The 140,267-nt window shown below is 31.9% G+C and overlaps 13 protein-coding genes across 15 annotated transcripts; 6 read left to right on the forward strand and 7 right to left on the reverse strand.

Annotated features, from left to right (window-relative positions):
• Positions 1 to 11,712: 11,712 nt before the first annotated feature.
• LOC130946962 (uncharacterized) lies at positions 11,713 to 15,353 on the reverse strand. The gene is made up of 3 exons (XM_057875870.1): positions 14,384 to 15,353; positions 13,791 to 13,892; positions 11,713 to 11,796 (listed from the first exon to the last, which is right to left on the reverse strand). The coding sequence occupies exons 1-3, from the start codon at positions 15,313 to 15,315 to the stop codon at positions 11,790 to 11,792; spliced, it is 1,041 nt and encodes a 346-aa protein (XP_057731853.1). The 5' UTR covers positions 15,316 to 15,353; the 3' UTR covers positions 11,713 to 11,789.
• Positions 15,354 to 22,877: 7,524 nt separating this feature from the next.
• On the forward strand, positions 22,878 to 26,104 carry LOC130945082 (uncharacterized). Its single transcript, XM_057873749.1, has 10 exons — positions 22,878 to 23,168; positions 23,773 to 23,870; positions 23,982 to 24,024; positions 24,291 to 24,373; positions 24,452 to 24,516; positions 24,758 to 24,816; positions 24,945 to 25,004; positions 25,251 to 25,283; positions 25,593 to 25,658; positions 25,747 to 26,104. The coding sequence occupies exons 1-10, from the start codon at positions 22,911 to 22,913 to the stop codon at positions 25,789 to 25,791; spliced, it is 810 nt and encodes a 269-aa protein (XP_057729732.1). The 5' UTR covers positions 22,878 to 22,910; the 3' UTR covers positions 25,792 to 26,104.
• Positions 26,105 to 26,882: 778 nt separating this feature from the next.
• Positions 26,883 to 32,153, forward strand: LOC130944442 (probable glucan 1,3-alpha-glucosidase). The gene is made up of 6 exons (XM_057872772.1): positions 26,883 to 28,549; positions 29,378 to 29,651; positions 29,777 to 29,912; positions 30,669 to 30,879; positions 30,969 to 31,175; positions 31,392 to 32,153. The coding sequence occupies exons 1-6, from the start codon at positions 26,975 to 26,977 to the stop codon at positions 31,758 to 31,760; spliced, it is 2,772 nt and encodes a 923-aa protein (XP_057728755.1). The 5' UTR covers positions 26,883 to 26,974; the 3' UTR covers positions 31,761 to 32,153.
• Positions 32,154 to 34,050: 1,897 nt separating this feature from the next.
• Positions 34,051 to 37,111, reverse strand: LOC130944443 (uncharacterized). Of its 2 annotated transcripts, none has more exons than XM_057872774.1 (3): positions 37,052 to 37,111; positions 35,033 to 35,732; positions 34,051 to 34,369 (listed from the first exon to the last, which is right to left on the reverse strand). In XM_057872774.1, exons 2-3 carry the CDS (start codon positions 35,642 to 35,644, stop codon positions 34,157 to 34,159), a joined length of 825 nt encoding a protein of 274 aa, XP_057728757.1. In that variant the 5' UTR covers positions 35,645 to 35,732; positions 37,052 to 37,111; the 3' UTR covers positions 34,051 to 34,156. The 2 variants fall into 2 exon arrangements, with proteins under 2 accessions (XP_057728757.1, XP_057728756.1); XM_057872773.1 differs by lacking the exon at positions 37,052 to 37,111 and adding an exon at positions 36,076 to 36,218.
• Positions 37,112 to 38,750: 1,639 nt separating this feature from the next.
• Positions 38,751 to 45,903, reverse strand: LOC130945059 (beta-galactosidase 10). Its single transcript, XM_057873717.1, has 19 exons — positions 45,637 to 45,903; positions 45,086 to 45,181; positions 44,668 to 44,780; positions 44,522 to 44,588; positions 44,315 to 44,407; positions 44,069 to 44,212; positions 43,709 to 43,797; positions 43,121 to 43,226; positions 42,939 to 43,026; positions 42,625 to 42,743; positions 42,176 to 42,340; positions 41,619 to 41,815; positions 41,106 to 41,215; positions 40,907 to 41,016; positions 40,564 to 40,671; positions 40,334 to 40,444; positions 40,018 to 40,232; positions 39,304 to 39,634; positions 38,751 to 39,198 (listed from the first exon to the last, which is right to left on the reverse strand). Exons 1-19 carry the CDS (start codon positions 45,787 to 45,789, stop codon positions 39,088 to 39,090), a joined length of 2,526 nt encoding a protein of 841 aa, XP_057729700.1. The 5' UTR covers positions 45,790 to 45,903; the 3' UTR covers positions 38,751 to 39,087.
• A 12,404-nt stretch (positions 45,904 to 58,307) lies between these two features.
• Positions 58,308 to 68,988, reverse strand: LOC130945060 (beta-galactosidase 6). Its single transcript, XM_057873718.1, has 18 exons — positions 68,801 to 68,988; positions 66,733 to 66,828; positions 66,534 to 66,646; positions 65,597 to 65,663; positions 65,413 to 65,505; positions 65,176 to 65,319; positions 64,319 to 64,413; positions 63,913 to 64,018; positions 62,707 to 62,791; positions 62,466 to 62,584; positions 62,214 to 62,378; positions 61,317 to 61,498; positions 61,132 to 61,223; positions 60,584 to 60,693; positions 60,278 to 60,385; positions 60,046 to 60,153; positions 58,846 to 58,991; positions 58,308 to 58,543 (listed from the first exon to the last, which is right to left on the reverse strand). Exons 1-18 carry the CDS (start codon positions 68,966 to 68,968, stop codon positions 58,396 to 58,398), a joined length of 2,145 nt encoding a protein of 714 aa, XP_057729701.1. The 5' UTR covers positions 68,969 to 68,988; the 3' UTR covers positions 58,308 to 58,395.
• Positions 68,989 to 87,833: 18,845 nt separating this feature from the next.
• LOC130943297 (NAC domain-containing protein 2-like) lies at positions 87,834 to 89,865 on the forward strand. Its single transcript, XM_057871108.1, has 3 exons — positions 87,834 to 88,153; positions 88,232 to 88,515; positions 88,896 to 89,865. Exons 1-3 carry the CDS (start codon positions 87,994 to 87,996, stop codon positions 89,364 to 89,366), a joined length of 915 nt encoding a protein of 304 aa, XP_057727091.1. The 5' UTR covers positions 87,834 to 87,993; the 3' UTR covers positions 89,367 to 89,865.
• Positions 89,866 to 89,961: 96 nt separating this feature from the next.
• On the reverse strand, positions 89,962 to 93,108 carry LOC130946144 (aspartic proteinase Asp1-like). The gene is made up of 7 exons (XM_057874820.1): positions 92,810 to 93,108; positions 92,398 to 92,515; positions 91,577 to 92,025; positions 91,241 to 91,379; positions 90,913 to 91,113; positions 90,739 to 90,811; positions 89,962 to 90,572 (listed from the first exon to the last, which is right to left on the reverse strand). The coding sequence occupies exons 1-7, from the start codon at positions 93,106 to 93,108 to the stop codon at positions 90,463 to 90,465; spliced, it is 1,389 nt and encodes a 462-aa protein (XP_057730803.1). The 3' UTR covers positions 89,962 to 90,462.
• A 1,558-nt stretch (positions 93,109 to 94,666) lies between these two features.
• LOC130946145 (aldehyde dehydrogenase family 3 member I1, chloroplastic-like) lies at positions 94,667 to 98,938 on the reverse strand. The gene is made up of 10 exons (XM_057874821.1): positions 98,717 to 98,938; positions 98,364 to 98,432; positions 97,796 to 97,892; positions 97,515 to 97,721; positions 96,865 to 96,980; positions 96,680 to 96,784; positions 96,409 to 96,581; positions 96,230 to 96,320; positions 95,783 to 95,932; positions 94,667 to 94,906 (listed from the first exon to the last, which is right to left on the reverse strand). The coding sequence occupies exons 1-10, from the start codon at positions 98,936 to 98,938 to the stop codon at positions 94,667 to 94,669; spliced, it is 1,470 nt and encodes a 489-aa protein (XP_057730804.1).
• A 1,830-nt stretch (positions 98,939 to 100,768) lies between these two features.
• On the forward strand, positions 100,769 to 102,718 carry LOC130946385 (uncharacterized). The gene is made up of 2 exons (XM_057875113.1): positions 100,769 to 101,809; positions 102,209 to 102,718. The coding sequence occupies exon 1, from the start codon at positions 100,855 to 100,857 to the stop codon at positions 101,794 to 101,796; it is 942 nt and encodes a 313-aa protein (XP_057731096.1). The 5' UTR covers positions 100,769 to 100,854; the 3' UTR covers positions 101,797 to 101,809; positions 102,209 to 102,718.
• Positions 102,719 to 105,556: 2,838 nt separating this feature from the next.
• LOC130946146 (nitrate regulatory gene2 protein-like) lies at positions 105,557 to 108,177 on the forward strand. Its single transcript, XM_057874823.1, has 4 exons — positions 105,557 to 106,562; positions 106,775 to 106,968; positions 107,048 to 107,271; positions 107,430 to 108,177. The coding sequence occupies exons 1-4, from the start codon at positions 105,557 to 105,559 to the stop codon at positions 108,175 to 108,177; spliced, it is 2,172 nt and encodes a 723-aa protein (XP_057730806.1).
• Positions 108,178 to 108,995: 818 nt separating this feature from the next.
• On the reverse strand, positions 108,996 to 114,962 carry LOC130946581 (cyclin-dependent kinase E-1). Of its 2 annotated transcripts, none has more exons than XM_057875373.1 (16): positions 114,583 to 114,962; positions 113,982 to 114,092; positions 113,545 to 113,648; positions 113,415 to 113,457; positions 113,192 to 113,290; positions 112,720 to 112,789; positions 112,191 to 112,285; positions 112,040 to 112,073; positions 111,857 to 111,941; positions 111,621 to 111,698; positions 111,446 to 111,493; positions 110,776 to 110,808; positions 110,433 to 110,541; positions 109,927 to 110,142; positions 109,755 to 109,818; positions 108,996 to 109,494 (listed from the first exon to the last, which is right to left on the reverse strand). In XM_057875373.1, the coding sequence occupies exons 1-15, from the start codon at positions 114,823 to 114,825 to the stop codon at positions 109,756 to 109,758; spliced, it is 1,431 nt and encodes a 476-aa protein (XP_057731356.1). In that variant the 5' UTR covers positions 114,826 to 114,962; the 3' UTR covers positions 108,996 to 109,494; position 109,755. The 2 variants fall into 2 exon arrangements, with proteins under 2 accessions (XP_057731356.1, XP_057731355.1); XM_057875372.1 differs by having other exon boundaries at positions 109,927 to 110,148.
• A 3,187-nt stretch (positions 114,963 to 118,149) lies between these two features.
• Positions 118,150 to 119,082, forward strand: LOC130946147 (U-box domain-containing protein 14-like). Its single transcript, XM_057874824.1, has one exon. It carries the CDS (start codon positions 118,150 to 118,152, stop codon positions 119,080 to 119,082), a length of 933 nt encoding a protein of 310 aa, XP_057730807.1.
• Positions 119,083 to 140,267: the final 21,185 nt, after the last annotated feature.

The following is a 140,267-nucleotide window of genomic DNA, read 5'->3' on the forward strand; positions in this document are numbered from 1 at the left end:
GGCTTTAGCGACTCGGATTGGGCTGCTTGCCCGGACTCGAGAAAGTCCATAACTGCATATTGCTTTTACATTGGAAGCTCGATTGTCTCTTGGAAAAGCAAGAAGCAAACAACAGTGGCATCATCATCAGCGGAGGCAGAGTATAGAGCTCTCGCATCAGCAACCCGTGAAACAATATGGATTAAAAAGATATTCAGCGATATGGGATTGGACTACACTGAGCCTATCAATTTGTACTGTGATAGCCAAGCCGCCATCCACATAGCAACCAACCCTGTGTTCCATGAAAGGACCAAGCATATAGAGGTAGATTGTCATGTGGTTAGAGACAAACTACTAGAGAAATTAATCCACTTGATGCCTATATCAACACATGAACAGATTGCAGATTTGTTGACAAAACCTTTAGCCCCAGGAACCTTTTCTACACTTGTTGGCAAGTTAGGACTCCAAGATATTTGCTGTCCTAACTTGAGGGAAGGTGTTACCTAACCTAAAGGAAGCAATTAGTAGTAGTGATATATATTATAATAGAATAGTCCAGTAAAACAGAGGAATAAAACTAAGCTTACCTACTGTATGAAAACCACTAATATATATATAATGTATAGCAGCAAATGGCCTTGAGTTTTGCCATTATGTTGAATTAGGTCCTCACTCTTCTTTCACTTTTCTTGTACATTTCTTGAAGTGCACCTTCTCTTCCTACTTCAACCGCACCTTCAACATAGGTTAATATCTAAAAAAAATAAGAATAATACAAGTAATAGTATAAATTTATATAAAATATTATAATTTTTATTAATATATTTTTAAAATTAGGCAAAATAATTTGATTTTTTATTTTACTATTAAAGAGTAATGTCAAATTTACTGTGATATTGTAAATGCCATTTGAAAGAAATACAACGCCCAAGGGACGTATTGCACTGATAATACAATACGCAAAGGCATATTACTTGCGCAACAGCCATATCGAATTTTTAATTAGGTCTATTTATATTTTTTCTCTCTTTAATATCTATGATTCTTCTTTCACTCTTATTTTTAATTTCGATTAAATTTATACCGTGCATTGTACAAAAATAAAATGAATATATATTTTATAAAATATAAAAATTAATTTTAAATTTAGTAATTATAAAATTAAAAGATTTATACATAAATTAGATTTTAAGTAAAATTACAAAAATACTCAATTTAAATTTATTTATTCGATTTCATATTATCATTTTAGTTTTTGTTTTTTTTTTAATAATCATTTTTATTTATTTATTTATTTATTTAAGATTATATTTAAATATTGGTATAAATATAAAACTCTTAGATGAAATATAAGTTTGAATATGATATTTTAATAGTTGAAATTAATATTTAATTTTTAATTTTATATTTTATAAATTATAATAATATTATGTATTTTTAACAACATTATACCTAATAAATTGTTAAAAGAGAAAAAAAAGTGATATATACATAATATAATTAATGAATATAATTAGACCAAAAAAAACTAAAAAAGAATTACAAACGATATGATATATTTTAGTGGTTTAGGAATTTATTACTTAATATATATGTTTAACAAACTAAATAGTATAATAAGATATTAAGAGATATAATATTGTCATTGTTATCTCAAAAACCTACAACTAATAGAGCTTTTCATACAAATGTATGTCATCTACTTGTATGATGGGTTTGAATGCAAAGATAAAAGTTCTAAAACACTCGCGAGTCGCGTCATTATCCTAATATCCTCGACCACCTCATTCTCTCGGTATGTTAGGCTTCGTTTGGTTGATGTATATGATGAGATATAGACATAAAGACATAAACATTAAAGACATGGACATAGAATATTTGTGTCTATGTATTGTGTTTGGTAAAAATAAAAAACAAGACACACATATTTTAAAAAGACTGAATTACCCTTCATTCTACCAGAAGTTTTACTATTATTACTATACATCCATTATCCCAAACACTATATGTCATCACCATTAAATTTTTATTTCTTTTAATATTTTTTATTTCTTCTAATATCATATTAAATTATCATTCAAATATTAAATATATATATATATATATATATTTTTTGAAAAAAATAAAAAACTAAAGTTCAGAATTTATCAAAGATTAATCAAAATTTAAATAAATAAAAATTAAATGTATAATTTTTTTGATGAAAATAGAAAGATAAATTTAGTTATAAAATCTAAAAGAGGAAGAGGAAAAAGAAAGGTTTGGGGAGATAAGAGGACAAATTTTAAAATTTCAATAAGGGTAAAAGAGTAAAAAATTAGTGTCTCATAAGTTGTGTCTTAGTGTCTCACCAAATTGGAGGTACACAAATTTAATGTCTCCGTGTCCATCCATGTCCTCCCGTGTCCTTCGAAAATCTGTGTCTCACCAAACCAAACAACAGACATGTGTCACCGTGTACCACTGTGTCTATATCTCAGTGTTTATGTCTCTCAAACCAAACGCTACCTTAGAGTACACAATTGCATTTTGCTTATACAATCTTGTTTTGCGTTAACTTATCGTATAATTGAATTTTAATTGCACTTTAATAATCACATATTTTATCTTTGTGTATTGACAATACGCCCTTCGTATATTATATATTTAATATTATAATAACTCCCCCCTAGTATTACTACAAATAAATTTAAAAGAAAAAATCTGCTACTGCAATTCGTCTCTTGCAAATTGTCTCCCGCATTGAGAATTTTAAAAAATACAATGAAATTTAATAATTGGGTGTAACACTAAAACCTGGTCCATATTAAAAAAATTATCCAAAATAATTCTATAAAAAGAGTTTGATAAGTTTAAATTATTTTATTTTTTAATGTAAGAGATTATTTTCATTTATATTATTGCATTCTTTTGGTGCATTGCACAAGTTTATATCTAATAATCTTTTGACTACAATATCCTTTTGCAAGTAGAATCATATATAAGCTGTCATAGACTTCTTGGTACTTTTTCAAGACAAATCACCTTCCTTCACATCAACCTTAATCTCGTGCCACGTGTGCTTATTTGGTCTTGATAATGCCCACTGCATTGCCCATATGGCTAAAGGGCGCATGTACCACCGTCTGTCATTAGTGTCCCATGCTTCAGGAGTTTGGAAAGCATCATTGTTTATTCAACAAAAGAATCAACTTTCATTAACTATTTCTAAAAGAATACATGATAAAACACAGAAAGCTTTATTTCAAATTTTTTATTGAGTAATATCTAAATCTATTTCTATAAAGTATTTAGTCAAGACATTTTAATGTTTATCCTAAATTTTAATTACCAAATTAATCATCAAACCTTATTATTTTTCTATATAGAGAGATTGATTTAAAAAATTTAAAAACTTTTAAAAACTGTTGTATCTTTATTAAATAATAACAGGACTAATTTGTCTAATTATTTATTAAAATTTGACGTAAACATTTATTCGTCTAAAAAAATAAAGAGTTAGAGACTAATTTGATTAAAATTTGTTGAGAACTAAAACGTCTAACATATTAGGGAGTAATCAAAAAAGAAAAAGAAAGTTAAGTTTTCTTATCAAAGAAATCCGTTGGTAAAATTAAAACCACCTGTGGTTAAAGCTTACTTTGTTATCAACTTGAGGCTATAATTTTCCACAAGTTTTAGTATCAAGAGAATAGAGTAATAAGGTACTATACCCAAGTCATCTTTGGACCATGCAGCTTCATATGTTAATATAACAAACCTACTTCACAAGTTACACCAATGGAAATAAAGCATGCAAATAAGGCATAATGTGTGTTTGGATTACAGTTTGTAAAGTTTCCAGAAGAAAAACAACCATTGTCCACGTTATGAAGATTATAGCCATTTATTTCAAACCATGGATCATTGACTCCAATATCCTGAGGAACAGCACCGAGAACCTTTCTGCGAACCATTCGACCATCAACTAGAGTTTGCCTTTTTTCAGGATCATGCATCATTATGACTTCAAGTTTGGAAAAAGCATGAGCAGTGCATAAGATGAGTAAAAATGAAAATTGGATACTCGATGCCTTCAAGATAAAAGAAATTGACCAATGTTTTCTTCCCCTTCTTAAAGCACATTTACTCCATATGCGGACTTTGATGCAGTTGGAGTGTGTATAGAGCTAAATCTTTCAAGAATCTTAATAGCAGTATCACTCTGGGCCGAAACTCATAAGTCATAACACATAATCATGGTGGATGTTACAATACTCCCTTAATGTTGGAGTTTTAAAACTCCATATAATTTTAACAAAAAAAATACTATTAAAATTTAAAATTTAATTTACTTTGCGTTAATTTAGGTTAACATTTAATGTATACTGATGAAATCAATAAATAATTAATACTTTTTTTTGAAAAACTACAAACATATTAATTACAACTTATAAAATATATTTTTAATAAATGATAAGTATAATTATTATGAGAAATTTAATATGCTCTATTAGAATATAAGTTATTTAATTAGTTAATAAAATCTAATTAACTAATAATTTTATATTTTATTTATTTTAATTATTTATTTAAAATTATAATTTATTTCATAAAGTTTATTTAATATACTATCTTCTTTTGTTCATTGAAAATAATGAATTTATTCACCAACAAACTTATTCCTATTTCTGTACAATTTGAATCGTATTCGTATATTTTTATTTTTTTTATTAATCTAATTTTATTCACATATTTGAATTTTAAATTTTTAAAATTTTTTATTTAAAATTTAGATAGATATAATTCAAATTAATAATTTAATTTAATAAAAATAAACGTATTCGTATTATTTTTATTATCTTAAGCAAAAAATATCTCTAACTATATTTTTTAGGTAAGATTTTTCAGATATTATATACTTATATATATACTCTAATATTATTAATTTGAAAAATTACATATATCTATCTCTTTTGTTGAGATATTTAAAAATCATATTTAACCGCTTTAAAAAAATAATACGAAAATATTTATTTAAAATAAGATGAATATATTTATTTAAAATTTAAAAATTTTAAATAAATTTATTCGTATTAATTTTAAAATAATATGAATATATTTGTTTAAATAAAAAAATTTTAGAATAATAAGAGTATTATATCTTTTTAATTCTTTTAAATTTTTATTTTTATCATAATTTTATAATACTTTAATATCTGTTAGAGAATCATTAGAATCAATTTAGATCAATTAGCATCGTCTATATTTATATAGCATATCTGTACATTAATTGTAGGATTCTATGTCTTTATTTATTTTGATTCATTTAGCACCTATAAATACCCATTGTATATTGTACCTGACACATAACTCAATAATACACTTTTCACATCATTTTCTCAGTCTCTTGTTTCTATCATGGTATCAAGAGTTTAGGTCTTTTTTTTTCAATGAATATTAGTTCATAGCCCCCTTGTTTTTTCCTTGTCGGCAGTCTTCTTTGGCCTCCTATTTCGTTCTCTTTTTGACGCTTTGGTTCGTCACCCCCATAACCCTCTTGTTCGTCTTGTCGTCGTGATTCCAACGCAACCATAACCGTCGCCATCCGCCGCCGGACGCGCCGCCACGCGCCGCCACGCGCCGCCGAAAGACGCTGCCACGACCAGCTTGATCTTCCTTCCAGATTCCACCCGTGCCTCTTTGCTCGAAATTTTCGAGCTGTTTCCGACGCTTTGGTTCGTCACCTCCGATATCATCATGTTCTTCTCTCCGTCAGCTTTCCAACGCCGCCAAGATCGCCGCCAAAGACCACCGCACGCGCCTCCACGCGCCGTCAGAACATTGCTGTCCACCACCATTTTTTCTCATCCAGAGGCTTCAGCAGCCGTTGGATCTTCGTGCAGATCGGACGTCCCTGGAGCGTCCACGTGTCACAAGGTAAGCTGGTTGGCAACCCTGACCCGCGACGACCCGACCCGACCCGCCCTCTGACCCGCGTGCCACCTGTGCGCCAACGTGCCTCCTTCCGCCTATCCGGTGCTGCCACGTGTCGTCACTCGCTGACGTGGCACTGACGCATCGTTGACGTGGCGCTGACGTGGCTGCCAAGTGGACCCTCCCTAAGGTTTTTTGGTGAGCTCTTTCCGATTTCGCGCTCTGTTTTCTCGTTTTCTGCCCCGAATTTGTAGTTTTCTTCTTCCTTTGTTATTTCTTCTATTACTATGGAAAAACCGAATGTCTTTCAGCCTATCCCTGTTATTCTTAATGGCTCCAACTATGCACATTGGGTTGAAGTCATGCGAGGATTTCTTAAAGGGAGAAAATTATGGCGATATGTAACTGGTGATATTGCTTGTCCTATTAAGCCAACTGTATCCAAAGATGGTGCCTCCAAATCCAAGGAGGATGCTGAGAAGGAGAAGGACTATGCAGAGAAATTGGAAGATTGGGATAGTAAAAATCATCAGATTATCACTTGGTTCCGCAACACTTCTACTCCGAGCATTCACTTACAGTTTGGGCGTTTTGAAACTGCTAAAGAGGTATGGGATCATTTGGCAAAACGTTACACTATCTCTGATCTCTCTCATCAGTACCAACTGCTTAAGGAACTTCATAGCCTTAAGCAAGAACGTGGCCAAGCAGTTTTTGATTTTCTTGCTCAGATGGAGATTATTTGGGATCAGTTGACCTCCTGTGAGCCTGTTCTTAAAGATCCCGCTGATGCTAAGGCATATGAGGATTATCGGAACCGGACACGTCTCATCCAATTTCTGATGGCACTTACTGATGACTATGAGCCGGTCAGGGCTTCTCTTCTTCATCAGAATCCCTTGCCTAGTCTTGAAGATGCTCTTCCTCGTCTTAAGTCTGAAGAAACGCGCTTGGGATTGCTTCGTTCTAAAAGTGAAACTGTCTTTGCTGCCACCGACAGAAAGGGAAAAATCTGTCGCAATTGTAATCGGCCTGGGCATTCCTTCTCCGACTGTCCTTCTATTGAATGTCGTAAGTGCAAACAAAAAGGCCACATTGGCTCCAACTGCCCGAAACTGTTCTGCCATTATTGTAAGCTCTCGGGTCACTTGATTGCTACCTGTCATACTCGACCACCTCGCTCAGATCAGAACAAGTATCAACCTCGTCCCAACAACTCTTCGCATGTGCCTGTCTCTTCTGCTGCTGCTGCTACTGAGTCCACCTCTTCCACATCTCTCAACACACCTTCTGTCTCTCCATCAGATATTGAAACCCTTCTTCGGCAACTTCTCTCTTTTTCTGATAATACCCCCGGCTACTCTTTCCACCCCTCCAGGTAATTCCAAATTGGCAACAAGCAATGCATGAAGAAATACAGGTACTTGAAAAAGCACACACTTGGGATTTGGTTGATCCTCCTTCTGATCAGGAAGTTGTGGGCAGTAGATGGGTATACAAGATCAAGACTCGCTCTGATGGCTCTATTGACCGTTATAAGGCACGATTGGTTGCTCAAGGTTGTACGCAAGAGTATGGTATTGATTATGAAGAGACTTTTGCTCCTGTTGCTCGCCTTACGTCTGTTAGAGCTCTCCTTGCCATTGCTGCGGTTAAAAGATGGTCTCTCAGTCAGATGGATGTGAAGAATGCATTTCTTAATGGGGATTTGAAACAGAGAGTCTATATGAAACCACCTCCAGGATATCCTTGTCCTTCCAGTAAGGTTTGTCTCCTTCGCAAGGCACTTTATGGACTTAAGCAAGCTCCTCGTGAATGGTTTGACAAGTTTAGCACTACCATATGCAGTCTTGGCTTTATTTCTAGTCCTCATGAGAATGCGCTTTTCATTCGTAAAAGCGACCGTGGAGTTGTTCTTCTACTTTTGTATGTTGATGACATGATCATTACTGGAGATGATGTTGATGGTATCTCTGATCTCAAGACCTCACTTCAGCGTACCTTTGAAATGAAGGATCTTGGTTCTCTCAGCTACTTTCTTGGTCTCGAGGTCATCTCCACAGATGATGGCATTTATCTCTCTCAGGCTAAGTATGCTTCAGATCTCCTTGCTCGCGCTGGGATTACAGATAGTCACACCGAATCTACTCCTCTTGAGCCTAACGTTCGATTTACCCCTATGGATGGCACTGTTTTGGATAATCCGGCACTTTATCGCCAGTTAGTTGGCGGTCTCGTCTACTTGACTGTCACCCGACCGGACATTGCCTATCCAGTTCATGTTCTCAGCCAGTTCTTGTCTGCTCCCCGTACTACTCACTATGCGGCAGTTCTTCGCATTCTTCGGTATGTCGAAGGCACTCTTTTTCATGGCCTTTATTTTTCTGCCCATTCCTCTTTGACCCTTCAGGCATACTCTGATGCTGATTGGGCTGGTGATCCCACTGATCGTCGTTCTACTACTGGTTATTGTTTGTTTATTGGCGACGCTCTCATCTCTTGGCGTGCTAAGAAGCAAACGTTCACTGCTCGCTCAAGCACAGAAGCTGAGTACCGTGCCCTTGCTGACACCACTGCGGAAGTTATCTCGGTTCGTTGGCTTCTCGAAGATCTGGGTGCTCCTCAGTCGTCCCCCACTGATGTCTTTTGTGATAACCGCAGTGCTATTCAGATTGCCCATAATGATGTGTTTCATGAACGCACCAAACACATTGAGATTGATTGTCATTTTGTTCGGCAACGAATCCTTATTGATGCTGTTCGTCTCATTGCTGTTGGGACACTGGATCAGACTGCTGATATCTTCACGAAAGCTCATCACCCGACTCGCTTTCGGATTTTGTTATCCAAACTCAAGTTGGTATCCTTAGCTCCCACTTGAATTAGAGGGGGGATGTTAGAGAATCATTAGAATCAATTTAGATCAATTAGCATCGTCTATATTTATATAGCATATCTGTACATTAATTGTAGGATTCTATGTCTTTATTTACTTTGATTCATTTAGCACCTATAAATACCCCTTGTATATTGTACCTGACACACAACTCAATAATACACTTTTCACATCATTTTCTCAGTCTCTTGTTTCTATCAATATCAATCTAAAAATAAAATAAATTTAAATTAAAACAAAAAAATTTAACCCAAATAGAATTTAATGCTAATTCTTTTCTTTTTTTTTTAAAATTAAATGATGATTCTTCTCTCTCTTTTTAATTAAGGAGTACTAAAACTCCAAATACGTTAACTTTTGTATAATTCTTTAAGAAGAAATTTAATACTCCAAACCTTCCAAGAGTATTGAATCAGGTGCCCATAATCATACAGAGTCTGAAAAGTTTTAAAGCAAATAAACATGGCTTAATTAGCTAATATATAAAACTCAAGTTTTAAAGAAATACCTGTCCAAATGTTGTAGGGTACCAGCACAACTCTGAAAGCTTCAGAATTTTAAAAGTACAAGAAGAAAGTTAATAAAGAACTGAGCATTACCACTCTTTGTCTTGAAAGATTGGCCTTTGCCAGTCTTCAATCTGAGCCTCCCATTGCCGGTGCCCTATGTCACCAATTCATAGAAGCTTTAAAAATATATCTATGGATATTGTTCCTGTATGGAAGTGAACTCTGAGGTATAGCTTGTTCTGCTAGTGCTTGAACTTGTTTTCCTTGAGAGTGAGAGGAAAGAACATCAAGGACTGCGGCATTGGGCACCTGCAAAGAGACTCCAACGCTCAAGTTAGTAAGAGTAGAAGATAAATATGAGTTATTTAGAATGAATAACATACCTCTTTCATGTGGATATATTTATAGAATTATTGTGCCACAGCAGTTACTTAGTGGGTCTAATATTGTGGAGCTGTTACTAAGTGGGTGATAACTGCTCTTTAGTGCTCTTCTTTAGAGAGATTTGTGGAGAGATTTCTGTGTTCATCTAGGTTGACACGTAGTTATTTGATTTTATAAGATAAATTCGTTAACTGATTTTATAAGATAAATTCGTTAGCAGAGTAAAACATGTACTCTCCACGTACTCCTGATATAGTACGTGTGTATTTAGTTTTAACCGGATTTCGATTTATAGTTTTACCTGAGCCGAAGTATAGCCAACGGACGGAACAGATATAATTCTCAATATTGAGTTTCGAAGCAATCCCAACTATACAAATACAAAATTTAATGTATCTCATCAAAGAGTATTACCAATAATAGCATCGTGCGCAATCTTTGCAGCTGCATCCCCATTAGTACACTAGAATTTAGTGTAACACCTGTTAAGTTTCTTTAGTTAAGCTGTCTTCAGACAGGAAATTTTATACAAGTTTTCTTCAGCCAGCCTGTTAATGTAAACCCTTCCTGCCAGAAACTTGACTTCAGGACAGTCCGATGCTAGTGAAAATGTGATGGTTTGTTGAGCATCTGAAGGAATAGTCAGAGTTGCTGCAACAGCTGCTCCAATCGACGATCCTGGTTCTGAAGGCATGGCAGTTTCAGCGAAATTCAGACGGTCAAAAGACCCATGCTAAAAAGACAAATAGTACTAATTCGTTTCAGTGAAATGTAATAACTATATTGGTTACAGAAAGGTTAATATCCTGCTGTAATAGACATCTTTTGAAGAGCTTTCAAAGAAAATCACAGATTTAGATTAGCACCACATGAACCAAAATACAAATGATTGAATTTCATAAGTGCAATGTAAACATCAACAAAAAAAGGGGATGGGCTGGGGAGAAGAAGAACAAAAAAGCAACAAAAGCTGAAAAAACAGCATTACAATCTGCATCATGATATCTTCATTCAATCAACTCAGCCATTCTGATATGATGAGATGTACCATGAGATAAATTACAAAGTAACAACCCCTATTTTTGAAAAATATTAGAATCCCAAAAATACTAAAATAAAGATGAAAAATGGCGTAATGTAAGAAAATATAAAAACCAATCCTAAAAGATTGCCCTAAGATATTACAAGATACATCATTTTTAAGAGTTCAAAAGGGGTAATTGTTTAGGCTTCCAATATTATGAAACAGTGATGCTTGACAGGACTTGAAGTCTTCAACATTGTAATTGTCATAATTGACAAGAAATTATTTATGATACCCAAATAAAGGAAAATCTAAGTGCTTGTCTTATATAATACTTAGAAGCTAGAACAGAATATTTGGCTTTATCCAGGAGAAGAAAACATGATGGAACCGATAACTTGATATAACAAAAATCTTTGAATTAGAATGATCGCCAGTAAACTCAGAAAGTCCTCCAACAGAAATCTGAATGCATACATCAAGGCTGTGTTTGTTTCTAAGAACAAGACACTGAGAACAAGACATAAAAGCACAGAGATACACAATTTTGTGTTCTTGTATGCTATTTGGTAATAAACTAGAATAAATTATAAAAATCTAATTTATTCATATTTTTTTTCATTCAAAAAATTTGAGATGAAAAATATAGTAATAAAAAATATAATTATGAAAAATTAACAAAAATAATAAAAGAAAAAATAAAAAATAAGTTGTGTCGTCCAACAGAAATCTGAATGCATACATCAATTGTTTGCATTAAGCACCCCAAGGGCCAAGAATAGGATAAAACATTAAAACACCAACAGTGTAATAGTAAATAGTCCAAAAAAAAAGTTTCACTTACAGTCCATGTGAAAAGCAAGGTGACATCTGCTGTTGTTTTTCCAAAATTATATAACTGCATAAATAACATTCATTGCTTATTAGGAGCAACATATGTATCGAATTCTAACAAAAAAAAAGAAATTGAAATGAGTCTACCACAAAAGTAAAAACTGGTGCAGGAAAGCTACTCTCCTTGTAATTATGGGGTATAATAGGTGAGATCTGAGGACAAACTATTCTCAGTGCTGGGTCAGGTTCTGCATTTGGAACAAAATTATAGAGGAGATAATCAATGTAAGGGTTAAGTTATTTACAATTAATATCATAATGCACTTGGAATTTTGGAATATATGACTACCCCATTTTACCTTCATATACTTAATGAACAATTTCAATAAAGAATTCAATGATGGTGGCAATGAATATGAAAATAACTGATTAGATACATTGTAAATAAGATTCAAACAAGTATTGTGAATCATATTTTCTGTGATTAAATAAAACAAATTACATAGAAATTTATTCAATAATTACATATAGAAAGTGTACACACTATATAACATAGAAAGATATCATGGAAAATATATAACTTAAATTGAAGTATGTTCTATGAATTTGCCTTTTCTTTTCTCCTTTATGGGATGAAAATAATTTTCTTCTATGAACAACCGATAATTCTATTACATCTTGTCTTCATTTTCGTATTTAAGGCTGTCATGGTAAATATAATTTTCACGATAACAACAAAAGTGTTGTTACAAAAGTCACTTATTCTCGTTCATCAAAAAGAGGCAATAAAAACATTAATAAAACAAATTTTTATTACTGCCATCATGTAAATACAACACAGCAAGTTAATTGGAGTAATTGTGTAAATACAATTACTTAACAAGCTAATGAGTATCAAATACTTTGTCTATAATCTAATTAGTGTCAAGCTCTTCTTTTTCAACTCTTTTTCAATGACAACCAAATAAAATATGAAAAAGAAGTAATCATTAATAAAGGTATAAAATTATCTAAAAATATTTTATAACTATTTTTTATGGATCAAATATTTTTAAAATTTTTTTACATATCTGTTTAAAAAGATACATCTTTTCTACCAAAAGTCTCTTCGGCATAGCCGTCAAGATTTTAGATAAAATCTAGTTCACCGTCCCCTTCGGCATTGCCATCAAGGCCGGAGAACTAGAAAATCAAATATTATTAATAAAAAGGTTATAAATCACAATTACATCTATAATGATCATCCTACCTACATCATTATTTTTTCAAACATATCTTTCGGTCATTGTTCATTTACAAAACTAGCTAACAATTAACTCGAACTAGATATGTGTAACCTAAATAAAAATCTTTAGACCATTTACATGTTCTTCCTCCTTTAAGCAAATCCTCCATCCGTTAAAAAGGTTGAATTAGGGCACAATTTCTACATTGAAAAACAATTAAAATAGTGTAACTATTATGAATAATAATTTAAAAGAGTTTAAAATAGCCAATTAAATATTTTCTATATTAGTAAAAATTGAATTAAACAAAGTAATTGAGAGTAAAGAAATGACTTACGATGATCAAATTACATCAAAAATGCTTTTCCTTAACTTTTTTCCTTTAGCTAATTCTTCTTGATGTAAAAAATATTTCTGAGCATGACTGGAAATTTGACTAGGAGTTTTTGTTTTTACATAATATTCTGAAATTCTTTTCCAGTGTGAGCCTTCTTTTTGGTACCCTCTAAGAAATAACCTACCAAAATATGATTTTTGAAATAACTATTAACAAATTTTATACTAAAAATTTTTAAACAAAAACATAAACTATTTAATTAATAACGATATTTTTAGATATCAAACAATTTTTTTTTTCTTTTTTGGTTTTTAGTCCAACTAAAAACCTTATTATGCCAACCACGGTCAAAACAAAATAAATTTAGCAATCAATAAAAATTACTTTAGAATTCGCTCAAATTACTAGTTATTGATGCATAAAAACACTGATGTATGCAAGCTTTAATTAACAAGAGAGCGTTGAAGTCTATCTTGCAAAAAGGAGGTGCTAGACTTATATATTGTAGACAACATACAATCATCATGGACAAATTAGAGATATATCTAATTCAAGAGAATTGTTTCTATATGTTGATATTAGTTGCTTCACATTTTTTTTTTGTAAATACCAATATTTAACTAAATAATAAATAAATAAATAAATAAGAGATAAAAAGAAGTAATATAATAATAAATACCTATGTTCATCTTGGGTCCAATGATATCCTGTCTTTGTTGGTGCTGCCTTCTCTTGTTCAGTTGGCACTACCTCCTCCTCTGCAGCTGGCACGAGCTCCTCCCTGCCATGATAATAAACAAAATATTAAAAAGTTCATTGTTTATTAGGTTTGTTCATAAAATTTATAAAAAAAAAAGAAATATAGAATAAGTAAACAGAAATAAAGAATAGGAGAAATAAACCTTGCTAACTAAGAAGGGAATTATTAAACTACTCTTCCACCTTAGTCCATAACAGCAATAAAGAAGTCTCGTGATCCACAGATTCAGTCCAATAAAATATATAAATTTAATTACAATTTTAGTCTATTAAACTACTCTTCCATCTTAGTCCCTGACAACAATAAAAAAGTTTCGTGGCCCACAAATTCAACCCAACAAAATACATAAATTTAATTCTAATTTGTTTTGTGATTTTAGATTAAAAAAATTATAATTAAATTTATGTATTTTGTTAGATTGAATTTGTGGGTCACAAGACTTTTTTTTTTTGTTGTCATGGATTAAGGTCGAAGAATAGTTTAATAAGAATGAAAATATTGAGAATACTGACCTGTGATGATGATGAGTCGAATAAGGCTGTGATGGTGGTAGTGGTGTTGCATTGATGATCATGGTGATCATGTTATCAGATGCAGCATTGAGAGGAGTGCTTGTAGGATAACCGTTATCGATGGCATTGATGTCGTTCATCAGCTTCTGAAAGCGCTCTTGCAGCTGTGCCGGGGTCCTGCCGGGGAGACGAGCAGCGACGTCCTCCCAGCGGTTCTGGATATCATCCTGAAAACAACTGGTAATAATTGACTCAAATGCTTTGTTCTCCTCCCAAGTCCAGACCGGAGGTTGAGGTTGAAGTGGTTGATGACCACCGACATCGGGAATCAGCTCTAACATGTTCCTACTGGTATCCCACTGAGTCTGAGGCTGAGGTGGTGGATAACCACAGGTGTCAGCGAAAAACTCATCCGTCAGCGTCCTTACTATATCCGTCTGAGATTGAGACTGAAGTGGTTGATTACCACACACGTCAATGGCACGTGACTGAGACTGAGACTGAGACTGAAGTGGTTGAGAACCAGATAATGGGCTTCCCCAATAGTGCTCTCTCCTCTTCATAACTTCCGGGAAACACGAATCAATAACTGGCTGAGGTGGTTCATTACCACTCACGTCCATGGCACATGGCTCAGGCTGAGACTGAAGTGGTTGGCTTCCCCAATAGTGCTCTGTCCTCTTCATTGCTTCCGGGAAAAACTCATCAATAACCGGTTGAGGTGGTTGATTACCACTCATGTCCATGGCACACGGCTCACCTACATTGGCGGCAACAATCTTTTCGTCCCCATTCCAGATGGGCTCAGGCAGAGGCGGACACTCAAACAGAAACTGCGGTGCTTCATCGTCGGCATCAAAGTCTATCATATCGCACGGGTCTCTGATATCCCATGGATTCATCATTGCAGAATCTGATTGCTCGTCACTCATTCTTCTTCTCCTCCTTCTTCTTCTTTCTTGGTTTCCTACTTTTTTCTTTCTTGGTTTCCTATTTTTAGATATAGTATTTATTTATTGATGTAAGTTTCACTTTCTAAAATAGAGTGTGTCAATTAATTTATATTACATTATGAATAAAAATTAAATAATTTCATTTTAAAAATTCATTTTAGGATTTTTTTTATCTTTTGTATTATGTAAATGTAGATAGTTTTAATTAAAACAAAAGACTTTCAGAAGGCATTATAGAAGGACTACTTAATCTTGAAGTCTAAAATTAAAGCGTTAAAGATAATTTTTTACTCTAAAATTAATATTTTAATCCAATTTTTTAAATTACAAATTATCTGTTTTTTCCCTTTTTGGATAAACGGGACTGAAGCTCAAAGAGAAGGAATTAAATAATTGTAACTAATCGGGATAGTATATTTGGCTCATTTAGATTACATAATTTTTTTTTTTTTTTGATATTCTGTTTCGCTCTTTATACAACATACTTTAATTACAAATTATCTATTTAAATAAAAATAAAAAATAAAAGAGTTGACTCTATTTAAATTTTATGTTTTCAATGCAAAATTCTTCTAAATTAACAATAACAAATTATTGTTACTGTAACTAATCAGGATAGTAAATTTCACTCGTTTAGATTACATAATATTTTCTTTTTTTGATACTCTGTTTCGCTCCTTATACAACGTACTTTAATTACAAATTATCTATTTAAATAAAAATAAAAGAGTTGATTCTATTTAAATTTTATGTTTTCAATGCAAAATTCTTGTAAATTAATATCAAATCAAATTATTGTTATATAAACAAAAAGTGGTTAACTACTACACCTCAATCTCAACAAGAAACCAATTGATCATTGCTACTTTTGATTTAATTAAGTAAAGATCAACGAAGAATCAACTATGGATAAAAATAAATAATTATAGGAATACTTTAGAGCACAGGTGAGGTGCCAATAGTTTGTGATAGGAAGGGAAGGTTCTAGAGTCCTTTTTATTATATAATAGTTAGTTTAGCTTTTAGTGTCTTAGTATTAGCAAAATGATGTTCACAATAGAGTCAAAGTAATCCAAGGTAAATCTTTCACCTCATTCTTCTAATCAACATCATCATCACTTCACTCAAATTTTGCATTAGTCATACAAAGTTCCAGCAATGGAAACAAGAACCTTACCTTACACCTTTCTGCTTGTAAAAGTTTATCAGCTACAAACTCGGGGCTCTCGAAGTCTCCGAGATTTGCAAGACGAACTGTGAGAAGAAGAGGAAGATGGAGCTTCCTTCTTACTAAAAAATGTTGTGAAATGCAGGATGTAGTTGTTGTGAGATTCATTGTAAAAAATGCAGGTAGCAGAATTGAAAGAGGGAAATGAGAAGAAGGTTCTAGAAGAAGAGTGTTGTAAATGGTGGAGAAGAGGAAAGCAAGTTTTCAAAGCCATTGGAATTGATTTGGAAAGTCTTATGTGTTGGGTTTCATTCGTCCCAGGGACATGACAACGTTAAGAGTCGTTAATCGTTATCCATCCTTCATGTGTCTCGGTTAAAAGGGGAACAAAATAAGTAAATAAATAAAATTTAAATTTGAACTCATTTGTTACCGTTATCCATCCTTATGTTTGAGGCATCATGGTCACAATCACTCGAACTAAATTGGTAATCAAATCAATTAAATTATTAGTTTATTGATTGATTGATTTAATTGATAAATTATTTGTTGATTGAATCAGTTTGACGTAAATAAAAAATATAAAATAATAAAAAACTTAAAACTAAAATTTAAAATACATATCTTTACTAACATTTTATGAAGAATTGAGTCTCAAATTTTAAAAATAATTAATATAAAAAATATAAAATTTATTAGGATTATTACAATAGTATCTTAATTTGACATAATAAAAATAACAATTAATTCACAAAATCTATAATCGAACTATAATATCAGTATATTTTAACACTAGTATCAAAATAAATAACCTTAATCACAATACTAACATTAAAATAGATCAAGCATATTAATGAATTTTTAGTGAAATTTATATTTATATTAATAATAGTACATAATTAAAATATAATTAATTCAAAAAATAAAAAATATAAAATTAAATTAAATTAGATATATATAAAATTATGTAATTAATGTATATTATATTATATAATTACTATTTGTCATATATAATAATAAGAAGCATGATGGCTAAGTGGCAAGGAGAAAGTGCTGCAAGCCTGCAACACTAAGGTAACCAGTTAGGATTTTGATCCTCTAAATTTTGAATTTCACTTTAGAGAATAAAATTTTTTTTGGTGACTTTAGAGAATAAAGTTTGATATCTCACCATTTATTTCATAGGTGGGACCAAGAGAAAATACGAGAGAGATCAAACTTTACTCTCTAAAGTGAAATTTAAAATTTAGAGGATCCAACCGATTTACATCGGTTCTCACCAATTTCGACCGGTTTTCTTTGGTTCTTATTAGTTCATTCTGATCCTTTTTCTTAAACGGTCCAAGGAGTAAACCAAATCGGCTTAGGATTTAGTTCATCAAATTTTTTGTCGAACCGACCGGTCCGACTTGATTTTTATAACTATGGTTTGAAGTTTGAAAACCAAACGGGTCATCAAACCGGTAGATTTAGATGTTCAAAAGTTCAATGGAAATTCAACAACACTAAGATTTTTGGTTCGAACCTTGGCTACAATATTTTGAAAAATTTTCCAAACATATTGGTTCGATTATATCGGTTTGCACCAATTTTCACCAATTTTGACCAATTTTTTTCTTATTAGTTCATACCGATTTTCTTTTTTAAACGGTCTATGAAATAAACCAAATTGGCTTAAAATTCAGTTCACCGATTTTTTGTTCAAACCGACCGATTCGATTTAATTTTTATAACTATGGTTTAAGATTTAAAAACCAAACAGATCATTGAAATTGGTGGATTTAGATGTTCAAAAGTTCAATGGAAATTTAACTAAGATTTAATGAAAAATAATAAAATAATTATTAATATATAAAAAATATTTTTAAAAAAAAGATTTAATTTTTTTATAGTTTATTATTTTGAATCGATTAACTGTTAAAATTTATATCAATTTGATTAGTTAACGATTTTTTTATTTTTAATTAATTTTCTATCAAACAATTTATATTAAATCAAACTAATTTGATGGCCAATTCTTAATTAACGGGATGGAACATATTAATTTCAATCTAATTTTCAAAAGCATAGTCATGTTAGCTCATTCCAAAAAAAAAAAACTCAAAATAAGAATCTTTTGATAAATTTTTTATAGAACCTTTTTTATATATATAGTTTTAAAAGTTGCCGTCTAGGTTACTATTTGAAAAAAAATTTGAGAATAATACAAGTGATAGTATAAGCTTATATAAAAATATTATAATATTTATTAATATATTTTTAAAACTAGACAATTAATTTAATTTAAATCTAAAAAATTTACTATAATAACTCTTAAGTCTTTGAACTAATTTCTGTAAATAATATGTTAATTTTGCATATTAAATTATCAAGATTTGGATTTTTCGTTGATGAGTTTAGAAAACTCTAAATTAACATTTGTGATGATTAAACATTATTAATTTAATTAATTGCAAAAATATTAATTCATATATGGTGATTAAGTTAATTTTTACTATGCAGATTTAGCATTGTGCCAAAAATAAAAGTAAATGTTGCAAGCCCAAATGCTTTATAAAAACTTTTAGCATTGATGCAAAAGTGCTTTGATTATTGGGACTGAATTATTATTCTTATTATTGGGCCACAATGAATCTCATTGCTCCAAAACTCAATTATGATCTATGCTAAGTGATCCAATGCTTAGTCCGAAATATAATGAAAGAAAGCACATTGGCTCCATGGTTCCACTCTAGCAAGGGAAGTAAAAGCAATTCCATTTCATTTAATTTGTTCCATTTTAAATAATTGCTTTTTCTTTAATTCTATATTCTCTCTCATCTTTTTCTCTTCTCTTTCGGTCAATACCCAGCAACCATGGAAGCTGCACCTAGCCACCGAAAGGAAGATGGAGCACGCTACAAGACCTAAGCTTCTCCATAAAGTATGCTGTGGCTGATATTCTTATCACTTGTGGAAAGATTTTGTGATGGGATCTTCACTTGTGGAAAGATTTTGTGATGGGATCTTAGCTTCTCCATACCAAAAAATGTTGAAGAAAAATTCGGCCAGCAAGGTGGAGATCCTTTGAGGGATGGCTTGTCTCTGATTCTACTCAACCACCACAGGAAGTAGCTAGGGTGGCTACGTGATGGAAGAGGCAGAGATTGGAGCAGATGAGGCCATCATCATCATGAAGCATCAAGGGCCAGAATTTCATCTTGGAGAGCAAGCCAAGGATAGAGCGCTCGGATTGATGAAGAGTGATGACCAAGGAAGAACTAGAGGTATTTGCATGTTGGATTTTGCATGGGTTACCTCTTCTCTCTATTTGGTCGAATCGGTTATGGGTGAAGAAAAAGAAGTTAAGCTTGGTTTTTGTTTCAACTGTGAAGGTTTCTCCTCTCTATAAAAGGGGTGAACAGTCACAGTTTGATTCAAGGAAAAGAAGTGAGCAGTGAGAGTGCAAGGCACAGAATTCTCAGAGCTACCTAAGCTTACAGATTTTCTTCTCCTTCAAAGTTTTCTATTTTGTATTTTTCTGTTTATTTTTGTCATGTCTTGAGTCTCATGGAAAAAGGCAAACAGTGAGATTTGTATGTAAAAGCCATAGAGCGGAAAAAGACAGAGAGTGCAAAATTAAAAGAAAAAGCCATAGATATCCTTAGAGTTCTTTTGTACATCTGTGTTGTGTTTCATGATTCAGTGGGAATCCCCTTGTAAGTTGGGTTAGCACTTTACAATTTGTAATCAGGATTATTATAGTGAAATTCCATCATTGTTGTAATGGAGACTGGATGTAGGCTGCACTTCACTTAACAACTGAACCAGGATATATCTGGGTGTAATTTTCTCTCTCTTCTATTCCATTTCTGTTTCTACTGCACAGGAGCTAAAACCGAAGAATATCTCGTGCCAAGTGACGAGACAAAAATAAAAGTCTCGTGGCTAGGGACGAGACAAAAATCAAAAAGTCTCCTCAAAGACCAGAAAGTGTAATTGATAAAAAGGGGGTTAAGATTCAACCCCCATTCTCTTAGCCACTGAAAACAATCACTCGTCTAGGTTTCATGTAACTGAGATCTACTAGACTTTCTATAAATTTGATAGACTCCCAACGTCCTCACCAAGACGACAATAACAAATTCAATTTGAAAATTTTGGAACTCTGGAGTAGAAGTCAAGCTTCTGAAAGTTTTAATAGGTTTCGATCACATGAAACCTGAGCGAGGAATCCAAATCACAGCAAGTTAATATATCAAATCAACACATCATTAACAAAAATCAGCTCAAAAGTTAATACGAGTTACAATTACAAATTTTAGGATTCAATTTGAGTCCATTAAAATTTTGAAGGTCAAATTGAGTCCGACCTCACATTTCAAAGACCAAATTGAATATTAACTCAATAATTATCATGTACTTTGTATTATTTTATTTTTATTATTTAAGAAAAGTACGTTAATAATATTTTAAACGTAAACATGTTTAAAAGAGTAAAAATGAATATTTTATTGATATTTTTTAATAAAAATAATCTTTTAAAATATTTTTATATATTTGCGGATATATCTGATATCCGATCCGATTCAATTCTTACATTTACGAGTCAAATTGGATCCAAATTTAAATTCACAGATATTAGATTCGATCCGATAATTTCAATACGAATCAAATTAAAATTTTGGCCATATTCAATTTGATCCGCATTTACCCTTACCCTCATTATTACATAGTAAAACTTGCTAGTTGTTATATCATAATAATAAGTGTGGAAAAACTATCAAAAGTACCCATGAAGTTTACGAACGCTGACAAAAGTACCCATAAACTAAAGAAATTAATGATGTACCCATGGAAGATGGGTTTCGTATGACAAAAGTATCCAAACCCTAATTTTTTTGTTAATTCTTAATAAAATTCCAAAACTACCATCGCTCTCAACCTCAACCCACTTTTTCAACCTTCCATAACCTAACTTGTACCTTTAAAACCTTTGTCATGGAGTCCAAAACTACTCCTATAATAGACCAGGCCAAAATCAATGGTGGTGGTGGTGGTGGTGGTGATAGAGGACTTTGACCGATTCCTAGAAGATAAATTTAGTATGGTGAGCTCTTTTCCATTTTTTTTGCCAATCCCTTCACACAAAGAAAGCTCTCAAATTAAGAAAAAAAGGAAAAAACAAATGAAACGATTAAAAACTATTCCTTTATGATTCTTTCTCTGATTCTTCATCCGTATTGATTGATTCTTTTGTTAATCTCGGCACTGCAATCTTCTGTTGCATTATTATCCAAAATTTCCACCATAAAAGGTTCATTTCATCTGTTGTAGGAGTAGTTTTGAACTCCATGGCAAGTTTTAAAGGTGCATGTTGAGTTATAGAAGATTAAAAAAGTGAGTTGAGATTGAGGGTGGGGATAGTTTGGGAATTTTATTAAAAAAATCAACAAAAAATTAGGGTTTGGATACTTTTGTCATACGGAACTCATCTTCCATGGGTACATTGTTAATTTCCTTAGTTTATGGGTACTTTTGTCAGCGTCTGTAAACTTCATGGGTACTTTTGGTAGTTTTTCTTAATAAATGTCTTTCATAAACTTTGACACTTTAAAACATAATACAATCAACCAAACCCAATCCAAAAAATTAAATACCACATTCATCCAAAACAGAGATTAGAGAAATGTGCGAGTGTGTGACAGCTGATGAGCTGAAATTGGAATAAAACCACCCACAGATTGAAATTGCAGCTAAGACATATACAGAGAATAATTTACTCAAGCAAAGAGTCTCTTAGAGTCTTAGACTATATAAAGAAATCTAAAAAACATAAGGAAAAAAAATTACATATACACCCAGAAAAATTTTGTTCAATCTTAAAAAAAATGGGACAAAGTTAACAAATGTAGATAAAAACAGTTATAAAATATTTAAAGGAAAAAATTATGTATTTATATTTGATATGGAGGATTTTTGCTTTTCATCATTTCTTTTCTAGTGTTTTGTAACTTTTGAAAAAAATTATTTCTTTCTTTTATCTTTTTGATTTGGCCTTTGATAATTTATGCAAATATTAGCAAAATTCGAAGCGGATCGAGATAATTATCGCGAATATACGGATATTATTCGTTTCATGTACAACCCTAATAAAAAGCATAAGAGTGAGTTGTTTCATGCGTTTGGAGTGTGAATATTTTTGTTATAGAAAATTTTGATAATTTAATTAGATTTGATTAATCAAAAAATTCAGTGATATAATAGTAATGTAAAAATATTATAATTGTAAATTATTAAATCATACGAATACAAATGAGATAAATATTAAAAAAAAACTCCATTTATAATTAAGTAAGAAGTAATTTTATGAAATCAATTCTTTTCAATTAATTTTGTGAGGATGAAGCTGGGAGTGTAATCAGAAATGGCGGTGCCAACATTGAAGTTGAGGTGCTTTCCCACCGCACTCCAATTCCACTCTAACCTTCCTTCATTCTCCACCCTCCCCCGCCCTCTCCTCTGCCACGCCGCCACCACCGCCAACAGAAACAACAAGAGGAGTAAGAGTAATAATAACACTGCTCCTCCTCCTTCTTCCCCTCTTCCCAAACCACCAGCTGGATTCGTCGTCGACCAACGCGGCAAGCTTGTCTCCGCTTCCAAGCACCGCCTTGCCACTCTCGTAACTATTATTATTATTATTATTATTATTCATGCTTGATGTTAGAATTTTGATTTTTGAGTAAAGCAATAATTTAGTCCCAAAGAATGAGGCCATGAAAGTTATTGCACTTGAAAGGCCTAAACTACCCTATGGTTCCGAAAATAATTGACATAAAGCACTGCCGTTAGTTAAAAACGAAATTGAGATAACGGTTTTGACAAATTTGTGAAATGTAGCACATCTTTCAAGTAACTCGGGCTTCTTTAGTTTTTGGCTGCTACACTCTCAGATTTTCAATATTTAAAATTTTTAATGACTAAATTGCTAGTTTACATGTGGAATTCTGGTGTAATTGGGAATGTCCAGGGTGCTTGTTACTGTGTTAATTTGATTGAGTTGGATGGTTACTAAATACTAACTAACAGATTAAACTTTTAGCTTTTGAATTCGTTCCTTGTTACCCTGTTCTTCTAAATAAATTTATGCATAATTCATGAGGGAGCATAATAAATATCTAACTATTCATGTGCCTTTACCTAACCGCAGAAATGGTTCATGACACATAGGAAAATAAAATGAGTGTTTCGAGTTTAAATGATAAATTGTTTTTGTTGTTGTTAAGGTTGATCCGGCAAACAATCTTCCCTTGGAGTGTGTGGTTAGGAGAGAGTTCACCAGCTCTCAAGGCCACCAGTGCATGCTGCTCTGCCCCGTCGACTTGTCAGTAAACCATTTCTATCTTATGCTGTTATACTATTGTGTCTTTGCCTTTATCTTAATATATATTGTTTCGTGATTATGGACTGTGGACTCTGGAATTCTTCACTGCAGGCCTATCCAAATATTGAGGAGTACTGGTGTTGGGTGGTCCGATGTAAGTTTCGACTCGTTTGTATATGTATTGGTTGCTGACTATTCTTAAATCTTGATTCAGCACTGAATTTTCTAGATATATTTATTGGTTCTAAATGTATAGTGTGATCTTGTTTTATTTATATTACTATTACTACCATGAACTAGTTTTGAATAACTGATCATCTTAACTAGAAGAAAGTTTTGTTTACTAGTTACATGGAAAAGGCATTTCTTTTCCTTCCATCGGTGAGGCTCCATTCCAAATATCTTGTTTCCATGTTTTAGGTCGTTGATGTGGAACTTGAATCTATCATGCCTGCTGCTGCCTATGCACTTGCCAAGATACGCATGTATTTGGTTTACAGTGGGTATGTATTCCTTCCCTCATAATTCAGAAAGTTATGGAATTTATTTGATCATTAAATATTTAGGCCTGTCCATCTCAGATACTGTTACACGGCTCGTGGTGGATTTTGCTACTCAGAAGAGAACATATTTGACTTTCATCCAGGTAAGGAGTAGTGCTTTATTTCCCCTTTACTCACAATATCTAATATCTCTGACACCAGAAGATATGATATGCTGCATAACAATTTGAATTTTGAACTACTGCTAAAGTGATAAAATTCTCCCTACTTTGCTTGTTGTCTCTTGCGCGTGGTATTTTGGGGTGATGAATTTGTAATATGCTGTATAACTATTTGATTGGACAATAATTAATGGATGATGCTTTTCATTAATTTATTTTGCAGATGGTAAAGAGGCAGATGACTCACCAACTGAAGGTGTAGAAATTACACATTTCAGTCAGGTAATATATCAGCTTCAACTGCACAAACATGTGATAGTTTTGTTGTCTCTCTGAAGGTTTTTATTTTTGGCATAACAAAGTTTACCAGTTATATTAGTGTATGCTAATTTTTAGAAATATTGTTACAGGAAGGGGAACACTACATGATTTATACACCATCTGATCCACTTCTTTTTGTTGCTGTCAAGGTAAGTTTCTGCAATCAAGTTCTGGAAGCAGTTATTACTTTTATTAAACAGTGGCAGACGTGAATTGAACTGCAAATTTTTCTGTTATTCCTTCTATGGTTGATTGGTAACTTTTCAAATAACAAATGCTAATGTAATGCATTTCTATGGTTGGTTGGAAACTTCTGAAATATTAAAGACCATTGCCATGAGAAACTGGGTATTCTGAAGCAAAATATAATCAACTTAGCCGTCTTCTTTCTGCAGGATCAAAATGGGATGTTGCAAATTGCTGATGATGTAAGTAGGCGCTCCACACAGAATTCGGAAACTTCACTTTCTCAGCTTCTATATGTTGCTTATAGTTTGGTTTATATTTCCAATAAGAATTCGGAAACAATCTTGTGGAGCACTTAAACGGGTTGTGCTCCTTTCATTCATAGAGTGACGCATGAGCAATTATAATATGTTAATCTATAAATGGATAGAGCATGACCCACCCTAGTGTTCTAGGAGCATGCAATCTCACACTGAAAATTTAGTATAATGTCCGCATTATTGCCCAAACGGGGTGACTATGACGGAGCTAATGTCAACTTTTGTGGACAGGAACTTCTTGAGGATCCAGCTGTCTCTAGCGCCATAGATGAAGAGACCGAATTCAATACCTTGGTGGTACGTAGTTTCGTTCTTCCAAACTTTCTTAATGTTATCAACTTCATCTCTATTCATTTCTGTAATTTGTGATGTCATTTATAAGCAGGAGGAAGAAGCTGCACTTCTTGACTCATTGTTGGGTAAAAGATAACCAGAAAGTATAGTTTCCTCTGAAATGCCACCAAATTCTGCTAAGTATAGTTTCCTCTGAAATGCCACCAAATTCTGCTATTTCTATTTTTTGTATAGGATCAATTTTGTATTGTGTGTATGCATGTGCTTTTTTATGTCTAGTGCAGTAGTGCTAATGTTAACATGTAACAATCCTTCTTGAGATTTAGATTTCATTTGATATAAGCTTTAGCGCTTAATGTGATTATTATAAAGATTGCATGATATGGAGGCAATGTAATATTGGACCATTATTCAAATTTTAACGGCAGAATAAATCGTTGTCAGAGGTGCATCTTGTCTGCATTAGACAGTGTAGTGATGTTATTTAGATGAGAGTATGGTTTAGGATTTTAGCTCGGCAGAGTTGCAATAAATTTAAGAGAGCACCTGCTAACATAAGTTTTGTACTGGGAATTAAATTTGTGTTCTTGTGAGATACTGGCTCGTTTCTTATTAAATGTCATTGGCTTCGTAAACAAATTATTCAATAGGAAATAATTTAATTTTAATCTATTGATAATTTGATAGTATAAAGTAGTATTATAAAAATAAAAGTGATATTTTTGTTCTTTTTTATTATAATCACCCAATACATATGATAAAGTCAAGTGATATTTTTATGCGTGAAAAAATGAAAGAAAAACTTAAGAATGTGTTACTTACGCTTGAGTCTAAGACCATGTTGGGTTAAGCATATAGGGTAGGACATTAATTAAATGGTTAACTATAAACAATTAAAATATGTCGATACTCTAGTGAAAATTTATCAACAAAGTTGATAGTTAAAAATTATTAAATAATAATTTAATTAAATATGTTGAATTATTTAATATTTTTTAATTATTAATTTTATATAAAAATAATTATACATAAATTTTTATAATATTTTATTATTTCTAACATATTTTAAAAATTTAAAAATGATTTCTAAAATTTAATTTATATTAATTTTTTACCTAACATCTGAGAAAGTAGTAATTTGATGGATGTGCAAGTAAAACATGGCAACAACTACCCAAACTACTTTCCGAAAACGAAAATTACAAAGATGCCCTCAAGGCCATGGCTGAGTGAGAGTGAGTGAGGAAGACGTTGATTGCTGAATGCTGTTACACTGAGGGTAAGACCGTAGCTCCATTTCCATGATCTGAACAAAGAACATGAAGAACAAGACCCAAACCCTCCCTCTTCTCTTCTTCCTCCTCTTCTTCAACCACGTCCATTCCTGGAAGAAAGAAGAGTTCCGAACCTGCCACCAAACCCCTTTCTGCAAACGCGCCCGATCCCGAACCTCATCCACTTCCACCCCTCTCGTCGCCACTGACGTCACCATCTCCGACGGAAATCTCATTGCCAAACTCGTCGCTAAATCCAAACAAGAAGAAACCCAACAAAACACAAACCCTTTACTCCTCTCTCTCTCCGTATACCAAAACGGCGTCGTTCGCGTAACCATCGATGAGGACCGTTCCCTCAACCCTCCCAAGTCCCGCTTCCACGTCCCCGACGTCGTCGTTTCGGAGTTTCAAAGCACAAAGCTATGGCTCCAGCGCGTCACGCAGGAAACCCTAGACGGTGACGATTCTCCTTCCTCCGTCGTCTATGTCTCTGATGGATTTGACGCCGTGCTCCGCCACGATCCCTTCGAGGTCTTTGTTCGAGATAAATCGAATGGGAACACTCGTGTCGTGTCTATGAACTCTCACGGATTGTTTGATTTCGAGCAATTGAAGGTGAAAGGCGAAGGCGACGATTGGGGAGAGAGTTTCCGAAGTCACCACGATAAGCGACCTTACGGTCCTCAGTCGATTAGCTTCGATGTCACGTTTCATGGCGCGGATTTTGTGTATGGAATCCCTGAACATGCCACGAGCCTCGCGTTGAAGCCGACGAAGGGGCCTGGTGTGGAAGAATCTGAACCATATAGGCTATTCAATTTGGATGTTTTCGAGTACATTCATGATTCACCTTTCGGCCTATACGGATCAGTTCCGTTCATGCTTTCGCATGGGAAGCAGAGGGGGAGTTCCGGTTTTTTCTGGTTGAATGCTGCTGAAATGCAAATCGATGTTCTTGGATCGGGCTGGGATGCGGAGAATGGGATTTCGAAGCTGCCCAAGAACCGGGTTGATACGCTTTGGATGAGTGAGGCTGGTGTTGTGGATGCGTTTTTCTTTGTTGGTCCTACCCCTAAGGATGTGCTGAAGCAGTATACAAGTGTAACGGGGATGCCGGCGATGCCACAATTGTTTTCGACAGCTTATCATCAGTGTAGGTGGAACTATAGGGACGAGGAGGATGTGGAGCATGTGGATTCTAAGTTTGATGAGTTTGATATACCTTATGATGTGTTGTGGCTTGACATCGAGCACACTGATGGGAAGAAGTATTTTACTTGGGACAATGTGCTGTTCCCTAACCCTGAGGAGATGCAGAGGAAGATTGCTGCTAAGGGCAGGCACATGGTTACCATTGTGGATCCTCATATTAAGCGCGACAATTCATTTCCTTTGCACAAGGAGGCAACTGAGAAGGGGTATTATGTTAAGGATTCTAGTGGCAACGACTATGATGGATGGTGCTGGCCTGGCTCGTCTTCGTACCTCGATATGTTGAGCCCGGAGATTAGGTCTTGGTGGGGTGATAAGTTCTCTTATCAGAATTATGTTGGTTCAACTCCTTCACTCTATATATGGAACGACATGAACGAGCCTTCGGTCTTCAATGGTCCTGAGGTATGTGAGATATTTCAGGGGCGTACTTGCTATTTTGGTTTCATTGTTTTGATTATGTTCTGGATGTACTTATGCAATGTATTTCATGGCACATTGATGATTTCATGCATTTGGATTTAGGAAAAGGAATAGAATTCATATATTTGTAGGGAACTAACCACTTAATCAACAAACCCATTTCATCATAATTATCTAAGCAATGTAATAATGATCATATGAGCCTCTAAATAGAAGACTGGTATTCCGCTTATATGCTAGGAAAATCAATAAGATTTTAAATGGTTCATGCACGCATAGACTGGCATATGTTATCTCTATAAGGCCAACAAAGATGATATGCATATATCACAACTCAATAGTATTAGAGGCCAATAGCTTCTTCCCAATTTTTATTCCACCACGATGCTTCGTATCATTTGTTGTTATGGCAATAAACTGTTAGTGTAGCTTCTGTAGCAAATTGCCTCAACTGGAAGAGGCTGGAGAATAAAAACTAAATCTCCCTTGGTGATTGAGGAGTCAATCAATATATAGGATAATATTGGGGCTAAAATATTGTAGAAAGTTTGATTCTGAGATATCCAACAATGTGGTCTAACTTGTTCTGCTATCTTATACAAGTATCTATGAATGTTCATTTCTCATGTCTATTTATAATGTTTTAAGGTTTGTTGTCATTTGAAAAGTAGAGCATGGATCTATGGGTTCCATGTAATCCATATTTCCTGCTCCACTGTTCTTTTGCAACATGTCTATTGAGATTTTAATCTTATAATGTCCTCTTGGAGATATGCAAATCAAAGATGTGGTTGGTTGCTTTGTATCCAGGTGACAATGCCTAGAGATGCTTTACACATCGGAGGTGTGGAGCACCGTGAGGTGCACAATGCCTATGGATACTACTTCCACATGGCAACATCTGAAGGGCTGGTAAAACGTGGTGATGGGAAAGACAGGCCATTCGTTCTGTCAAGAGCATTATTTGCTGGAACTCAAAGGTACGGAGCAATTTGGACTGGGGACAACACTGCCGAGTGGGATCACCTAAGAGTTTCTGTTCCAATGGTTTTGACCCTTGGTCTTGCTGGGGTGTCATTCTCTGGTTGGTACCATCCTTCTCATGAAGTATTAATTATTTCTATTTATTTCGGATATTTATTCTCAGTATTAGGTATTAATTAGCACAATATGTCATTCAAATGATCATATCTCATGTATGTTATATAGGTGCTGATGTTGGTGGCTTTTTTGGGAATCCTGAGCCCGAATTATTGGTTCGGTGGTATCAGCTAGGAGCTTTCTATCCTTTCTTTAGGGCCCATGCTCATCATGATACCAAAAGACGAGAACCATGGTTGTTTGGGTAAGATTGCTTTACTTTAAGACTTTATTTTTCTTAAGTAAAATAAATCCTTTTCTTTTGGTAATTAGTAAGCAGCCTTACTTTTCTTTGATTACGAGCCATCCACTGCTGAAAATGAGTGAAATTCATATTAAATCATGCAATAACCTATTGAAGTGAAGTGACTGATTTTTTTTTCTTTTTTTGTTTTTTTTTTTTTTTGGGGGGGGGGGGGGGGGATAAGTGAAATGACTACAAAAATAGTCTGTCACTTTAGATTTATAAATGAATTGGAGCACACTATATGAAATATTACTAAATTGTTTCTAAAAGGGTATATATTAAATTAGGCTATCTGTACTCTAGAAATAAAGTTCTCCACGGAAGTACTATCCCACTTTAGATGTAAATGAATTGGAGCTACATTGTATATCAAACTTCAAATCAGTATATTATAAATAGATGTCCCCCCAAAATTCACAACAACTCCCATTTGGCTTCATCTCCTGATCTCCCTAACTGGGTGATGCAAACATGAAGGGAGTTGATATGTAGCAATTCTGCCTAAATTTGTCATAATTCAATTATCTTGATTATCAAATTGTGCCTGATATTGTGTGAAATCTTTTTTTAATTTTTTCATATTTTATTTTATTTTATAAGATGACAGCTTAAGAGATCCTCCTTACTAGAGTTAAACAAACAATTTCTCAACATTTCTAATTTGATTAATTTTGTTTGTCAACATTATGATTTAGTGATCCTCGTGTTATGCAGAGAACGAAATACAGAGTTGATTAGGGATGCAATACATGTTCGATATGCACTGCTTCCATATTACTATACATTATTCAGGGAGGCTAACACTACTGGTGTTCCTGTTATGCGTCCATTGTGGATGGAATTCCCATCTGAGGAAGCTACCTTCAGCAATGATGAAGCTTTCATGATTGGAAACAGTCTATTAGTGCAGGGGATATACACTGAGGTGCTTTAGTTAGTTTTTCAGTAAAATCATTTGTTTCCTTCATTTTTGTGGTTCCCGACTGAAGATTTTACAATGCTTATGGATGGCAGCGAGCTAAACAAACTTCAGTGTATTTGCCTGGAAAAGAATCCTGGTATGACTTTAGAACCGGAAATGTATACAAGGGAGGGGCGACACACAAGTTGGCTGTTACAGAAGAGAGCATTCCTGTCTTCATGAGAGCTGGAACCATTATAACAAGGAAAGACCGATTTAGGAGAAGTTCCACTCAGATGACAAATGATCCTTATACTCTGGTATGTATTCATGCTGATTTTCTGCAATTCTTGTTAATATGCTTGAATGCTTATACTTGGTCTTGGACTATTGTTTTTCTATTCAACAGGAACACTTTGAACATTGTATGCCATATTGCCATTGTGAGCAAATATTGCTGTGGAATATTTGAATGAGTTTAATGTAAAATGGATTGCTACTCTTATCATGATAAAATTTCTGATGTTGTCTGACAGGTAATAGCTCTAAATAGTTCTCAAGAAGCCGAAGGTGAACTATACATTGATGATGGCAGCAGCTTTAATTTTCTGCAAGGTGCCTATATCCACAGGCGTTTCATTTTCAAAGATGGCAAGCTTACATCTTTAGACCTCGCATCTGCTTCCAATGGCAATGCTCGGTATCCGGTAAACACTGTTATTGAGAGGATTATTCTGTTAGGACATGCTTCTGGTTCAAAGAATGCTCTGGTTGAACCTTCAAATCAGAAGGTTGATATTGAACTCGCTCCATTTTGGGTTCAAAGGAAAAACTCACCAGCAGTAATGACCATTCGCAAGCCTAATGTCCGTGTCACCGATGATTGGACTATAAAAATTTTGTGATGCAATCAAAGTTTCTTTGAGGGAGGAATCTAATGCCCAATTATCAATCTTGGAAGGCAAAACCAAATTTGCCCTGTTTCTGTAGCTATGCTTGTAGAAGTTGAGGCAAGAAAGGGAAACAAGTCAACAACATTCTTGAAGAATGTCTGCACCAAATTCAGTTTCCTTGTTTAATGACGTAGGATTTGATAACTTTTTGAGACACCGTTGTTTTCTACGAGAATCAGTTTGATAAGGAAAATTTTTCATCCTCCGGAATGGTGCTCTCTTGCTCATGGTTGTTTCTTGAGAAAGCTGATGTGATCAATTTTATAACTTGGTTAGTTTAGGTTTATGCAAACTTAATCATCTATACTAAATGGATTTTCACTTAAAATTTTGTTTGTTAAAATAGTTGACGTGACTTGAAAGTTGGGTATACATATAACGCATTAACGCTGCCGAAATGTGCTAATTGAGGAAAAATATCAACATAACAAATGTTATATAGATAAAATGTGATCATTTCTAGGTTGATCAAATTTTATTTAATTTTAAAATCACAGAAAAAAAAACTAAAGTATATATAACCATCTCTTTAAAATTTCTACGAACATAACAGTAGACCATATGCAATTTGGTGTATAAATATAAATAGATAATTCCGTTAGCACCTCTGCCCGTGGCTATTACAAAATCAATAATGCTAGATGAAGAACCATTCTTGATTTCTTGTCCAATCATTGTACAACCAAGGTATAGAAAGTTTTTGTATTTAGTTTTATGAGTAAATAATCATTTTTTATCATGAAAGATTGAAGTGCTGACAATATTGACAATGAATAATTTAAATAAATTTTGTAACTATGAAAGATTTACTCTGTTTAACATTTATAATCTAACGTCAATTTGTGTGATGACATGGTGCAGGCAGCTGTGCAGCCAAAAAAAAAAGGATGGCATGGCTGCAGCCAAAGAAGCAGGACCAGCAGCACCTGTTAAATGCCATCTATATGGTGATTTTAACTATTCCATTTGATTTAGTTATGTTTTACTTCTTCATGTTATTTATTTTATCTTTAAGCAATACCTCATAGTTTTAATAAGTTTTTGTAATTATTTTCTCTCTAACCAGGTAATACCACCAACCTCCAATGCTACTGACATCTATAAGACCGCCACCAATCAGATCTTCACTGCAAAATAGGCCCTCCAATAGCAAGAGGCCGACCAAAAGGAAGAACACAGAGGCATCCTTCAACTCTATTCAATAACATCAGGCCTCCTTCAATGAGTAACCCCTCAAGTAGGCCTATTGTTAGCGAAGAGACTATGCACAGTGCTAGCGTTGGAACTGCTACAACATTCATGCAATTTATGGAGCACCAACAAATAGACTCTCTAGTGGCAGTAGTAATTTCACACCTAATTAGGACCTAAGATGACTTGGATTAAAAAATGTTTGTTGTACTGTTAAATACTGTTATATATGGCTTGTTATATAAACCATGTGCACTACACTCTTTTTTAGAACATAGTTATAGTATTTTGGTAATAGCTAGGTTTACTTTGTTACTTATGTTCATGAAACAGTTATAATGAATTAGCATGAACTCATATGTCTACTATGTTCATTCCAATTCATCTCAACCCGAGACCAAATCAAACCTCAATTCTACCGTTTAAATGCTAGGAACATAATTGTAAAGAAACACAACAGAAGTCCTATACCAACGGACAAAATCCATACTCTAATTTCTCCTTTAATCTTCCCTATCTTCATAACCACTTTCATGTTAGATTCTTCAAGTAGCTCGGTTATGGTCACTGTCAAAAAAAATCTAGTTCATTGTTTGCCCTAAAATTCATTAGGATTTTGAAACTTTGATCTTGGTTTTAGATTTCATTTTTTGAAATAAATATCATTCTTTATATTCAAGCTAAGTCTGAACTTTTATTTTAAGCAGGATCCTGTTAAAAAGGCAAACCTTACTGTAATCTCTCTAGAGACTGAAGAGCATCCAACACATAAAAAACTCCCTATATATATGAGTTCAGGATAGAATAAGATTAAAATACCATTACAAGCATCACACATAGGAGACGAGTAAAATTCTAAATCATCTCATCATATTTAATTGGTTTTGCAATTACATCATTTCAGTTTTGTCTCAAAATTCATTTTCAACTTTTAAGGAGAAGTATCAAACAAACACACACTTAAAGGGAAAGGGAAAGAATAAAGTAAATCCAACATTTAGATTAGTGATCCTGTATGATATATATAAATTCGTCCATAAGGACCAAAAGCATCATAAATAGTTAAGTTACTTTAGATCTTGGTACATCCATTATCATTGTAATTAAAGGGAAAGAGGGGCAAAAAATGCTATATCTGTTTCAAAACTGAGTTATGTTTATTCTGTCTTCTTCTCTGAAGATTGGGGTTTGGTGATTGGTGAAGACCTCTTTTCCTCTGCTGACTTGGCATAAATCTCTCCCTTCTGTTGCAAATACTTCTCAAAAGCTCTGGGAAGGAACCTTGGTATCAAGAAAAAAAACAGATTCATGGAGAAATATCCCAAGTTTGCCACTGCAAGACCCTTCCCAAACCAATACCATATTATGTCCTGCATTATTCAACAGTTTTTCAAATTCATTTCCACATATATTTGCTAACATATCAAAAATGGAAAATGTTACTTGTATATATGAAGTGAGAGTTAATCTTAATCATTAGATAGAATGCAAACCGAGTCGGTACAGTATCAGATATTCTATTCATGTGCATTTTTGTCAAAATTCTGAAATAATCAACTAAAATCTAGTGTGTTCTTTTGTGGATGCAATAAATGGATAAGCACAACTAGGATATCGAAAACCAATGATCAACAAGCTAACGGTTCATTTCCATGATAACAACAACAACAACAACAACAAAGTCTTATCCTACTAGGCTGGGTTGGTTACATGGATCGAATGACGCCATTGAGCCTGATCACGTATCAGGTCTACAGTGAGACTCTTTATACGTCGGTTCGTTTCTGTTAAAATTAAGATATCACGCATGATACCCTTTTGTTTTATAAAAATAACACCACTTTCCCTTGAAATTTAGAGTTAAGATATATACACCTTATACAAAGGTATAAGAAATATGACACTAAATATTCTAGCCAACATGACACCTTATATATTAATGTTGTATGACAAAAATAGAGTTAAACATTGTTTCAATCGTTGGATCCTAAAAGTCCTATCTATCAAAGAAACTATGGAGCAAATCAAATTACCTGAAGGCTTGCAGTTGCAGACAAAGTCTTGTTAAGCCAAACATCATGAATCCAATCAACATCAACAAAGATCCTCCTGACAGTGTAAATCATGGGCACCAGCGCCCTCACCGGAGGTGAAAACAAAGACAATCCACTAATAACATTCTCAGTGAGAATCTGACATGACAACAAGAACAAATGTGGTGTTGCTGACCTCACAGCATGCTCATCCCCTCTTGCAAATCCACCAAGAACATAAGCCAATGGCAAGAACAAACCCACTGCTGTTCCAACAATCACATACATCCTAAACAACTTGCTACCCTTAAAGATCTCTTGCTGAAATGATGGTGATGATGAAGATTCATGTGATGGGAATGCAAATTGTGAGAGTGCTAATATGTATAGAGTTGCAAATGCAGGGAAGATAAGATCAAGAATTGGAACAAGTCCACTTGCTGAGAAAACTAATATGAATGCAACAAGCTGAAGTTCTATCATTCTCAATGACCCCATTATGCCCCCAGAAGGTTTTGCAGGAGTTTTCTGGTTTGTGCTTGTTCCTTCTGTTGTAGCCACTTTTTCTTCTGACACTACTGTAGGAGCGGTAGCTAGAGACACACCTGACATTTTTTCTTTCTTTTTTGCTTGATTATGCCACAAATGTTGATTTGATTTGTACGAGGTTGGTTAGTCCTATGTTTCTTGACACATAAATCTGGCCCAAACAAAATTAAAAAGAGGCATTTTCACAAACAGGTAGAAGGATGCCAGTGATATATACAGTTACAATTTTTGTTATCATTAAAATCTGACTTAACTTATAATCAGATTACAAAAATTGTGTTTCTGATTGTGACATGACATAAATTAAAGATATAATCACAATAATGCATGTTATTTGACAGAACTAACAATTCAATTTTGATATTTCTGGCTTCATCATCATCAATCATCACATGTAATTAATTAAGACTATAAAATATAAATATAAATCAATTAAATGCAGGTATATATATATAGCTAAGTGCAATAACAATATATATAAAAATAAAACATACCCAATAGGCCAATAGAGAATCAAAACTGGAAACAGAAAATTAAATGGTCAGAAGAGAAGTGAAGAGAAGAGAAAGAGAAGAAGATGATTCAAGAATGAAGCATTGCCATTAGTATTGGTGAGTGTTGATAGGGAGAGAAGAGTGGTGTACGGTCCTTGGAATAATAAGAGACATAAGGTAACGTTGTAACGTGTAATGTTGCATGCATGACACTTGCCTAGTCATGATGAAGTGTGTTCACTTCTTGCATTTTGGATGTTTCTAGCTACTTAATCCATTTTCTTTTTAATGTTATAATTTTAAATATATATAATGTGAAATTAAAATGATTGAGTTGGTAAGTTATTTAAGATTTTAAGTTATAATAAAGGAAAAACTACCATTTGTACCTATGAATTTTGCGAACACTGACAAAAGTACCCATCAAACATGAAAACTAACGTTATACCCATGAAAGATGGATTTCGTGTGACAATAGTACCCAAACCGTGATTTTTCGTTGACTTTTTAATAAAATTCCCAAATTACCCCTTCTATCTTCTTCCCCAAATTCCAAATTTCACAACCCTCACCCCTCGTCTTTCTCCTCTGCTACTGCCAGCCACCAGGCATGAAGAATATAAAATAAATTTCCTTTCATTTAATTCTTCAGCTATCACACAATTAACAGTCATCCTCCTTCCAAAGATCCCATTTTCTGAAGCATTAAAATTCATGAGATTTCAAAGACAACACAACTTGAAAACCCAGAGGACAAAACACACAGATTGAACTTCATCAAACTTGAATAAAGAATAGATATTAAGCTGTCAAACACCAGAAGATAAGAGAACAACACAATAAAGAACCACCTTTAACAAACCACCCCCAGAAAATCTTCTCAATCCAAAGCACAACATCACCTTTCCGCTGACTCCAAATCTAAAAGATAAAATTGATAGCTAACACAAAGAGAAAAAGGAGAAACAACACATACGATCGGCTCTGGACAAGGCTGCATGTGTATTGATGAGAACGATGATAGAACTTCTCTGCAACTTGCCAGAATGAATCAAATCGTTCTTCTGCGTAGCGAGCATGCTTGCTGGTAATGGGAGCCATAAGAAAAACCAAACGGAATTTCTCGGTATTGTTCTGTTGCGACTGCACAAGTTTGAAGTCCATTACTTGCAAATCGGCTTCAGGTCCTCAGCCGAACTGGAATTCTCGCACATCTTCGTAATTGCCGATTCGGTGAGTTTCACCTCCATTTTTGGAAACCCTAGTAAGAAATTGAAACCGCGTTTAGTGATGTAAAACAAAACGCCAAAGTTTGGTTAGAGTGCGTTGAAGAGTTTTAGAGAGAGAGAGAGAGAGGGAGGGAGGGAGGGAAGGAGGGAGAGAGAGAGAGAGAAAGAGAGAGAGAGAGGTGGTGAGTTGAGAAAATAAGAGTGAGAAATCTGGAATTCGAGGAAGAAGATAGAATTCTGGGTACAAATGGTAGTTTTTCCTTATAATAAATGATATTAGATTCAAATCTTATAAATGAAAAAGAAAAAAAATGGATGGATTCAATTATTTCAATTCTCTTTATATGTATATTTCTCCTAGAAAATGTATAGATAACTAGCATTTCTAGTTAGTTATCTAACAAAATTGCTATTCTAAACATGCACGTCACTTGAAAAAGACCAAATATACAAATAAATCTTTTTAAGTATCCATAGTCTCAAAGTTGACAATATGATGTTTTAAGCGTAGGATTGGAAATGAGTAGAATAGAGAAAGATTTAGACTTGTCTTAATTTTATTTGTAAATTTAAATTTTTTTAAAATTTAATTTAATTTTATTTGTAGGTTAAAAATCTTTTTATTTTAATCTTATTTGTATCCTAAAAATTCACACCCAATCTTATTTAATTATTCGTAACAAATTAATTTTTTTAATTAAATATAATATTTAATTATTTTATATTTTATAAACATACTAATAAAATTAAAAATATAAAATTAAGTTTATATTAACATTAAAAGTAACAACATCATAATAAAATTCATATTAAAATTACAAAAGATAAAAGATGTGAATTCATTTTTCATCAACTTCAATATACATGTATAATAATTTTTAAATTACATACTATAATAGATAAAGGTGCGAATAGGTCAAATAAAATTAGGATTAAATTCATATCCAATTCTACCCATAACTCAATCGTTTTATTTTTAACTTAATTCGTCGCGGGTTAAATTATCAATTCTATCCGAACGGATTGAGTCAAATTAAGTATCCACAAATAGAATTAATACTGTCAATCCTACTCAAGTGACCCAAGCAATTACCACTTATATTAGACTCTATAGGTATAAATTATTATTTATTATTATTATTTAATAATTTCTTGTGGTTTTTTCCAGATAAAAATTGTATAGTATTCAAAACGTTCACCAAAATTATGTAAAGAATTCTCCAAATAGGTAATTTAATCAAACTAACCTGAGTAATATTAGGTAATTAATTTTTTTTTAATTACTTTGATCATCTTAAATTCTAAGTTACTAATATTCACTTATTAAAAGTTAAAACTTTGTTCCATGTATATTTAATTGTTAGATCTTAATGGGAGAATTCTAAATCCTATGAAAACGATTTGCATCAACATCATCATCATATGAATAGATAATGCAACCACATTTTAAGATTTAAGCTTCTACTTGTTGGTCTCACACTCTCACTCCCACACTATCATGTTCTACAAATCAATTCAATTGCAAAATAACACTAACATATAGGCACACCCTAAAGGACTGAACTCCTCTCACATTACTGGTTAATCAAAATGTGCAGTTTCAGACCCTCATGGATGCTAAGAAAATACAATAATGGATATTTCCCTGCCATATGTTTATATTTAATATTAATACAAGAAAAAATGCTTCTGCTTCTTTGTGTAGCTAAGCTGGTAAAAATAAATAAATTGTGTAAAAAGCAGTGTTCCAAATTCCAATCAACTCTTCTTGTCTTGGAATTGATCAGCTGCAAATAGCTTCCACTGCAAGTTTCCTTGATGAACCAGGACACAGATTGTTCTTGAAATTCTCTTTGGTTAGTTTTACGACGCAATCGTTTTTGTTTAGGCATGCCTGCAGCAGTGAATCATATAAGGATCAACATTGTAATGAATCAATCACAAAATCTTTTAAGAATATATCGAATGCGATGCAAAATAAGTTGCGAAAAATGCATACCTTTTCAACAACTGTGCTACTATTAGGATCATGGCAACTTCCCAAAAGGTAAGATCCACATTTTCCAGTAGGGGTTCCAAAGCTAGCAAATTTCACTGAGGATATAATTGTGTTTCCGGGGCATGTTAAACGGGCAAAAGGAGTGTTCTTGTTGATTTTATCTTCGCCCTGAGAATCAAGTCCAATAGAAGGGTAATCCTCGGCAACATTGGCACATGCGCCGGTTACTTTACGCCTAAGGAACTTAATCTTTGTTGGATCTCCGCCTTTCTCCTCGAAAATAACAAGAATGTTCCCGGATGGCTTGAACCAAGACCTTGGAACATGATACCTAAAGAGAATGATGCATACATAGTTTTTATAGTTGTGGTGAATCATGAATGCTTTCTAGTTTCTTTTCTTCACAACTTATGTTAGTATTTTCTTGGGATATATCTCATACTTGTGAAGGTTTCCACAGAACTCTTCCATCCACTTTTAGTTATGAAATCAAAGGGAAAAACAAACATAGTGCATTTAAATTTGGGGTAAATAACATCAACCTCTACCGAGATAGGGGATAATATTACACATGACATCCCTCGATTTGTCGTGTTGACATGTTCTTATCATGTTTGTACTAATCGAGGGGTGTCATGTAATATCGTTTACCACAGCGAAAGTTGGTGTAACATACCCTTGGATTTATGAACCTTACTAATGCATAAGTGTTACCATTTCTGTGTAGGCTTTCCACAATCAGTGTCACATTTGTCAGGGAGGAATTTGCCTCTGTAGTCACATTCTTGTACACAGTCTTTTTCCTCGAACTCGCTATTCCGAGACCAATATCTTCCAATTTCTTCTCCATTTAACCAAGCTAGACCCTTTCCCATATGCAACATATCCAATCCAATTGGTTCATCCCCGGACGGAGCATCCACGACGGCCTGCATGACCAAGTGATTAGAATACCAACTGAAAAACACAACATTAAATAAAAAAATGACAGTTTCCATAGTTAATGCCAAAAATAAAGAAACTTGGCTACCTTGTACCATGTTAATGCCTGCCCTTTAGGTGGTTCAGATGTGGTTGTCCAGTTCACACTACTCGACCCGTCTCCCTGGTATAACTTCAGTTGTTCTCCTTGTATTCCGATCTGGCAAAGCAAGAATATAGGAGATGTAGGACAAAAGGGCAATAGAAATTTTCATTTTTGATACCATACTCATGTTTCTACAAATGATTGATACTCGGATAATGTAAGAGCCAAAATACCTTGTAACTCCAGGCACTAGAAGACAAGTCTACTGTCCCATTGTTGAATCCCTTAATCTTTACACTTATCAGTCCTGCTCCGACGAAGTCGTAAAATGGTCCAGCAGTCTAAAACATCAGAAAATCATGGCAAGAACTCAAGTCACTTAGTGGGAATGACAACAAATCATTCTACAATAACTATTGTCTCCAAGGTAGTTAACTGTTAGTACTTATAATTAAAAACTTCAAACTAATGAAGAGTAAATTCAACAGAGCTTTTCAAATTTCTATTAACCATTTCTGCCACTGAATTCCAAGCATCAGGGTAATTAAGGAATCTCACAAGAAGCAAGCAACTCACCGGTAAGCCAACGGTCAAGCATAATAAAGCAATCTCATTCTTCCCTGCCCTCAGAGGAATAGGATTCTTGAAAAAGAATGGCGAATGTGTACCATTTCCAGTTCCGGTACCTGAAACAAGAAAATGGTTTAAACTCTGAGATTCCATTTAAATTTAATTCCAAATACCTTCATAATTATTAGATTTATCAGAGAGTAACCTTGGTACTCCTGATTCACGAATGCATGGAGAGCATGACCAGTGGAATTTATTAGAAGAACTGGTTTGCTTCCATTCTTTAGGAACTCTTCATTTTCACCAACATATATACTGCCATAAACACAAAAGTTAGCCGTAATCGACAAGGCAACTTACTTTACTAGTACATTTCAATTCATTCATACATGTCTGAGCATTTTACATTATAAATAGATGAGTGTGTGAAAAGAAGCAGCATGCGAACTATAGACAATATGATGAACATGCAAACCCACCTATGCTTTAAAAGAGAACCAAATTGGATTCATAAAATATAATGTCTTGGTAGTGATATTCATCAATTTTATTAACATGTATTGAAACCGAAACTCTCCAACATTACCAGAAGAAGAAGCAAAAGCAGATCTTATAAAACATTTAATAATAAGTTATTGACTTCCATGATTCCAACATAGTTTGGTAGAGATTCTTAGGTGTTCCGAAAACAACTCAGTACCCTTACTCCTATCAGTACCTTGTTGTGTGCCACAGATAATCAGTGGTATCTTTGGTGGTATTTATAAGGTCGACAAAACCAGTTTTAACGAAGTCTGCCTCCCCCCAGATCCCTGCATTCTCCTTCAATACATCCCATTTGAAAGTCACTGCACCTTTATTTGATTGCTGCAAATTCTCATCAATCATCGAAACTACGTGTGTCTGAGTAGAAACCTGTTGAAGATTTCATGGCTAAGTGTGCAGAATAGAAAAGGAAATACATAATAAGATCAATACATAAAAAATCTTTTACATTATTCTATTTCAGTCATATTGGCATACATATACACCAAGGTTTTAAGGAAAGATAATCATAAGATTGATATAATGTGTCTCAATGTATGCAGGATTCTATTATCATTGATGAACTTGCAAAATGTTCTACTTTTAAGGACACTTCTGAAAACATCACTGAAACTATGAGCGATGCATCAACTCTGAACTGAGTTCTTTATGTAGAAGAACACAGAGACAAAACAAGGCTACTTCGTCAAGGAATGATGTCGGTGGGATGAAGGAACAGAAATAACATACCTTTGCCGTGTTAAAGACTACATTCTTGCAATCAGGAAGGATGCTAACCGACCACGCCGGCAGGTGATATGACATATTGCGAAACTCCACCATCCTATCATTTTTGTCGTCAATGTTTGCAATAAAGGCAGCACATGCTCCTGATTCATCGGTATAGACATCGGCCTAGTACAGTGGTAACCACATAATGGCTTATAATTCCATATGAATACACTATTAAGTACCATCAAAATCAAATACAACATGGAAGAAGGAATGTGAGAGCAAAAACAAATAAGCAAAGAAATGCAACCTCAGATTATGATTAAATCATTTGAATAAGCAAATGAAGACAGAAAATAATGGCCATGGTAAAAGATCCTCTATAGTTCTCCTTTCTTTTCACCTTCATTATTGATCGTTTACTCGAAAACATAACTAAGTGTAAATGCTTAAAGGAAGGGAAGTACCTCCACAGAAGGACCAAGGGTGATATTAACTGCTTTGCCATTAAGCAATACAGGCTCACATAACTTGATAGCTCTGTGAAGCTCCTTAAGATGTCCCCATTTCGGGAATCTAGGTAACCCTGCAAAAATATGATAAGCTTACAAAATTAACAACTTTAGCATTGATTGTTAGGACATCTAACACAATAAGGAGACTTAAGCATACACTGTTTATTTGGAGAATTCCAATATATATATATATATATATATATATTTTTCTTTTGAGAAGCTTATCCAAACAACCTTACACAAACTTCAAAATTTCGATGACTTACCGTACTCATCTATAGGGGCATCGTAGTCATAACTTGTAGTAATGAATGGACCACCTGCTGTGCGCCCAAAATTTGTTCCTCCATGATACTAGTAAACATGATTGAGATAAATAAAACCAATATTAGAGAAAAATAAAGTATATGGCATAGCATTTAGATGCAAGATATTTTAATGGTAATACCATGTAGTAGTTTTGCACACTTCCACCTTTCTGGAAGAAACGAGCAACTGCATATGCCACATCTTCAGCTGGCCGGTGAGGATTTCTTCCACCAAAAGTTTTGAACCTTAAATTAGTAGAAGACCACAACACAGGTCATTAAACATGAAATACTTTCCCCTTTTGCAAGATCAAAAGAAAGTTATAAATGTATGCACAACTTTAACTCTTCTAACTCAAGATAAAATATGGCTAAAAGAAAAATATCCTCACAGTTTTGTTCTAAATAAATTCTACAGGCAACATAATCAAAGTTGAAAATGACCATGAATCGTCTCATCTTTAGCAGAAGATGATAACTTAAAATCCATGAAGTATTATTTATATAATAATTAACTGAAAATTTTGGCATATTAGTAGCTGCACTAATTCTCACTTTGATTTGATACATAATTGTCAAAAATAAAAAATTTGTACATCTGAATTTACTCAATAAATAAATTACTCATGATAAATACATGTCACTATGACATGGTAAAATGTACAACTTTTATGCAAAAACATGAATAATGGACTACAAGGAGCAAGTTAAAAATGGATCCAGCATACCATCCAGGCCAGTTCTCGGTCCAAATTTTTGGCCTATTTGGAGAAGTAGGTTTAAATTGGTCACAATAGAATGAGTTACAGGTATCTATCTGCAAAAGAATTGTGAACAGTCAGTGTATCACTTAAATGTGACTAGCACTATAGAAATACAAAAGAAAATAAAACTTGTATTCATATAAATAACAAAAATCTAACAATTGTGCAGTACAAGAAAGCTGAATTGCATCGGCTGCGACATATTGATTCAAGATAACGTATATTATATAGTGTCGCGTTTATTATTTATGATTGGTAACTTTGAATGTCTTCTTGCAACAAGCAACATGAATCCAGGTTGATTTTACAAATTTATAGTCATACCACAGGATCTGGAGCATCCCATTGCTGGCACATTATCCACGGGACACCGGTATTCTGAGCAACAGCCATCTTTGCAGCCCACATTGCATACTTCTTACCGTCCTCCTTATAAAAATTTTCATAGTATCCGTACTCATTTTCTATCTGCAATATTGTGAAGATTCTAAATTGAGTCATTGGATTATATATGTCCACAGTAGAATACAAATCATTGAAACAAATCAAAGTGTTTATGGCTATACTTGCCTGGGATAAGATGATAGGACCCCCTTGCGATGCGAAAAGCTTCTCTTGTTTCATAAGATTTACTATGTATGTTGTAAAGTTCTGCATATGAGACTAAACCCCAAGAAAAAGCTAACTATGTTAAAGAGATCACAATTTTTTTTTGGTGCTACAATTAAATAAATGAAACTGAATTTTGAGTTACGATTGAAGGTCATTCTCACATACCATAAAAGGCTGATTGTATGTCCGGAACACCGTGCCCGGAATATAATGCAACCATACCGGTACACCACTGTAAAATACAGCTTTTGTTTACTTCCATTTTTCATATTGCTACAAAACAATCATAGTGAAAAATAGTAGTTACTTACCCGTAATTCCATTCCGCTGCAACAAACGGGCCTATTCGAAGAATCAAGTACATTCCAGCCTGCTGGACAATCTTCACAAACTTGACTAGATCGAATCGTCCTCCAAAGTAATACTAACATTTCATCATAAGAGAGGAGAAAAGAAAGTCTCAAATTTTCTTCAATCTCAGTATAAGCTATAGGACTCTTTAAGAGTATGTTGCAGCTAACAATCAAGGTTATCAAACTCTCGAGTTAACTAACTTGTAAACTTCTACAGATACACCAGTTTAACTGTTTCAATCACCAGTCAGATTTACGAGTCGAGTTCTATGATGATTCAAGTTTGCTTAACCTCATCGAGTTCACCGAGTTTGATAACCATGCTAACAAGTAATAATGCATCTAACTATCTAAGTTACTTCATCATCTTACTCACATTGCCTGGAGAAAGCTCATGACCGTTCCAGAAAACATAGGTTTCTATGACATCTATCCCTCCTTCCTTAGCTGTTTGAACAAGACTTGGCCACATCTGCCACAATCACAGTATGTCACATACACAAAGTACTGAAATTACTCATCACAAGTTCAAAAAAAGAAAAAAAAATGCTGAACCATATATAATAACAAACAGAGTTCAATTCAACTACAGATCAATAAACACTGAGTGTGCATAAACTGACATTGAAAGACACTCTAAAAAGCTGCATTCATATTAGTTCCCTCCGAATTCTAGCAAATAAGCAAAAGTAGTAACTAACATAAGATCCCTTTACAATAACCCAAAAAATAAATAAATAAATAAATAAAAGAAAAAACCCACAAAGCTTATTCCTTGAAGAATGTGGTTTTGACTATAAAAAAGGATTTTTTTTTTAACATAGAAAAATAAAAAGTTTTCACTCTCCAATTTAGAGTTAGAATGTTGAATCAAAAAGCAAAGTTAGAAACTTTAGAGTTAGAATGTTGAATGTGTGAGTTACTGACAGCGGGAACACTTCTGGGGTAGTGAATGGAAGCAGAGAGAAGAAGCTTCCTTTGGCCATCAATGATGAGGGAGCGACCATCGTAGCTGACATTGGAACCCAAAGCAAGAAATGTGAATGAACAAAGCAGACAGAGAAAGAAACAAAGCTTCATTTTTTATTGTTTGAGATGTTGAAGAAGATATTATTGAAGATTTGGTGCAGAGTTTGAGTGTTCTTTAATAGAAGAAGAAGAAGAAAGAAGAAGAAGAGAGCAGAAGCAAGTTGATCAAGGTGTTACACTGTTAGTTAATTGAATTGTTAAGGTGGTTCAACAATAATTAACGCAAAATCAAAATCAAAATAAAACTTCTTAGTGAAGAAGAAAATATACAAATTTGAGTGGATATACAATTAAGATTTTAATTTTAATACACTTGAAAAGAAGATTTTGAATATTATTTCTGGATTATTTTTTTATAGAAAATGATTAAATAAAGAATATAAAGATTATTTACAACCTAATTAAGGAAAGAAAATAATAAGTAATAAAAGCTATTCAAAATAAATCTGTACTAAATATGTCTTAATATAAACAAATCATATTAATACCAAATTTATTCTAACATGGTGAATGTATATCTATCATTCCTAATTTGTAAATAAAGTCTTTGAAGTGCTATGTGAGAAATCTTTTAGGATATATGTGGTTCAAGTATTACTTTGTTACAAACATTCCATTTCTATAGGAATTAAAGATATCCAAGGGGAAGATGGGAATTGAAATGATGGTATTTCAATTTCCTGGAATCAAACTTGCTTAAGAATAGCTTTTCAAACTTTGAACCAAACATGAGAATATGATATTCCCATATTAAAATTCCTAGGAATTATTTATAATTTCTCCAACCACACACACCCTTAGTGAACATATCTGCCAATTGGAGTCTTAAAGGAATGTACTTAGTGGCTATAAGACCATTGTCCAATTTCTCCTTAATGAAATATCGGTCTATTTCTATATGCTTTGTTCGGTCATGTTGAACTAGATTGTGTGCAATATTAATGGCAGACTTATTATCACAAACCAGTTCTATAGGAGCTTCATACTTTACTTTGGGGTCATCGAGTATGATCTTCATCCATAATAATTCGCAAATTTCTTGGGCCATGGCTCTAAATTCCGCCTCTGCACTTGATTTTGTAACTACATTTTGCTTCTTACTCCTCCATGTCACCAAGTTTCTACCTAAGAACATGCAATATCCTGAGGTGGATCTCCTATCAATAATTGTTCCTGTGTAGTCAGCATCAGTATCAACTTTCATGGATAAAATCCATTCCTTTTTGAATAGCAATCCTTTCCCTGGAGAAGCTTTCAAGTACTGAATAATCCTGTTTACAGCCTGCAAATGTCTCTCTCTTGGATCATGCATGAATTGACTAACCACACTAACTGCAAAGGCTATGTCAAGCCTGGTGTGTGATAAGTAGATGAGTTTTTCCACAAGCCTCTGGTACTGTGTTTTCTCCACTTTTGAGCTTTTCTCATCATTTCCAATTCTATGATTTTGCTCTATGGGCACTCCAGTGATCTTACAATCCAACTTACCAATCTCTTTGAGGAGATCTAGGATATATTTTCTTTGGAAAATAAAGATGCCTTGTCTAGAGTAAGCAACCTCTATCCCATGGAAGTACTTTAGCTTGCCAAGATCCTTCATCTCAAACTGAATGGCTAACTTTTTTTTTAAAGTCTGTTTTTCTAACTCATCATCATCTGCAATAATCATATCATCTATATAGACCAAGAGTAGAGTGAGTTTGCCTTCCTGTGAATGTTTTATAAACAGAGTATGATCACTTTGGTTTTGTTGATACCCTAAAGATATCATATCTTGAATAAATCTTCCAAACCAAGCACGAGGTGGCTGTTTAAGACCATACAAAGCCTTTTTTAGTCTGCACACCTTATTTCCTTCACTAGTGATACCATATCCTGATGGAATCTTCATGTACACTTCTTCTTCCAGGCTTTCATGCAAGAAGGCATTTTTAACATCAAATTGATGCATCTCCTAACCTAAGTGTGTTGCTAAGGAGAGGATAATCCTGACGGTATTCATTTTTGTCACCGGAGCAAATGTGTCCTCGTAATCGATCCTATAGGTTTGGGTATATCCTTTTGCAACCAACCTTGCTTTATACCTGTCCAGTGTGCCATTAGATTGATATTTAACTGTGTATATCCACCTACAACCCACTGCTTTCTTGTCCGTTGGTCTTTCTACAATCTCCCAAGTCTCGTTCCTTTCTAATGCACCCATTTCTTCATTCATAGCTCAAACCCAGTTACCATCTTTTAAGGCTTCTTGTACTGATGTAAGGATTCTGACAGAATCAATAGCTGAAAGGAAATTCTGATGCTGTACAGAAATATTTTTAGTGGACACAAATTTAAAAATAGGATATTTGGCACAAGATCTTTTTTCTTTTCTCATGGCAATAGGTAAATCATCTAGGTTAGTTGCACAAGTGGTATTTAAGGTGTCAAGAGTCTCAAGAGTATGAGGTCTTACGTCCGGTTCAGACGAATAAAGTTGCTGTTTGACCAGGACGGGTTCTCGTTGCCTTCATTGATATTGTTTTCCAAAAAATCTGTCCTCACTATTCTCCTCATTATTCTTTTCTAGTAGTGATGCTGATTCAGGGTCTTTGTTATCCTCCGAAAAAGTGAAATTCAGCAACAAGGGAAAAGGTGACGACTCAAAGAACTCAGCTTCTGGAATACTCTCCCCCTAAAATTGAGAACTAGGAAAGGACTCTGACTCATGAAATGTGACATCCTTGGGGATATAGAATTTACGATTTTGAGGATGATAGCATTTATATCCCTTTTTGATTGAAGCATAACCTATAAAGACACATTTGATTGCCCGAGGATCTAACTTACCTCGATGAGAACTATGAATATGAACAAAAATAGGACAGCCAAAGATACAACTTTAAAGACTACTCATAATAGGGATGGAGGGGTAAATTTTGGTCAGAAATCGAACAGGGCTAACACCGTTTAGGACCCGAAATGGTAATCTATTAATCAAATAAGTGGCCGTTAGGACAACTTTCCCCCAATAAGACTTAGGAACAGACGTTTGGAAGAGTAATGCTCGAGTAACCTCAAGAAGATGACGATTTTTTCTTTCTACCACTCCATTCTGTTGAGGGGTGTCTACACTGGTCAATTCATGAATAACTCCATTATCCTTAAGAAACTTAAAAAAGTTTTAGTTCACATATTCTCTGCCATTATCAGAATGTAATCTCTTAATCAGGCTTTCAAATTGTGCTCGAACCATTTGGTAAAAATTTTTAAACAAGTGGAAAATTTCATACTTATCTTTCATGAAAAAGATCCAGGTAACTCGAGTACGATCATCAATAAAAGAAACAAACCACTTTGCACCAGAAATATTACTAATAGCTGAAGGTTCCCATACATCAGAATGAACAAGATCAAAAGGTTTAGAATTTTTATTATTACTAGGAGGAAAAGTAGTCCGATGATATTTAGCTAATTGACAAACATCACATTAAAATGACTCGACAGACATTTTTGTAAATAAAAAAGGAAATAAAGACTTTAGGGTACTAAATGGAGGATGACCAAGATGTTTATGCTGAAGCCATATCTGAGAGTTTTTCCAGAACGGTATGTTTGTCTGATGATTTGAATTAAGTGTCTTTTGTGTGGTACTCTTTTCATGCGGTAAGTAGTATAACCCATCATGCTCTTTAGCATTTCCAATCGTCCTCCCCGTGGCAAGATTCTGAAATACACAATGAGTATGAAAAAATGTTGCAGCACAATTTAAGTCTTTGGTAACCTTATGAATAGACAAAAGATTAGTAGATAATTTTGGAACATGAAGCACATTTTTTAAATAGATAGAAGGTTGAAGGTGGATGTTACCATATCTAGTAATAGGAATATGGGAACCGTTAGCAATAGTGATTTATTACTGACCAGATGATTAGTGTAAGATGAAAAAGAAAGGAAATGAGGTGTCATATAATCTGTAGCACCAAAGTCTACAATCCAGGTACTTTCAGTGATAGGAGCATTAAAGGATAAGAAGCTAGAACTCTTACCAGTCATGGTTAAAGCACAAGGGCTAGATGTCTTACTAAGTGAGTCCATAAGACCACGTAAACGGTCTAATTCTTCTTTGCTAAGGGTTGTGGCCTCCTTTGCAGCTTGTGAGATAGTTGGGTCTTCCACACTTTCAGAGTCAAACAATGTGTGGTTAGCACGTCTTTGTATGGCACCTTTGAATCCTCCAATACGTTCGAAGACCTTCTCCTTTCTATGAAGTCTAAAACATGTGTCCTTAGTATGACCTGTTTTTCTACAATAACTGTACCAGCGATCATCACGGTGAGCCTTTGAGGGAGAATTTTCATATGAAAGATATGGATCTTTTAAAGGACCTTTGCCGGTGACTAGAGCTGAATCATCAACAGAATTTCCTCATTCCAACATGACTGACCTCCGAATTTCTTCCCCTTGTACAATATGAAAAACTTTTGAGAGAGAAGGAATGTTTTCTTTGCTCAAAATTTGAAGCCGAATTGGATCAAATTTAGAGTGCAAGCTAGACAAAAATTTAAATATACGTATCCTTTCAATAAATTGTGTCAATGTAGTAGAATCATGTATGTACTGTATAGTCAAATTTCGATATTGATCTAATTCGACCCACAAACTATTCAGCGTCCCATAGTAGTCTATTATGGAGAGGCTCCCTTGCTTGGTATTGAAGATCTTGTTTTATATTTCATAATATGCTGCAGTATCCTTCTTCATTGAGTATGTTTGACTTAGATTATTCCAAATCTCCTTAGAAAATAGGGAATAACATATAATTACGGCTAATTTCTGGTGTCATAGAATGCCATAACCAGGTCATGATAAGAGCATCCTCATCATCCCATGCTTCATATTTGGGGTCTATCGTGGCTGGAGGATTCCCTTTTAGATGATTTAATTTTTTTTGCCCCTTGAAGGTAGTGCGAACCAGTTGAGACTTTGGAGGTAGTTGCGTCCATCAAAACTATACGACCCTTGTAACACTGGTAGATCATTGGGGCTGACGAGAGACGCAGTCTTATATTCTGTCATTGGTAAGAATCGGCAGCAATCAAAAGAGATCATGTGCGGAGTGGCCGATGGCAACGAAATCTCCTAGGCTTTGTAGATCGACAAATCCTGCTTCTGATGGTGGTGGTCTCGTTCAGAAACTCGCCGGAAAAAAAATTCCGGTGGCGGCGTGCGGCAGCGGCAGGGCACCGAAACAGGTATAGTTGCAACAATGAAGGCTACCTGAAAAAATGTTGAAAAAATGCGGAAACAGAACCCCCAGAATTGGGAGCTCTGATGCCAACATGAAAAAAAGATTTTGAATATTATTCCTGAATTATTTTTTCAGAGAGTGATTACATACAGAATATAAAAATTATTTACAACCTAATTAAGGAAAGAAAATAACAGGTAATAAAAGCTATTCAAAATAAATCTGCACCAAATCTATCTTAATATAAATAAATCTGTACTAATACCAAATCTATCCTAATAAAAACAAATTTGTACTAATTATAAAATAATTACAACAAATACACTGATAAATAAAATATTTTATACAGTCGTATAATTATATTCATTTTTTTGAATAATTATTCATGAGTCAATATAAAATATAATTATTTTTACTGATACGACGTTACGCAATTAAATGCATATATAAACTACTTTATATTAATTGTAGTATTACACATCAAAATTAAATTCATACCGTTAATATTATTATTTTAAAATAAGTCACATTATTATATAAAAAAAATAAAAATAATATTACTTAAATATAATATGAATCTTGCTAGTATAAAAAGTAAAGCCTCATTACAAATTATTAAAAGAATAAAATTTGTGTTATCATTTTCTTAAGAAATAATCTTAAATCATTTTTCAAATAAATTCCTATTTCATATTGTATAAGCATAAAACATATATTAAAACATAATATAAATTAAATAATAAAAAAAATAAGCCATCAACTTTTTAATTTAAAAATAAATAAATTTTTTAATTAATTAAAAATATAAAATTAATTTATTTTTTAAAACACAACATATTTAAATTCTTCCATTCAAAATATAAAAAGATAAATAATTTTTTATAAAAATTTTAACGTCTCACATGAACGACGTTTTTATAGTTTTAATTAATTAATAACTTATTTATTTTCCAATTAAAAAATTAAAACTTATTTATCATTTTTTTATTAATTAATTTGAGTATGAAAGAGTTAACTAATTAACTAAGTTCATTAGTCATTACTCATTAGCTCAAGGTAAGCTATGTTGGTCGGTTCGATTTGGTTTAATTTGGTTCGGTTTAGTTCGGTTCGGTTCGATTTGATTGGGTTGAAATTAATATTTCCAATTTGAGCCACCGAACTGGAAAGTGGGCAGTGTTGTTTCCCACCAGACAGATATTGCCAGTTTGTATACAACTACGCTCTGCGCACCAAGATTTTTCATTTTGTGGATAAATATACCAAATAAATATATTTAAAAAATTAATGTCACTTTAGTAATTTTAGGTTATTTATAATTGTTGTATATCTATATTATTAGTCACCAAAAAAAAATATATCTGTATTATTAATACAACATATTGTGCTGTGCCTAAAAATACAAGAGTATGCACAACAAAAGATTAAGAAATAAAGTAATTATATTATAAATTCATTATTAGGTAAAGTATTTTGATATTTTTTTTATTAATAAGTGATAAATATTGTTAAAAGTAATAAATATTGAAGAAAAAATTGGCATTGCAATTAATATTAAAAAATATCGTTACTAATGATTCAGTCATTCTAGCATATGTCATCTTATTTTTAATACTAAAATACATAAATTATTTCAATCTCAATTATTTGTTATTGTATTAGGATGAGAAATTTTTAAGAGTCAGTAATTTTTAATATTTTTTATTATTATTTAGTTAATATAAATATTAAATTATTTTTAATTAATAAATTTTAAAAATATAAATATAAATTATATATTTTTTATATATAAAATGTCTATAAATATAAATATAAATTATTATTAATTAAATATTAAATAAAAATAATAATATTTACTAATAATATAATATTATTTTTTTTAAAATTTCATAAATAGAGAAAACGAAATAAATTTTATATCGAAAATGTAAATGTAAATTTATCTTTTTACTCAACACAAATCTTCAAGATCCAAAAATAAATTTGAGTTAGTTAAATAATTAGTTTATTTATTTACTTAAATAAATATTAAAATTTAAATTATATTTTATATATATAAATATATAATAAATAATTGATAAATAACAAATTTTTAAATAAAATATAAATTAATAATAAATTAGTCTCTGATACATCATAATGAAAAGACACGGCAGACGGCTAAAAAAATCTTCAAGAACCGACATTGAATTTTACTTATTTATTATTTGTTTGTATGTTTGATATTCTTAAAAGCTTAAGACATACAGCGTGCGTGTAAGCATGCGCCTCAGTCTCAAATCTCAAAAATTGATTAGATTTAGATTTTAGTACTCCAAATCTATTTGGGACCAAATCCCAAACTTAAATTGACTAGTGTCTGCACTTTGCATGGAGGCACTCAATGTGGGGTCATAACATTATTTTATGACGGATCTAATCTTGTATATCTATGTTTTTCAACAGCCTAACTATTGTTTTGCCATTCCAATCCCACCCACGTTCTTCTTTTAATACATAGTTTGTTTGTTTGTTGAATAAATGACCATTTGTACCCATGAGAGATGAAAACGCTGATATTCGTATCTATGATAGCTCGAAACTAGACTTGTACCCATGAGAGATGCGGTTCGTGTGACAAAAGTGACCCGCCTTGGTTCTGAGCTTGGTTCGTGGCTTTCCGAACCTACGTGGCACTTCCACCCCCCAAAAGTCTTTCTGACGTGGAATTGAACGTTGTTAATCAAAAGGGATAGGCTGAACTCACGAAATGAAAACCCTAGGTAGCTTCACCCCTCCCCAATACAAACCAGGATCCAGAGAATCGAAGCTTGTTGGATGTCAATGAGTGTGACGTTGAATCTCAATCGAAGCTTGGTTCGTACCTCCCTCAATGTCTTTCCGCAGATTTACCCCTGCTCCAAGTGATGGCAGTGGCAGTTCTTCGTCAAGTTCGAAGAAGAAGAAGGTGAAGAAGCTGGATGGCAGATGCTTCTGTGGAAGAGAGTTTGCGTTGATGGAGTCTGGCACCGTTACGAACCCTAATCGATGGTTCATCAGATGTCCTCTATGGGCGGTAAGGGCAGATGCTGTTGGAGTCCAGGTGAGAAAGTTTTGTTTGCATTTAAGTTGACGAATCGGTGCATTTGTGTTGTTTTGGCAGACAAGAGACTGCAAATACTTTGTATGGGTTGATGAAATCGAAGAAGGATGGGAGGGCATAGCAAGATGTTTGGCCAGAAGACAGTCAGGTAGTTCTTATCCAAGGTATGATGATGGGCTCATTGTCACTGAAGGTGGGGAAAATCACCAAGCATCATCAATCCTGGCGAGAGGGATAGAGAAACTTAGGGTTGAAATTAGGGGTGAAATTAGGGGTATTAGAGTGTTGCTTGTATGGATAGCGTTGGCTGTTGCATTTTGTTTGATCTTTCTGCTGTATTTCTTTCTGAAAATGTAAAATTTGTATGGAATTAGGGTCTTTGTAAATCATGAGAGTATGAATGTGTTTCCTATTTTTGACATAGACAGTTTGATTCTGTTGCTGCTCTGTTACTTCTATATGAGAACTGTTATTGGTACTCAGTTGGATATATATGCACATGCAAGTATATTTTCTACTTAAAGAATCAGAATTAAACTCAATATGTGACATAGAGACCTGATGGTTGTGGGGATGAAGTATAAAACCATGAAAGCTAGCTCAAAAAGTGGACTGACCATGATATAAACCAAAAAACATAGTTAAATAGAGCAAGAGTAGCATGTCACAGGCAGAACAACCAAAACATGAATGCTGCCTACTCCAACATAGTGTAATAAACCAACCAGTGGTTCAAAAATTAGTATATGAGTAATGGCAATTACATCAGAATAGCCAAAAAACATAAGCAACACAGTCTATGACATTGGTGTTGAGTTACTGCTCCCGCTGGAAATTCCATTTTTTGCTCCGCTTGATGCACCTCTCCTGCCTCGACCTCTTCCTTCACCCCTGCCTCTAACATGTATGCCTCTAGTTCTAGAAATACCGTCCACATCCATTGTAGGCATGAACTGCACAAACCTTGTGGTTGTCCCTGCACTAGCACCCTGCAGTGGATTTGGGGTTGTTTGAGAGTTGTGTGTGGAAGGGGTTGTGGTTGGATTCTTCGGAGATGGTGCAGAAGCTTGTGTGGTATGTGCAGAAGGGGGTGGTCGCTTGACACTTCTCCTTTTATGTTGTTTCTTGGTTGCTCCAGTGGTTGTTGCATCATGGGGTTGTGTGGCTGGTGGTTGTGGCATCGGAGGTGGAGGCTGGATTGGAAAGAACAACCAGTTTACCAAGATGGCTCGTTAAACAAATGTAATTAACGAACTGAATCAAGTAACTAACTAACCTGTGAAGTCTGGGCTGCTGTTGAACCGTTTCCCACCTCAGTTGCTGCTGCTTCAGCCTCAGCAGCTTCTAATGTCTCCTCATAGTACATTTCAGCCAGCATATCTTCATCCTCATCACTTGCAGGGACTTGTGGGGCAGCACTCCCTTCACCCATTGCTTCCTTTCTCTTCTTACAGCTTCGCTTGTTATGACCAGGCTACACATGAACTTAAACAATGAATTAAACAACGAATTATAGTAAACATGAACTTAAACAACGAATTATAGTACACTGCACACACCTGGAGGCAGTATTTTCACACGATGGTGGCAATCCTCCTCTTAGTTCTATAAGGATCACTCTTATCCTTAGGGGCATCATTTCTTTTGTCTCTTTTCATTGAAGGTCTTCCGATTAGCTTCTTGTACCTGGGTGGCAGAATTGGTAGGGTGTCGATATGCTCCCAGAACTCTTGGCTTGGAACTGGGCGCATTGAAGTCTGATATGCAGCATTATAAGCACCCATAGTTAGCCAGTTATGTGCATACTCTTCAGGTCTTCTATTCTGGTAAGCTAGAGCAGCGCATGCATGTCTACAAGGTAGCCCAGTCAACTGCCACAGTCTACAACTACATGTACCTTTGCCCAAGTCTACGCTGACCTTCATGGGAAGACATTGGATTTCATAAACATTTCCCGCGTCATCTCCGGTTGGAAGGGGTCTCCATTTGTTGCTCTCTCTCTTTTCCCTTTTGATTAACAACGTTCAATTCCACGTCAGAAAGACTTTTGGGGGGTGGAAGTGCCACGTAGGTTCGGAAAGCCACGAACCAAGCTCAGAACCAAGGCGGATCACTTTTGTCACACGGACCGCATCTCTCATGGGTACAAGTCTAGTTTCGAGCTATCATGGGTACGAATGTCAGCGTTTTCATCTCTCATGGGTACAAATGGTCATTTATTCTTTGTTTGCTCTTTAATTAAATTAAAAGCCTTTTATATTATGTGTGCATACATAAATGATGAATACATCAATTATCATTTAGAATTTCTTAATGTGTCTAAGCAATACGTATAAAAGTGTGATTCATTAATATATTTTTTGGTTGTTGATAGCATTTCTTAATTCAAAAGATAAAAAATTAATTCGTCGTAAATATGAGTTTCATTTAAAAATTTGTCATTAATTAATAGGTTGCTACATGCATAAGATGAGATTCAAACTCTCGATACTTATTTAAGCAAACAAGTGAGTTAACTATTTAATCAATCCAAATTGATTGTGCTTCATTAATATATATCAATGTGGATTTAGAATTTTTTTCAATCCTAAGGCTTCCTTTAGTTCTTGCAAATATCAAATCGGTATCCAAAAAATTTTAGTGCTAATAAAATAGTACCTGACACTTGTTATTAATAAAATAATCTCCAAAAAATTTTAAAATTTGACAAAAATTTTCGATGACGTTTCCAACGAAGAAATGAGCTTAATTTGCTAATCTCTTTCCTCACCTTCTCACTCCAACCAAAAACCCTAATCTCTTCTCTCACCTCCTCCGCTATCCCTTCTTCCTCCAAACTTGATTTGCTCCACCATACATGGTCATAATCCAACTTCTAAGTTCATTAAAGTTGATGATCTCAACCTCCACATTGCTGAAATCGAAACAGGTCATAATCCACTGTATTCACATACATTCTATTTTCTTATACTTTTGATTTTTTAACCACGTCACCTTTTTGAAACTCTTTCTCTCTCTGGTTTCTTATTTTTAGGTCAAAACGTCGTCGTATTTTTATATGGATTCTGTCCTCAATTTTAGAGGCTACGATCTCTCCGATCTCTCACTAAACGCCATCTTTTCTCATCTTCCCACGGACCTCTTTGCCATTCTCGATTCTCTTGCTATTTCCAAAGTAATGCATGGTGATCTTAGTGTAAAGCGGAGGAGGTGAGAGAAGATATTAAGATTTTGGGTTGAGGGTGACGAGGTGAGGGAAGAGATTAGCGAATCAAGCTCTCCCCTCCTTCATTGAAAACGCCATTGAAACTCTCTATCACCATCACTGAAGTTCTTTTGATTGTCAGATTAGCATTTTTCATTCAATGTGACGTCATGCTTTTTATGTTCGGGTGTTTTTGTCAAATTTTAAAATCTTTCGGAGATTATTTTGTCAATAACAAAAATCAAATACTACTTTATCAGCGCATGAATCTTTCGGATACCGATATAATATTTACCTAAAAAATAAATAAAATACTAAAAATAATGTATAAAAAATAAAAATTCAAAAATTAATTTTTTATATTTTAAATAAAAATATATAATAAATTAAATAAAAATAAATTATATTTGTTATTTTTTTACATATATATTTAAAAAATATAATAATAAAAATATTATAAAAATATTAAAAACAACAAAAAAATTATATTTTTTATAAATATTTTTATATTTTTTATTAAAAATATAAAATATATTAATTTAATCTTATCTGTTAAATATAATATTTTATCTTTATATTTTTGTCTCCATATCTAACAGTTATAAATAAACGTAGTCTAAATGAATAATATGGATTAGTGGATCATCATTTATTATGTAACTAAGATCTAAGCTTTATATGAAGATTTATATTTTTCTTGCAATGAATTCGTGTGCCTTACTCTTCGGTTTAGAATTTGCGCTTTCGTGCCCTTTAATTTGCTGCCGTTTCTTTTTTTTTTATTTAAAAAAAGAAAACGCTTACAGCCAAGAATTTGATAGTCATTTTGAAGAAAGAGAGCACTAACAACTTTCTCAAAAATATTTGCAAAATTTGTTCTATGTTGACTATTTTCAACAAATTGTAATATCCTCCATTTTATTTTTGTTTTTCAACTTTAAAGTTTAAACTCATCCTTCAATATTCACCATGCACTTACAAATTAAGAATCAATCCGGACCTACATGCAGAAGTTCACAATAAAAAATAATTTGTTTTTATTTTTATTTATTCATTCTAAAAAATAATTAAATATTTATTATTGTCATTAGATACAAATTACCATCCAAGAGTATACAAAATGAATATTTATTATTAGCATTAAGCAAAGGATTTAGATTTGGATTGATGAAAATTAGCGACAACAACAGTGTTTAGGGTTATGGAGAGGGGATTCCCACCACCTTCTTCAACCAAAACCAACACATTTTCAGACTTGTCTTTAAGGAAAGACCGTGGCACATGATACCTGTTCCAACATATACATACATATATATATATATATATATATATATATATATATATATATATATATATATATATAATTATAATATAAATTAAAGAGATAGAAGACTCATATGCATGTGCACGCAGTTGTCTTTATGTAAAATTATTAAACATTAGTTGAGAATCGTTAAATAATTTAACATGTATGACTAAATTATTATCTAACCATTTTTAAGTTACAATTTCACTGTAAAGATAATTACAGGTAAATTTCTACCAGAAATTAAATAATTGTGAGTAAGTTGGTTGGTTGCATGGACTTACATTGATTGTGAAGGGTTGCCTTTGGAATCATGGAATAAGATCCAATAGCGACCAATGCTCTGTCCATTAACCCAAACTTCACCTTTACCCATTGAGCTTAGGTCCAATGCAACAGGGTCATCACCCTCTGGTGTTTCAAATGTACTCTACAAATTCAATTCTTAAGAAAAAGTAATTTATACATTTAAAATATTGCATAAAAGAAATTATCATTTTTTATCATAAAAAAAACTATAAATAGACAATTTAACTAATTTGATGTTCATCACTAAAGCTAAGATCTAACCAAAAAGAAGTTCTGTGAAATGAATTTAACTAGTTCTTGTAACACTTTGAAATTAGGATCGTATATAAATTGGATAATATCTATATATTTGTAGTATTTATTCTGTATCTAATCTAAATTTTACGGATATTATTCGATCTGCAAAAGTACCAAATCAGATAAAATTCAATATGCAATTTAATAGAATCGGATAATGATTATTATTTTGATATTTGTATATTCAATTCGGAGATTCACATATTTAATAAATAAATATATAATTGAATAATATAAATATTATAGGTAAAAAATGTGAACTCTAACCCAATTCAATTTTTGACGGATATTATATTTATTTTTTATAATTAAAATTATGAGGGTTTAAATTTTATAATTAAGAATAATAATTGATTGATTCAAAATATCAATTTTATAGAGTCCCTCGTCGGCAATGTCATCAAATCAAAGTTACACTTCATAGTTACTCTGTTATGAAATTTAATGCATGTGTAAATTATAAGAAAAAAAAAAGAACATTTAATTAGATATTATAATAGTATTTTTTCCATTAAAGATTGTGAATAAATGTAATGGAACCATTTGATGATTTGAAATAAATTAAACAAAATAAAGCATAAATCTTATGAGGAATTTTCACACATACATAATAAATGATCTCTTACTATAATTATTATTTTGTCACATGTCATGTTTCTATGTTGCATTTTTGTACAATCATCATTAAATTTTTATGAACTTTAAAAGATTGTGTATTATTATTCTTGGATTAGAGGCAAAGCTTCATGTATTGAAATATTCAGTAACAAAAACAAATAGCCAAAAATAACTAAAATTTATTTTGTTTAATATTTATTAATTATTATATAAAATAATTTTTTTTTATTTCTCTAACATGATCGCATATGTAAATTTACCTTATACCAAACAAGCATCTGAGTGGTAATATTTTCCAGTGGAGTCCATTCAGTATCATTGCTATTTTGTTCTTTATATACTTGTAATTTCTCTCCCAATAATCCAACCTATTTTGCAACCCATGAATAATTTAAAACAAAAATGAATACCATCTTAGATTCTTAGATTCTGTTGCTTATATTATTTAACAAATAATTATTAATTATTTAGTAGAGTAAAAAAGAAGAATACCTGATATGCCCAAGTGGAATTGGTCAAACTAAGTGACTCTTGTTCACTACATTGGAGTTCCACATCCCTTAAGCCAGCAAATCTTTTTTCCAGATATGCCCCTGAATCCTTTCAATCAACACAACCTCACAAAATTGTTACACTCATTTTTTACCAAAAAATAAAAAAAAAATAAAATTGTACTCGAAAGAAACAAAAGAATTATTCAACGATTAATCAATTTTGTTAATTTTTAAATTTTTAGTAATTATTTTATTATTTTTATTTTTAGATTATTTTTTACTGTGTTTAAAAATATAAACATACCGGTAGTCCAACCATAACACTGAGGATAGAAAGGTTGTTTGTCCCTTCATTCACTGTAACTGGGAGCTCTAATGTGAATGACTTCACATCATGATTTCCATGTGCTCCACCTAGTACATTTGAATTAATTAATTAACCACATAATTCAAATTAAACTAGCTAGGTTCATAACATAATATTGTGTGATTATGCAATCGTTTAATTACTCTGGCGGTCCTATAATTTTACTAAATTTTTAATTAAATCTCTAATTATACTTCTTTTTCTTTTTTATTAAGTCCTTATATCATATCAAATTATATAATTAAGTCCATATCGTGATCAAAATGTCAGAATTAACAAAATATTTTATTAAATAAAACGAATATGTCTAACATTTAACAGAATATTTTATTAATTTCAACGTTTTTATCACAATAAAAACTTAATTACAAAATCTAATATAACACAAAAATTCAATTAAAAAAAAAGATAAAAATTTAATTAAAAATTTAATAAAATTATAGGGATCTACCGGATAATTAAAGCTTATGCAATATTGTAGGTACCTATATATGTGGTGTTGACAAAAGCATGAGCAACATGTGCCCTGGACTCAACAACAAGTGTTGGTTGGCTACAAGATAAATTATATTCAAACCTGCATTCATAAATAATTAAACTAATTATTAAGAAGTTTGTTAGTTGTTCAAATTCTACATACACTATGAATGAGACAAATTAAATAACTAACCTAGTAGTGTACCAAAGGTAATCTGATTTGTCTTTAGTTGTATTCATTTGTTCAAGCAGAATGTTTGATCTGAGTGAGGTGTCATTAAAATTTGGAATCACATCTTCAAATTTCTCCCAGTCATCTATTGAGCTGAAGTTTTGTCTATTAAAATAGATTCTTGTGTTGTTTGTTGTATTTACCTACATTGTGGTTTAAACAATGAATAAGATAGATAATTATCAAAGACAAAATTGGTGCATATATCTATCTTTAATTAAATTAAGAGTAAAGTATTAAAATGGTATCCGAAAATTTATATCGCTGATAAAAAGAACTTTAAAAGATGCTAACGATAAATAAGTTTTCGAAAGATTTAAAAACGCAATAAAAAAAATTAGACATTAAATATATATTCTAAAAAAAATATTTTAGAGATCAGATTTTAATGCAAATGTTTACAATTAGTATTAGAAAAATAAGATTTTTTTATTATTAAAATTTAGTAATTTTATGTCAAGTGATTTTTTTTTAAAAAATCTGAAAAATTAAATTTTGTTCTGAATTTTTTTGCGCATCTTCTAAATAATTATTCAAATGTTGGCACGAAAATTCAAATCAAATGGATAAGTGATTTGATAAATACAAAAATTTTTTGTCACTTATAAAAAAGTATAATAATTATTGGTTATTTGTCGCATTTTCAAATCATTTAAGAGCTAAATCTTTTGGGTATCAAATTGGTAGTTAACTCTTAAATTAAATTGAAAATTTAGGATAAGTTCGATTTACCTTTTTTTCTGTTTTTTCTTTTCTTTTTTTTTAAATCATAAATAAAAATAGAAAACAAAATTCTAAAAAAAATACCAAAAATGAAAACGGAAATAAAACACACTGTTGTTATTTATCACTACTTACATTTGCTGTATTGAATGTGACATTTTGACAATCTGGTAAGATACTAATTGACTTAGGTAGCAATTCATAGGTTTTGTTGCGGAATTGGACATTTGTGTTGTTCACTCCATCATTGTTTATGAGGAATGCAACACATCCTCCATTTTCTTCTTCAAAAACATAACCCTGCTCAAAATTATTCTAGAATTATTGTTCAATTATTTAAGTTTCAATTAGTGAAATATTTTATAGAAAGAAAATGTGATCACCCACCTCTTGCAATTTACCTAAAGAGAAATTACTTTGAACTCCTTGCAACAAAGTTGAAGAGCAAGACTTGATTGCAGCATGCAATTCCCTAAGATGTCCCCACTTAGGTTGCCTCAACAAACCTAATAACAAATTTTGGAAAACAGTTTTATATTAACATGTATTCAAGTTTTATTATGTGAAATAAAAATTGGTTAATTTTGACTTTTACTATCTCAAAAATAAGTTAATGGTGTACACTTACCATATTCATCAAGAGGGGCTTGATCATAATATGCTGTTATAACATAAGCAGAGGCTGTTCTCCCAAAGTTAGTTCCACCATGGTACTATTTCAGTTTGCAAACAACATTAATTAATTGAACATTATACAAGGTTTGATTAAGATGGTTTAATAAAGAGTGGCATTAGATGGAAAAAAATCTCGAAAAAAAATCTTTTAAGAATTTGGCTAAAGAGTATCCTAAGAAAGATTTTATTTTTTTAAATATTGAATATATTTGTTTCAATTCCTAAGTAGAGAGTGAAGAATCTAATAATTACTTATCAATTGAAACTCACCTGCAGTTATTTTTATGTGAAGTTAATATTTAAGAATCATTACATAATTTGACAAGTTTAATTAAATCATCATCTAACGATTCTCAACTATCACCTTTACATAAAGATAATTGCATGTGAGTAAGGATGGCAATACACCTTGGACCTGCGGATATCTATCTTGTCTCTACCCGGCCGAGGGCGGAATCTTGGATGAGACGGGAGTGCGGTCGGGATTAAAAAATATATAATATATATAAAAAATTAATAAAATAATTATTAATATTATTTTATATTATATTATTATTATATTTTTAGTTTAATTTATGTTATATATGTGATTATGATTACTAAAATTTTAAAATTTAATTTTATTTATTAAATGTTAATAATTATAGAAGAATATTATGAATAAATTTTTTACTATATACAAATAAAAACATACCAAATTTTATGCAAATTATTATAAAACAAAATAAAATTGGATAGGACAAAAATCTATTTCTACCTATTTTATTGTCACCCCCACATGTAAGTAGGAGCGTTGTTAACAATTAATTTCGAACAAATAGCAAGAGAAATATTTGTGATAATATAAATTTAGGTTAAAGTCTTCTAGAAAGAGCAAAATGACTTGATATTTAAGAAGATGGATGGACCAACAGACATATAATACAAATTAAAGAGGGGGACCTTATATGAAGTCAAAATAGAGTTTAAAAGTAAGAATACCATATGAGCAATGTTAGGGGCCAGTAATTTTTGTGATTGTTAGCCATCAACTAGCCATCAATGATGATTTAATGGTGTGAGATTGGTGTGAAATTTCATCCAATGGCTCACATTCCTCTGCTGGTTACATGCTGGCCAAAATTCAATAAAACTGCTGGCCCCCTAGACTTTTCCTTACCATATAATAGTTGACATAGCTTCCATTTCTTGCAATAAAAAGAGTGACGTGAAATGCAATGTCTTGTGCAGATCTTATATATGGCAACCCACCATACACTTGATAACTTCAACAACAGGGTAAAAAAAATGAAAACAGTTAATCATGTTGAAATTATTTTTTTATTAGATAATATAAATTTGTAATTTGGTCAAATAATTCATTTATCTATAAATAAACTATATATATCGGTCTGAAATGATGACTTGATATTTACACACACAAAAAAAAAGGTTCTTAAACAATATAGTATATAGTAGCTTTTTCTTGGGATCAAAGAATAAGAAATGAATAAATAGGTAGAGATTATGTATTTTATTATGTCCTTTATTGAATTTTTTTTTTTTTGAAGAATTGATGAACTTACAAAGAAGTCCAGTCTTCGGTCCATAATTTGGGCTTGTTGGGCGAGTTTGGGCCTGGAAAGGTTTCTCCACATCTCATGCCATTACATGTATTGATCTGCATGAATACCATGCACAACCTTAGAAAAATTTACACTGGAAAACAAAAATAAATAAAAGACCTTACAAGAAACTCAACAATTGAAAAAAAAGAAAAATGCTAATTAAGGTTTTAAGTTTCCTATTTTATTTTGGTCAAAGGTATATAAGGTTAATAACGGTGACTAATCTCCTTAGTAATAACTAATATGTATTTTGAGAATTCAAACTCCTAACTAAATGTTTAAGAAGCCCAATTAATTAGTAGCTATGCTATACTCCATGATTCCTAATTAGTGAATTACAAAATTATTAAGACTCCTACTAAAAACAAAGTACCCCTCTTATCACTAATTCCTAAACCCTAATACTTTTAGGTTTTAGCATCAAAATGTCAATAGAAGCAATAAATATTACCTAACTTATTTCGTAGTAAAAACTGTACTAACGATTTAACCTCAAAACACTAAATCTAACATATTTTTAAAATTATAGAAATTAAAATAAATAAATATCTAAAGATATATAATTAGATAACTTTCTTCTTTTTTTTTGTGTGTCTCTTGATTTAACTCATGAATCGTGAGCTTCATTTAAAAATTTATCATTTAAATTGAGTTGTTACATGTAAAAAGTAGAATTTAAATTTCTGATATTTATTTAAAAAAATTAATAAATTAACTATTAAACCAACTCAAATTAATTATAATTTTTTTTATTTTTCACAATATTTTTCGGACAGCATGAAATGATTAAACATAAACAGAGTGAGTAAACTAACCACTGGATCAGGAGCATCAGTTTGCTTGCACATAACCCATGGAACACCAGTGTGAAGGCTCAGTGCCATTTTTGCAGCCCATTGAACATATTGTGGTCCTCCCACACCGAATGACCTTTCCACGTTTTGATATTCGTTTTCAATCTACCATTAATTTAATTTTATTAGTTATGATTAATTAAAAACAAATTAAAACTCATTAAATTAAATTTATATAATAATAACTTGGAACCATACCTGTGACAATATAATTGGGCCTCCTTGTGAAGCATATAAGCCCTCAGCTTTCATCATGTTCACTATTTTTGTTGTAAAATTTTGCATATAGAACTACAACATTGGAATTTTGGAATATACATATTATAATGTGTTATACTATAATGTTGTCTTATATTATATCCTTAAATTAAATAGCATGTACCTTGAATGGTTCATTGTCCGTTCGGTAAACAACTCCAGGCACATCATGTAACCAAAATGGGAATCCCCTACATATTTATTAACATTATTTTGATTTAGTTATAAGTGATTTTAGGGGGAAAAAACGGATACAGAAATCAGTCAAAAATAAATTGTGTTTCTATCTCTATACTCATTTTTTTTATTAATTTATTATAATTGTTCATTTTTTAGTAGATAAAAAATCAAACAAGTTTTATTATGAGATAGAATATTTTGCTTAATTTTATATTTATTTGCTCCTCCAAACATGTCTATATTTTTGCAGTAATGAAATAACTAGTTACCAAACTGGACCTTTTGTTTTTTTTTTCAAACATAAAATACTCGAATCTACGATCTCTAAATGAGTATGAAAAGACTATGTCATTTGAATTATAACTCATTGACTTTACCAAACAGGACTTTAATAAAAAAAATGTTTTTAAGATATATAATTATAACCTATGAAACTTGAACATTGATATTTAATTAATTAATTAACATTGTAACGAAGCTATAAAAAATTAAAGCGATTTTTGTTATAAATATAAGGTTTAATTATTCTATTTGTCTTTATAATTTTATTGAATTTGTAATTAGGATCTTATATTTTTTTCTTTTTTAATTAGGTTTTAATACTGCTTTTAATTTTATAATGAGATCATTCTCGATATAAAAATATTAAAATTAATTGAATATTTTTTCACAAATTTAAGGTATCTATAATTAAGAGTTTAATTAGGTATTTATAATATTTTATTAATTTTAATATTTTTGACATAAAAAATAATTTAATTACAAAATTAAAAATAACATAGACTTCTAGAAACCTAATTATAAAAATTATAAAAATTTAATTATAAATTTAATAAAACTGATCTATAATTAATAGAATAATTAAACCTAAATATAATTACCCGTATGTCCATTCACTCTCAATGAAAGGTCCAATTCTGAGGCAAACATACAAGCCTTGAGCTTGGATTTCCTTTATGAATCTGACCAAGTCATATCTACCACTGAAATCATACTGTTGCATTGTATGTAGTATTTACATTCTAATTAATCACTTTTAATTAATCAAATTCTTATATCATCAGAATATTGAATAGCTACCTGTCCAGGTTGAGGCTCGTGTAAATTCCAAAACACATAGGTTTGAATAACATCTAATCCTCCTTCTTTTGCTTTGCCTATCAAATCTGGCCACATCTGCAACAATTTTATTCAAATCATCTAATTATTTATATGTAAAATAATAAAATTATAAAAGCCTTGCATAGGAATTGACTCATACACCCCAAGTTGCAAACCTAATAAAACTTGACTAACTAACCAACCATTTAAAATTATATATATTTATTTAACCTACTTTATATATATATCATATATTCATATCCGTGATACAATAGTAAAAATGTAAAATTGCATGCTTTAATTTGTGGTTGAAAAGAGAGGCTACGGGACATGTTTATTTATTGTTGTAAAAGGGACATTTTTAAAAAAATAAAATAAAATAAAAAGTTAAAAAGATTTTTTTTTTAAAAAAAAGAAAGAAAAATGGGCATGTGTTAATAATTTAATATTGATCATGGAGGAGATGGAAGGATGAAGCTAGAAAGGATAATGAATAATCACAAGCTTCAAAATGTGGACTTTTTTCATTTTAAATTGACTATTTAGTAAAATATGGGTAGAATTATTGAATAATGGAGTTCAAAATAATTATGAGCTTCTTCTTTCATAAAGAATTCTCTTGCTATATTTATATATTTGCTGTATCAATATGTTATCAATTATATTACGTGCACATTAAAATTAGTCATTAATATCAGTTATTAATATAAAATATATATTAAAAATAAATTAAATCACGTATATATTTATAAATAATAAATATATTAATAATTAATTTTAGTTATTAATTTTAGTATATAAATAATATTTTTACTGTTATTTCTAAGTGCTAGCTAGCTACATTTGCATTCTGTGGTTCTAGCTAGTTCTACAATTATGCCGGCAATAATAAAATGACATTAATTTCTCAAATGGTTTGTGAATTGTTCAGCAAGACCTAACAAGTATTCAAAACTATAAATAAAAACACTATATATAATGAAAAAGAAAAAGAAAATTTTTATGAATTTTTACTTAGTTTTTTTCTTGTAGTGAAATGTTATTTTTGCTAACAAGTAGTCTAAAAATAATTACTAAAAATATGAAAGTATATATATTTTTAAGAATTTTAACATTTTATTTCTTTTTAGTAAAAAGTATTATATTTCTTTTGACTTAATAACTAATAAGTAACAAAAACATTGGTCAGTTTAGTAAAGTTTTTGAAACAAATACTCTATTGAGTATTGACTGCATAGAAATTATACTAATTGACTGTATCGAAAATAGACATTCCAAAAAACAACAACAAAAAACACACTATTTTATGACAATTTATATGTACATCAGAAAAAACTTTAACTTATAAATCATCACATGCTAAAACGATTTATGTTCTAACCTAAACCAAAATATCTTGAGACAATTTATATAAATAACGAAAAAAAATATGTATTGAATTTTGATTTAGAAAAATAATGTAATATTGATTTCTCTTTAACTTATTAATGTAAAAAAACCTTTTATCTTCTAATGTATAATAATGTACAGAACACTATTCAATCAATATTATTCAACTTATTACACACACACACACTCTCTCTCTCTCTCTCTCTCTCCACCCTGATTTTGTAATTTGAACAACCCCACCAAATTTATGAGATTCAAAATTTGGCTTCATGTTAACATACATATCCTTAGACATTACTTTAAAGCCAACCTTTTACCAGAAAACCAAACCCTTTTTCTTTATGGAATGCTTACTAATGAACGCATCCTCAAACCCATCCCCTTATTGAGATTTAAACAAAAATAAAAATAAAAAATAAAAACTTGAAATAATGTGTATACATGTAGATAGATTATGTCATTGATTACAAAAGAAAGACACAAAAACTATGATGAACAGAAGAATAATATTGAATGAAATTCTTAATGGCAATGTCGAAAAAATGAGTATAATACTGAATAACCAAATTATATTATATTATTATGAGAGTTGAACTATAAACCAAAACCTTTCAGAGAAAAAAAAAAGGAAATGAGAAAAGCAAAAAAGTATATATACCTGAGGAGTGCTTCGAGGATAATGAATGGAGCCAGAGAAGAGGAGTTTCCTCTGGCCATGAATGAGTAAAGACCTTCCATCATATGTAACACCATCTTCTTCTTCTCCAACAATGAATGTGAATAATGACACCATCATCACCATCACAAATACCTTCCACTTTTCCATCTTCAATACCTCTTACAATATTAATGCCTTCTCTACTCTGCCCAATAAATACACCAAACCTATATATATATATAAAGTAAATGTTAAGAATACAATAATTTAAAATTATTTTATTTAACTTAACTTTTATAATTTATGCATATAATATTTATAGTTATATACTTATTATATTTATGTTTAATTATTTTGTTGGTTTTTATGATTTTATAAAATTTGTAATTAGGTTTTTATATTTTTTAATTAAAATTTTATATTATTTTTAATTTTGTAATTATTCTTATCAGCGTAAACTATGTTAGAATTAATACATTCTTTTTTCATAAATTGAAGATACATACAGTTAAGAACCTATAATTAGATATTTGACTATATATATTTTGTAAGAAATATTCTATTAATTTTAATATTTATTTGCACGAAAATAATTTAATTACAATGATAAAAATATTGTAAAAATTTAATTAAAAAATATATATAAAAACCTAATTATAAATTTAGTAAAATTATAAGAACTAATAAAATAATTGAACCTTATATTTAATATTATGTATTTATTCTAGCGATAATTAATCAATGTTAATAAAAGCTAAAAAATATAAGTTATGACTACTTATTGTTTCCAAATTATGGCTCCAAATATTTTTGATGTATAATTGTTAGAGAGAAATTAAATAAAACTTAGGAGACATGTGAGAGTCACAAATGAATAATTGAAGTAGGTGAACTGAAATGTTTGTGATTGTGAGAGGGTGTGATTGGGACTAGTTTTTTTCTTTCTAATGTGACATACCAAATTCCTGGGTCTTATTCAACAAAAAAGAAGGACATACACGAGAAACAGTTGGAATTATTCCTTTTTGCCAAAATAATAATAATAATACAAACACACACTTCTAGCACACTTTAACTGAATCAAGTGGTTTAATTTAGCATTTCTTTCCATTAATAACATAAAAAATGTGAATCTCATGAATAAAATAACAGAGAAAAATTTAAGGCTAGTATAATTTATTATTTTTAGATAATATTTTTAACTATCAATTCAATTTTTTTATTTAATAATTTAATAATATATTTTTAGCTCATATTATTAAATATTGTTAGCTAATTATATATTGGCTAAAAATATATTCAGATAGATCCTTAAAAAGTTTTACATTGGACGTTTTTGTTTCTAAAAAATAATTTATTACATTAAGACCTCTGAACTTTATAAAAATAAGATATCTAATTTTTTTATTATATATTTTTATGGTTTATTTGTCTAAATAAAAACAACGAATCAGACTAGGATAGAGGCTTATATATTTTATTTTTATAAAATTCAAAGACTTCAATATAATAAAAAATTTTAAAAACAAAATATTTGATATAAAACTTTTTAAGAACCTATTTAAATATATATCCTCATAAATTTTACTAGTTCACTAGCATTTCTCTGAAATAAAATATATAATAAAGGCAGATAAACATTTTAGTGAATTTACGCTACACATGTTACATACAGTGTTGGGTCAATTTAGTGTGAGTGTGACGCTGTATAAAATAATAGATTTATATTTATAGCATTTATTTAAATAGCTTTTATCATATTAAAAGGTAACAAATGTAATATTACATTTTTTTATATTGTTAATAAAAAATGCAGAAACGGCAACCTATTATTGTTGTTGTTTTACACGTTAACGTAGCGTGGCTGAGTAGCTACTCAGCCAAGGGTCACATTGAGTGGTGAATGTGGTTATCTCTCAATTTTTAAGCTAACTTCGACAAATTAAGTGTCAATTATCAGTTTAGAAGAAGTTTAAAAAAAATGACAAACATATGATATATATTTTTTTAATGACTGGAAATTATTTTTTTAAAAAATGAAAAATACAGACAAGAAATCAAATTTTTAACTCATTTTTTTTCTATGCACCTTTAAATAGTTATTCAAATATTTTTTTAAAAATGGAATCAATTGTATAATAAATCATTTGCTTAATATAAAAGTCGTTTAATATTTATAAAAAATAATTTTTTATTATTAAATTATTTGAGAGTTTATTTATTGTTTGTATCATTTAAAAGTTTTTGAATATTATTTTGGTGATTTATCTTATTGTAATTAGACACGTTTATATATATTAATTTTTATGAGATGTTTCAATTCGATAGCCAAAACTAATCTTTTTAAAGATTTTTTACTGGATAATGAATTATTATATGTACAAAATAAAATTTAAACTTATGATATTTATTCAAGCATACTAGTAAACTAATTATTAAATTAGCTAACTTTTTATTATTATCAAATATAATGACTACTCGATCAACTTAAATTAGTTGTATTGATTATTCTTTTAATGTTTTTTTTAAATTAAGATGGGGCCGAGGCTCTGTTTTCCTAATGTTAATTAAACATTTTTTGGGCATTATGTTAATTAAACATTTTTTAATTTGTTAGTAGAGTCTTATAGCGATAAGCCATTGCCCAAATTAATTTTAAAGCATAAGTAAGAAATATCCCCCCATTAGCTTGGTCTTTTTTTTGGGGAAGTCACTCAAGAGTCAAAGGTTCCTTCAAGAATTGGAGAAGGCCCAAGCCCAATCAAGCCCATGGGCCGAAAAAATGACATATAATTAAACTAATCTAGTGGAAAATAGTAAAATACGCATGATTGGTCCCCTATAAAACAATAATTAATTAAGGGGACAACATAAGAAGGTGAGGTCAAGTTTGGCAGCCACATATTGAAGGATGAAGAACCTTCCCAGAAACTATAACCTTTGATAGAGACTACGAATTATGATGTTCATTTCACTTGGACCTGCTCCTAGTTGCTACATCCCAAATAAATTCCATCACTCCTGACAATGATGTTTCATCATTTTTTGTTTTCCTTATTATTTTAATTATTGCTGCTCATCAACTATATGATTCATTATGTTTAATTATTTTTTTTCTTATATATTAAACAAAAAAGGCTTTTAAGCTTACAATTGGACTACTTTACAATGATTGGTTGATATAGCCGACACTTGATGCTCAAGAAAAAAAATATCATAGTTGCAATGTACACAGTAAAAAATAAAATAATAAAGGATAAATTATTCTAACCTATCTTGTCTTTTAAATTAAGTGAATCTAATTCATAAGAGGGGTATATATATATCGATAATGTTAGAAAGAAACAAAATAATCAGTCTAAATAATTTAAATTTATTTTTTAGTATTTATTTATTATAATAAAATTAAAAATAATAATTTTTAATATTTTTTATTAATATTTTTTAGTTATTAAATATTTTTCCGTATATATATGTATAATAAAAAATAAATTTAATTATTTTATTAATTTTTATAGTTTATTGAATTTTTAATTAAATATTTATATTTTTTTTATTGAATCTCTGTTTTATATTATATTTTGTAATTAAGTTCTTGCTGTGACAAAAATATTAGAATTAATAGAATATTTTATTAAACAAAATGAATATGCCTAATATTTGAGTGAATATTTTGTATAATTTAACAAAAAATTCTGTTAATTCTAACATTTTTATTACGATAAAAATTTAATTACAAATCAGATAGAAATTTAATTAAAAAATATATATAAAAACCTAACTAAAAATTCGGCGAAATTATAGGAATCAACAAGGTCATATAATTTTAGAAATTTAGGGTATACTTCTATAAATAAAAGAGAATCATATATAAATATATGTTGTGGGTAATATTACATAAGTATTTATTTTTTTATTATTATTTTAATTGTCATATTTGGAGATAACCAATTATACTTCTTTTCGAGTGTAAGGAATTTAATTTCAAGAATAAATTAAATATTAAAAGTTGTTTAAAAATTTAATAAAAAAGATGTTTATTCTACTTTTTTTTTTTTGTGTAGATGTACTTTCAACAGATATTACAAGTTATAGTTTTATTAGTACCATTTAGAGAGAATTTATCTCACCAAAAATTGAGTTGTTTACTTAGTTTACACTAATTGGTAGGATGAATATAAGAAAAAGATTGTATAAAATAGGTGTTATTGGCCAAAATAATATGTATATTTTATATCATAAGTCTGTTGAAACTACTTTTTATTTGTTCATTGGTTGTGAGCTCATTTAACAGGTGTGATGTGTTTGGTTGTTCGCTTTTAAAAGGATATAGACGATTTCAAGTATGCTCAAGCAACACTATGAAAGTTGGACGAATATATCAGTGAGAAAGATGGAACGGCAGCTGTGGTTGGTTGATTTTTTGCAGTCATCTGAATAATTTGACTAAAAAAAATGATAGAATCTTCAAAAATCAAGGTTCAAGTGTAGTAGACATTATTAACAGATCCTCTATAAGTTACAATGACTGAATTGGTAATGAATCTTATAATTATTGAAGATAATATCAGAAATAATTTTTTTGAAATAAGAAGCTCAACACAGTAAGGTTAAGCATTTAGAAAGTCCAGAGTTACAATACAAACACTAAAAAAAACTGAGATTATTTCCGACATTGCCATCAACTAGACTGAACAAAGCCAACCCACTCTTTGTAGCTCCTAATCGACTTGGTAATAACTTCCGCAACGCATGTTTCTTGATTCTTGAAAATCCTGGCATTCCTTTCTAACCACGTATTTCAAATAATAGCAAAAAAACCAATCAGCCACCTGTTACGTTCGACTTTTCTTATAGAAGCTCCTGTCCAACTCTCAAAGTGTTGCTTAATGGTTCCTCGAATAGACCAAAATTTATTATAGGCGTATATCCAAGCACACCACACCTGTTACGTGAACTCACAGCCAATTAATAAGTGAAAATCATTCTCAGTTTCTTTTTTACATAAAACACAAATCATATCCCTGTGATTAATAATGTTTAATCTAATCAATCTTTTCTTAGTATTGACCCTACCAACTAACACAAACCAGGTGAATAACTCAACTCTTGGTGGTACTAGTCCTCTCCATATAGATCTAGTGAAACTATAACTCGTAATGTCCTCCGGGAGAGTCTCAGCCTGCAAAGCGTGCACAAATGAGTTAGTAGAGTAAACTCTTGATCTATCAAATTTTCATACTATTCTGTCCTCCCTCTCACTTGTTAACCTGACAGATTGTAGAACTCCATGAAGTTGGTTAACTAATTCTAATTCCCATTGGAATAGTACCCTTCTCCAATGAAAGTTTCATATCCACTCCAACCCATCCCAGAACCCACAGTACCCTATAACAGATTCGACTTGATTTGAAACCGAGAAAAATTTTGGAAATACATCCTGCAACACACCACATGGTAGCCACTTATCTTCCCAAAAACGAATTCTTCTACCATCTCCTAACTCTAATGATAACCCTCTGACCATCTTATCTCTCGCTTGCTGTTTTCTTATCTGCAATTGACAAATGTCCCTCCACGGGCCCTTTGTATTAGGAATCGGCTGACAAGAAAGAAGGACATTTGGCTTCAAGTCATTGCAGGAGCACACAATTTTCTTCCATAATGGGAAATCCTCCTTTAAAAACCGCCACCACCACTTGAACAACAATACTGTATTTTGGAGCACTGCATCGCCCACACTCAAACCTCGAAAGTGTTTTGGAACTTGCACAATATCCCACCTCACTAAAGGTACCTATCTCTTTTGTCCTCATTACTCCATAAGAATCTCTTTTGCAAAAATATCAACTTATCTGCTACTGCTCTGGGCATCTTATATAAGTTAAGATAGTAAACTGGCAGACTATTAACCAAAAATTTGATGAGTACCAGCTTACCAGCTTTATTAATCGTTTTGACTTTTCACAGATTAAGTTTCTCTTTTACTTTGTCTATAATAGGTTTCCATGTCTTAACCAATTTTGGATTCGCTCAAAAAAAAAAAATACCAAGATATTTGACTGGGCTTCCTTACATTCCAACAAGATACACATTCTTTGTGACCACTCTTCCTCGCAATTAATCGGAATCAAGCTATATTTATCAAAGTTAATATTCAACTCAGACATCATCTCAAAACACCGTAAAAACCGCTTATAATTGCAAATAGTATTATTTTAGCGCTATGAGTTTTTATTTTTTTATTTTTTTTATCTTGTTGTGTTATTTTTTTTATTTTAAAATAATAGTCTAATAGACCTAGTGAATTATTAACTAATAAAATATAATTAACTACTCATGAGTCTTATCAGATAAGATTTACGAAAATTGTTAAGAAGCCGATAAACTTCACCGCGGGAATTTGATTATGTTTAGAACATTTCATGATTAAACCAAAACAATTTGCAGAGAAATTCATATACGCACACAAAAATATATTCGCACTTCACAAAACACGGGGATACCGTTATTATTTTTAATAATTTAATTCTTTAATGTATTGATATATAGTATAAATTTTTTTATTATATATATTCTTTTAAATAATTATTTATATAATTAAAAAAATAATATTTTATTAATATGATAATAATAAAATAATAATTAAACACATATATAAAACTTTTTAACATTACATTAAAATTAAATTCAATTGAGTAATTAAAATACTAGGTTGTACATACAAGAGTATAATTTATTAGATTGTATTAAGATTAGGAGTACTATTAGGGAGATAATGAATTATTTGTACAATGTGTACAATGGATTATTGAGTTACAAAATGAACATCCCTCATATTATTAGTATTTAGAATAATCATTCGAATAGTAGGGATAATAAACATCTTCCAAAAAATTTAAACTGATTTTGGAGTTCACCAAAAATCGAACTTTTGATCTTTCAAATCTAACACTCTAATACTATGTCATGATACCATTCATCCCAAAAATTTCAGCTGATAAAAAAGAATAACACTAATAGTTATATCTCTAATATTTCATAAACTTCTATTGTATATATTGTACAAATATTTTATTGGCTCCTCATACTTTTCTAAGATTAGAAATTGAGACTAAAAAAATTAAATTAAATGACAAAAAAAATAGAAATTATATTAAATTTTTCAGTGTCAGGTTTGAAAACAAACGCTAGTTTATTGATTATGAAGGGAGGCTGTGGATATCAAAAAAATAATAGAAGTCAAAGGAGTTTCAAAAGGGGTGGTATCCAAGTTGGGAAAGGGAAAAAGAAAAAGACAAAAAGTTGATGGGAAGAATTAAAAGAATGTTCAACATAATCACAATATATATCTTTTTTTTTTTAATGAGAGTATATATCTATCTATCTAAGGAAAGCTTAGCATATTTCAAATTTTCAACAGAACTGGTCCTACATACTGTGTTCATATAAATCTTTGGCGAAGGAAACATCTAAGTAGCTTCCACATATATGTCCTTATCCATTTAGTAGATCATGCACCACGTCACATGAACTTTCTAGCTTCGATTAATAATATTCATTTTAGATAATTTTTATTTTTTAAATTTAAAAATGAGATTATGTAATATTTAAATAAATATAAAAAGATTAATATGAAAAATTTTAGTCTATACTTTTAATATGAAAAATTTTAATTGTCCCACCCAACATAGTTGCATTAATTTTCATTTTCATAGCAAGATAAAAATGTTGCGAAGATATGTACAAATAAAATCAATAATACACATAATTAGATACACATGAATCAAAATTAAATTCATATATACTAATCACAATGTTTGATGTAAATGTAATACTAGTGTCTTCTAACTTTGAAGATTTTTCCGGCGTAAATTAATCAAAAGGTTATATGCACGTGGTGTATTATTATTATATTATTTGTTTAATTTACTATGTCTATGTGCAATTCAATAATCCTAACTCCCAAGCCACTATTAGAGATTATATACCATAAGAATATTCTATCCATATTAATACCCTCTACTATCCTTTTAGATATTTCAAGTTACCAATAAATTTCTTGTCAAGTGAGCTTCGGTCAAAAGGTTGCATAACTCAATCACCTACCCATTTAAAAAGTAAATAAATAAATAATCAAATAAATTAAAATCAACTATTAATATAAAATAATAAATTAAAAATAAATTAAATAATATATTTATATATAAATACATAATAACTAATTTTAACAAATGATTTTAATATAAATTTTAACATTTTTAATAAACAAAATAAGATGCAATTAGCAGTTAAAAAAGCAATAAAGAAATGGCCGACCAATAATGTACCAAACCACTTTGAAAAGCTTTCTTTAAAGGGATGGCATGCTTTAAGGAACTTATCTTCTTTCTTTTTTTTTTAAAAAAAAACTTTATATAAAATTTTTATTTTGACAACATCCCTATTAGTGCTGCAACAATCCAATATTAATATTCTCATGCGATTTGAATAATTAAACCTTTGAAAACGAGAGTTATGGAAAATAATAAAACGGCCATGCATGAATCATCAATTTTCATTGAATTAATAATTTTTTTGGTACGAGGAGTTTTGTTTTCACCAATTGACAATACATGGAATTTAAAATATATATTTAATATCTTTTAAAATTTATTTTATCAGTAATATAAATTTTTTACTACTGTTTTAATAATTTATTCATTTTAGTATAAATAAATTTCAGTGATAAATGGTGTTTATTTGCATTTACATCAAAATTTAAAGATTTTAACTAACAAATTAAATAACAACAACAACAACAAAGTCTTGTCCCACTAAATGGGATCGGCTACATGAATCAAACGATGTTATTGAACTCTATCATGTATCATGTCTACAAAGAAATCATTTATATGTAGATCTTATTTGACCACTTCATGAATGGTCTTTTTAGGTCTTCCTCTATCTTTCACTCTTTGTTTATATTCCATCTCATCCACCCTCCTGACTGAGTGTTCTGTCGACACAATTCTACCATCTTTTCCACAATAGGACTCCACATCTCTCTCTCTCTCTCTCTCTCTCTCTCTCTCTCTCTCTCTCTCTTCATTCCTTATTCTATCCAATCGTGTTTGACCACTCATCCATCTCAACATCTTCATATCTACTACACTAAATTTATGTTCGCGCTCCCATTTGGCTGCACAACACTCTGTACCATAAAAACATAGCCGGTTTGATAGCAGTGCGATAGAATTTACCTTTAAGTTTTAAAGGCATTTTTTGTCACATATAAAACTAGACACGCTCCGCCATTTTGAACAACCTGCTTGGATCCTATGATTTACATAATTTTCAATCTCTCCATTATCTTGTATGGTGCACCCAATATACTTAAAATTCTTAACTTTTGGTAGGATGTTTTCTCCAATCTTCACTTCTATATTAGGGTTTTTCGTTCGCAGACCGAACTTACATTCCATATACTCCATCTTGCTACTGCTTATGCGCAGACCATACACTTTTCGAGCTTTTCTCCATAAGTCCAACTTCTTATTTAGGTCTTTTCTTGACTCTTCCATAAGGAGGATATCATTGGCAAAAAATATGCACCATAGTACAGGATCTTGGATAAGATATGCTCTTTGAGTACTTCCAAGACTCAAGTGAAAATGTATAGATTTAAGGATGATTCATGGTGTAATCCTATACCAATAGAAAATTTCTCTGTCACACCAGCTTGAGTCTTCACACTAGTTGTAGCCTCATCATACATATCTTTAATTGCATGAATATATGCGATCCATACTCTCTTTTTTTAAAACCTTCCATAAGACCTTCCTTGGCACCCTATCATACGCTTTTTCTAAATTAATAAACATCATATATAGATCGCTTTTAATAATACGACACATATCAATCATCCTTCTTAACATGTATATAACTTCAGTGGTAGATCTACCTGACATAAAACCAAATTGGTTATTTATTACTTGTGTCTCTTGTCTCAACCTCTTCTATTACCCTTTCCCATAATTTCATAGTATGGTTCATGAGCTTGATCCCTCTATAGTTTTTCCGTAATTTTGTATATCCCCTTATTCTTGTAGGTAGGTACCATGGTGTTCTTTTTCCACTCATCTGACATCTTTTTAGACCTTAAAATCTCATTAAAAAGATTAGTTAACCAACTGATGTCTTTCTCTCCAAGGCATTTCCAAACTTCAATTGGGATATTATCGGGTCCTATTACCCTACCATTTTTCATTTGATTTAGAGCCACTTTTACCTCGAAGTCTCGAATCCTTCGATATAGTAGTCAAAGTTTTGATCTTCCCTTTTGCATAACCGACCAAGATTCAGAAGAGTCTTTTGTCTTTCATTAAATAACTCGTTGAAGTAGCTCTTCCACCTTTTATTGATTGATCTTCTTTAATTTTCTTGAGTCAACACCTCTCTATTTTTATCCTTTATGCACTTAACCTAATTCAAGTCTCTCGTTTTTCTTTCACGACTCTTTGCGATTCTATAAATACATTTTTCTCCTTCTTTTGTGCCTAAGACTGGTAGAGACCCTCATATGCTATTGTTCTTACTTCACTTACATCCACTTTTGTTTCTTTTTTAACCGCTTATATTTTTTTCAATTGTCTACATTGCGGCACAAAGATCACATTTTAAAGAACACCTATTTTGTCTTTATCTTTTCTTGTACATTCTCATTCCACCACAGGACTTTTTGTCTCTTAGTCCTATCCCTCTAAATTCATCAAAATTTTCTTTTACTGTTTTTCTAATAACTTCTGCTATCTCCCTCTACATATCCTTCGTGCTTCCATTCTCATCCCATTTTGTCTATTCTTCTATCCGTCTTAGGAAATTTTTTTATTCCTCACCTTTCATCTGCCATCACCTCATCCTTAGGTTCTTCGTATGATATATTTCCTCAATTTTTGCTCAATGCGAAAATCCATGACGAGCATCTTATGTTGTGTTATTAAACTCTTTCTCGGAATAATTTTACAATTAATGCAAAATTTCTGATCGACTTTCCTTAACAAGAAGAAGTCGATTTGAGAGCTTGTCATGACACTCTTATAGGTTATAAGATATTTGTCTCTTTTTTTAAACATGTATTTACGATGAGAAGATCAAGGGTTGAGAAAAAAATCCAAAATATTTTACCCTCAGTATTGACTACCCCAAAACTATTGCTTCCGTGAATACTTTCATACCCAATCACTTATTTTCCAACTTAACCATTTAAATTTTATTCTAAAAAATTCTTATCTCTCAAAGGTATGTCTTGGACCAAACTCTCTAAATCATTCCAAAAATTTATCTTGTGTTACTCTTCCGAATCCACTTGCGGTGTATAGGCGCTAATCACATGAAAAGTACCTCATTCTACCACAAGTTTAATAGAGATGATTCGATCTCCCACCCTCTTGACATCTACTACGTCATTCTTCCACTACTTATCTACGATAATACCTACCCCATTCCTATTTTTCACCTTTTCCGTATACCAAAATTTGAACTCGAAAGTATCCAACTCCCTAGCCTTCGCACCAACCCATTTTGTTTCTTGTAGGCACATCATGCTAATATTCCTCCTTGTCATGGTTTCTACCACCTCTATGAATTTTTCTGTTAGAGTGCCTATGTTTCATGTCCCGAATCTCAATTTTCTGTCGCTCCAATCTTTACCTATTTTTTGTGAACTAGCTTATTTACCCTCGTCCGTTTACGAAAATGTAGGAATCTTTGCTCATTTAACACTATACATGGGCACCGATGCAACGACTTTTGCTGATTTGACACTATACGCGAGCCATACAGCGTGTTGCTTACGGACAACGACCTAACTTTAGCACAATAACATATTTGATCCATGTCATGAAGATTTAACTAAGTTTTTATGTTGGCTGTCAAAGACCTCATACAACTCTCCTATTTTATCCGAGCTTGGGACTAGGGTTGTCAAAATGGGCTAAACTCATCGGGCCAGCCAGTTTATCCATTTAAATGGGCGGACTTTGCTTCTAAAATTAAGCCCGTTTAAATTTCGGGTTAAATGGGTTGAACCTGATTAACCCGAAAAAAAAATGACGGGTTAAACGAGCTAGTCTGCGGGCTAAACGGGTGACCTGTTTAATTTTTTTTTTTACATTTTTTTCAAAAAAAAAGCAGCACTTTTAGCCGATATTTCTCTTGATCCAACCTGAAAATCTGACCCGTTAACTAAAAAATTATTATTTTTAAAGGTTTTTAAACTAAAAGTGGTATTTTTTGTCAAAATATTTTTCACAAAATAAAACTAAATGATAAACGGGCTGGTCCGTTTAATATTCAGGTTAAAAAGTTTTGGTCCGCAAAAAAAGTGGGTTTAAACGGGTCAGCTCATTTAACTCACGAGTTTAACGGAAGAGATCTAAATAGACCGAACTAATTCGTTTAACAGTCTTACTTAGAACTGACTATATACCACAAATGTAAGATAGGCGAAGTTTAATTAACAAGTTCAGTGATGCTAATAAATTATAATAATAGATATGAGATCATATACTATATTTTTACCCGAAAATTTAATGTAATAATCCATGATCTTCGATGAGCTTTCAATTTTCTTATCCAGCGTGGATAGATAATTTCACGTTTCTTAGAGAACTAATTTCAGACGATAATCAATTAAAAAGCTTCAAAATGTCAAAAGCATGAACAATAATGAGTGGTTTAAACTAATAATTAAGATAATGAAGAACAATATTGATGTTTATCTAAATAGATCGATCAACTAAATTAAGTAGTATAGAAAAAGAAGTAATTAGAGAAATGGGATAATAATAGCGTTGAAAATTAGAAATTAATCCCTTCGACTAATTGATAACAATGGGGAACACGATGTTGATTTTTCTGAGAGTGAATTAAGGCCACACATAGAAGGGTCAAGAAATTAAACTACCCAACATTGATTCATAATAAATAATGTACATATTCGAAATTACAATTAATTAATGGCAGTTATAAGATGCTAGTAGAAACAGTATTCAAATATGGGAATATTGGACCATGATATTATTCTGTGGTTTTGGTCAATTTCTTGCGGGACACGAACTAACTAAATGTTCTATGTTACATGTACACGTGAGGTGCCACCATGTGAGAAATTCTGTCTGTTCATAAATACTAATTAAATATTCTTTTAATATTATGATGAAAAATAATATGATATCAAATTATTAATATCGAGATTTTATTCGGATTTATGATAATATATGATTAATATGAATATAAAAATTATGATAAGGTTTGTACGGTATTAATGATGAGTTGATGTATTGGATGTTTTTATTAACCGTATGTGATTCTTTCGAATTGAAAGGGAAGGGTGGTAGGACGACACTTTTTCGGATAGTAATTTATTTAATTAAAAAATTCGGGAAATAAAACTACACAAATGTTCTAGAAACAATTTTAATACACGATTATCCTCAAATTTATTATGTAAATCGTGAATTTTAAAACACGATGTAGTGTTTGTTCATATAACCCAAGACAATTCTTCATATATCAGTTTTTGTTGTTTGGTTTGATTTGCATGTGTGTGTTGCATTGAAAAATAGACTGGATTTGTCTGTTTATTTTCTACCCAGAAAACCGTTCAATTCATACATACCCTTGTAGAATATTTAATTTCTCAAATATTCTCCATCTTGTCTTGTTGCATTGGCGAAAATAATCAAGCTATCACCAACAAAGATTAGGTGATTTTATTTTTGGAGTTAATCTACAACTCACTCGCTCGAATACCATTAATTTTACTATTTGACTTAAGATGTTAACAGATTAGATTATATCTACAAATTTATAATATTTATTTGTATTCGATATACAATTTGTGAATATAATTCGATTCGTAAGATGATTTGATCGAATTCAATCCACATTCTAATTGAATCGAATCGTATATAATATATCTATATTCGTATATTTGTAAATCTACTCTAAATAAATAATATATATAAGTTGTATGTATGTTTTATTTTAAGTAATAATTATTATTTATATATGTTATATTAACTTTTTTTGTTATTTAAAAAAAATTGGTTTAGTAATATTTAAAAAATATATATTTAAAATAATGTAAAAAAAGTTTATGTTATACTTTTTTTTAATAAAAATAAATTTTTTAATATATATATTAAAACAAAGAAAGCTTAACACATTAAAGTGGAGTAACAAACAAACCAAACACAACAAGAGACAAACTCAACATAAAGTTTGTCAATTTTCTGTCATCTCCGACATTGTCACCAACAAACAAAAGGATCAATACTAATTCACTCTTTCTAACTCAAAAACGTTCTTCTTTGAATGAATTCAACACCTATTTTTTTATTGTTAAAAATTCTGTCATTGCATTCTAATCATATGTTCCACTTCACTGCAAAGAATCCAATCAGTTACATCTTTTTATGAAGCATGCCAGTCCAACCCTCAAACACTTTTTTAATGGTTCTAGGGATAGTCCAAGCTCTATCAAAACACCTCAACCAAGCGCACTACAGTTGTCATATAAACTCACAAAAGAGTTAGTAGAAAAAACATCTTTATTATCAAATTTCCAATGGCCTTAACCTATCATGAAGATGACGAACAAGTTTCAACTCCCATTAAAACAACTCTCTTCTCCAATGAAAATTTTATATCCATTCTAAGCCATCTCAAAATCCACATCCCTTATCGCAGATCTTTAATTTGTTGGTTTGAAATAGATTATAGCCTTAAAAAACTCGCTTTTAGAAGACCACATTAAACCCAGTTATCTTTCTAAAAAAGAGTTCTTCCATTCTCTACTTTTATCGCCATTCTATTAATAATTTTTTTCACCCGTTATTCTTTTATATTCAACTTACAGATGTCCTTCTACAAGCACCTTTACCGATACAATCTAATTTAGTAACATCACATTGGGGTTGGGGTTCATATTGTTACAAGAATAAACAATCTTTTTTTCACAATGGACCGTCTTCTTTTAAAAATCGCCACCATCACTTAAACAAAAATGCGGTGTACCTGATCACTGTATCTCCGATCTCCAATCTTTTTAATATATTTTTTATTTTATAAAATATATTTGATATCTAATTCAATTTACAAATATACAAATTAAATCAAATTTAAATATAAAAAGTATAAATATAAAATTTAATTCGATGAATTTAGTGTAAATTAAATTGAAAATCTAGTCATATTTAATCCAACCCGCGAATATCTGGGTATACTGTATTAAATATTAAGTTATTAACCACAAAGATAGGGTTAATATTTAAATTCGTCCCTGAAAGATTACGCAATCTTCATTTTCGTCCTTGAATGATTTTTTTAATCAAATTAGTTCCTGAAAGATAAACTATTAGTCAAATTAGTCATTCAGTCAATTGGATAATGATGTGTCACGTTAAGTGCCACGTGGCATGATGACGCGACACGCTACGTGGCAGGTCAATGACACATGGCATGCCATGTGGCACTTGACATGTAAAAAGTTTTTTATTAGTCAAAATAGTTCTTAAAAGTTTAAAGTAAGTCATTTTCATCCCTCAAATTTTAAAAATTAGTCAAACTAGTTCTTATATAATTTTTTTATAATATTAAATTTATAATATTTTTTTATACTACTAATTTTAATATTATTTTTTAAACCTTAATAAACAAAATTCTCTTTACATAAAATAATAAATATAATTAAATTTTTATAAAGTTATTTTATCATTTGTATTTTAAAATTTTATATTTTTAAATTATAATTTTTATGTGAATTTTTTTATTTAAATGAGTTTATCAAATTATTGTTGATTATATATTTAAAATTTTAATATTTTAAATTTTACTAAATAATATAGTAATTATTTTAAATTTTAAATTATAATTTTTATTATTATTTAATTTATATACTAAAACTCAATAATTGAAAACTGGTTTATGGAATCACTTTTTGAATCTTAATATTTCAATATAATTTTTTAAATATTTCATTTAAAACAAAAGGAATTTTATTTTAATACGAAGCATATCTATTTAAATAATGTACTAGTGCGGAGTAGCCTGTGTTATGCATAGGTATAATGTTTCCTATTTCATTTTATCTCATTGATTTGTGAAATTAAAAGAAAAATTATATAACCTATCTCAAACATATGAAACACACAAAAATTTATTATGATCTTTGCACGTATTACGCTTAAGAAGCAATTCACTTATAATAATAATAATAATAATAATAATAATAATAATAATAATAATAATAATAATAATAATAATTAAGCAACAAATTTTTAATATTTTGTAAAGTTTAGAATTGAAATAAATTTGTGGATTTTTTTGAATTTTTACTCTAAATATCACTACCATTATATCCTATATATAAGTAATATTGTAATAAAAAAAATAGTGGTATAACTTTATTTAGGTTAACATACATAAATTTTTATTTTGAGCATATAACTTTGTTTAGGTTAATATAACTTTGTTTCAGGGACTAATTTGATTAAAAAATTACTCAAGAACAAAAATAAAAATCGCGTGATATTTCAAAGACGAATTTGAACATTAACCCCACAAAAATAGAACATCTACATATATATAACAAACAAAAAAGCTCATAGAGGTTATACCGTTTTCACGTTCAACAAGACAGAAAAAGAAAGATTTTAAATATATGGCAATGTTGGTTATTATTCTCTCTCTTCATTAATAAAATTATTTTAATTTTAAATTTCTTAATAATTTCGTATCTAAACAAAGTCAGATAAAATATTAAAACAAATAAATAGTATATAATTAATTCTTTTTTATAATAAAAATAAAATATAGATTTATTTTAAATAAGAATAAGATACTATTTAAAAATAACTAAAAAAATGAGTAAACTATACTAAAGTAAAAGTGATGAGAAAAAATTAATCTTTTTATTCTTAAATTAAAATAGTAAAATTTATATATACCTATATAAATTCAATTATAAATAAATTATTATTTTATTATTTTATTCATGCTCTTTATTTTAGAGAATGTTTTTTATATTAAATTATACTACACTAGTATAAGGTTTGGGTACCAGTGTAAATGTTACTAGAATTATATACACAGAGTCCCTAATAATTTTTTAATCCGATAATTTAATTATTAATAAAATTTAATAATTAAAATATTCTTTATTTTAATTAGATAAATTAATTCTCATTTTAAATTATTTGTTTATATAAAAAATTAATTTATTTAAAAAAAACTTATTTATGTTTTCTAAATTAATTCATTTAAATTTTAAGTAAAATATAATAAAAAAAGTAAAAATTATTTTATTGATTAAAATTTGTTAAAATTTAAACTGTTCTATTTAAAATTCCGTGAATACTGATTTATTATATTACACATTTATAATATTTTTTCAAAAACTCAGAGAATGCGAAAGGGGTTGGCGGGTCACAGCTGAAATAAACTCCAAAATACAGCTCACGAGCTTAAGGATGACGTCATAGGCTTACATAGGAAAGAGTCAAAGTAGTTGACCAACAATTAAACGCAGTGTTGAATCCACCTCCCCAAATCCCAACCTCAGAGCCTCAACCTCCGTCTTTACTCTGCGGGCTAAAGTTTTTGTTAATAAAAATGTGAAAATCCAGCTGCTGCAATCGATTTTACCTGAAGTTAATAGTTGAGAGTTGTTAAATAATTTGATCGATTTAATTAAATTTTTATCTAACGATTCTTAGTTATCAACTTCAAATAAAATCGACTGCACATGAATTTTTATTTAACAAAAATATTTTTATATAATTTTTTGTTATGTTTTTAGATAATTTAAAAATATTTTTATTGATAATAAAATTTAAAAATATTTTTATTAATATCAAAATAAATTAAGTGTAATTTTTGTAATTTATCCGGGTTTTAACCCCTCCCAGCTCCCACCCCAACATATATACATGGCAAAATTACAAAAATAAATTTATACAAAAATTTTAAATTATATGTTGTCACACAAATGAAATTATTTTAAACTAATCACTCCTGATTGAATAAAATATTTCATATATATTATAACTGTTTTGTTGTATACTTGATAATTGTACTAGACTACTAGTTAATAACGTATATTTTTAAGCCGTAAATATTTGATGATTATACTGTAAACATTATAATACACACACTTTTAATTAAACATGCGACTTCTTATTTTTTAATATTACTCACATTTAATCCCAATCACTACTGTATGTCACCCTATATCTGAATTTTACAATCAAATCTATAGCTTTCAGTAAAAAAAAATTAGCTAATTGTTTTTAAAGGAAAAAATTATTGATCCCAAATTGAATCAACCAATTTTTTTTTTTCTTCCATGACTAGCTAGTATGCTTTTGAATGAGCTTGACTATAGATATCAAAGGTGGATACCTAGTATAGTATTAAAAAAGGATTAAAATCTAACAAAAGTTTAACCGCAAAAGGAGATCATCATAGTTTAAAACTATAATAAATAATTTATTAGTACATTTACATTTTGATATTAAAATTACACAATTATGAATAATTATGTGGGCGTTAAAGCATAGGATTATGATGATCCGTTAGAACATTTGATAAAGGATGAGTGTAACTACCATTTTTCATGGTTATGGTGTCTCAAGTCTCATGCATGCACAAGACCAGAAGCACACAACGACGGTCAACCATGTCCCCCACCAAATAGAAAAATACTAAGCCGACACTTTGATCTTTGACATAAACAAAATATTACTAGAAAATAAAATGGTAGGGAAAAAACGAGAGAAAGGTATTGGTGACGCAAGCAATGACAGAATCAAGAAGTGGAACCGCCACGTGGCAGTAGCAGTCAGCATGAGAAAAGAGGAGGCTGAGGTGTAGGTATAGCCTACTAATAAACGCTGGAACAATGCCACCTTCACCACGTTTTCACTACTTATCACGCACGTGTCTAAATTCCTCTCTCTTGTTCCTTGACGCGGTTATATAACTCCCCTCTCGTGACTCTCTCACACGTTTCAACTCGAAATTCAGCATCATTCACCACCACCAGCACACACACAGAGATTCGGTTCGGTTCGGTTCAACTCAATTCATTCAATTTCAGCTAGAGTTGAAGCTTCTCGAGAAATCAAGAAGAAGAAGAAGAAGGAGGAATAATGCAAGGTGGATTAGAGTTACCGCCAGGGTTCAGGTTTCACCCGAGCGACGAGGAATTGGTGAACCACTATCTCTGCAAGAAATGCGCAAAGCAATCAATTGCTGCTCTAATAATTAAAGAAATCGATTTGTACAAGTTCGATCCGTGGCAGCTTCCAGGTACTTAAACGCTCGATTTCTGTTTTCAGTGGATATTTATTCGTAAGAATTCGAGTTTGACTTATTTATTGATTTCAGAGATGGCGTTGTACGGAGAGAAGGAGTGGTACTTTTTTTCGCCGAGGGATAGGAAATATCCGAACGGATCCCGGCCGAACCGGGCGGCTGGGAGCGGGTACTGGAAGGCGACCGGGGCGGATAAGCCGATAGGGAAGCCGAAGGCGTTAGGGATAAAGAAAGCGCTAGTGTTCTACGCTGGAAAGGCCCCGAAAGGAGTGAAGACTAATTGGATTATGCATGAGTACCGTCTCGCCAATGTTGACAGATCCGCCGCCAACAAACTCAACAACAACAACTTGAGGGTATTAACTACTAGAACCTTCTCTTCTAACCTTTTTTACCCTAATTTATTTTATTTAATAATAATAATAAATGTTTGTGATTATAAAAATTGGTTGTGGAGAGAGGTTGATATTTAAATTCTTAGGATTAGAATTATTTTTTAAAAATAATTTGAGCATAACTGTTTTCTAGTTTTTATTGGATCCAATTAACACATTCTTTTAAATTTTTTTTATTCTTTATGAGTGGTTCATTCGAGGACTATTTTTAGTGTGCATCTAGTCTGGTTATTTATAATATCATTTAATCAAATTATTTGTGATGCAAGATTTTTGAAGTACTGTTGATGAGAATCAACTTTTCTTTTAGTATGATCTGATTGGAATATGTTTTGGTGCAGCTTGATGATTGGGTGTTGTGTCGAATCTACAACAAGAAAGGGAAGATTGAGAAATTCAACTCTGCCACAACAGGGTTGGAACAGAAACTACCAAAGTTTTCACCAGGGGAGATACTTCACTATGATCATGAGCATGAGCATGAGACCAAACCAAAGATTATCCACAATTTCTCCAACAATGAGCACCAATTATACATGGACACATCAGATTCCGTTCCAAGGCTGCACACGGACTCTAGCTGCTCGGATCACGCGGTTTCGCCGGACGCCACCTGCGACAAGGAGGTGGAGAGCAACCCAAAGTGGAGCAATGAGCTAGATATGCAGCTGTTTGATACCTTTGATTTTCAGCTCAACAACTATGATAATAACCTCCCAATGAATGATGATGACCTTTTTGGAAATCAGTTCCAAATGAATCAGCTCATGTCTTTCCAAGACACATTCTTGTTCCCACAAAAGCCATTTTGATTCTTTTGACCATTAAGAATTATTGGGAATTGGAAGAAGAGGGGGAGAAAAAAATTGAACCTTTTTTTCTGGGAAAATGTGGTGGAGGACTAGTGCCTAATGAGATCATGGGACCAAAGCATATGTTCATTTTTTGTAGTGAAAACTCAGCATTTACACAATTCACACCTACCTAACAATTTCACTTTTGGACCATTGGGTTTTGGTGGCTATTCTTTGTTCTTGGGAGATTAGGGAGGGAGATGTGAAGGAAAAAAAAGCCAAAAAAAAAAAAAAAGAAAAAGAAATGGAGATCAGGTTCTGTACTCTGTAATATAAAGAATAAGTAGCAGAATGATCTCAAAAGTGGGTGTAGATCCTTTGGGCCGTTTGATGATATTTTAGGGTGTTAAATGTGTAGTGGTTAGGACTCTTAGTAGGGGAAATTCTTGCTCCATTGGTTTTGTTAGTTGATTTTTCTATATATTAGTAATATATAATATAATATAATTCATTATTATTTGCAAAACAAAAGAAACAATCAAAGAGAATGTTTCTTTCAAGAATCTTTCTGTTCAGAACCAACAGTGATTTAGTGTGACAGTTGTAGCAAAGCATCTTTTCTGTTGAGAGAAAGGGTAGCTGTTATTTCTAGAAGAGTAAAAAAGATAAGATTCCATCGTAGCATATGGATTAAGAAGATTTGTTTCTACAGTCAAATTTGAATAGATCAAAAACCATTTGAGAAAGCAGATGGATTTGTGGTACAGCACTGAATTGATTAATTATGAAATCAATATATGATATTTGCATCAACTTGCATTACTCTGCCTTATCAGTTCCAAATGGAAACCTCAGAGCTGTAAATTTTAATGTAATCGTATGACTAATTAATTTCTAGGTTGTAACCAGCTGTAACTACACTATTAATATTATTTAAGGTAAATTCCCACCACCAGTATATCATTATGTTTTCTACTATTTATAAGGCTAACTTCACAAACAGATCAACATTCATATGATACAACACAACCACTCTGTTCTATAAACAGTGAGAAATAACTGCTACTTAGTGACAAATAAAGGAGAGAGAAAGAAATATAAATCTTTTTATGATTTAAATGTTGGCATGTCTTGATTTGGGGATTTTGTCACAATCTGCTGGTGCCCAACCAATCATCATTTTCTCATTGTCAAATACCATCACTTTGTCTTGCATGGATATGTCTGCATGAATTAAACAACCAACACTCTCAGAATGAAGAGTTTCATAGAAAGTTTTTGGTACACTGTGTGATAAGTTCATATTTGGGTATCTTTTATTCAGATACATTGATCCAAATATGTACTAAAGAGATAAAAAAATAATGAAAATAGTAATAACATTCATTACCTCCAATTAGGTTTAGATCTCCCATCCCTACTTCAGATCCATTTAAGATTCCCAAGCAAACATTTCCCATGTTCTGTTAACAACAGTTCATGAACATTAGCTCAAGTGACATAACATTTTCTACTGAAAAGGTTAAACACAGAAGAAATTCATTAGTTAGTTGTAGTGACTCACTGATATTATGAGGTATGCCTCAGGAGGGATTTCAAACTGAGCTTTACTTCGGCCGCCACCGGTGAAAGAAAGCGCCATAGGCTTGAAGTATTTTCTGACTTCATGTATGCTTCTGAAAGGTCTTCTACCATGCCAACATTGAGGGAGAGTGTGATCATCATGTGCTTCTTTTAAAGGCTTCCCAGCTAACTCCTTATTTAACTATACAATTGAAATTCAACAAAAGAACCATGTTAATAAGTAAATAATCTTGCATTATGAAATTGACACAATGTTAGTACAAGTGCATAGTAGTAAATGTTTATTGATTTTCAGTTTTTCAACTGACCCAAGAAATTGCTGCTTGGTAAGCCATGGAATTGAAGTAAGTGTAAGAACTGCCAGTGTCAAAAACACCATGGAGATTTCCAATCCCAGTTCTCTTTCCTCCCAAAAGGAGTTCAGCTGGCCCAGCTGAGTAATGTTTGCTGATACACATCACAAAGTTGGAGTTATGAATAGTCATAGTAATAAATGTGGAAAAATAAAGATAAAAATTTTAGTTGAGACGATAATAATAGTTGTCATTGTCCGTTATGAAGTTTAAGAATTTGAGTCAACCAGTGAATATTATTATTAGTAGACATTAAATGGAAGATATGGTTTTGGTTGAGATTTGACTTACAAATGTGTGGATGTCATAGGAGTCCAAGTGAGTCTAGAAGAGTCAAAAACATGACCAAAATAGATATAGCCTCCCCCTTGTGAACTCAAGCAGTGTCCAACTACATTTCTAACCAAACCCTGACTATTAAGCTGTGAAACCAAGCTTGATCTTCCCCTTCCAAGACCAAGCATTCCATCCAATGGATGGTATGAATGCTCTTGAAATAACTGATCATATCCACATCCAAGTGCCATTCTAACTCTCAGTTGGATTCCATTTGTGAAGTTCAGAAGGTACACATCATTCACAAGAACACCAAGGGAAGAGTAATGATCTGCATACTCAACTTCATAGTCACATTGGTGTGGCTGCTCACATTCATATGCTTCATTCTGATGCAATGATGCACACATTGGATCCCTACATGCCACCAAGTCATTGCTTGGCCGGTACAACGGATGCGGCGTCTGTCACAAAAATAAAACAATAACACCTGACGTCGTTTGATCTATGTAACCAGTTTCATTTAGCGAGATAAAATTTTATGATTATTGTAATAAAAATTAAAGAAATTTTTTTGTACTTAGTCAAAATCTTATAATTGCTTGAGTTTATACTTGTAACTTGTTACACTAAGCTAATATATTTCTACACTATTAAATAGTGTAAAACTTATCTCATATCAATTTTAATTTTGGGATCCTAGCAAGTCCAATATTAATTAGATCTACTACTTAATTATCTAGGCCCATAAAGAGTTATTAGAAGATTCATTAGTCTATAAATAAGTGAATCAGGCCATTATTAAATCATAAGATTGAACAATAAATTTGTGATACCTGAGTGCAATGAGTACAAGGGGCATCACATTGAAGCCATGTGAGGTCGCTGCCTGTATCAATGTCAAGGTAATAAGGCCTTGGTGGGTGCCCTATGTTCAATGTAACATTATAGAACCTGAAAATGTTCAAATATATTATTTGTATGATTTAACTATAAATTAAATAATTAGATAATTGTGTAAAAACTTTTTGGTATGACTAGTATGAATCAAAATTAAATTCAAGCATAATGTCAAAATATACAATGTCAATACACAAGTCCTCCAAAGTTGTGTTATTGCATGACTAAGAAATTTAGAGAACTAAGATCTTGTGATTTTAATTTCCAAATTCATTATGAAAGAGTTTCAAATATCAAAAGAAATGCATAAAGCAAGAGAAAAAAAAAAGGACTATTATATATACATACCCAACAGGATAAACGTTGCCGTGAACTCGAAACACGACGGATGAGCTAGCTCGATACTGATTAAGCAACGACGATGACAACCACGAAGACGAGGAGGAGGAAGAGGAGGAAGAGGAAGAGGAAGGTTCATCAAGAGGAATAGAGTTTCTTCTTCCATTTCCATAATTGGAACTAATAGTTTTATGCTTATTACTATTACTACTACTACTACCAAACCAAGCTGAACAAGTTGAACAACATAACAAGAAAACCAACAATAATGATCCTGGTAATAATAACTTCTTCGTTCCCTTCATCATCTCATAACAATTTTCAATTCAGTTGAAAAAAATAATATATGAATTGCTGGAGAGATCGAATTAAATATTGATGAATAAGATTATTATTATGTCCTATGTATATATGGTTTAATACGTACGTTACGTGTTATTGTGTGATGGAATAATTATTAATGCATGAAACCAAGTTCCAAATTAAAGACTTTATATTATATTATGTGAGGCCAGGGAAAGGCATTGCTTCAGTAATTAGAAGTGGGATTTCTTCTAATGTGAGGGGTTCTTATATTCCTTCCTTCATTGCACCTAGCATGATCTGTAGAAAATGTCTTTTTACTATTTTTATAATGTATTTTTGGCTACTTTAATTTGTTGAAGTAGGGAAACATGTGCCTACCGATGCTAACATATATAATAATTCATTTACTCTTAATAAAAGTACAGAGTCTCATTTTTTTATAGTTAATTTTAATTAATTTTTATGTTTATTTTATCTTTTATTTATTCTTATTGAGATATGATTTCAATTTTAAACACATATCATTTATTTCTATCATGACTTCTAATAAAATCATCACTTATTTTAGACTATATGTACAAGGTTGTATTCGAATCTTGATATTTATTTAAATGGATAAATGAACTAATCAAAAAATAAAATGATAAAAGTAAGAATAAAATGATGCTGCTCCAAAGAATAAAAAAGATGAGAAGCTAAGATAGATATATTCATTTTATGTTATTATTATAAATATATATTTCTTAACTCAATAAATAATCCGGTGAAGAATGAAGATGCTGAGTAAGTGATTGATACATAATAATTGACACTTAAATGATCATTTCTTTTGGTGTCTAATTTACTTAAGTGATATGATACAAAGGCACATAGTAGTCAATAGTTGCACGGCAGTTATTTAATCAATTAAGTAATCATGAAATGCATAATAATTTATTTACCGATAATATCAAATTAACTCAAGATTATTGATTAAATTTTTTTTACCGTATTTCCTATTCGAAAAGATAAGGATTAATCTATTGTAGATAGGAATTTTATTTAAGGATTTGTTACTAACCAATAGTTACTACGTGTATAAAGCAGAATTCGAACTTTCGATACTTAATTAAACAAACTAATGAACTAAGTATTTTACCAACCCAACTTAATTTCATTGATTAGTATTTTATTCATGCATAATGTATCTTCGAATATCCAATAATTATCCATATATATCAATAATGTTTTCAAAATTGGATTAAATTGTTTCAATAAATAATAATAAAGTTGAAATCACAAATAATAAACGTGACAAAACACAAGATAATAATAAAGTTGAAATCACCAAATTAAAGGAAAAAGATAATAATAATGTTTTAAACTTTAACCTATCATTTATATTGTATCAAGACAAAATTCTAAAATAATTGTACTACAATCTATATATTTACAAAAATTGTATGATAGAGATTGAATAATTTCCATAATCTTGATGACATACATATAGAAGGCTAGTGTCAAAGGAGCAACTTATTATGTCCCTTAAAATATTTATGAGTTCTTGCTGTGTTTTAATATCTAGAGTTTAGAGCATCCAATCAAAATAAGAATCATGTGGAAGATATTGCCATTGATAAGGGCCTTCATCAAGCTTTGTTTTTTGGGTGTATATGGGGGATACCTCATAGATGAATCACCTTTGAAACTTCTATAGAGAACACCTTTTTTGTGGCTGAATTCATCAAAGGAGAATTTGCCATGGTAGCAACCCATTCCACTCTCTCCAACTCCTCCAAATGGCAAACCAGGAGTTACAACCTATGTCAACATTACTCTTTTATCAAAATCAAATTATTTTTTGTTAAAAACCTCAAAATATATTATAGAGCAAAAATATTATCATTTTTTTCCTGCCAGCAATAATTTGCACCATATTTATAAAAAGGTGAAAACTTAGGTAAAGTCAACTTCACGTGACGTTGATACCTCAGAGTTGTTAGATGAAAATTTAGTCAAATCAGTTAAATCATCTAACAGCTCTCAGATATCAACTTCACGTGAAGTTGACTGCATCTGAGTTTCCACCTTATAAAAATTTTACATACAAGAAGTATATAGTTTGCACCTATATTTATTAGAGTTTGCACATATAAATTAATACAGTTTACATCTAGTTTTTCAGAATTTGCACACATAAATTAGTAAAATTTATATATTAAAAACAATTTAATATTTGTACTTATTAAATAATGGCTAAAAATTCTAAAAATTGTTAGTATCCAATAATTTTCTTATATTATAATCAAAGGTAATAATTAAAGCTAATTAATATATATATATATATATTATATATTATATATATATATCTATATATATATATATATATATATATATATATATATATATAAGTGAAAATAATATTTTGAAGCTTATTATTATAAGCAAAAAATTAATATTTTTATCCAATAATGTTACTAATTTAATCTCAAATATAAAATACTAAATAATATAAATAATCATTTCATTTCATATCCATTTTTGAAAATATACACTTAATAAAAGTAGTTTTTTTTATTTCTTTTTTTTTATACATTTCAAACACAATACTTTAAAAAGAATTGTACAAATGAAAATTCTTAAAATAAATTAACTTTTCAGCATACCATCCCAAAAGTACCCTAATCTTTAGCTTACTTGTAAGACAGTGTCATTGATGAGCATCCCTCCTGAAGAAATGTTTTCCACAAAACTTTTCTTCAGCTCTTCATTGTTTGTAAAGAGATATGCAGCAAGAGGTTTTGGTTTTGATTTTATTATACCAAACCCATCTTCTATCTTATCAACCTGCAAATTAAAAAAAAACCATAGTCAGCATCAATATTTTTTTTTATTATCCACGATATCTCTTAGGCCGACAGGTAAGGACTAATCCGTCACAAATCTAAACTTTATTTAAAGGTCTATTGCTAGCCAATGAATTAATATATACATAAGATAAGATTCGAATCCTTATACTTGTTTAAACTGAAGAATGAGCTCACTGCTCGACCAACTCAAGTCAGTTATATAATCAGCATCAAATTAATGTACTATTATTATTACTATTCCTTTTCTTTTGTGTTCTACAACTAATTAACTCACAGTGATAATTGGCATTATTGGCCCAAATATCTCCTCTTGCATCACCAATGAATCATCTGGTGCATCCAATATGATTGTTGGAGCAATCTTTCTGCAATAAAGTCAAATTATATTAATTAAAATACAAAGATACTAAGATAATAGAATTGACAGAAAAAAATAGAAATAATGCTACTCACAATTGATCCTCGTCCTTCTGACCTTCTAAAACAATTTTATCAGATATCTTGTTATCATTCAAAAGCTTCAAGAGCCGCGAAAAGTGCGACGAAGACACGATCCGCGACATGTCTTTGGATTTCATTGGATCTTTTCCGAAAAATTGCTCCAATTCCTCCTTGAGAGCATTTATCTGTGGAGTGATTAGTGATAAGTGATAAGTGATAGATGAGAATTTATTGAAAATATTTGAAAGAGTAGAGTTATTGAATTGTGTTTGTGAAATGATACAAGGGTTGGAGCAAAATGTTTAAGAGTGATGATATAATCAACAGAAATGCATGCTTGTCCATTGTTGCATGCCCACTTTCCAGCTATTAATCTTCTAGCAGCAACCTGAATCATTTGTATAAGTGTCATTCACATGTCTAAGCCAGAAATGCAATTAAATTGTTCAAATTCAAATCATATGTTACTTGCAAGTTGAGATTAGAATCAACAAGAGCAGGGCACTTTCCACCAAGTTCCAGAATCACTGGGGTAAGGTGCTTTGTAGCAGCAGCCATCACAATTCGTCCTACTCTAGCATTACCTGCATCCATAAACTGCATGTTAGACAAATAAATCTCTAATAAATTTTATTATAAGACAATTACATCTCAAAAAATATCATCATATGTCAAATTAATTCTCTTCACAAGACCATTTTAGCTATCTGCACTAATTTATTAAGGAACAAAAGTTGTGTTTAATTTTGAGAATAAGATAAGACAAGACATTGAAAATCGAACCTAAAAGATAAAGACATAAAAATTAATATTTTGTATTTTGTTTGATAATAAATTAAATATAAGATAAAATAAATAATAAAAAATTTAATTATAAAAATTTGATAATAATAATAATAAAAAAAAATAAATTATGTATTTTGTCAGTATCTTTTTGTCCTCCTTATCAGAAAAAAGAAAATATATTAATTCAGTATTTCATAATACAATATTTCTATTTATGTCTCACATAACAAACATATTTTTGTATTTCTGTATCTATGTCTCTGTATCTTGTTCTTATAAATAAACGCAGCCAAAGCGTGATGTTGACAAAAGTAAGAAACAAATTAAAGTACCTGTGTAGAGTATCTTATCCCATTTCTGCTCCAATAGTGCGGTTGTTTGAGGAGCACCTCCTTCAATAACTCTGACAGCAGAGTTGTCCAAATATTTTGTCAGCATATCTGCCAGCAGTGCTGATGATGCCGGAGCAACCTCTGATGGCTTCAGAACCACTGCGTTCCCCGCCGCAATTGCGCCGATCACCGGCTCCAGCGATAACACTACTCAATCACATCCAGAAAATTAAAGCTCTTAATATAACAACAATCACAGTTAATAAGATTTGTGAACATACGGAAAGGGAAGTTCCATGTTGAGATGATGAGCACAACTCCAAGTGGTTCTGATACAATCTCTGCTGATGATGGATATGTTGTAATCGCAGTTTTCACCTGAATTTGTTCGTAACAAACAAATTTTTAGAAAATACTCTCTTTATATTTATAAAAATGTGAAAACTCAAGTCCAGTCGACTTCACGTGAAGTTGACAATAAAGAATCGTTACATGAAAAATTTAGTCAAATTATCTAAAGACTCTCAGTTATCAATTTTACGTGAAATCGACTGCACCTGAATTTCTATCTTATAAAAAATAATATATACACATAAAAATTAGTTATTAAATCAGCTATTATGTATTTTTTTAATAAAATATACGTGTTATTTAACATATATTTTATACTGTGTCTAATTTGTAGTGTACATATAGTATGATTATGTAGACCAAAATTTGGTTGCTGATTTTTTTTAAGTAAAATAGTTGTATATTTAAAATATCAAAGATTATTTAAAAAAGGATTGAGTGATTATGAATGATGGCATGCAAATATTTCTGTTTTGCTTTTGGTAATTAATTAGCTACCTTTGTAGGCTTCATCCACTGATGCAGTGCTTTAATTGCTTCACTGCATGAGGATTTTGTCTGAGAAACCTGCATTGAAGAAGCACAAGTGTAAAATCTTTGGCCACAATCATGGAATGGACAAACAAAAACTTTAAATGTCACCATCATTAATGTCAATTTTATAAAAGAAAAGCTTCTGAAAAGAAAACCTCTCAAGGTTAAAGTTCAAAAATTTAAACCCCAATCAAGATTCAAATGGAATATGATATAATAAAATAATATATTTATATATAAAATATATATTTTATTATTTTAAATCGATTAATTACTAAAAATAATCCAATACAATTTAATGAGAGGAAATTAGAGACCTCAGCTATGTATGCTTCAAGTTGAGGTTTAGAAAGGTCCTTATCTACTGCTTCAATGATGTCCTTCTCTCTTTCTTCAATCATCTTAGCCATGGCTTCCAACTGCGAAATCCTCCATTTGTAGCTTCTTGTCTTCCCTGAGTCAAAGCTCTTTCTCAGCTCTTTAACCACCAAACGAGCCTTCTCTTCATTAAACACACCCTTCTCTTTTGCTTCTTCCATTACTCGTGACAGAAAGTGGAGTTGGATTTTGCAAACTTAATTAGAAAAGGGTGAGTTATAAGAAGAGTACTAGACGTGCTTGAATCAGAGCCAGTTAATTACGTGTGTGAAACATATGAAGATAAATATCATTATCATCATGCATTTGACATGACACAAATTTGTTTGCGTAATCAATACCACTCCTCCAACAAAAAATGCCACAATGCATTCAGGACACTTGTTCTGTTCTCTACACTCACGTATCAGTTTTCAAATGTACTTGTAACCTTTTAACTATTAATCTTATTTATAAAAATATATAATATATTTTAATTAAAATTAACGGTTAAAAATATTGAAAACTATTACTATTTCACGTATATTTGAAATTTTTTCAATTGTATATATGATGATTAGAATGTTCATTTATTTAATAAGTTTCTAACAAAATATTTCTTATATTCTTTATGTTAAATTAAAAGCTTATTTTTTTATATTAATTTTGTCTAAATAATAGAATATGTTAAAGTAAAATATATTTCATAATTGTTTATTGAAATACTTCTTTTTAATACAAATTATTTGTAGTTTTTAGATTATTTAAATTCCAAAACTTAAATAATAATGATTTATTAGAGTTTAATGTAATAGTTGTTAGTCTATGTCAACATATAGTTAAGGTCTTTTTTATTTTTTGGTTGCTTACCATATTTTTAATTCCGCAAATTTAATGAGTTACTGTATAGTGTATACACAATACAAAATTCGAATATTCAATTCAAAGTTAATTTACCATTAAAATCTTTGTTACAAAAATAATAAAGAGGTCATTGGTGTAAATTTTTGAGATGGTATTAAGAGAATTGAAATTTCAAAGATTAATTTAAAATATGCATACAATTTTACGGACTAAATTATATATTAACTCAACGGTTCCGACCCCTCCTTCATTTTTGGAGGTGTTTCCATCGCCATATCAATAGTAGTCAATGTCACTCACGTCTTTGGAAGTGTATGCATAAAAAGACATTTACTGTACAAAGACACATTCACAAAAGACACTTCTATTTAAAAGACATATCCACACAAAATATCTGCATTAAAAGACACATGTATAAAAAGATACTTTCTAAATACACATGCATAAAAGGACACTTCATTAGAAGAACATTCATAACCCACATCAATGGATGATGCATTTGTTCCTTCTTCTCCAAATATAAGTTTCATCGATGAAGCCGTCGAAGATGCGAGATTTTTGTTTGCGGCTTTGGGACAACATCGAAAAATATCTGTTTGATGACAATCGGGTGATGGAACACACACAAGTTTCTGTGATAACAAGTTTCACCGTTACGAAATGGCGAGCACCAATGAATCGGCAACACAGCGGTTATTGCGGCTAGAACGGCAGTGCATCGCAGGGCAATGAATCAGCACCTGGCAAGGAAGACGATCGTAATCCGCACGATAAAAACTTCTGCCGGCGCAAAACGGCCACACACCAAAGAGCCGGTGACATGGTGGTTGTTGCAGCTGTGACAGTAGCGCGCTGCAGTGGCAACTAAGCGGTGCTGTTGACGAGAAAAAAAATGCTACGATAATAGGAGGAAGATAGACGCTAATCACAATAATTTTGTGAGTGGTTATTCAACACAATCTTTATTATTCAAATTTTGAAATTTAAATTTATTAATTATTAATTTAAAATTATTAATTATTAATTGAGTTGTAAAAAATTAGCAGATTGACTCTTCCTATCCAATAGAAAAATTAATCTTGACCTAATTATTCAGCTAATTAATATGAGAATGGCATCCTATTGTATAGAGTGTAGGAGATGGAAGAAGGATTATTGAAAGTTGGGTGAGTTACTTTAGCAAAGTCAAAAACAGAAGTAGTGATTTTGATTGAATCGACAAAGCAAAAGAAAGATGCTTCCACTAAAGCTGCTTCGTTCTCTCGTCTTGGGTGAATCCATCAATCACCATCCACATCTCATGCATTCCCACGCTCATTCCGAACAACAAAATGAAGAAGAACAAGATGGGAGAAGAAGATCCAGAAGACGAAGAATAAGAGCAAGAAGAAGAAGATCAAAAACTGCGGGTCTTTTGTTCCTTCCAACAAGAGAGATCGTAACCGACACATACAGACTCGCCGCCATTGCAAGAACCTTGGGAATGGACTTGTTCCCAACGCCATCTCTCTCCCACATCATCTTCTCCAACTCAACGCCATTCTCATCATCTTTGTCGCCGCATTCAACTCCTTCTTCTTCGTTACCTTCTACTGCCACCACCACCACCACCACCACCTGCTCCTTTTCTTGTTCTTCGTCTTCCTGGCCGCTCCAAGACGACGCCGTTCCGATCCCTTTCCCTTCCCTGACTCCGGCCCCATTGACCCACCTTCGTTACTTCGTCAACCTCGCCGCGCCATTCTTCAAGTTGGTATTTTTCGACGGCGGCGCAATTGTCGGAGATGGTAGCGGTGGAGGAGGAGGAGGAAATTGGGATTGTTGCTCGTTGTCGATGTATTCTAGAGTTACCGGAGAGAGGGTCGACGATATGGAGGGGTTTTGCAGGGTTCTTGCTGGGAAAGGTTGGACCTTTTTCAGGACACAGAAACGGCCACCGAATGCGGCAGCGGATCGGAGTTTTTCCGGTGGTGGGGGTGGTAGTTGTGAGGTTTACCTGTTTAGGAAGGTTGATATGAACCGGGTTCGGGTGGGTCGGGTTGGTGGTGGTGGTGGAGCAGATGGAGCTTGTAGGGTTAGGGAGCTGAGGTTGCCACATTTGGATTTTGGGAATGCTCCTTTGAGGATCTTGCAGTATATTTTGCTCATGACTGATGATATCTTCTGCCTTGCATGAATTTGGAAAATTGGTAAGTGTTTGATAAAATTTCAGTTTGGATTTCATAGATTTTAGTGGCTTTGCTTCTAGGGTTCATATTTAGGAATTAATTTGATGCTAGGGTTTAAGAATGGCTAGTTCACCTTGGGTATTAGGTTAGCTAGTTAGATTGAGAATTGATTAATTGAACATTGTTATATTAGGAGTTTGAGATCCTTAGATGAAATTGGTCCTACTATTTTCTTTAGTTTGAAGTTGACTTGTCTCCGTGTTATCTCAAGTGCAACTGTGGTCCTTCCTTGACCCTTCGTTAAATAATTTTGTTATTATATTATAAGATGAAATCAATTAAGACTACTACGTGCATTAATTTAGATTGAATGCAATGTGCTAATTGTTTTTGGACTTGGGGGTGTTACACTGTGATTAGATGATGATTGCAAGAGATGGTGAAGAAATGTGGCATCTGGTTTGCTGGTCTAATATGTTGAAAGGGAAGCTAAGAAAGTAATTGGATGTTGAAGATTCCGGGTGAATTTTTGGATCCTTGGCCTGGTTGGTGGTGGCGGCAGAAAAAGTGATTCCGCCTGTTTTGTGATCGATTCTGAACAGCGTTGAGCAGAGATGGTTGCCACTTGCCATGCAGCTCAAATTCTATCCTTGAGAATGCTTCTTATTCTGCCAAACAAGGCATGTTGATTTGTTGCTGCCCTTGGAATACAAACTGTTCACAAGTTTAATTCTGAAGGCTGGGAAAAAAAGGAGTGAACCCCAGCAAGTGCAACACTAGACAGCAGCAGAATGTAGGACCTATGTTATAATTGAGTTCATACTGGTGGAAGCCATTGTTATAGTGGTGAATTTGATTGAATGGGTAATTGTCAATAAATAAGGAACTATTATGTCTGCTCTTTGGTAAATAGTTAATATTGTTCTTGATCTGCCCCATTTATATTAGTTATTTGTTTGTTACAATTAATGTTAGTTAGTTACTCACTTGATACTCTTCTTTTTGAAGAATTGAAGATGTATTTCTCATTTTCTCTTCTTTCTCTCACCTCTCCTTATTCTCTTATCACTATGGTTATCAGGTTCTTGGTGAACTCAGTGTATGTTCTTTCTCTCCAAACATAATCACAAAATTTGGACTAATACGTTTACTATTTGGATCAAAGTTTACCATTTCATCAACCGATCAAAATGTCAAAATTTTGTGTTTTTCTTGTAGTTTTTAAGGATGGATCCATCACATCAGTGGTTATTATTACTAGTGGATAAGTGGATTTATATGTTCTGTGCCTATCAATCCAATGTTTTTTTTTAAATTATTTTTTTTATTGGTGTGATTTAGTGACTCATCATTTCCTATTAACCAAAAACAGTGTTTAAATTAATCTTTTTATTGGTAAAGTTCTTGACTTTGACAAGAGAAAGTTTAAGTACTCAAATGTTTTACAAAAATATTTAAAATAAATAACTTCAAAAAAATAGCAGTATGAAAACAAAACACTTTAGAAGAAAAACGAAAAACAAAGATATTATTTATATAGTTAAATATCTTTAACATTGCCATGATCCGTTCATTCATGGATGTGGCATCCAATCTTTCTGTTTATTTTCCTTGAGCATCTGAAACTTCTGAGTTTGTTTGCCACACCAAGAAAACTTATTTAGTGAAGTGGTTGTAATTTTTTTCACTCTTTTAAATAATTTTTTATGCTATTTTTACTCCACTGAATCTGACCTGTTCCCATGAATTTTTCTACTCGTTTCTTTTAAAATTTAAACTCTCGCCTGTATCTCTAATTTCTTTGCTCCAATTGGCTAATAACTTGTTGTCTGTTAGGATGATAAAAGAATTAAGATGTGTTTGGGTGTTCAAAATTTTAAATATTATTCTCTTTTCTTATTGTTATTTTTGTTTTCTAGGTAAGTATTTTGTTTGTAGCAACACTACAAATTTTGTGTTATTTACACTACTTAATAAAAAATAATAATATACTAAGAGGTTACCAATTATTAGGAAAGGTTGATGAGAATAAATAAAACGAAAAAAGAGTGGGAGATAACCGTTTCAATTCTCTTTTTATTTTTTTCTATTTTATTTATTCCCATTAAGCTCTCCTAATAATTAGTAACTGGTTACTTATTTATCCCCATCAACTTCTCTTAACAATTGACATACGGTTATCTCCCACTCTTCTTCTATTTTATTTATCCCCATCCTATCGTGCATCAATGTTTTTTCCATCTTTCAATGTTAGGAGCGGGCATAATTACTGTATTTATTCTTGGAACTTGAACACGTACAAATTTTTTTATTTTTCAAATTTAAATCAATATAATTGGATCATAATTTAATTTAAAATTTTGTATGTACTCTTTTTGAATACTAATTGATCAAACATATCCATTTTAATTTCTTCTACCAACCTTTTTAAATACTAATTGCATGCTACAAGTTTGGATTATTGATATTATTAATATTCTTTATTATTTTCAGACAAAATACTTTTTTTACAAATACATGTACACGTATCACGTCCATCTGTCTTTTCTCGTTTGTACTCTTGCAAAATTATCTCGTTTACATGGTAAACAAGACAAGAAAAGTATTTATTTTAGCAAATATTTTTTGAATTATTTATTTCAATAATTATTATAATTAATTTATTTATTAAAATAAAAAATTCCACCAAAAAATCTTATTTAGTGAAGTGATTGTAATTTTTCTCAGTCTTTTAAATAATTTTTTGTGCTATTTTTACTCCACTGAATCTGACCTGTTCCCGTAAATTTCTCTACTTGTTTCTTTTAAAATTTAAACTCTGGCTTGCATCTCTAATTGCTTTGCTCCAATTGGCTAAATTAATGTTTACTAATAACTTGTTTTCTGTTAGGATGATAAAAGAACTAAAATGTGTTTGGGTAGTTTAAAATTTTAAATGTCCTTCTCTTTTCTTATTGTTATTTTTGTTTTCTATGTAAGTATTTTGTTTGTAGCAACACTACAAATTTTGTGTTATTTACACTACTTAATAAAAAATAATAATATGCTTTATTTTCTTATATAATTTGCTTAAAATAAGTCATTATTACTTAAATATTCGTAGATCTTTATTATATATTTGTTATTCTTTGGAAAAACTTATATTTTTTTTAAACGTGTGTAGAATTTTTATTTGAATCTTTGACAACTTATTCAAGACTATCATGGATAAGATTAAAAAATATAAATAAATAAATAAAGATTAAAAGAAATATTTATCTAGTATTAAATTTGGACATAATATTTTATATCCACTTGATAAAAAAATCTCGTTAATTAGAGGGTAATTCTAATATTCTAAATACAATTGTGCTATAATAATTTAAACCTCAAATATTAATATTTTTAAATTGTACATTATTATTTATAATATATAATAGTAACTATCATATTATCATAATTTTTATGCAAAAAGCACCGAATTGTCTAAAAGCTCCATTAAAAAAAAAGTGTGCATATGTGTATGAATTTTTGCAACTATTTTTCCATATTTATTGCTTAGATTCTTTGAAATCCATACATGCATTGTTACCTTCTTTACATTAGATACTAACTAAATAGTAAACACAATACAAATATTTGTTTCTCAAATAATCAAAACAATTTGCCTCCCAGAAATCTCTCTCTTATTTGTTTTTGTTTTGCATTTGATTCTATTTGATCTTAACTTAGTATTATTTAAATTAAGCTTCTCTAATTCTCATATGTTACTAATTGGGTTTATTTGCTATGGCCAAAGGAGCACCAAAGTTGCAACAATCTTCACAATTAGTGAGTTTATGCAAAGAGAGGAAGGAGTTTATCAAAAAAGCTAAAAATTTCAGGTATGATTTTGCCACATCCTTTGTTGAGTATTTAGAGTCCCTTTTGAAAATTGGTGATGCACTTAACCGTTATGTTGATCAAGAATTAGTGATTTGTGCTGATTGTTCCAACATATCTTTATCCGAAATTAATCAATCTGAAGAGGAAGAAGAAGAAGAAAAGAAATGCTTATTGGAATCTACCTCATGTAAATTTGAATATGATGATGGAGATTGCTGCACTTATGATCATGATTTTGATTCATATGTGACTTCCAATGTTTCATCTTGTAGTAGTACTCATCATCATGATCATAATCATCATGATAGTGAAGATCATAGTCAAAGGTTGGATTTTGCAAATAAAATAGAGACCCCAAAGTGTGGAAATTGGTTCAATGATGAACCTTTGGAACAACCAATGTGTTTTGTTTACCATAATGATAGATTTATGCATGATGGTACAAATGCATCTACAATGTTTGTAGAAGATCCTCAGAAAAATGGAACTGAACGAAACAACTCTACATGGGATTTCTTGGATCCATTTGGCATGGATTATGATTTCAATGCATATGATCATGATATCAATGAGAGTGTAGTGAGGGAGAGGGAAGGAATTCCAGAATTAGAAGAGGAAAGTGAAGCTTATGAACAAAGCTCAGCGATGTCAGTAGTGTTTGATGAGAAGGAAACTGAAAATGAGGCTAAGATTGGAGAAGATGCACAATCTGAAGCAGAAAAAACAACAGAACAATGTAGTGAGTGTCCTGCTACTGCTACACCAGTTTCTAATTCCAAGATAGATCTTAAGGAAGCAATGCTAGAAGTAAATAATGAATTCAAAAATCTATTTGATTCTGGTGAAGAATTCAAATCACTTATGGAAGTTGGCAAGCTACCATATAAACCTAAAAGCTCCAAATTAAGGGGTAAGATCTCTTGCATCAATTGTGTTTATTATGATTGAATTTTATGTGTTTTAGTCTTTTTAGTATTTGGTTCCTTGTTTTGTTTTTTTTTTTTTCCTATCACTTTGTTGCTAAATGTCCCTAAAATATTATATGTTAGATATTTACTTGTTACATGTTATCACATATGGAATGAGCAAGAACTTATCTTGATTTTCATGATTGCCTTGCAGCCTTTGCTTCTTGTGTCCTGCGGCCGATATTCCCTTCAGTAAAGACGAGTTTAATCCTTTCGTATATGCTATACAAACCTTCTAGAGCAAAGGTTTTGTCCATGAGAAACAATGTTCATACATCATTTAGTTACCTTTCATCCACCTTGGAGGAACTTTATGTTTGGGAAAAGAAACTCTCTGCTGCAATCATTGTAAGACATTGCTTGTTTTTTCATAGCAGGATATATAAATTCAAGAACTTGATTTTTTCCTTGATATTATTGATGACAGGTTGTAGAAAAGCTTCGAATTCAATATGAAAGGCAGTACAAGAAGCTAAAAGGTCTGGATGGTAGAGGTTCTGAGTTTGATAAGATTGATGATACTCTTGCTTCTGTCAAGCTTTTGAAATCAGAAATTGATGTAGCTATTGCATCAGTTGGTCTAATATCAAGAAACATAGATGGATTAAGAGATAATAAGCTGCTTCCTGAATTGAACAAATTGATTGAAGGGTATGCTAATTTTCTCTCTTTCTTTTATTATTCAGTTGAAGTCCTATCTTTTATTGTTTATAGTTATCAACATCTTTGGAATACCATAGCTTTGCTTAGTACTTTCTATTTTTTCTTCACCCTTTAGAGACTAAATTATCTTTTTTTTTCTATTTTAGGTTAATTAGATTGTGGAAGATAATGAGTGATTGTCACCATAAACAATTTCAAGCTATCTCCATGGCTAAAAGTCATGTACATATATTAGATTCTGGAGGGAAGAAAAAGCCAAGTGCAAAAGCTACACTAAGACTAGAAAGAATTGCATTAAATTGGAGTATGTGCTTTAGTAACCTCATCAACACACAGAAAACCTTAGTGAAAAACTTGAATGATTGGCTCAGGAAGCACATAATCCAAGAAGAAATAGAAAATTCTGAAAATGGGGTTGATCCAATTTTCAACCTTTGTAATGATTGGTGCCATGAAATTCACAAGATCTCAGAAACTATAGTCTCAGAAGCCATTAGTACCTTTGCATCAAACTTGCACCAGTTATATGAGAAGCAGAATGAGGAACAGTTACTCAAAGTTAAAGTGCAACACTTTCTAAGGGATTATAAGCACATGCTTAAGTACTACTGTGACAAGAATGGAATCAAGTCAAAGCAGTGTTCATGTTTTTACAAAATGAAAAGCTTAGAAGATTTCATGGAAGTTCCATTGCTTAGAGGGTCTGATGAGAAATTAGCAGCTTCAAGGGTAAGATTGGTTGAAGAGAAAAAGAGACATCAAGAAGCTATTAAACATGTCAATGACCTTGCTTCAAGTTGCTTTCAACCGGGTCTATTTACAATTTTTGAGGCTTTGGAGACATTTTGTTTGGAAAATCTGAAAATTTATGAGCAGCTTAAACTTCCAAACTAAACAGTAGTTTTTTTTTTTTTTTTTCAAAATCTTAATTCTAGCATTTCTTTAACTTTTATTTTATTTTATTTTTTTCCCTATTCTTTGTGAAGACTTAAAGATAGCATTGCTTCTTCTTGTTATGCTCTCAAAGTGAGGCCTTCTTACTATGTTATTTGCATGTAAGTCTAGATTTCATTTGGTGGATTGTTAAAATAGTGATTGACAATATTAAAAATGTGGAGGAGTTTGTGTAGTTGAAACATTATATGGAAATTTGAGGAAATTATTTATTTATCTTTTTTACTAGTGTTTTCATCCCGTGCAATGCACGGAATTTAGATTTTATTTTAAAATTTATAAATGAGTACTTAATAAACATAAAAAATATCCTTGATTTAATTACTAGATATGCACGGGATTGTTGATTCAAAAAACTTTATGCAAATTTCTTCAAAAATATTAGTATTAAAAAATTGATTTGTTTCCAAATTTATCTTTTCATTAATTAATGATTGAAGGTAGATTTTCAACGTATAATAATTATTTATATAACTATGCATAACATATTTCATAAATAAATTTATGGTCCATATAATTATTGTGTTTTAAAAAATTTGGTATTTATATATGTAAAATTACATATACATAAAAATTCAGCTACTAAATCAGTTACTCATATAAAATACATAATAGAATATAAAATAAGTTTTACGAATTTATGGGGAAAAAAAAACAATAAAATGGAGTGCCCAAATGAGTCGCCCAAAGTCAACTTCTGTTTTTATAAGGAAAGATGATTTCTTAAATAAAAACAACAAATTCATAAGTAAAAAATATTGAAAAAAAAAAAACAGTAGTATTTTCAATTGATGCAACAATCTACACTACTACTACATCCACTTTATACAGGCATGGATACAAAATATAAGGTTGGTCAGTTGGTGGAAACCTTACAAGTCTAACATTGATCTTGCCTAAAAGCTCGTAAATGCAAGAAAATTCTACAGATACAACTTATACGTGTAACATACATGTGCCTCCCTTAGATAAATCATTTCCCTTGCAGGGGCTCCAGCAGAATGATTTAGTGTTCTAGCATCCAGATTCTTGTGCTCGCTGTTGCAGCAAACTTCCACATGCATGAAAGCAAATCATCTGAAGTTTGGGTTCATAAATTGTCCTGATTGAGCTCAAGTTTGAAGTTTCTCTGGTATTGACAACCCTCTGAATCTACTTCACTTGATCTCTACCAGCACAGGCTAACCACAAGAAGCAGGAGATCGGCTTATTCCGAATATAGGAGTCTTCTTGGCTATGCCAACAGGTCCAAGGATGCTGTAAAGAAACCATAGCGGGTGGAATCACAATTTGATGTTAGGCATGTTACAGAAAAGGAAGGTAAAAAGGCGATTAAGAATGGGCTCAATTTTATGGTGTCTCGAACATTATTACAAGAATTGTAATACCATAACAGAAGAATAAGAATGGCATGTTTAATTTGATCCCCCGATTGCCCACATCAAAGAATTCGCCCAGTTTTACGATATGCTAACGTTGTCTCTTTGATAGACACCACTTCCGTTGAAAGCATTTACCTTATATACGTCTTGACTTTTGTTGAGGGTATCCTGGCATCCCCATTTGGTCTCTTCTCCTCAACTGCTCACACAGAAATCAGAGTATCATAATCAGAGTATCATATCTACCCAACATCCCCCCCAAAAAAAAACCACAGGATAGAGAGAGAGATTCCAATAAACATGTAACCTGCTGTTGCTGATGCGGCTGTGGTACACCTCGCTGCATCGGCATGCCACCAGGGTTCATTCCACCACCCATCCCTGCCTGAGATGTAAGATTATAAGCTTGCATTGCCTGATGAGGCATTCTTTGCATCCCAACAACATTCATTGGTCGAGGAACAGATCTATTTGACACATGACCACCAGGCATACTGCCAGAAACTGCAGCTCCCGATGTAACCTGACTCTAATAAGAAGTACACACATCATCACATTCAAAATCATGAAGTTAAGATTACCTATACATGAGTGAATATATAATACAAAATCATTGATTACACTTATCAAGAACAAAGTTGACAACTTAATATTTGGCAAGGACGCATTTTAATGGATATTCCCTACTAATTGAAAATTTTGAATCATAACAGGACTTTACAAGATCAAGATGGGTCACCAACAAATTCTGCTTGCACAATTTTGGTTCAGTATATTATAGTTTCAATAGAATTCCCAAATATCAAAGCATACCGGCTGTGGAGGTTGCATATTGGTTGTCCCTTCAAAATCGGTTGTTGTGTCCACTGGACGAGTGGGATAATTCACAAATGTCTCTCCCGGTTGGCAGGGTACAAGGGCACTGAACATTCACAAAGATGGTTAGTTAATTAAAACATACATTGATGGAATACTTTACTCCAAAAAAAAAAAAGACCATGAGAAAGACTAGGTGAACATTTGTTTGTTTAAAAATCTACCAAAATAAGTAATGTAAAAGTAACCAACAGAAGTAGAAGGTTTTATCCAATGAAAACAAAGCGGGAAGACCAAACTAGAATATCAAAAGAGGAAGGAATGTGGAATAAAGCCTTACTTCCGCCCAGGCTGTGGTTCAATTTTGAAATACCTGGCAAACAAAGGGTAAGGATGCTCAAAAGATAATTTATGAGCGAGAAAAGGAACAAGTAACAACTAACTATATGATCAATATTGTGAACATGGAGAACAAATCATGCATGTAATCTTGCAAAATATCAAAACCAATTGAACACTGACTTATAACAAGGTTTATTTCCACCAAAGTAGCAATGCAATGTTCCCTAATATAAATAAACAACATTTGCATCAAACGCAACAAAGCAACTAGTATATTATTTTTTCTCTACCCCCATTGGAGTCACAAATTGATATAGAAAATATGTATCAATATTATACTCCAGCGCTATATTAGTTTAGGGGAAGCTTCTGGACTAGTTTTGTGGATGACTACAACAATCTACTTGCTCATCTTCAATCATTATTACAAGTTCTAATAAAAATCTATTGAATTCAAGAAGAATATGGCAACTACATCATTTAATTATACTTGCATAGCTGCATAAGTAGGTCAAAGCATGAGGGGAAAAAGATGCAGGAAACTATAAAAGAATGTGGAATCTTGTAAGGAATTTCTACAGAACAACCACCAATGACCAACAGAACGTTAAATCTTGTAAGGTATGTAGAATTTGTGCAAGAATAAACGAGAATTAAATAAGTCTTACTCATGTTCCAAAGCTTGTGCTGCTGTAATACGCTTTCGAGGATCATATCTGTACATGAAAACACAAGCATATTATTGTTAAGCAAGAGCAGAGAGAAAATAAGGAAAAACAAGTTCAGAATATATTAGTGTAGGCATAGTAAAAAATTTCTTAAGAGCTTTAAAGTAAAACTCACTCAAGCATCTTTGACAAAAGGTCAAATGCAGGACTTTTTGGAGATAGGTGAACAACATTATAGAGACTGTTGTTATCACTGTGAGCAAAAATGAAGAACAAATCCATTAATTTCATGAGACAAATTATTAGTTTTCAAGTAAGAGCATACAAGGAACAGACACAACAACAAAGTGCTTGTACACTATGGGTCTATTCTGCACATATTTACATAAACTCAATAACTAATGTTCTTACTATTTATGCCCTTGTATATGTTGAACATCTTGTTGCCAATGGGGGAGATTTGCTAAGGAAGGCCACTTTTCTAATGTGGGATGGCCTGGCACAGTAACAATGTTGACTGATGTAGGTCTGGAATATTTAAGAGAAAGAACATCCCCCAGTAGAGATTAAGAAAAATGTAAGCAGTTAAATTACCTAAAACCTTGAATATCTTGTCAAGTTGATCGAGCTGCACAAGTGGAATAAGCCAATAAGGATTACTTATAATCTGAAAATTACAAGGCAATACTAATATAGAAACTACTTCATCGACACAGCTGTAAGTCATAGGCTCAGCATTTAATACCTGAAAGGGATTTGGGGTAGCTTTGACTTCTACACCTTGAAATAGTGGCTTCAGGGTCAACAACTCAGCAAAAATGCATCCCACAGCCCACATATCTAAATGTCCATTAAGGAACAATGACTAGACCAATTTTGGAACATAAGCATATCCTTGGATTATGTATATTCCACAGCATCCCAGATGGAAAATTTTCAAATAACTTATTTATGACATGTCAACCATTCTAGTAGATCCTAGACCCATACTTTAGCATATAAGATTCAATAAAAACCAATACTTAGTCAAGCAACAACCTCAAGTCAAAATAGGGATAGCAAAAAGTACCAAGAATGTAACAAAATTAATATTAATGAGAAATACCATAAGAATTAAGCTGTAAAGAAAGTATAAGCCTGAAGTCAGCAATAAATACATGAGGACAAATGTACAGCCACTTGAATATAAAATATTACAAAAGCACAGAATATAGAAACATACACATACACATGATTAACTTATGCATAAAAAAGGAAGTAAAATAAAAGGATACCAACAGCACTAGTATAATGTTTTGCTCCAAGAAGCAACTCAGGAGCACGATACCAAATGGTTACAACAACCTGTGTGGTAATGTTTCATAATTTCAGATATCAAGAATCTAATCAATCAAATGTATAGAGAGCTAAACATGAGGTACACGTTCACAATTAACAGATGGTTAAAGAATAAAAAAGCCAATTCATGAATTGGAACCCAATGCATGTGGGGAAAGGTAGACAGTTCAAGAAGTGAATCTGAAAATCAATTCCAATACCATCATTCAGCTTAAAGAAGAATGCTGTGACTGGAATAACACAAGCCTTTAACATAGTACTTCAGTCTATATTATATGATTGCCAATATTTTTGCTAATTCAATCCTAAGAAAACCATAAGTACGCGAAGAATACACAGAAATTTCTAGAATGTACAGACAATAGATAGAAGAATACAAGTGCATGAGAAGGAAAAGGGTGGTCGTACCCCATTTTCAGATAATGGCTTCAAAGGGGCTTGATATATCCTTGCAAGTCCAAAGTCAGCAATTTTAACAACTCCATGCTCCTCCCCTTCACCCATAACCTTCATGAAAAGTTCATAAAAGACACTAGTTTACTAATCAAAGGTTGACAAAGTAAATTTGAAACCCAAATGTCTGCATAAAGGAGCCAAAATGATATACAATGATAAGGTAGGCAAGTCATACCAGTATATTTGAGGGCTTTAAATCTCGATGTATTATCCAATTACTGCAAGAGATAGATATAATATAATCGGTCAACATATAAAGAAGGAAAGAAAAGGAGCCCTCGTCAAATTTACAAAAAGATACTCACCTGTGCAGATAGTTTAGTCCATTGAGCAACTGCCAGAGTAATGATTTAACAGTGTACTGATTAATGGAATGGTTGACTTTGTCCCTATGATGTCTAATTATTTCCTGCCATTCAAGATTGCAATTTTTACACTCAGCTAACTAGAACAATCAATTCCTTGATACATGTACATGTTTCTTCCCATACAAAATTAACAAGATTTTGCCAAAACAAAACCTCCTTTTTTTTTCTCAACAGAGTGAAATTCAGTGAAAAGGCCTAAAATATGTGTATAACACATATCACACAATGAATCTACAATAGCAAAAGCTTATTTCACCGAGCGTGAACATAAACTACACACATTTTCATGGAGAAAACATCAATAGTTTACATCTGAAAATGACTATTTCAACTCAAGTAAGCACCACAAGGGCATGTTCTAGAATAAAACTCACATAAAGGTCGTGCTCGGCGTAATCAAAAGCAAGATACAGAGACATGTCCGCGTGATTGATGTGTACATTTACAAGCTTCACAACATTCTCGTGGGTTATCTCCCTCAGCAGCTGCACCAATCAACAAGTTGAAGCTGCTAAAAACCAACCCAAAGCACCCCATGGGATCCAAAAATTACAACTACACACAGATACAATTCAATTTCCACATCCCAACAACTGCATTACCTATTTAACTTCACCAACAATCCAACGTCATCAAGAAACTGAAATATAAAAATAAAATAAAATTCGAAACTAAAAAGAAAAACAAAACTCAACAAGTTCAGCTACTTGAGGTCCAAAATTTCACAACTTCCTTTAGCTAGAAATAAAGCAGAAAATGTATTGAAGACTTTGAAAATAGAGTGAACAGTTCAATTTCTACGTTCTAACAACTGCATTACCTTAATCACCATTACCATTACCGTCAATTCATCATCAAAAAATTCGAAATTTCAAAGAAAAAAGAACAATAGTTTTCAGCTACTTGAATTTCAACTTCTACAGCTGGAAATAAAGAAAAAAAATAAAAGGAGAGAAGAGAGGGAAAAATGAGTACCATGATTTCGCGAATAGCGGTGGGAGAAACACCGTCGCCATCTTTGGACTGCTTGAATTTCTTGATGGCAATGGATTTGCCGCGATTGGTTTGGGACTTTATGCGCGCCAAGAACACGAGTCCGTACGTGCCTTCTCCGATCTTCCCTATGAGATCGTATTGCTGGAGCCACTCCGGCTTGTTGCTTCCGCCGCCGCTGTTGTTGCTGTTGCCGCCGCGGTTGCCGGAACCTCCGTCTCCCATGGCTGCGTTTCCACCCCGATCTCTCTCTACGTGCTCGGTCGCTTGCTCGGACAAGGGAGCCAGAAAGCAGCAGCTTAAGGCCCTGTTTGGATGTTGCGTTTCTCAATTCTCATGCTTCTGCTTTCTGTCGAACTTCTCCTTAGACCTTCATTATTAATTCAATAATAATAATAATAATAATAATAATAATAAAAATAATCATTTTCACACACACATACAAATTGTTATATATAAAAAATAAAAAAATGTAAAATTATAAATTAAGAGTTTTGATCAAACATATACACATTTTGTCATTTAATATAGAGTAATGTTATTTGTACATTAAAATTAACTACTAAAATCAATTAAATAAATATATGTGTAGTTTAATTTATTTTTAATGTGTATTTATATTCTAACATATATTTTATACTAATAACTGATTTTAGTAACTAATTTTAATATACATCTAACATAACCTATATACACATTTTGTCAATTCACTCATATCCACACGTTCCTATCCCTAGTTGAAATGCATGGATGCATAAAACGGTGGAACATTTTTCAAATGTTTATGTAGTCATTCTTGAAATATTTTTAACTGAAATATGAGATTTTACGGGATGAATAAACAATTATTATTGTGTGAAAGAATTAAGAAACTTAGAAATAGAATTGTTTTTTAGGTTTACAAACCAAATTATATATATAATATAAGAACCACACTAATTAAATGGATGAAAGTACGAGGGGTTAAAATTCTCTTTTCAAAAAGAAATACAATAACACCACGTTGAACTTAATTAGAGTTCAGCTAAATCACAAAATCTTCATTTATAATTTGTTATAAACTCATTCGATATGAATTAGAATTTTTTAAAATAATAAAATTAGTACGTTATACATAAATAAAATATTTAATTAAATTTAATCAATTTATTATAACAACTTTTTAAAATTTTTTCTATTCTTTTTTCGTTGTTTTTCTTGTTTTTCTTTTTTTTTTCCGTTTTCTTCTCCTCTTCCTCTTTCTTCTTCTCCTTCCTCGTTATTTTTTCCTACTTCTCTTCTTTTTTCTTCTTTTTCTAAATTTGCGCACATAGTTTTTCTTCTTCTTCTTTCAATTTTGTACCTGCAAATTATTCTTTTTTTTCTTTTTTATTAATAATTTCGATTCATTTCTTAATTTATTTCGATTTATTTGTGTATTAATTGAGGTTTACGCTGCTGATAAGTATTGACTAAATTTTTTATTCCTTAATTAATTTTGATTTATTTCTTAGTTTAATTGAGATTCATTTAGATCCAGAAATGAGATGTGTTTTTGCTAATGATCGAATCTTTTTTTAGTACAAAAGAATGAAATTGTTTATTATCACTTTGTTTAATTGTATTAGATTTTATTACATTCTATTCAATTTGTCTTGAAAGTTATTTCAACCATTGGGACAAATTATTCATCGACAATATACCTAGACTGCAAATGAATCGAAAATATTATTAAAGCAAAATCATTGTATAAGACCAAATGAATTGAATATTTTTCTATTATATAAATTCGAATTTATAAACACCTGCGTCTAGAATGAACCAAAAATATTATCAAAGCAAAAAATTATTGTATAATACCAAATGAATCGAACATTTGCCCATTATATAAATTCGAATTCAGAAATATTTTGCGTTTATAATAAACCGAAAATATTATCGAAGCAAAACTATTATATAATACTAAATGAACCGAACATCATTCATTATATAAATTTAAATTCAATTCAAGAAGAAGAAGAACTTATATGTACTAATTTAAAAGGAAGAGGAGGAAGAGGAGGAGGAAACGGAAAAATAGAAGGAGAAGACAAAGACAAAAAAGTTGCATTATTAAAACACGCGTATAATATGATACGGTGTAATGAAAGAAATTTTTTTTAATTTAATTTGGGCCAACTTGATTAAGTTTAATTGTCAAAAATACTTAGATATATAATTGGACTGTTTTTAAAAATTTATTATTGTGCAATAAATTATTAAATCTCTTACACTTAAACAGATAAATGTATTAAAATCTCAACAAACTAAAATTAATCTTCTATCCTTATGGGTTATGGCGATGCTATATGCATATGGAGGAATTATTGATGGAGTTATAAGGGCTCCTATAGAGCAAATGAGTGCGCCAATATTAATAGTTTATTAATAGGTACAAAAATTAAGAAGAGAACAAAAAGTAAAAAGTAGAAGTAACAAAAAAAAAATTAAAAACAAAGTTATATAAATCAATTTGAATTTATTTAGTGGTTAGTTTATTAATCTATTTAAATAAATATTAAATATTTAAATTTTATTTTGTGCATATAATAATTAATTGACAATAAATTTTTAAATAAAATTTGAATTTATGACAAATTAACTTTTAATTTATCGAATTAGGACATCGTATGAGGAAGATAAAAACAAAGGTGGATAATATTTTGGCCCAAAAATAAAATCTAAACCAAACTCCGTCCAAAACATTGAAAATATATGAGTGATTCAAAACATGACTTTGGAGCCTGCAAGTGCACTAACTTACCACTATGCTAATACATTCAATAAGAGAAATGTCACATATTATATATATATATATATATATATATATATATATATATATATTATATATATATATATAATTGGAAATTTATTTATGGAGGAGCTATTTCGTCTTTATCTCAATTATATAATACAATTATATAATACTTGTGGAATAAATTATATGTTTGAGTTGGTTTAATTAAGTGACTAGTCTTGAGCATGCTTGTCTATGAGAAGGTTGTGAATATATAGATATTACTTAAAATCAAATCGAAATTAAATTTTAATTCAATAATTATAAAAAACGTTAATGCATATAACACTCTTATAATAAATAAAAAAAATAGAAACATACAAAACACTGCTCATGCTTTTAATAATTAAAGGATTTTTGTCTATACATCCTTGCTTACAAGGAAGACATTAATTCATAGAATAAATATATAATATTTACTAACATATAATAATAGTATGCTTAGTTCATTTGATTTTCATATTTGCCATGGCACTTGAGTTCAAAATGGAGCACTTTCCAATGTTAATGAAAACTTGAAACTATCCGCACTTGTATCCGATCTTTTTGTATTTATTTGCACCCTAATACACTATGCCTAATTATTGATTTATATATATAATTGGGACTATTATACAATAATATTACATTTTTAAGCTCTATTAGTTTCTAATTAAATAGTTCAAAACACTAATACAATTGAAACTCACAAAGACATCTTAGCTTCCATCAAAATTCTTGAAGAGAAAAAAAAAATGTCAGTAACATCATCTTCATCATCTCAAGTTTATGACACTATCATTGAATGTATCTCCGAAACTCAATCAAACTCCATTGAAACTCAAGAAAAGGCTCTTCAAATCCTAACTTCCATCACCAAAGTAAATCCCAAAAATAGAAACTTTCTAGCTCAAATTGATGGAGCAATCACAACCCTAGCCACACTCACAAGCTCTCCCTCTCCCATAATCCAAACCCTATCTTTGTTAACCCTCTTCAACCTTTCTCTTAACCCTAATCTCAAATCCTCCCTCGCAGACATGCTAACAATTCATCATCTTAACTCACGTATCACGTCATCATCATCATCTTCTCCTCCTGATTCATGTAAACTCGCCTCGAGTTTGATATGTAGCTTGGCCATGCATGACAAGAACAAGGCCAAGTTCGGAGTCGCCGGAACGGTTCAGTTGCTGGTCAAAGCCATTAAAGACTCTCCACGTGATTTTCACCACCACCTCTTGAGTTCGTTAGCGGAGCTTGTTCAGTTCCACGGAAACTGCACCGTAGCGGTTAGATCTGGTGCAGTTTCCGCGCTTCTTGGTGTTGTGAAAGAAACCAGTGACGAAGACTTAGCTTCCACTTCTCTTGTGATTCTTGGTCTTCTTGCGAGGTTCGAGGAAGGGTTGAATGATTTGAAGAAAAGTAAAGAGATTGTGAGTGATATGTTGTTTGTTTTGAAAGGAAGGAGTATGTTGAGTAAAGAGGGTGCGGTTGATATTCTGCTTCGGCTCTTGGATGACGATTGCGAAGGATGTGTGAGCGAAATTTTGTTGTTGCCGGAATTCGCCATGGCTGTGGCGGATCTTTCTGTGAGGGGATCAGCGAGAGTTCGAGGTAAGGCTGATTTGCTGATGAAGAAGATAGCTGAGGTGACCTTAATCTCCGATGTCGAACAATGGATCTAAATGCTCAAAGTTGGAAGTAAGAGAATTAATGATATTTCATCTCTTTAAATTAATTATTCAGTTAATTTTAAATTGTGTTTGATTTCATTTTTATTTTTAGTATTTTTTATTTTTTGAATTTTGTAAAAAAAAAGTTATAAAATAAAAAATAATCTTATTTTCAGCTTTTTCTTGGTTTAAGTATACTCACAAGAAAAATAGTGACAATTATATTATGGAAAAGTATAAGTAATTAATAATTTTTTTGAACAATGTGTAAATAATGTGAATTAATAGGATTAAAAGAGTAAATTTAATTAATAGCATTAAATTATGGTGTAATATATTTTTATTTGATTGGTGATTATTCATGTCGTTTAAGATAGTCATTGTTTACCTAGCATTCTCCAATTATTATTAAATAGACACTTGTTCTTCATTATTGATTCCATTGGTTATCAGAGTATTTGTATCATTAGAGTTGTCTAATATTTTCTTCTCGGCGTATTCCAGCAATATATTAGGCCAACATTAAAATTAGGGTAAATTACTCTTCTAATTAGGACAAATTTAAGAAGAAGAAAAAAAAGAGTTAAATCAGAACCATTTTATTGTTGGGCCTATGTATGAATGACAAAATATAAATAGTGAGCCCAATCGTTGTTGGATCTTAATCATGAAGAAAACCCATTTTATATATCTAAGAAGAAGTTGGCAACAAAGCCAAATTAAAAAAAAGACACATATCACCAAAAAGAAAAAAAGATACAAATCCAAAAAAAAGAAATAATTATATTAGAATTAAGATTAGTTAACCATTTTGGATTGGTCGAGTACAGCTCACTCATCTGCTTAAATCTTTTAAATAGAACTCAGATCTGTGATGAATTAGTTCTTGGACGGTCAGGCCAAAGGATATCATAGGCAACAAAAAAAAAAAAGTTAAGATTAGTGTTTAGTGATGTCTTGGAAAACCAAAAGGGAAAAAAAATGCTCCTTGCAGTTAACAATATCTATCATTTTATGATTTAAACAATCGTTAAAAAAATAATAATTAATTGGGGGACAATGGTAAAGGTATTTAATAAATTTTACATCAAAATATAAGAATGAAAAAATGTATTGAATAAAAAGTTTCTCAGAGACAATAGAAATTGAGAAACGAAAAAGCACTATTATTTGTTTCATGTATTTATGTTGTCTTTATAGTTATTACTTATTACTATGACATTTATCTTGTATAATTTAAAATTGAAATATGACGTATATTTCATTATATTTTTATTTCAGGATAAGACATTATTATTTTCCTTTCATCGATTTCTGTTGTAATTTAATAACATATTTGATGCATATAAGGGTTATAACTTATAAAGTATATACCCACATAGTTATATCACTACCCTCCAAAAAACACCAATTCAAAACTCCAAAAAGGGTTTTCTTCTTTCCTCTTCTATAAGGCATGATGGACATTGAACATTTCTACTATATTGAACGAGACATATAATAACTTCATATTTTAGGTGGATTTCATTTTCAATCACCTTTTATGACAAAGATATAAGAAATTATTACATGTTCTTGTTTTTTATTTTTTATTAATCACTTCTAATTTAATAAAAAATTAAAAATTACACAAAAATACTATATACATACAATATAACAATATTTTTCAAATATTTCACATTGTTATTCTAGTTACCTTACCTAAAAGGTTATTTAATATTAGGGATAAAAATCCAACTAATTTTGGTAGCAAGCTTCCTTAATCATTATTATGCATCACAAGACAACCTTATTTGTCTTTGGAATCCGAAACATATCACCATCAACAAATAAATGATCAATGTTTTTGACAAAGCAAAAAGGACCATCAATCTAGAAAAAATAATTCAATCGATTTCTTCTATTTCAAGGTATGTTATTAATTATATCAAGGATGATAGCAACTCTTTTTATTTATTTATTTTTGGCGTGAAGGATGGTATTTTGATATGATTGACAACGAACTCTATTAATATACCCCACACACGTTTTTTTTTGTTTCACACGGTATCCCTCGACCCGACTAGTTAAGGACTAATTCGTCGTGGTACTGAACTCCATTTAAGGGTTTGTTGTTTGCCAATAAATTGTTACATGCACAATTTTTAATGTAAAAAAATAATAATTTAAAATAAAAATATATATAATCTAAGTCTACTAAACCATAAATGTAATTAAGAGTTTAAGACTCTCTTTATATTCAACACCCTTCTTTATTTAAACACTTTTCTTGTCTTGTACTCAATCAAACTTAATTAACCAAGCTTATTCTTGTCTCGGTTAATTATTTGACTTATTTATATTTCGCTAGCAATCCAACAAAATAAACTATTAAAGAACAAATTGAAATTTTATTGTAGTTGCATCTAGTGCGAACTAAATTAAACCATTGAATTGACTAATTAAACATTGGTTATGACTCCATTTGATGATCAATGGATTTTAGAATTTTTTTCAATTAAACCACAAATGTTAATGTTAGATATATATAATTATCTATTTTTTTATATCAAACAATTTTTTAGATACACAATTTCATAATAAAGTATTAGAATTTTTATAAACAAAAATATATAAAATTTGATCATTGTTGTTCCATTCAAAATTAAAAACACAAGTTTCACTTCAAACCTTCTAAAAGAACTCTTACATCAGAAGAATATTAGATTTAGGTTTAATTATTGTGTTGGCATTTATAATTTCACTAAATTTATAATTAAATTTTTATACTTTTTTTAATTAGATTTGTACACGTTTTAAATTTTGTAATTAGGTTATTCCTAGTGTAAAAAAATATTAGAGTTAACTGAATATTTTTTCGTAAATTAAATGTATTTACAACTAAAAATTTAATTAGATCTTTGATCACATAATTTTTTAAAAATATATTTTGTTAATTTTAATATTTTTAATATGAAAAATATCTAATTACAAAATTAAAAGTAATCTAGAGATTAAATTAAAAAGAAAAAAGATATAAAAATCTAATTAAAAATTTAATAAAATTATAGAGACTAAGGAATAGTTAAATCTCAAATTTATAACTATTTATTTAGTTTTACTTAACTAAATATATAAGAAGCTAATAATAATTAACAAGCAAGCAAACTTTTACATGAAGAAAAACTAAATCCTAGAGTTAAATATATGACCCCAGATATTTTGGTTTTGTTTGGTACATTAATTCTACATGTGGTTCAGTTAATTCACCTCCCACCCCCCCCCCCCCCCCTTTTTTGTTTTCTCTTCAAAAATAATAAATAAATAAAATAATAAAGTGAACCTCCACATGCCCTCCTATTTTCAACTCCCTATCTCCGGGACCGCAGCAGAGGATCCACATGTTGGTTGAAGGGGAAAATTAACACTAATCTTACCAATTTCTATAAGGATAATTACACCAAACTCTATCAAATCATGTTGATGCATGTTAATTTAAGGGAAAAAAATTTGGGAGGCAATACAAAATAATCAATAATAACTTAAAGTTACTTTTGTTTACTTTTTTTTTAATTATTGTTGAAAAAATAAAAATATTAAATGTAAGAAGTGTATGTGTAAATATATATTACGTGCATAAAATTATAAATATTAAATTAAATAAAATAATTTAATTTTTTTAATATTATTAATTTAAGTAATGTTATATATTTTATATTTATTTATAGAATTTTTTTATCGATTAAAGGTTGAATTACAATAACATATTATAAAAGATTATTTTATCAAATTTTATGAAATTTGAATATCAATAATGCTATATTTTAACAATTTGTATTTAAATTTTAAATTAAGCTTTTATATCACCGTGGTCAACTTTGACTTATAAAAATTATACCAAATGATTTAAAAAAATAAATAAAAAAAAGGAAGTATAGGGAGCCAATAGAATATTTATATTTTCGGTTCTGCTACGTTACCAACAGTATATCTGCCAACTTCTGCCAACTCTTATTTATAATTGTGTTTCATAGAAGTGTGTTTGTGGATGTGTCTAATAAAATGTCTTTTTTATAACTGTGTTTAATAGAAGTGTCTTTATAGATATATTTTCTGGATGTGTCTCTTTATATATGTATTTAAAATATATTAATTATTAGACACATCTACTAACACATTTTCATGAAACACAAATATAAATAAGAGTTGGCAGAAGTTGACGGATAATTTGTTGGTACTCTATACTTTTCCTTTATACAATATGTACAATAGAGGTTTAGGGATGTCCGATTCAATATTAGAGTTATAACCATTAGTATTACATTTTCTCATCAATTTAAGTTTTTTCATTGACTCCCTAGCAGAACTCATAAAAAAATTTTATTCAACAATGTAACATTAAATCAACTTACACTAATTTCATTTAAAATTTAACTAATTTGTTATACCCCAAAATTTCTATATACTGAGGTTTTTTTTTTTGGGCAAATTACACCAACATTTTGGTATTTTCAGAAATGCTCACTTTTGATGAATTAAATCTATCTCTAGTGGACCAATCAGAGAGAATAAAGTAAAGGTTGAAATTAGTATGATGTCCTAATCCACCTTATGGACAGATATTATTATTATTACTATTATTGATTTATTACATGCCAAACTAGTTCCAAAACTTTGTACAACAAACATTAAATTAAGGACAATTCTCCCCCACAAACATAAAGATGGAAAAAAAAGGGCACAAGCCCCTTTCATAATAATAATAATGGTGGTTCAAGTACTTGTGGACCTCCCTCATCGTTTAGCAATTAGGTCATTTAGTGTCCATGAATGAATTGACCTTTAATTTATTATTCTTCATGAACACATCTATATAAACTAACACCTAAAAACAGAGGAAGAAGGGCTTCTCACATGATCACTCCATGTCCCTATCTTTAATTTCTCTTTCAATATAATTAATGTCTATATACATCTTTTTTACATCCTAATTCTTAATCATGCTTATTAGTATGTTTAACGGAAGAAAAGAGTAAAGTATTATTTTAGTCTCGAACGTTTAAGTTATATTTTAATTTGATTTTTAATATTTTAAATATTTTATTTTAGTCATAAAAAATTTAAATATGTTTATAATATTGTTCTACAGTTAAATTTGATACGAACTTAAGAGCCAGTATATAATGTTTGATTTTAATGCGTAAATAAAATTTACCTACCAATAATCACTAATGTAAACATTTTGTCCTTAATTATTCAAGTCAAATTTAAGACATCAATGAATCCGTTTGAAACTTTTTTGGATTAAAATAAGACGTTTGAAATGTTATGAATCAAATTTGAATTTGGCCTAAATGTTAGAGACAAAAATAATATTTTACTCTAAATAAAAATATAAATAAAGATAAAATATGCTTTTTGTCTCTAATGTTTGTGATTTTATTTAAAAATACTTTTAACTTTTAGTTACATTTAATTTTATCTTTTTATATTTTTGGTTTGTGTCAAAATTAATATCATGTAAAATGTTAGGGATGAATTAAAATTTTTAAGTATAATTGACACAAATAAAAAATATTAGATTGTAAAAAACGTTAAAGATAAAATAAAATGAAATTAAACATTAAAATTATTTTTTAAAAAAATTATAAATATTAGAGACAAAAAATATACTTTATTTCTAAATAAAATTATACGAGGTTTAATGCAAGAGTAATTTTATAGAATAAACTCATTTATCACTATATTATTAATGTTATTTAGCCGATTATCAACATTTCATTTTGTATATGTTCAAAGAACATAAGGATAATTAATTATAGTATTGCATTCCACCCAAATTATGATAAAATTAAAGTGTATTCCACTCTACCTATTTGTTAATCAACCCCTAACTACTTAATACTTTCAATTAAGACTAACGGAACATTTTCAATAACTAGGGGTTCTATTTTATTTAAAAAAAATTGGACAAAAAAGATGCATATAATGTGGTAGAGTATGAATTTACTTACACTAGGTGTAAGTCTTATTGACTAACACCATCAAAAAACTTTTTTATACACAATAAATTTCATTAAATCAACAAACTATTAAATCATGTTATATTATTATCCAGTATTAATTTTTATATTTCTCGTAAAAATGAAAGTGGTATAATACGCTTTATATGACAAAATGTCTCAATTCAACTATACGATTAATAAGTTCATAGTCTATAAATATGTATATTAACTACTGTAAATACTAAATATACAAAACATTTGCATTTAGTATTAGAAGTATTCCCATACTAAAATAACGGTAATGTTAGAAAAAAAAAACATAACTTTCTCATAAATTGTTGTTAAAATTAATAAATATTAAATAAAATAAATTTTAATTATTTTTTATATTTTTTATTATAAAATATTTTTATAAAATAACATATCTGAACAAAAAATTAGAAATTATTGTCAAGACTCAATCTATAAGTTTTAAGATTTGTTTTTTTTTTTCCCTAAAAAATATATAAAAAGGATAAATATAGGGACATTAAAGAAGACACACTTACCCTTTTTGGTGACAAGAGATTAAAAAAAAAAAGACAACTTTTAAGAATTAGAGACGTAGTCTCATTGCAGTAGCGCAGATAAATTCTCCTAAAATTTCTCTCATTCTAACTGATAAATATTATTAGATGCTGTAAATTTTGTTAAAACATCAACAATTTAATTGATATCTCTTTGAATAAAATTAATTTCAACTCTCCAATTTTAGCTCAAAATTTCATTGACTTTAGATACTAAAATCATAACCAAAATTTTAAATTAATCAGAGCTTTAAATCCGTTATTTCTTTTATTGATAAAGATAAAAGTCTCTAAATAATTTATCTCACAGATAATATCTCAAAACGTAACTCAGCTTTTCATGCTAGAAATAAACATTTTCATATTACAAACAACTAACTTCGAAGGATAGACGCAGGAGACAGAAAATCAGCACAATCACACAACCAAATTCCTTTAGAATCACGTAAAATACACTTAAAACCAGCAGTTACACCAAATATGTTAGTATCACAATTTACTTTAACCGAAAAAAGAGAAATAGGAGATAAAAAAAATAACAAAAAAAAAAATAAATAGAAACTTGATGCATGAAAAAAATCTTGTGTAGTTCAAATAATTGAGAAGATTAAATAAGTGCTATACCATATTAATGCTCTACGGGTCAATTAGGTTGAAAACATTATTACTACGAACTCTCCAAATCCACCAAATAGTCGCCAAAAAGAGAAAGTCATTAGAATTCATATCTTTTCGCAACCATGTCTCAAATTTTTGCTCATTTGTCTCCAAATTCAACTTTGTCGTATTATCTTGGCTCTAGGACACTCACGCAGACAATGGAGAACAAATTTAAATTCAGTGCGACACCGAAGACACAAGCCAGAATCTTCGAAACCTATATAATTAAGAAATGCTGCTGTGGGAATAGCATTATGCATACATAGTCAAATAAAAAATTTAATTTATAATTTCTTTAGAACTTGAGTCTTCCATAACTAAAGTTAATTATCAATCTTTTTCCAACTAAATTTATGCTTATACAACCACAAATAACCATTTCTTAAAGAATAGATATTAAAAGAGGTCGTCCCGTTTACCTTTAAAATTTGGAATGATAATTTCTATGTTCATTGCTAAATGATTCTTACTGAATAAGAAGGGTTATATTTTTTATAAATTAAATAAATTTAATTTTTTATTTATTATATTTTATATTAATAATTTATATATTTAGAGTATTAAATTTAAGATTCAATATTTATAATTTAAAATTAAAAAATTAAAATTTAAAATTACAGTTTAAAATTTAAAATTTAATTCCTTATTTTTTCTAAAGTCCACTAACATTTATCGTTATTTTCTACGATTTACTTTTGGAGAGTTTATCAAGATTTAAATTTCTAACTTTACAGATAAAATCATGTTATTAGTTATTATTACTGTTACGGTGGGTAACCGGAGATTAATAAGATGGACGACGTTGGATGGCCCAAGTGTATGAAGGAGGAGAACTCCGGGTGTGTCTGCAACTCGGGAGGCTCCGTCCGACTTGCTCGCGTGCAGGAATGGGGGGTGGTACCTGCAAAGACACTCCGATGCCTAAGTTAGCAAGAGTGTGAGCAGGTCTAGAGAGTATTGGGCTTAGAGATACCTGAGGGGTGTCAGTGTATTTATAGTGATGAGCCAATAACCACCGTTGGAGTAGTGCCATATTTTTAGGGTGTTAACCGTCCCATTATCTTGGGGAGGTTAAGATATGGCTTTATGAAACGGTTAGAGAGATTTTGGGGGCGGTTACTTTAAATGAGTTTTATCTGCCAGCTAATCTCATATCCGACTTCTTTATGCTAAGTCGTGTTGACACCGACTTCTTTAGGTGGAGATCGGTGCTTAGCTAGGCTTGATCTATTGGGTCAGGCCTTTTGGTTGGACCTGGGCCCTTAGCATTGGGCCAGGTATGAACAGTGCCCCTACTTGAGCCCAAGATCCTGCTAAGGTTTGGGTTCAAGTATTCAACTCGGGTTCGTAGCCGACTTTCACGTTTTGAAACCGACGTGATTTCACGACCTTTTGTTTCTGACAGTTACGTCAATTCAAGCGTCGTGTCCGTTGAGGGATCATTTAGGGAGGGCTTTGGTAACGATACAGTCTCATTAATGACTGCTTTGTTTTTACCATTATGCCCCTTAGCCTATTTATAAATTCTTTCCCTCTCTTTTTGTTTTTCCGTTTCTGCAATCTTTCAAACTTCTCCTTTCCCTGCTCGTGCTGCATTCTTGTGTTCGAAGATTTCCGTTCTTTCCAACCTTCATTTCTTGGATAAAGGTTAGTTTTGTTTCTTCTATGTCATGCTTTACATTTGCATGTTTTGTTTTGTGAGTGGTGGGCCTGTAGATTCTAGCTTCGCGTCTCTCCTCTTTAGGGCCGTGTTTTGATTTTTCTTTTTCTTTTTCTTTTTGTAGGTTTCTGCCACTTTTCTTTATATATAAAAAATGGCTTCCGTAGACATTCTTTCTCAGTGGGTTGATGTTACGGTCCTTGGGGAGGAGCCGTTGGTCGATGCTGAGTTTATCACTCACCTTCGTACTCATCACCAGCTCTGTACTTCGGAGGAGGACGAGCCAAAATATGAACTGATAACCCCGGGTCCTGAAGACCGGGTCTGTTTTGGGAGAGTTAATGAGGCGGCCCCTCATTTTTTCTTCATGTATGAGTGTATGATCACCCGCTTGGGTGTTTTTTCTTCCTTCTCGGATTTCGAGATATCTGTTTTGCACCACTGTAAAGTTGCCCCTACTCAACTTCACCCTAATTCTTGGGTTTTTTGAAGATCTACCAGTTTATAGCCACTCTGGACTTTCCGACCTCTCTGAGGATTTTCTTCTTTCTTTTTCATATGACTAAGCCCTTTAGTGGGCTAAACAACAAACAGCAGTGGGTATCCTTCCGAGCCATACAAGGTCGGAGGATTTTTACCCTTTTCGACGAATCTTTCCATGATTTCAAAAACTTCTTTTTCAAAGTTCAAGCCGTAGAGGGTCACCACCCCTTTTTCCTTGATGAGCACTCCTCCCCTCGCTTTCCCCTTTATTGGTTGCCGGCCTCCCCTTGTGAGAATATGGTCCAGATGATCTGGACGAGGTGGAGGCGGCCATTGTGGGTTTTTCCGAGAAGCGTGGGGGAGCCCCATACTTGGATACCAGGAAAATCCTTCAGGGAACGCCGACTTTTGTTCAAACCCAATTAGGTAGTGCATGCATTCTTGATTTCCGAGTTGTTTCTACCGACTTTGAACATTACCGACTTATGACTGTTGGTTGTTTTTCTTGTAGATATGGCAAAAAAGAATGCTCAGGAGGCTTACCAAAGGGTCTAGGAGGCTAAGGCGAAGTCCCGGGCTAGGTCGGGGGGTGCCAGGGCGATCACCTCTCCTCCTCCTCTTCCTCCTCCTCCTACAAATACTGGGACTCCCTCTCAACCTATTGTTATTTCTTCCTCAAGTTTGTCTCGACCACCCCCTTCTTCCCAAATTCTCTCCGAGCCAGAGAAGAAGAAGCGCAAGACTTCAGAGTCTGGCTCTTCTTCTTTTGATGGTGGGGTTAAGGCGGATGCCCTGGCATTCGTCCGAAAGAACATCTATCCTTTTATAAATATGGATGTTTCTGTTCGAACCACCTTACCACCATGGCCGAGGAAAGTTTTAGGACGGCGGGTGTTTGTGGCAAACTTTTGGACATTTTTGAGAGACTCCCCTCAGCTCTTTGGGGGCATCCTCGAAGGTTGAGGAGTTGGAGGGGAGATTCTTCTTTATGAAAAACATGAGAAGGAGTTGAAGGAGGAGAGAGATAAGTTGAAGAAGGAGAGGGATCACCTTAAGAGAGGAGGGTAAGCTGCGGGCTCAATGTACTTTGGAGGCGAACTTGAGGAAAACGGCACAAGACAGCTATCACAGTTTATTTCAGGATATTGTGGCCGTGAGGAAGGACTTACTGAACTCTCGGAACGCATACGCCGAGTTGGAGGACTCTATTCCGATGGTGCCGAGGAGTCTTGGAGAATTTTCTTGGAACAAGTCAGAGTTATCGCCGACTTGGATCTTTCTCCTCTACATCCTGACAAGGTAGTTATCGATGGCGCCATCGTTTATCCTCCTGTCCCGAGGTTGTTTCCGAGTCAGATTTGAAGACTCGGGGGCAGAGGATTATGAGTCTCCTCCTCGATCCTCCGAGTTCGTCCTCCGTTCCTTCGACTTCCTCTTCCGCTCCTCCTCCTGGTCCTGGTGGTGGTGGTTCCTCTCCTTTGAAGAAGTGACTTTTTATTTTTATGGCTATATGGGGGCCCGGCCTGTGGGTCCCCCCCTTTTTTAAACTCATTTATTGTTGTTGGTTTGTTGAACATTTTTGGCCTTTTAAGGCCGTAAACAAAATGTTCCGCTCTGTGCCCTTTTTGGATAAGGGATTTAAACAAAAGTGGATGCTTTTCCTGAGTTCCCCTTAGCTTTTTCTTGAAACCTTTTCTTTTGGATTGTTTGTTTTTCGTTGAGGACTTTCGAGGCGTCCTTGAAAACTTCTCCTTAGGTTTTCCTATCTCTTTTTTGTTATTCCTCATACTCAACTTTTGTTTTAGCGAGTTCTCATGACTTAGGTTATTTTTGCGATGCGTTTTTCTTCTACTCGGTTTTACATTCCGATCTGTGGATCGAAGTGTTTCCAAGTTTTCCTACTCGGGATCTCGCTCCGACTTATGAGTCGGGTTGTTTCCCGAGTTTATACGATCGACTCATATAACCTCTTTACACCGACTTGTACCTCGTCGTTTTATCCTGACGACCATCTAGGTCGATTCATGGGATTTTCACGCTTTGTCGAGCTTAAGTCGGCGCGTTTCGTAGAAAGACTTAGAAAAATAAAGGAGGATATTGTAAGAGATATTATAAATGAAAAAGATCTTTATTAATTGGGGAGGTACCTTCTTTCGCTACTAAGGGTCTTGATAACTTATTCCCTTAGTCTCTACTATGATGCCTCGTTAAAAACCCTTCTCCAGAAAAAACCCTTTTGGGAGAAAAAATCGTGAAGTTGGGAAAAGAGTACATCAGGGAGTAGAGTTTGCTTTTAACTATAGTACCTTTTTAAATTACAAGCATGCCACGACCTTGGTAGCTCAGTGCCATTCAGGTCGGTTACTCTATAATAACCTTTCCCTAACACTTCTTTGATTTTGTATGGCCCCTTCCAATTTGCGGCGAGCTTTCCTTCTCCTGATTTGTTGACTCCGATGTCGTTCCTGATTAGGACCAAGTCGTCTAGGGCAAATGTTCTTCGAATGACTTTCTTGTTGTACCTGGCAGTCATCCTTTGTTTTAACGCCGCTTCTTTTATTTGGGCCCCCTCTCGGACTTCGGGGAGCAGGTCGAGCTCCTCTTTGTGCCCCTGTATGTTTCCGACCTCGTCATGGAGAATTACCCTTGGGCTTTGCTCATTGATTTCTATTGGAATCATAGCTTCCACGCCATAGACTAGTCGGAAGGGTGTTTCTCCTGTGGCGGATTGAGGAGTTGTCCTATAAGCCCATAACACTTGAGGGAGCTCTTCAGCCCAAGCTCCCTTTGCTTCCTGTAGTCTCTTCTTGAGTCCTGCCAGTATGACCTTGTTAGCTGCCTCGGCTTGCCCATTGGCTTGTGGGTGCTCCACCGAGGTGAATTGGTGCTTGATTTTTAGACTGGCTACTAGACTTCTGAAGGTGGCATCGGTAAATTGAGTTCCATTGTCTGTAGTGATGGAATAAGGTATTCCATACCTTGTGATGATGTTTTTGTAGAAGAACCTGCGACTTCTTTGAGCGGTGATGGTGGCTAGTGGTTCAGCTTCTATCCACTTCGTGAAGTAATCTATTCCCACGATCAAGTATTTAACTTGTCCTGGTGCTTGGGGAAAAGGACCTAGCAAATCCATTCCCCATTTTGCGAAGGGCCAGGGAGAAGTGATACTGATGAGCTCTTCTGGTGGAGCTACGTGAAAATTTGCATGCATCTGACATGGCTGGCACTTTTTCACAAAGTCTGTGGCATCTTTTTGCAAGGTCGGCCAATAGAATCCTGCTCGGATTACTTTCCTGGCGAGTGACCTTGCTCCTAGATGGTTTCCGCAGATCCCACTATGTACCTCCTCCAACACCTCGGTGGTCCTTGAGGTCGGTACGCACTTTAATAATGGCGTTGATATCCCTCTTCTGTAAAGGACATTTCTCACCAAAGTATAATGTTGTGCTTCCCTTCGGATCTTCTTAGCTTCTTTTTCCTCTTTAGGGAGGATGTCGAATTTCAAGTATTCGACTAAGGGAGTCATCCATCCGAGGTTTAAACCGACTACCTCAAGTACCTCCTGTTTATCTTCTGTCTTTGTAACTGAGGGCTCTTGGAGAGTTTCTTGAATCAGGCTTCTGTTGTTTCCTCCTGGTTTGGTACTTGCTAACTTGGATAGGGCATCCGCTCTGCTATTTAGATCCCGAGTTATGTGTTTGACCTCGGTTTCTGCAAAGCGTCCAAGATGCTCCAAGGTTTTTTCCAAGTACCTTTTCATATTAGGGTCTTTTGCCTGATATTCTCCGCTTATTTGGGAGGTCACCACCTGTGAGTCGCTGCAGATCGTCACCTTTGTAGCACCAACTTCCTCTGCTAACTTCAATCCGGCAATCAAGGCTTCATATTCTGCCTGATTGTTTGAAGCTGGAAATTCAAGTTTTAAGGAGACCTCTATCTGAGTTCCTTTTTCATCTACCAATATTATGCCTGCGCCGCTCCCTGTTTTGTTGGAGGATCCGTCTACATAGAGTTCCCATGTAGTCGGCTTTTTCTCTTGGTCTCCTGCGTATTCTGCGACGAAGTCGGCGAGGCATTGAGTTTTAATTGCTGTCCGAGTTTCATATCTCAGATCGAACTCGGAGAGCTCTATCGCCCACTGAACCATTCTTCCTGCAACATCCGTCTTTTGGAGGATTTGCTTCATGGGTTGGTTTGTGCGGACTCTTATTGTGTGAGTTTGAAAGTAAGGTCGTAGCCTTCGTGAGGCTATCACTAAGGAGTAGGCAAACTTCTCTAGTTTGTGGTACCTTAGTTCAGGGCCTTGTAGGACCTTACTGATGAAGTAGACCGGGTGTTGTCCGACCTCATCTTCTCTTATCAGGGCTGACGAGACAGCCCTGTTTGCTACGGATAGGTATAGGACGAGGTCTTTTCCTGGTATTGGTCGGGTTAAGATAGGAGGTTGGCTTAAGAACTTTTTGAACTCTTGGAACGCCTCCTCACATTCCGGAGTCCATTTGAACTGGCATCCCTTCCTTAATAAGGAAAATAGCGGAAGGGATTTTAGTGCCGAGCCTGCCAAAAATCTGGAGAGGGCTGCAAGTCGGCCATTGAGCTGTTGAACCTCTCTCAAACAAGTCGGGCTTCTCATTTCTAGGATGGCTCTGCATTTGTCGGGATTGGCCTCAATCCCTCTTTGTGTTAGCATAAACCCTAGAAACTTTCCTGCTTCCACCGTGAAGGCGCATTTTGCGGGATTAGTCTCATCCCATGCGACCTTATAGTGTTGAAGACTTGTGAGAGGTCGGATAAGAGTCGACTTCTTGTTTGGTTTTTACTAACATGTCGTCGACGTACTTCCATTAAGCTCCCTAGATGGGGGGAAAACACTTTATTCATCAGCCTTTGAGCTCCTGCATTCTTTAGTCCGAATGGCATGACCACGTAGCAATAATTGGCTCTTGGCGTGATGAAAGATGTTTCTCCTGGTCTGGTTCATACATCGGGATTTGGTTATATCCCGAGTATGCATCCATGAATGATAAGTATTGATACCCCGAGCTGGAGTCCACCAGGTGTCAATACTTGGTAGGGGATAAGGGTCCTTAGGACATGCCTTCAAGTCGGTATAGTCGACGCACATTCTCCATTTACCATTCTGTTTTTTGACTAGTACTACATTGGCTAGCCATGTTGGTATTTGACCTCTCTAATAAAGCCGGCTTCCAAGAGGGTCTGCACTTGTTCCCCACTATTAGGGCTCGTTCCGGCCGAGCTTGCGCCTTCTTGTACAGGTCGGGATCCTGGGTAAACCGAGCTTGTGGGACATGAGCTCGGGATCAATCCCGGGCATGTCGGAGGCTTTCCATGCGAAGAGGTCAGAATTAGTTCTTAGGAGTTCCCCCAACCTTTGTTTTAGGGTTTCCCCTAGGTTGGCTCCTATGTAAGTGTTTTTTCCTTCCTCCTCTCCGACTTGTATCTCCTCGGTTTTTTCTCCTGGTTGGGGTCGCAGTTTTTCTCTGGCCCTTGTGCTGCCGAGCTCTATGGTGTGGACTTCTTTGCCCTTTCCTCTTAAGTTTAGGCTTTCATTGTAGCACTTTCTTGCCAATTTTTGATCTCCTCTCACCGTTGCTATTCCTCCTGGGGTTGGGAATTTCATGCAAAGGTGGGGAGTAGATACCACTGCTCCAAGGCGATTAAGGGTAGTCCTGCCGATTAAGGCATTGTAGGCTGACCCTTCATCGATGACTATAAAGTCTATGCTCAGAGTCCTTGATTTTTCCCCTTTTCCAAAAGTGGTGTGAAGGGGTAAGAATCCCAGCGGTTTTATTGGCGTATCCCCTAATCCATATAAGGTATCGGGGTAGGCTCTCAACTCTTTTTCATCTAACCCTAGCTTGTCGAAGGCGGGCTTGAAAAGGATGTCCGCCGAGCTTCCTTGGTCTACTAGGGTTCTGTGGAGATGGGCATTGGCTAGGATCAAGTTATCACCACGGGATCATCATGCCCGGAATTATCCCTTGCCCATCTTCTTTTGTGAAGGATAGTGGGAAGTCGGGTGTCTCTTCCTCGACTTGATAGACTCTTTTGAGATGTCTTTTGCGAGAGGATTTAGTGAGGCCCCCTCCCGCAAATCCTCCTGAGATCATATGAATATGTCTCTCTGGAGTCTGCGGTGGTGGATCTCTTCTATCCATATCATCTCGCTTTCTTTTTCCGTGGGTGTCCGACCTCTCCATGAGATATCTATCAAGCCGACCTTCTCTAGCCAGCTTTTCTATCACATTTTTAAGGTCGTAACAGTCGTTGGTGGAGTGACCATATATTTTATGGTACTCGCAGTAATCGCTGCGGCTTCCCCCTTTTTTATTTTTAATAGGTCTTGGGGGTGGCAGCCTTTCAGTGTGGCAAATCTCTCTGTATACATCTACTATAGAAGTTTTTAGAGGAGTATAAGAGTGATATTTCCTGGGCCTCTCGAGACCGAGTTCTTCCTTCTTCTTGACTTCCCTTTCCCTCTCCTTAGATGAGGGAGGGGGTCCGGGTCGCCAACTCAGGTCTCTTAATTTTGCATTTTCTTCTATGTTGATGTACTTTTCGGCCCTTTCTTGTACATCACTTAGAGAAACGGGGTGCCTTTTAGATATAGACTGTGAGAAGGGACCTTCTCTGAGCCCATTGACTAACCCCATTATGACTGCCTCTGTGGGCAGGTCTTGGATCTCTAAACATGCCTTATTGAACCTTTCCATATAGGCTCGCAAAGTTTCTCCGGCCTCCTGTTTTACCCCCAGGAGGCTCGGTGCATGTTTTACCTTATCTTTCTGAATTGAAAACCTCATCAAAAACTTCCTTGAGAGGTCTTCAAAGCTGGTGATTGATCTTGGTGGGAGGCTATCGAACCACTTCATTGCCGCTTTCGATAAAGTGGTCGGGAAAGCTTTGCATCTCGTAGCGTCGGGCGTCAGCTAGATACATCCGACTTTTGAAATTGCTTAGATGATGCTTTGGGTCTGTGGTTCCATCATAGAGGTCCATATCGGGGCTTTTAAAGTTTCTTGGTACTTTTGCCCTCATTATGTCCTCGCTGAAAGGATCCTCTCCACCCGGGAATTGATCTTCTTGGTCGTCGCGGGGGTTGTGACCCTTGAGGGAGGATTCCAGTAAGAGTTTTCTCTCTAACTCCTTTCGCTGTTCCATCTCCTCTTTGAGGTACCTTTCAGTTTCTTTCTGCTTCTCCGCTCTTGCTCCAATTGTTCTAAGCGACTGTGGACTAATCCCATTAATTCGGTTATGTGGGATGGTCCACCTTTTCCCGATTCTCGCTCGTCTGAGGGGTTTGCCTTCGGGTTTTTTACCCCGGAGGTGCCTTCTCTATGTTGATCATTAACTTCCTGGTGGAAGGTTAAATCCACATTGTCGTTACCTGCGTTCAGATCTTCTTCGGAATCCGTTTCCGCATGGACTTCCTCGTGGGATCTATCCGCCATCGATGGGTGATCTCTCGGGTCCCCGGCAACGGCGCCAATGTTACGGTGGGTAACCGGAGATTAATAAGATGGACGACGTTGGATGGCCCAAGTGTATGAAGGAGGAGAACTCCGGGTGTGTCTGCAACTCGGGAGGCTCCGTCCGACTTGCTCGCGTGCAGGAATGGGGGGTGGTACCTGCAAAGACACTCCGATGCCTAAGTTAGCAAGAGTGTGAGCAGGTCTAGAGAGTATTGGGCTTAGAGATACCTGAGGGGTGTCAGTGTATTTATAGTGGTGAGCCAATAACCACCGTTGGAGTAGTGCCATATTTTTAGGGTGTTAACCGTCCCATTATCTTGGGGAGGTTAAGATATGGCTTTATGAAACGGTTAGAGAGATTTTGGGGGCGGTTACTCATTTAAATGAGTGTTTATCTGCCAGCTAATCTCATATCCGACTTCTTTATGCTAAGTCGTGGTTGACACCGACTTCTTTAGGTGGAGATCGGTGCTTAGCTAGACTTGATCTATTGGGTCAGGCCTTTTGGTTGGATCTGGGCCCTTAGCATTGGGCCAGGGTATGAACAATTACTATTAAGGAAATTTTCACAAAATTTTTACTTTTTAAATTTCTATATTTTAACAAAATTTTTATTTTTTAAATTTTCATATTTTCAAATTTTTTTTTTTTGAATTTACGTACACTAAAATTGAACAATTTTTTTTTTCAATGTAAAAAGTGGAGTTTTGGTATGGTTGTGTATATCACACCGCTCACACTTGGCAAAAGTTCGGATCAATTGGTTAAAGTATTAAATTAATAATAATGGAGTCTAGGTATATGGATATGGAGAGAACACTTCACACTTCCCATAATGTTGGACAATACCTGTTCTATATTTTAAACTTTTATTTTATGTGTAAAAAATTGTAGTAGGTGCTGCTGACAGAAGTAATGGGAAAGTTTTATTTTCTCTTATAATAATAATAAAAAAATGGCCGGCTAGATATAATAGTGTTCTAATTGATTAATAAAGAGAATGACAAGAAAATGTTTTAGTTTTTTTTTTTCAACGTGTTAAGAGTAGTGTCGTTAAATAATGTCCTCAAGTCATTTGTTTTTTCTTTTAAATTAATTTTTTTTTTGGAGAAGGGATGAAAGTCAAATATCGAACGTTCTAATTAATAAGCATGGTTATTTTTTTAAATATTGAGAACTCCATCTTTATTTATTATTTTTCCTATTGATTATGAACACCATCTTTATTCTTACTTGTATGGATTGAGTAAAACCTACCCAATGCATGTATCTCTCTCAGGCGCGGGTCTTAGAATGATTCCAACCTAATTTAATTGACTGATACTTAGATTCATCAATTGAACGACTAAGGATGTGTTTAAAAAATTCGTTAAAAGAGAAAAAATACGTTTAGACTTTTTAAAAGTTTTAATTTTTAGTTTGAAAATTTTTTTTATGAATACATAAGTGATTTTGCTATTAAAACTACATATACAAGAAGTAACTATTTTTAATTTTTGCGTTTTTTTAACGTGCTTTTGGCTATAGATACTAAATATTTATTTATCTTTTACCAACTTTATCCTTTATATATGTTATTGTATTATTTATAAAATTCTTGTTATTTTTATTTATATGAGTTCTATTTTTCTATTATTTATTATTCTTTTTCAATTATTTATTTGACATTATACACTTTTATAATTGTGATTTTTGTGTATTATATTTGTTATTATCCTTTTATAATATGATTTATTAATTCTAGGAAAAATGACACTCCCTTCCCCTGAGAGATACCAAAATGACACTCCCCTCCCCTCTATTTGTAAAATGTACAGTTTAATCCATTTAGTTAAAAATGTTAACAGAATATTTTATTTAAAAAAATTAAATATTTTATTTAATAAAATTAATATTCTAATTTACCATACTATCCCTTTATATTTATTTACTAACTAAACTCAATTTCTGAGTTAGGATTCCAATTCCCTCACAGTCGCGTTCCAGCGCTATTTCTCTTTCAATCTCTTCAATTTCATTTGGTTGTCTCTGCCATCGCTACCTAGGTGCTGCCATTGCTGCATAGCTTTGTGTAATCATCGCCGTTATTATCAATTCAAGTAATAAGGTTTGACATCCTTTTCTCAAACTCAATTAATTTACAAAAAAAATTCATATCATTGGCAATTCTGGATATATCCCTAAACCCTTCATTTTTGCTATCCCTAAATCCTTTTCTTCGTCGTTTCTGTTATAGTTATTCATTATTAATTATGCCAATTTTTTTTTTCATATTAAAAAAATGTCTACTAATATTGAAGCTATATCTAGTGTTAATGAGTACGATGGAACTGAACCCCCTATTGAACAATTATTTACCGATAGTGATGAAAAATATGATGTTAATAAGGATCAATGCGTAGAGAGTTATTTGGATGATGAGGAGTGGAATGAGGATGACTACACTTCAGAGGAAGAAAGTGAAGTAGAAGTTAACATAGAGAATGAAGGTGAGATAATGAAAAGATTTGATGTTGAAGATAATGAAAAGATTAGTCTAAAAAAGTTTACGATATTTGTTGACGTACATGAGTTCAGGAGGAGTGTATTGAGAGATTACATAATTCAAGAGAATTTTGACATAATAAGAGTGAAAAATGAGAAAGCAAGAGTGACTGCCATTTGTGCTTCTGAAGGTTGTCCTTGGAGAATTCATGCTTCTCCTTCTCCAGTTGGTATTGCTTTTATGATCAAGAGTTATGAGCAAGGCATACTTGTATTAAAGGGTATTTTAGTAAGCAAAATTTAATGACAAAAAAATAAAATTTTTTACTAAAGGATATTTTTGTAAAAATAATTTTGTTTTTCAAAAAAAAAAAGAATAAAGTTAACATTAGTTAACACAAAATTTAAAATGGATTAAAAAGGGGTTTTTTTTAAGGTTATAGGGGAGGGGAATGTATATTTTATAAATAGAGGGGAAGGGAGTGTCATTTTAACATCTCTCAGGGGAGGGAAATGGCATTTTCTCTTAATTCTATTAGGTAAAGTAAATTAAACAAAAAATTAACTGTAAATAATAACAATAATAAATTATAGTATACTAAAAAAGAATACTAATTAAAAATATTAAAAATATACTATATAAAAAGATCATCAAGAACTTTTAGATTTATTTCAATCACTACAAAGTAAATATTTAATTTTTTATTATTTTTAGTACTCTCTATTATAATTGTAATTCTCGTATATTATGTTTTAGTGTAATTTTTTATAATATAGATTATGATTCCATTAAAAAGATAAATTAAATAAAAGATTAATCAAAGATGATAATAAAATTATAAACGTTGGATTCTAAACTAATATTAAGAATAAGATTATTGAAAATACTAGAATAAGAGTACGATATAAAAAAATACTAAAGTAATATTCTTACGTAAATACTTAAAAAATGTAACATATTTGATTGAATATTCTTTTACATATTATATATATATATATATATATATATATATATATATATATATATATATATTTTTTATTTTTATTTAAAAATATATTTTGTCTATTTTTATATGTTATTTTTATTTTAGTAAGTAAATATTTTTAAATTTTTTTTTATCTAAAAGTGATTTTAAATGGTATAAACCAAGCAATATTTATTTTAGTATAATCTATTTTGATACAAAAATTACTAAACATAAATCACTTTAACACAAACTTACTTTTTATCAAAATCAAGTTTGCAAAATCAATTTTATGCAAACTCCCGTTAATTCAAACATTATTTTAATTTTTTAAATTTAAAATTATCTATACTAATCTCTAAAATTCAATTTTAAATATTATATTGGTCTCTAATTTTTTTTAATATAAAATCAGTGAATTGAATGTTAAATTAGTTCATACTACACATGACTAAAGAGCGTTTTTATTTTATTTTGGCACTTAAACAAGATAAAAATAAAAAGAGAAAAAAGAGTTTTTATAATGTGCAAATTATTATATATTTATATCTCTTTTTATTTTCTAAAATAATCTCGATTTTGTCTTATTTAAAAATTAAAACAAAAAAAACTATTTAACTATGTGTCTAACATTGCAAGTCAGAGATAGCTAGCTTAGCATTTCGTTCGTGAATCAACATTAAAAAAGATTTAAGGATCAATATGATGTTTGATGTTAAATCTCAGAGATCAATACGCCTAAATCATTACAATAAATTTTAAATTTAAGGGACTAAAATAGTGAAAATCGTGAATCATAAAATTATTATAGAAATTTAATCATTGGTACACCTACTACAAAAAGGCTAGTTGAAAATTTTGTAATTAATCCAATAGGAAGAAACATTACATTTTGTTCGATG

Source organism: Arachis stenosperma, chromosome 8 (genome assembly GCF_014773155.1).
Source record: "Arachis stenosperma cultivar V10309 chromosome 8, arast.V10309.gnm1.PFL2, whole genome shotgun sequence".
In the NCBI taxonomy this organism is placed as follows: Eukaryota; Viridiplantae; Streptophyta; class Magnoliopsida; order Fabales; family Fabaceae; genus Arachis; species Arachis stenosperma.

Excerpts from the sequence above, each read along its gene's own strand:
- LOC130946962 (XM_057875870.1), bottom strand. The coding sequence starts at position 15,315 with ATGAGTGACGAGCAATCAGATTCTGCAATGATGAATCCATGGGATATC. Across the intron at positions 13,893-14,383 it reads TCGACTCATCATCATCACAG|GGAGGAGCTCGTGCCAGCTG; the intron begins GTCAGTATTCTC and ends TTATCATGGCAG.
- LOC130945082 (XM_057873749.1), top strand. The coding sequence starts at position 22,911 with ATGGCGGTGCCAACATTGAAGTTGAGGTGCTTTCCCACCGCACTCCAA. Across the intron at positions 23,871-23,981 it reads CTGCTCTGCCCCGTCGACTT|GCCTATCCAAATATTGAGGA; the intron begins GTCAGTAAACCA and ends TCTTCACTGCAG. Across the intron at positions 24,817-24,944 it reads AAATTACACATTTCAGTCAG|GAAGGGGAACACTACATGAT; the intron begins GTAATATATCAG and ends ATATTGTTACAG.
- LOC130944442 (XM_057872772.1), top strand. The coding sequence starts at position 26,975 with ATGAAGAACAAGACCCAAACCCTCCCTCTTCTCTTCTTCCTCCTCTTC. Across the intron at positions 28,550-29,377 it reads CGGTCTTCAATGGTCCTGAG|GTGACAATGCCTAGAGATGC; the intron begins GTATGTGAGATA and ends CTTTGTATCCAG. Across the intron at positions 29,913-30,668 it reads CGAGAACCATGGTTGTTTGG|AGAACGAAATACAGAGTTGA; the intron begins GTAAGATTGCTT and ends CGTGTTATGCAG.
- LOC130944443 (XM_057872774.1), bottom strand. The coding sequence starts at position 35,644 with ATGTCAGGTGTGTCTCTAGCTACCGCTCCTACAGTAGTGTCAGAAGAA. Across the intron at positions 34,370-35,032 it reads CTGCAACTGCAAGCCTTCAG|GACATAATATGGTATTGGTT; the intron begins GTAATTTGATTT and ends TGAATAATGCAG.
- LOC130945059 (XM_057873717.1), bottom strand. The coding sequence starts at position 45,789 with ATGAAGCTTTGTTTCTTTCTCTGTCTGCTTTGTTCATTCACATTTCTT. Across the intron at positions 44,781-45,085 it reads ATGAGCTTTCTCCAGGCAAT|TATTACTTTGGAGGACGATT; the intron begins GTGAGTAAGATG and ends ATGAAATGTTAG. Across the intron at positions 44,408-44,521 it reads CATACAATCAGCCTTTTATG|TCTCATATGCAGAACTTTAC; the intron begins GTATGTGAGAAT and ends CTTGGGGTTTAG.
- LOC130945060 (XM_057873718.1), bottom strand. The coding sequence starts at position 68,968 with ATGGAAAAGTGGAAGGTATTTGTGATGGTGATGATGGTGTCATTATTC. Across the intron at positions 60,694-61,131 it reads TGTCAACACCACATATATAG|GTGGAGCACATGGAAATCAT; the intron begins GTACCTACAATA and ends CAAATGTACTAG. Across the intron at positions 58,992-60,045 it reads AGATGCTTGTTTGGTATAAG|AGTACATTTGAAACACCAGA; the intron begins GTAAATTTACAT and ends TTGAATTTGTAG.
- LOC130943297 (XM_057871108.1), top strand. The coding sequence starts at position 87,994 with ATGCAAGGTGGATTAGAGTTACCGCCAGGGTTCAGGTTTCACCCGAGC. Across the intron at positions 88,154-88,231 it reads CGATCCGTGGCAGCTTCCAG|AGATGGCGTTGTACGGAGAG; the intron begins GTACTTAAACGC and ends TATTGATTTCAG. Across the intron at positions 88,516-88,895 it reads TCAACAACAACAACTTGAGG|CTTGATGATTGGGTGTTGTG; the intron begins GTATTAACTACT and ends GTTTTGGTGCAG.
- LOC130946144 (XM_057874820.1), bottom strand. The coding sequence starts at position 93,108 with ATGATGAAGGGAACGAAGAAGTTATTATTACCAGGATCATTATTGTTG. Across the intron at positions 92,026-92,397 it reads CTTGTACTCATTGCACTCAG|ACGCCGCATCCGTTGTACCG; the intron begins GTATCACAAATT and ends TTTTTGTGACAG. Across the intron at positions 91,114-91,240 it reads ACCAAGCAGCAATTTCTTGG|TTAAATAAGGAGTTAGCTGG; the intron begins GTCAGTTGAAAA and ends TCAATTGTATAG.
- LOC130946145 (XM_057874821.1), bottom strand. The coding sequence starts at position 98,938 with ATGGAAGAAGCAAAAGAGAAGGGTGTGTTTAATGAAGAGAAGGCTCGT. Across the intron at positions 96,785-96,864 it reads ATTCTAATCTCAACTTGCAA|GTTGCTGCTAGAAGATTAAT; the intron begins GTAACATATGAT and ends CAAATGATTCAG. Across the intron at positions 96,321-96,408 it reads CAGAAGGACGAGGATCAATT|AAAGATTGCTCCAACAATCA; the intron begins GTGAGTAGCATT and ends ACTTTATTGCAG.
- LOC130946385 (XM_057875113.1), top strand. The coding sequence starts at position 100,855 with ATGCTTCCACTAAAGCTGCTTCGTTCTCTCGTCTTGGGTGAATCCATC.
- LOC130946146 (XM_057874823.1), top strand. The coding sequence starts at position 105,557 with ATGGCCAAAGGAGCACCAAAGTTGCAACAATCTTCACAATTAGTGAGT. Across the intron at positions 106,969-107,047 it reads AACTCTCTGCTGCAATCATT|GTTGTAGAAAAGCTTCGAAT; the intron begins GTAAGACATTGC and ends TATTGATGACAG. Across the intron at positions 107,272-107,429 it reads TTGAACAAATTGATTGAAGG|GTTAATTAGATTGTGGAAGA; the intron begins GTATGCTAATTT and ends TTTCTATTTTAG.
- LOC130946581 (XM_057875372.1), bottom strand. The coding sequence starts at position 114,825 with ATGGGAGACGGAGGTTCCGGCAACCGCGGCGGCAACAGCAACAACAGC. Across the intron at positions 112,286-112,719 it reads ACATTATACTAGTGCTGTTG|ATATGTGGGCTGTGGGATGC; the intron begins GTATCCTTTTAT and ends ATGGACATTTAG. Across the intron at positions 110,149-110,432 it reads ATATGCAACCTCCACAGCCG|AGTCAGGTTACATCGGGAGC; the intron begins GTATGCTTTGAT and ends ACTTCTTATTAG.
- LOC130946147 (XM_057874824.1), top strand. The coding sequence starts at position 118,150 with ATGTCAGTAACATCATCTTCATCATCTCAAGTTTATGACACTATCATT.